The 144,179-nt window shown below is 32.1% G+C and overlaps 1 protein-coding gene across 1 annotated transcript; it reads right to left on the reverse strand.

Moving 5' to 3' along the window:
- Positions 1–910: 910 nt before the first annotated feature.
- On the reverse strand, positions 911–82,414 carry LOC129218772 (uncharacterized). The gene is made up of 13 exons (XM_054853095.1): positions 82,389–82,414; positions 73,878–74,053; positions 43,462–43,674; positions 43,263–43,358; positions 43,014–43,139; positions 34,478–34,765; positions 32,433–32,564; positions 22,003–22,179; positions 9,577–9,756; positions 8,986–9,165; positions 4,583–5,278; positions 4,417–4,498; positions 911–1,559 (listed from the first exon to the last, which is right to left on the reverse strand). The coding sequence occupies exons 1-13, from the start codon at positions 82,412–82,414 to the stop codon at positions 1,121–1,123; spliced, it is 2,811 nt and encodes a 936-aa protein (XP_054709070.1). The 3' UTR covers positions 911–1,120.
- Between the last annotated feature and the right edge of the window lie 61,765 nt (positions 82,415–144,179).

Below are 144,179 nucleotides of genomic sequence, written 5' to 3' on the forward strand. Positions count from 1 at the left end.
TCTTGTTTCGCTGTGAAACTTGCGTTATAAATAAATCCATAAATCATTTTTTAATTAAAATAACTTTTATTAAAATTTTATTTTCATTCCATCAGAACTAGTAACTCATTACACATTTTGATTCATGACATAGGAAACATTTGCTTCACGAATTAATATTTGAAGCCTTTAAATTTTACTCTTTTGCTTTTTAGATTGCAACCAATTGGTTTGTATTTCAAAAATGGTATTACGTTATAATGTATAGTTTCTGACTTTCAGTGGCAGTGTCTCATAAATGATATATTACGTTATTCTCAAATTGTAAGAAAAGGCTTCAAATTTGATTCTGTGAATGCATTACAAACAACTGTAATGGTAAAATAAATAAAATGAAGTGAAAATGTGTTGCCATTGTCGAAAAATCAAAAACGTGCAACATTTAAAAAATATATATAATTTAGTGACTAATAACTTAATATAATATAATAACTTAGTGAGTAGTTAGTGACATGTTTTTTATAAATAAGGTCAGTCTTGAAATGAAAATGATTTTTAAAAAGCAAAGAAAATGCTTCAATCTAATCACTAAAAAACAATATCAATAAAGACTCAAAACAGTTTTATTAATCAACTTAGTAAAATTTTAAATTAGTTAATGTAGTTGAGAGTGTAGCAATTTAATATCACAAATAAAGTCTACACTGGTTAAATTATTTGTTTCACAAGTTATATAAAAAGCATTTGTTTTATCTGGTTAATCTTCAAAAAAGTCAAAAACCAGGTTGGTGGTAATAGATTTTCATATGTAAGGAATAAATATGGCGTTTGAGGTTTTTCATAATTACTGAAAATTAGAAGATTCAAGTGTTATATATACATCTTATTATGAACTTTATATGTAGAAATATAATGCTTCTCTTAATATGAATAAATTTACATAAATATATGCAAACCATATTAAAGTTCTTAAAATGTTTTATGCTGCTGTTAAAACGATGCACATTTCAGGACTCTAAATGAATAACACAACTTTTTAGGCAAGAATTACACAAAGAAGATAAATTTTAAAATCCTAATGGTTTGTGTCTTAGAAGCCCTAACCACTGTTTTTAATAAATAAGAGGCAACTTATGTACTTTTAAAATGCTCCACGTCTAGAATGATGGCCTAGTTGCTGGCTATACCATTCTCTTATGGCTTTTTTCTCGTTTGAAGGACTATCTTCTCGTAAATGTTCATGCGATTGACTACGAGATGGTCCTCCTTGTCTCTTGTCTGGACGTGCATAAAGTGCAGCTACATCGTTAACAGTGATTTCACTTGCTTCCCTGAAGCCTTCGATGGTTCCTCTGCCGTTGCTTCGGATGCCTGGATGATCCAAAGTCTCTTGACGAACTACAGGGGAATGCGGGCGCTCGAAGCTACAGGGTAGAGCAGAACTTTTCCCATCATAACGAAGGTTTTCCCATGCCCTCTTGTAAAACTTGTGGAGTCCATGTTCACCACTGCCACTGCTATCATAGGTAGTAATGGTAGTAGTATCAAGAGACCGACGAGATGCTCTTTGACTTCGAGTCCTGAAGAGAAGCATCCTGGAGTGAGTGGTTAGGCCTAGTGAACCCTGAAATGTTAGTGAACGCGTGGTATTAAGAGCGGCAGAGGCGCTGAGGTCTTCGATTACAGCCATTCCTCCACCAAAAGAAAAGGAATTCAAATGCTCGGTTAACAGAGGCTCTGGTGGTTAGGAAAGCAAAAAAAGTGCTGCCTCTGCAAAATCACTTAAGAAAGCCAAGTGCAAACTGCGTGAAAATTAAAAATGATTTTATAAAAATAAAGCGAAAATTTTTAATTCGTGCTACTTTTCACAGAAAACGACATACAACGGAGTGCAACTTAATTTCTTTTAACTTACGTTCGTATTCGCCAGTCTCTTCGACCCTCTGTCAGACACCCAAATCACCGATTGAAGCCTTCTGATTGGTTTAAAAGGGCTTCGACCAACAGCTAGGCACATTAACCGAAGGTCTAATCGTCTGGTGAATACCACTGATAGTGAGGTAAATTAATTTCAAAAAAGAAAAGGATAATAGTTTGGACTTCAATGATATTGTCTATTGAATTCTGCTGACGTCATTGCCGTAAATTTGTCTTGTTTTTCTAATAAACAACTTACGGTTAAGTAGGAGTTATTACTTAGCAATGAACAAAGGCAATTGTGTGGCCGTCTTAAGCGAAGAAGAAAAAGGACTGTACTCAACATTTTCATTAAAAATCTTTAATTTTCACTTTATTAAAATTTTCACGAATTTAGTTGAAATAAAAACGATTTTCTTACATACCAGATTCTTTCTTTTAGAATTTAAAATATTAGAGTTTGTTTAATTTGAAAACAAAGTGCCTCTCAAAATAAGTTTCTGATGGCTGTTACCACTTTCTGAAAGGTGGGAATTATTCGCACCGGAAAATCATGCTTCATTCTTCGCGCTTGCTTACATTAATTTGGATGAACTCGATGTTTTTATGCAGTGTTATGTTTTTTTAAGCACTTTTGGCTTGTGCAGTGTAATATAGCATTGTGTTTTCAGGAGCAATTTCGGTAAACTACATTAGAGCAACGTGTGTGTAAAAAAGTTGTACATATATATATATATATATATATATATATATATATATATATATATATATATATATATATATATATATATATATATATATATATGTACAACTGCGAAGAGTAAGTGTAATCTTAACGGTTTACTCAGTGAAAACATATTTTAGAGCATCTTTTAGTTATTGAGGAACTAAAATAAGCCCACATTAAGGAAAAACACCTTTTTTTCAATGGGGCATATTTTCAGCTGGTCGATAGCTACAGTCCAGAGAAGGATGGGATCAGTGGTGCACTCCAAACATTTCATGGAATCCTCTAGCAGAAACAAGACTCTGAGAGCGTTTATTCCGTCGATCTTCGCCCTCTAAGGCTTTTCGTAATGCAAATTCTGTTTTAAAGCAGAGTGGCACGTCATTACAGAAGTTCGTTTTTGCAGCCCACAAGAAGTTGAAGGAGTTGTAAATGCAATTGATAACTCTCAGCCTGAATCTAAACCGAGGTCTACTTCGACTCAGGACACAATTATTTTTTACTGGCTTTCCGATGCTAGAAACTTTACGAATGCATCCTTGTTAGGGACATGTGACGCATTCCTCTTTTAGAAATAACAAATATTCCTCCCTTAAACACAAAACCAACCTGAATTAGTTCACATGAAAATCTGTTCAATCTGATTAAGTTAAGATGCGTAGCGCCAGGGCCGATGAGAAGTCAAGTCAGCCTAGTCGGAAACCCAATCTTTGAAGAGGCCAGCCTTGGAATACTAGTAGTATAAGTTTCTATTTTATGAGGGGAGGAGGGAGATGAATAAACAAGGAGCCTGCGTTGACTGCTCTGGGTTGTGCTGTATAACGTATATAGTTTTTTGATGTTAAAATTGGGTTTGGTAATACCCAGTTAACAAATAATAATAATAATAATAAACTACTGAATTATAAAAATGTAAGTTACACTCCTTATTAGTGTTCGTTTTAGTGAAAAGTAATCTACGTTGAATTCTTTTCGCAAAAATTTTTCACAGTGACTCAATTTCATTTTTCCTCTTTTCTGGAGAGGTAAAGTATTTATTGTGATGTAACGAGCTGTGATTCTATTGACTCAGTTATGAAAATAAGTTCGTTTGAAGAGTACCTGCTATCCGGATAGCCAACTGACTAGTAAAATCTTTGGCTTAAATTTCAGATGCATTGCAATTAAAACATGTCGAAATTAGCAAACTAGTTCGCTGTAAAGTCAGACCAAACAACGTAAGTAGAAGCACAAATTTACAAATTTGTGCTTCTACTTACGTTGTTTGGTCTGACTTTACTATTCAGCACAAAGGTATTTATTTTTCTTAGTTCGCTGTACCCTGCAATATACTCTACAAGTGAAAGAATTCTTCCAGTTAACATTTTAAGATTGGGTTGTGGATCACTTAACGTTTTTAAAATTATGGATTAGAATTTCGAATGAATTCGAAATTTTTCTTATTTACGACTGGGTTTTAGAATAAAAATAATACATAGTTTACAGACACGTAAAATTTGAAACAAATCTTCGTATTTTCGCATTGGATTTTTGATCATCATATATAAGTATTGAGAATGCGTTAGTATTTGGTATATTTGTTAGAAAATAGCAACTGTGGGGAAAGTTAGGGGCGCTTGTTTTTCCATTAATAAAAAGCGTACAATTAATTTGAGTGCTTATTTCGTGCTTGAAGGCCATTTCCAATATTAGTTATAATGTGTCACAAAATCCTTCCAAAATGCTGTACTCGGATCAGTTTTACAACACACAGATCATCATAAAAACATTCGTTTCATTCTAATTCAACTTACCGTCGGACGAAGATCAGAATAAGAGTTACTGTTATTGCCAGCAATATGAAACCTCCAAAAACTCCTAAAGCAATTATTCCTCCTGAAATAAAGCATTTCGTAAGTACATATCTTATAAAGTAAGAGCAAGTATTTTTGATCAAAGTTTTATTAAATTGAGTCATACCCATATTTAACTTAGCTTGAGCATTGTTTAAAGCCTTTCCTTCATTTTTATGTCCATACTTGACTGTACTTCCTTTATTGTGCCGATGAAAGATATTATTGATCTCATTGCCTTTACTTTCATTTTCCGTGGTGACTGGTGTGTCTGGTGATGGTTTAGCTGATGGTGTAGACAAAGCAGGTGGCATATGACGAGTGGGATGCGTTCCTTCCGGTTGACGTTGACTGGGATATAAATGCGGTATATTATTATGAGGTGGATGCTCGTAATTAGGTATTCTATTACTTGGGGACTCTTCTAGATAATTAAACGGGTCATCCAAGTCATCTGCAGGAATGATTTCAAGAGGTGGAGGCGTCCAAGATGGCAAATTTTTGTCAGTGGTAACATTAATTGGCCATGTAGAAGTTGTCGTACTATACACAGAAGGTGTTGTTCGGGTAGGTTGAATCGTTGGCGCTGATGTCTTGGAACCATATGGTGGTTCTTGTGACTTCATAGTCGATAGTTTGGGAAATGCGCTTTGAGGTATGTACGTCACAACTGATTCAAAACTTGATGTAGTTGGTGGTTTATAATCTATTGAACTAACTGTTGGCAGTGAAGGTGTTAGAATTGACGATGGTAGGATTCTAACAGTAGTTCGTAGGTTATCTTCATTATTTGTGAACAAAACTGTTTTGGTTGGCTCTTTATCTAAAGGAAAAGAAAACATTAAAAAATATATCCAAGCAGTTATTGAAGAAAAAATGCCACAAATAATGTAATAAAATTATGTAAAAATTATTAAGGTATTATAAAGCTTTTATCTTTGCTGTGAAAATACTTTTTCCGATACGATATTTCAACACGAATAATGATCTCTCGAAATCATTCATTAGCTAATTACTTAGAGCGTCAATTTTCCGAACTTGTGAACACTGACTCTAATTCAGATTAAATGTAATACGTAGCACAATCCAAAAGCTCAGCGACAACTTGTATAAAACCTTATCTTGAAGAGTTCTTATTACCGAAGCACATCAACCTTCAAAATAGTCACCTTGAGCGACTATGAATTTCTACCAACGTGCGTATAACTTTTGAAAGCACTCCTAGAAGTCATTTTTCGCAATCCCTGTAAGGCTTCCTGCGATACAGCTTTAAGTTCATCTGACGAAAGAAAGCGGCATAAGTTGTTTAACTGCTGGGAATAGATAAAAGTCACACGGTCACTAAGTCCAGCTTAGCCCCGGTTGACTTCTACTTATTCCCAGCAGTTAAAAAATGGCATCCAAGAGTGCTTCCAAAAGTTATACGAACCTTGGAACAAGTGCATAGTCTCTCAAGGTGCCTATTTTGAAGGTGGATGTGCTTCGGTGATAAGAACTATTCAGGGTAAGATTTTATACAACTTGTCCCCAAACTTTTGGATCGTACTACGTAATGTGCAACGCAAGAGAGTGAGCTGGCTACGTGATCGAACCACGTGACAAGGGCAAACAACAACAGTAGTCTGGTTTAACTTCTACGGAAGACAATTTGGTGCTATAGCACCTCACGAATCATGTGATATTGTTGATGAAGAACATTTGTCTTTTTTCGTATGGTTTTCAGATGCTGAAAGAGAAGCATTTCGGGAAGATTTACCAGCCGTACTGACGATGAAAGGCAAGACTCGCGTAGAGGATTTATTCAACACTTTTGATGAGTTCATGGCAGAACTAAACAAGATTTATTCAAGACTTTTGATGAGCTCAAGACAGAACCAAGCATTAGTTATGAATAAAGGATGTCACTTTCAACTGGCGGGGGCCCCAGCGGCGGTCAAAAAACAAAACAGACTAGTAAAGATTATCAAAGATGAAGATGCTGGGAATTATCAGTGCATAATTAACCGGTCAGCCTTTTATGGAAAACATATTGTCATCCTGAAAGAAGTGTTGCTTGCTTTAGTTTATTAATTTTATGAGGTTTTTTTCTGCTGTTCAGCGCAAATATTTCAACCAGTTTCTTTCCGAGTGATTCCCGTATTCCAATTTACTGCAGCACAGCAATTTTCGTTGTCAGGGGAATTGAACGATTTCGGCAAGTAAAAAAGAAGCAAATTCCTTCTTAGAAAATTTGTATATAAAAGAAGAAAGAAACCATTTCGAGTTTCAAGCAAATAAATTCAAATATGAGATCTGTGACTTTTGTGAAGACTTTCTGAAACATTTAAATACGCTCAGTAGCAACGAGCTACAAGGAAACGGGGAACTACTATGTGATCTGGTGTGAAGCTTTGTCTTCATTCAGTCGTGAGTTGTGTATTTTCGAAAAAGACTTTCCAGCATTTTTTGAGTACATAAATAATTCTGATATAATCGTTGCAGGGGCATTCCACGGTATTTTTGACATTATGTAGAGTCCGTAACGTGACCCTTTTTTGCCATAACTTTTTAAAAAATAATTTGCAAATCAAACGGTAAATTAAAAAGTTATGGCAAAAAAGGTCTCGTTACGGACTCTACATAAATGTCAAAAATACCTTGGAATGCCCCTACAGTATTTTAGAACTTTATGTCACATATCTTTAGACGGGATTTATAGCAATGCTCCAACACTTTGCAGAAATAAATAAACGTTACTTTTAAAAATGCTTTTTGAAGTTTCTCAAACGAACGAATGGGAATGTGAAGTAGTTCCATCTTTTGGAGATAATGGACTGACAGGATGACGTGTTCTTTCAAATGTATAAAACTGCCTCCGGATAAGAACTTTGGAGCTAGTGTACATAACACATCTCCCCCCCCCCACCCCCACAAAAAAATAACAAACGAAAAAACTAATGATAAATTAAAATAAAATAAATAATAAATAAATAAATTTCAATGAAATAAATAATGAATACATAAATTGAAATAAAATAAATAAATAAAGAATTATAAAATAAAATAAATTGAAAGGAAAAAAATAGCCATTTTTCTGGATAGTATTTTTTGGTCTACGTATGATTGTGAAACTTCATTTTCAAAAATAAATTTTTTAAAGTACGAATATTGCTCAAGATTAGCGGTCTATAATACGGTACTACATGACGGTCTGTATAAGCTGCTCCAAGACTGAGCTCAACTTGAAACTACTGGTTCAAAACCGCAAATATTACCTCTCCCATTTTTTTTCGAAAACGATAAGCCTATTTATTATATTATTTCATACTAATTTGTGAGTGAAAATAAATTGGCAAAGAAAATAAGGTTTTTTTTTTGTGTGGACCTTGATAACACGTTTTAAATGTATCAGGACCTTACCTAACATTCATACCGAAGCCTGTTTTAGAGAATGAATCATTGTGCGAATCCTAGGAGATGTACATGTACAGTTGATTTTCAAATCAATGTCAGGGGCGACGAGAGGCCATGTCAATCTAGCCGGAAACTGAGGGTCCGCCCCTTGAGGTGGACAGGGTCGGAATAGGAGTAATATAAATTTGATGAGTTTTAAGGATGGAAGGGGGGGGGGGCGACCAAGGGCTTACCTTGGTTCTCGGCAGCCCTGGTCTACAATACAAGGTCAATACGAGGGTACTAAGTGTACACCCTTAAACCTAGTTACCTAGTAGCAAAAGCTGCCGAAGAAATGTTGGCCAATAGTGGTAAGTCATAGAAGAGTTGGTAATTGCTGGATTGGCAACTCAACAGTAAGCCTACGGAATCCTAACCGTTTCTGAACTAACCAAAAATAATTTATTGGGCAGTGGCTGGAGAAAAAACAAAAAGTTGCTATACTTTCTTTCTTTTTCTTTAAAAGTAATTTAAAAAAAAAAATCAGACGTTTTCATTTGTCTTTCTACCCTCAACGTAATATTTTACAGCAAAATTTTAAATTATGTAAAATAATAATGACAAGTTTTGCGAATATTTTAATTTTTCTTTCAATCCCTAGAGTAAAATATTACTATAAAATTTAGATATATTGGGAAAGATATTCTTCTCGTTAAAAAAAAAAAAGTTCTGTTCAGGCTCTATTTTTTTTTATTTTCTAGCTACTTTTTAAAAAAAATTTCGAACTTCTGAAAATTTTTGCAATTTTGTTCATGAATTAATGATTTTTCTTTTGTTTTGTTACGTACTTTGATGAAAATAACAAGTAGAAAAAACGTATTTAAACGTTAATTTTAGTAGAAATGCTTAAAATAAAGTGTTTGTCTGCCTGCAGTTGAAAAATAATAAATATAAGTAATTGAAATTTTATTGAAAATTCTTGTATGCTTTTAACCCTGCCTTTTTTCCAGGCTTTAATTTCTGCGACAGGTTAAAATAAACTCTTTTCTCATTGAAATAGGAATGCAATTAAAAACACCGATAACAATTCATAACTTAGCACTCAAAATGTTCATGAGTAAAAGCTAAAAGTAATAAAAACCTGTGATTAAATCTTACCAACGCAAACCGGCGGTTCTCCATCCCAGTATCCACTTGCAACACACGTAATCGTGTCTTTGCCTTTCAAAAAGAACCCTTCATCACAATAGTACCTAGTCACAGTTCCATACACGGTTGTGTTTGAAGACATTACGTAATGTCCGTTGAGGATGGGGGGTGGTTGTCTGCAGTAAAAGGCTAAAAAGAAAGAAAAAACTTACTTTAGTAGTTTATATTAAAGCTATTAAGTTTCAGTTAAAGAGAACAAGAAGTTTTTTTCAAAACTAAAATAGCCCACTTTCCCATATGTCAAAATCGATTTTCTAATAGTCTTATATCTACAGGGTGTTTCTGAACTCTTGGGCAATCTTTAAGGGGTGATAGTACATATCAGGACAGAAAAAAAAAAATTGTCCCAAACGTTTTCCGAAGGAGATTTAAGTTTAAGGTCCAAAATTTCAAATGATCATAAAAAACGCAAAATTTGGTCGATTCGTTTGCAGTTTTCGCTAAAATTATTCTCTTTATCAGTATTTTTTTGAGAATAAATTTTGACGATGTAGTTCAAAAAATGTCGATAGACATGGAAAATGATTAAAATTATCTTACGGTCACATCTGGGTGGAGGTCCGTTCCATTTTTCGTCAACATCACAAATCAGACTTCCCCGTCCAACTAGTACGTGCCCTTCATCACAGGAATATTGGACAGTACTAAGATAATGACGAGTGCCGTTAATCAGCTTGTAGCTTCCGTTGGATATTCGAGCTGGAGATCCACATTGAAGGTCTAGATAGAACATAAACATTAATAGAACTCGAGTGAAAATCAAGCAATGCAATAAACATTTTAAAATTTACAAAGATGAGTTTAAAACACAAATTTATGCATATTAACTTCAGGGGTATTTCGAAGCTGCAAAGCTCTTCTTCCAAGTTACTAGATGCCCCCTCCCGCCCCGGTTTCTTTTTTTTCCATATATATAAATGTTTTGTTTTGCCTCAAAGTAATGTCAGTAAATTACTAATACAGTTAACTCTCGATTATCGGTGAAGTGCTTTTCACGTTTTTTCTTTTCAACTGTCATTAAATGTTTTCTAGACTTACGATTGTGTTATTGTTTTTGTTACCTTTTATACATATTTTTTGCATTCAATATTAGTAGATGCAATGTTTTTAGTTATAATTTAAGTGTATGTGTGAGTGTTATTCATGTTTTTTTTGCTATTGTACACAGTAGTATTGTTTTTTACCTATTATTCAGATCATACGCGGTTACCGTGCCACTCTTTTCCGCGGACAATCGGGAGTTAAAGGGGTCCGGGACACAAAAATCCTCAAATTTTGCAATTTTTTTTATAATTTGAAAAATTGCTCCGTTTTTTTCTGCTTAAGAAGACGTTTGAATCTTGTTTCTACCTTAAATAGAACGAAAGTTATAGTTATTTTTGTTGCATGCATCTAACGAATGTGTACATAACTTTAAAACTTTAAACGCGTTTTTCTCCATGATGCAATTTTTCCCGATTTCTTGCATTCAAACTCTTATAAGTCAGGAACCGATAGAGATAAAGTAATGAAACTTAGAGCATATCTTTTTCAAGCAATTTACTTTAATTTTTATTCGGCGAATTTGAAAAAAACGTTTACTTCAAAAATTATGATTTTTTTTAAAAAAAAGTATCTTCGAATTTTTCGAAATTTTTCTTCAAATATTTTTTATTTTTTATTGAATCAATATTTTTAAATTCGCCGAATAAAAATTAAAGCTTAGATATTTGTGCATACTTTTTGAAAAAAAATTGAAAATTGACCAACAATATTTTGAGTTATAGCAATTTAAAGCAACCCCATTTTTTTGAAAAAAACTAATTAAATTTAAATAAAAAAATAATTTTTTTTCATACTTATTTTATGATTTTGCTTATTAAATAAATGATGAATCAGTTCAAAAAATTTCAAAACTCTAAAGTACATAATAAAAAAAATTTCAAAATGTGTCCCGGATCCCCTCAATTGTAATTGCTATAAAATATGCTAATCTTTGCAACGATTTGTTCGTTTGTAATTCGATCGAAACTTCATTGCATTGTGCTATGATAGGGCTAAGAAAGGCACAAGTTTTTTTTGACGATTCATTATATTTTCTTTTCTTACTTCAGGTACCTTTGTCCTGCAAGCAACATATTAACTGAAAAACGATATAACGTAGTAACGTCCACATTCTGATGTGATAATGCTTGGAGGAGCTCATCTGTTTTTAGTTTGAAAAGGAGAAATATTTAAATTGGCACAGCACCAATACTCATTCTCGCAACACAAACCGGTATTTCTTCACCTCTATTTTAACAAAAGGGATAGTTTAATCTTTGGTGCGTCGGAAGATAGTTTGTCCTCTTGAGCAAGAAGAATGCATCTAATTTTTTTTAAATGTTTCTTTTAAAACTAAGGATTATTTAGTACTTACAATTTAGTTATGAAGATGCTGTATTTAGCTACTTAAATTAAATAATATTAATGTCAATAACTATGAAAAGAGAAAAAAATGTTAAAAATGCGCGAATCAAACGCTTACAATGGTTTGTTATTGTTGTCAAAAGTTAGCTTTTTAAACTATGACTTTCTTGTTTAGGAGGGAAAAATGACCTGTGAATACTGCATCAGATAACTTAAGGTGATATAGCTCAAAATAATGGCCTGAAACTCTGAGCAGTTGGAGCTAAATTATACGAGGGTTATTTTTTCCCAAGGTCCGATTGTAAGATAAAAAACATAGTAAAAATGAAAACTATTATGTATTTGGAATAATACATCATCCAGTTACTTCTCCCTATAGTCACAGCTCTAATTGAGATTTTTGTCGTAGCATGGTACCAACCTTCTTTTTTCTTTGTAAAGTCATTATAGTGTAAAAAAATGCCACAGATGAGAGTCATAATCACGCACGTGATTATGACTCTCATCTAACACTTAAAATTTAAAATTATTTAACGTCCGTTAGCGAAATATTACGAGGGCTATTCAGGAAGTAAAGAACGTTTCCATCTTATGCCACTTGGAGCGCGCCGATTATGTAGGGGAAGGTTGTCGTCAATTAACCACATAACAGTTTTCGATTTTTTTAGGAAGGAAATCCACCTCGAATTTCACGTTAATTATAGGAACAATTTCTCATTATATTTCTCTTTTAATAATAATATTCACTTTCATGATACATATACACAATAAAGAAAGAAAATTAAAAATAAATATTGTAGCATGTGATCCATTCATGCCAACTGGTTCCTATGGTTAGACCATCGAGTTTCCATCGATGGACCACATTCTCAAATTACAAAATCAAGGCGTAACTTACAAATATTTATAACAGGGGATCAATAAACACTAAAAATAACATTAAGTTGTGGAAAAAGAGCTTTATTTTCTAAAATGTTTTATTTTCAGATTAGAGAAACATATAAAAAAACACAGCACTCACACAACACACAGTTGTTGTCATCACACCTCGTTCACCACTTGATATTTTCCCAACCTGTGCAACACTGTTCGTAGCTAATATCTTTTCAACCTCTTTTGAACTGTTGGGAATTGTTTAAAATCGATTTTGAAAATTTTCGCTCGGCGCATGATCTCTAAAATGTCAGAGAACTTATTGAATATTTTATTACTGAAACCAGAAGCTTGAGTTTCAAACTACCAGAGAATATAGTGCTAACAAACTTTTTGTCTTAATTAAATCTGTGGTGCATGTTATTTTTCTCAGCCTCTTGAAAGGTCAATTCCCCCAATTTTTCTTAAGTAATTCCAAAAAACTTCTTCTCTAGTTTCAAAATATAATAATCATATTCCTGTTTCCGAGGGCTTATCTCCTAAATTTTTAATAAGCGACTAAGGAACAACAACCAAACCGGTTTTTATCTTCCATGGGACTGTTTAAAGTTGCTTTCAGGACTCTATATTATCGACAGACTTCGTTAAGGTCCATGACACCATTTCTGTAAGCAACTGTAGCACGTAGCATGCTCTCATTTGTCCAATGGCCATAATTTACTCATTTTTGCTTTTTTTTTTTTTTTTTGGAACAGCAAAAGTATTTGGAACTGTATTATGATGTTTTTAATTTTTAATCAATTTTATAAAAAACATTTGCCCTGAAAAGTATAAGAGTTTTCATGAATTACTGAGATTATTTTTTTCATTTTCATATTTATTTTAAAACAATTGAGAAATTTTCAAAGGTAATTGAACTGAAGTTACAACAATACTTGAGATTTTCCATGAATGATCCACTTTGTCAGGTGGTCGATTCGTGGAACCATCTAGTGGTCCAATGATAGCAACTGAGTTATTTTGAATATTCTAATAGGTGTTACTGCTTCGGCGAGTCATTATGAAACATGAAGTATGGGGAATTGTACTTGAAAAGGTACTCTTTTAAGTCAATGCTCACGTTTAGATGATCGGCGATATTCAAAGAATGTTATAACTAAATGAAATTCTCAATAATTAGTAAGATAATAGTAGGAATATTTTCTGACCGATTGAAAATGTGATTAAATAATTTTAGCTACTTGGAGACTCTGCAGTAGACTGTTTTCAGACAAAGGAAGGTACTAAAACTGATTACGCGTCTGCATAAACGCTGGTACGGGAAATATCTTTGCGGTCTAGTCATGGAACCGGTTCATTGACGTTAACCTTCCCCTATATTTTGGTGTCTGCGTGTTCTCAGCGTAAAATGACTTCGGTTCTGGCGCGAAGCTCTCTCCCGATCTGCATCTGCATCTGGCAGCTCAGTCGGCATCCAGCCTTCTCAACGAGAATATCTCCGATGTTGCCCGTTTTTCCGGTACTCAAATTTAAAATGCACACTGCAATTGAAAAACCCGCGAGTTGTGAGGTACGTTCTGTGATTCGGTTTTTGTTGATAAAAAACCTTAAACTTATAGAAATTATTGGCAAGTGTATGGAATGTACGGAAACAACGTAATAAATAAAAGTTCCGCCCGGAATTGGTGTATTCAGTTTAAAAATAGCCGAACTCATGTTCAAGATAAAGAAAGGTTGATGATGAGAGATTTTCCCCCATCCGCCCAATAGTTGCGATCTTGAACCACGTGGTTTTCACTTGTTTCCATGCATGAAAGAACTGGCCAGCAACACAGCTCTTTGACGACGACGACGAAGAACTTCGGGTGCGTGTCACTGAGATGCTGAGATCGTTTGCGGCAGAACTCTATGACGAAAAAGTTTCAAAACTTGTTCACCGCTATGATAAGGGCCTCAATTTGTATGCTGAATATGTAGAAAAGTAGAACGTTAGTCGCTCTTTCAGATGCAGATTTTAAAAAATGCTTCTTGTGCTTAGTTTTTTTTTTTTTTTCAATTCCAAAACGTTCCTTACTTTCTGGATAGCCTTCGTATATTGTGACATGTAGCTTGCAATCAGCCTCGTGCTTTTTATACTGTAGTATTTTCTTCCTTCGCACATTGCTTAATAGTCGGGGAATGTGGGGCAAAGTGAAATGGTGAAATATTTACTCTGCTTTTAACGCTACCTATATGGTAATATTTTACTAGCACATGTGGTCTATCCCAGTTAGGAAAAAAATACCACCGAAGATTAAAGTATATGATGATTCAGGCAATTTTCAGAAATTGATACTCATACAGTAATATTTTGTTGTAAGCAAAAAATTATTTTTGTTATTATAAAATGATAAAGTTATTGTTATTAACATTTTAAATATTAATCGGGACCTTCTAATATTCGGTGAAGTATTTTAATTATTTTGTACAATTGGTCAAGTACATTGGGGGGGGGGGGAGTGGATGGGGCGAAGTGAAATATTTTATTTTGTTTACTCATTGAATCATATTCAAAATCACTTACGTATTCATTTATTAATTAATTCATTTACATTCCTTCATTTATTAATTCACTTTCCTTCATTTAGTAATTCACTTATTTGTTCAATCCTTCACTTGTTTTCGTATTCATTCATTCTTTTACTTACTAATTTTTTTTCATATTATATTAATTAATCATTTTTTTTTAAATTTTCATTTACTGTTTCATTTATTTATTAAACCTTATATTTACTAATTCATTTGATCAAAAATATTTTTTATAATCGAATAGAAAATATTTCATTAGAAAAAGATTTTATTATTTTTCCCTTTGTCCCATGAAAAAAAAGTGAAAAATTTCACTTTTTTTTTAAGTCACAAATTTACTGCCAAATATAAAAAAATATTGTTTCAATGCAAGTTTTATTTTAAATACAATATTCATTCTTTATGCACTGTAATTTTCAAAGCAAATTTCCAATTTGTTCATTTTGAAAACGCTTAGTCATCTTAACTATTTCACAATACCCCACATTTTCCCCTACTTTTAAAGGTATATAAAGCATTAAATTTTTAAAAAATAATTTTACGATAGGTTCAATGCCAATTGCTTTGGGCTCGGTAAGAAGGACATATGTTACACTTGATCTTCATTAATATTTAGTCAATCCTGTCGTAGAAGAAGGGCATATGTTACAAATTAAAAATAAAATTTTTAATTTGTAACATATTCCCTTCTTCTAGAGACTCATTCAGTTATGAATGACAGAAAAATATGAATCGGTCGTAAAGGGATGTAAATCAAAACCAACTCAACAAACAGAAATTATATTCATATTGTTAGATACAGTAAACAATCTATTTTTTTACATTAAGTTTTAAAGCTGACATCAGTAAGATGGCGCCGTCAATCGCGATTAATTCTTGGGAAATCTGTCGGAAGGCCCTCTGCGTGGTGACGACAGAACGGCCATTCTCAAAAAAAAAAAAAAAAAAAAAAGTGTTAACTGCAAACAAATGATGCTCTCCCGTTGATCTGTGGGGGAATGCTTCAGCAACCACGCTCACCTGACATTGCACCCTCTGATTTCCCTTCATCTGATCTATATGTGACAAAAAACTTGAAATTTGTCCGATATTCAAATTGCCACCTCCAGATATTTCCTCCAGATATTGCTCCAAAAATCAATTGATTTTTATCTATTCGGGATTGAAAATTAACATCCTAGGTGGCAAAAGGCAGTTGAAATCGAGAGCAATTAATCGTTGATTGAAAATAAAACTTTTAAAATTTTATTCGTTTGAAAAAAATAGCTATCTGGTCCAGAGGCGTAGCTAGACCCGACTTTCGGGGGGGGGGGGTTACTTCTTTTATTTTATATATATATATATATATATATATATTATATATATATATATATATATATATATATATATATATATATATATATATTATATATTATATATATATATATATATATATATATATATATATATATATATATATATATATATATATATATTATATATATATATATATATATTATATAATATATTATATATATATATATATATATTATATTATATATATATATATATATATATATTATATATATATATATATATATATATATATATATATATATATTATATATATATATATATATATATATATATATATATATATATATATGTGTGTGTGTGTGTGTGTGTGTGGTGTGTGAACTTTTACATACTTTGGAATGGGGTGCCCCAAGTTCGATACTTGTGTCAAACAAAACAAAATCAAAGAATTTTTTTTAAATTTATTTTTTGTAATGTTTTGGAAAATTTAACTTTTTTTTCCTTTTTCTCCATTTAATTTAAAGTGAAACTTTCTAGCAACAGGTCTAGTCAAAACCAGTCTATCCAAATCAGGGGGAAAATCAAATATCTGATGAGCGTGTTCCGTTCATTTCAGTGTGACTGCTTAATTTAGAGGCTAACACACAGCTACAAAAGCTGGCATCCCTGAAAGCTAATAGATGGATCCATTTCCGCCTGTGAACTGGATGTTTGACTTTCAATCTCATCGGTGGTCAGACTATTTTTACTAACTTGGTTCGCACTAAAAGCATGAAATAAAATAAAAAAAGACTTCTTGATTATAACCTGCAAAAAATGAAATGACTTTTCATATCGTTATATTTATATGTTGCTTTTTATATGTATTTACATTTATGCTAGTTCTAAAGCAGTTAATAAAATTTGAATTAAAAAAGAGGGAAGAAATATAGGCGGTAGAAAGTTATTTGCACAAAGCTGCATACCATCTGTTCTTCTTTCAAGTTTTTATTTTTAATTTTATTACCTGCTTTAGAATTTATATAAATATCTATTTGAGAGAGCAACAACAATTTTCGAGCGTTATAAACAGAAGTCTTGTTTATTTTCTACTTTTTAATGCGAACCAAGCTAACAGAAATAGTACAGAACAGTCTAGATTCATTTCGTTTTTAAACATTTTATTCCTGTAATGCTATGCAGTTTTTCTTTTAAATTAAAATAAAAATTTCCTTCAGAAGGGTTCAATGGAATTAATGCTGCTTCAGCAGACTGTACTTCGTTTTCTTCAGAGGACGTTAACTTTCTCTTTTTAGAGCAACCATTTTCGTCATTTACATTTTTTTGGGGGGGGGGGGGGAGGTTTGAAAAGCTTGTTATCGGTTTTGCTCTCTTCATTATACAACAACGTTCACTTAGAATATACTATTCTAAATAGTTCATACTAAACGTTTTTAAAAGAATACGCAGTAAATACTGGCTGACATTTTCGACAAATCGATGTGATTGCGGTGGATTTTCTGGTTAGCAAAGGCCGTTTTGACTATCACAGCACAACGCCAACAAAAACCTTATGTCTCGAATTCCGGCTATGCTATCATTTTCGGATTCGAAGCCCAATGATCTTCAAAGCAGCAAGCAAAAGCATTTTCTTCAACTCGAAACAGAAAGGGCTGAGGGGGCAAAAAAAGGAGAAATGCGTTCCACGATAGGTTTTTTAGGAAAATTAAGGAAAGGACAGTCGTTTCGAGCACTTTCTTGGAAGAGGAATAAAGGGGTGAAATTCACAGGTTGAGTATTAGTTGCCTTATGGATGAGTATTTCAAGTTCATGGTTAAAGGTCATTCAAGTTAAAAGCCATTTTGCTCTGTTATCTGGTTTAGTACTGTTCTGTGATCGCTATCTTTCTTAAAATTATGATTCCTTAAAGAAAACCAAGATGATAGGAGGGAAGTTTAAGATTTTTTCAAGTAAAGAAAAAAGGAAAATCCTAGAATATTGGCCAGGTTAGATTTGCAGCAATTGCTAACCTCAAGAGGATAAATAATTAATCAAAAAACAAGAAAAAGAAAAAATCAGGCACCAAAAAGCAATAAAAGACGTTTTCTTCAAAAGATATGCTCAAAGTTTCTTTAAACTGGCAATAAAGAACATAATAATGTAATAATAGAACAAAGACCTAACAAAACTAATACAGAGGAATTTTGATCAAGAGCCCATGTGATCTATAGTATCGATTTCAAATTTTCACCATCATATTCCAAATTTCTATAAAGTTTCTTAAAGTCCCCGTATCTTAAAACCTCTTTATCTCGATTTTTTTCCTTCCTGTGAAATTCGAAACATACAGATTCAACTGTATGTAATATTCCCACTGCGCCGCTCAATAAAAATTAAAACATACTTAACAATTTTCAGAATCTATGACAAAAAAAGGCTGCATATACGTGGATTTAATAAATCAATCTCATTTGTAAAGCGAAGTGTGAAATTTCACTCAATTATCAAAAAAATGTTGCAGCACAGTGAGAAGTGAGGCGTCTTTACGCTTGAGGGTCACTCATTTAGCTGATTTTCATTGGCACTGGAGGGGGGGGGGGAGAGCGAAGTGAATTTTTGACCACTGTTATTCAGAAAATTTTTTTTTTATTTTTTTTTCTTTTCTTTTTTTCTTCTCTTCTCTTTTTTTTCTCTTCTGTTTTCTTTCTCTTCTCTTTTCTTTCTTTCTCTCTCTCTCTCTCCTTTTTTTTGGGACAAACATTTCGGGGGGGGGGGGGTTGTCCCCAAACCCCCCCCCCTTAGCTACGCCCCTGATCTGGTCCCCCTAATAGAATGTCTCGCTGTTATACATTTTGATTCATTTCAACGCATTCATCAGGACATAAGCAAAAACCGGAGCTTTTGCTTTATGTCTGTTTTTCCCCGCTGGAACAAAATCCGCCCCAGACTAAGACCGACTTTGTATTTTGGTGATGTTCAATATTTTCCGAGTTGCTTGGGTCACAAACTTTAAAAAACTAATTATGAGCTGGGTTGAACGGCAAAGAGCTCCTCATTAGTGAAGAAATCTCTCCTAGCGCTGAATTGCGACCAGTGTCAAAAAGTTTAGGTATCTTTTGAGCTGCACAAGATTTTTTTCTTCTGCGAAAGTTTCAACTTTTTTTTATCTTGTAAGCGTTCTGTTCAAGCTCTGTTTTTGACATTAGTCGCATTTAGTGATTGCAATACCGGTTATACCGAATACCGGTATTTCCAGCAATTTTGCAATTTCGTAATACTGGTATTTGCTGAGGTAAAATACTGGTATTTCGGTATCAACCGAAAATAATAAATTGTTTCAATTAAAGAATGTTTAATTTAATTTATTAAATATCTATGTATTTATATTTCAAAAGTACGTTTCTTTTTCAATGTTACAAAGCCAAAATAAATCTATTAATGTAAAAATTTAACCTAAAATGCACGAAATGATAGAATATCATTAAATAAAAGTAGCGGAAAGATTGCAAAACGATATTGTCAAAACTAGATGGTGAGGTGAATCGTATTTTCTTGCGCTTTTGTACACCAAGTTTTTATTTCTTCCATTTTCCTGTTCACTTACTTCCCCTTGATCACACCCCTTTCGTGAGAGTTAATTTCGAGCACAATTTTGAATGCATTTGTCTCATGAACAATTTATTCCAACCGTCAGATGCCTAAAAACTTAGATTTCTTTTTTAATTATTTGGCTCAATTGTGTGTGAACTAAATTTTGACAAAAACTTTTTTTCTACCATACCAAGTGGTATTTTTTGTCAACAAGAGAAAATGAATTTAATATTCGAAAAGTATCGTTCCTTGGAAAGAAATTACAACTAGCAATTAATTCAAAAAAATGAAAAAAATATTAATAATAATGCATGCAATACAAAAGAAACACACCCACACAAAAGGATTTATCCAAAAATGACACGCAAGAGACTGAATTACTTGAAGATGAAGGGCTTCTAGATAATTAGAGGAGTTGTGTATCGCGCAATGTAACAGTACTACCGATCTGCATGAATTCAGAAGTAGTATTTTCAACTGTAGGAAAGTTGAGCACTAAAATGAGTCCCAGGCTTTGAGACAACTTAATATATGCATTATGTTTTTTACTATTATTAATTTTTTATTATGACATTTGGAACAGATATCATAATAAAAAAAATCATTTTATAATTGTTCATAATATAATTGTTCATAATACGTTTTCATAAATAATACATTTTTTGACAAAGTGTATGGAATGTGGCAACGAAACAATATGTTTTAAAGCATTTTTTGAAAATTTTCAACTACCGGTATTAATACCGGTTCTCCGGTGTAACGTTTTAAAAATACTGAATACCGGGATTGAATTTTTTGGTCCGGTATTGCAATCCCTAGTAGTATTAATTGGTCACATATTCTCATTTCGCTAAAGACCTTTCTCGTGGAAATCCGTAGAGTTCGTCAAACTCGCTTTTTTATTGCCTTACGATTAATGGAAGTGTTCACTGTACGCTTTTGTCCCTTTCCTGGACATCGACTGTCATTTCCAAGCTCCTTGAAACGACAGTTTGCATCAGACACTGGCGAGGCACATTAAACGTACGAACTGTCGTTTTCCTTGTTTAAATAACTTTAAAATAGTAGCTCTTTTGCTTGACATTGTAAGACAGTTTTTGAAAAAATAAATAAAAACAGCATTTAATAAGGAGATGCATCATAAAATCGGGAAGGGTGAAAGGATCACAACAAACATTACGTGAATAGATATTACCATACTAGGATTGGAAGTTCTACTTAAAACCAAGGTTTTTCTCACTTTCGCAACCATTACTGGTGTAAGTACAAAAATACATACTCGAAATTTAATTTTTGTTTCGGCAAGTGCAGTCGACTCCCGTTACAACGCGATTTAACTTACGCGAAATGACTATAACGTGAATTTTTCATGTGTGGCGAATTTTAGAACTGACGCGAATTCCTCGTCCACAACACGAATTTCTTTGTAAGGAAGTATCGGCTTCGGCATTGACAACTAAATATTGATTTTGATTGACTAAATATTGAATGTTATTACATCCCTTTAGCATCACTGATCAGCGAAAGTTCCCACGTCAAACTAGTCACACATCACGTTGTTAGTGCATCAAATAACTTCTCATTGTATAGATACCTCAATTGTATATATATATATATATATATATATATATATATACAGTTGGCTCTCTGTTTAACGACTTTCAAGGGGACCACGAAAAATCGTCCTTAAATAGAAAACGTCCTTAAATAGAGAAAGTCGTTAAATAGAGCGTCGTTAAACAGAGAGCCAACTGTATATATATATATATATATATATATATATATATATATATATATATATAATATATATATATATATATATATATATATATATATATATATATATATATATATATATATATATATATATATATATATATATATGTACAGAGGTCAAAAATTTGCGTGCGCAATTTGAGTTTATCCTTATATGGTAACTAAATGAGATCATCGATATGATCTACATGATGGTGAAATATAATGCAAACGTATATGTCGGGGTTACGAGGATCAATCAATCTCTACGTGAAAAAGTATTTTACGCTTTGAAATTGCTTTCCTTGTAACCCCGAAACTCGTGACAGCAATATATTTAAAGATTTATACACCATTAAGTTGTTTTCTCATCTATGTAAAACAGTGTGTGTTTCGTGTCAAAATTCCATAATAATTTTAATCAAAAGCATGTTAGACTGTAAGGAGCTGAAATAAAATGGCATTTTAAGTATTTTCAACTCAAAGGTAAAAGTGAGAAAATATTGCTTATCTTACATCGGCATTTTGGAGGAAATTCGCTGAAAAAGCCAGATGGCAAGCAAGTTCGGATGTTCGGTCCCACGAGTAGATGTCCTGGATTACATCTGTATTCGATGACTGTACCGATGTCGAAGTTTCGAGCAATTATTGTTGAATTGACGGGTCTTTCCGGTTTACCACAAGTTGCAGGTTCTATATAGAAAGCAGCAAGCATTATCAACAAATACAACAGTTAAAATATGGTATTTACATACTAGTGAATTGTCATACATGTCTATACACTCATCAGGAGAGTTTATCAAAGTTATTCATCAACATTCTCAGCTTGTCTAGATTCCTAGTTTTTATTCGACATGGCGGCGTAATGCTTTGGCGTTGGCCTCTTACACCCGAGGTCGCGGGTTCTGTCCTAGTTTTAATTAGATGATTTTCAAGATGCAGAAAATCTCCAGCTTCCATATGAAAAGTTTTTGCAGCATTTTAATAGGTAAAATTGTCTAAATTGATTTCCTACTGCAGTTTCACCCCTGGAGAGCCAGTTGCCTCCTTCTATAGAGACTAACAGAAGATCGAAATTCTGAAGTGGTCAAGGTGAATAGCGTTCTAACTCCACTTAAACTTCGGTGGCGCGACAAAATATCACGTGACAATAAAAACAAAAACATGTTTCATGTTGCTGACTGGGGATCAATCTAATTCTATATCAATTAGGTGTGCACTGTGAATTCTAAAGTTCAGATCAAGCAACATGACAAAACTCTACCAAGAAATGCAGTTTTAGGAAAAAACTTCAGTTTTGTCACACATTTTCATTTCTACGACCTTAACGTTGCTAACAATTCGAATTTCCTCTTTTTCTCTGAGCTGTTAACTTTGAAAAGTAAAAGTCTCTTACTATCGGTGTTCCCTTAGAATTAAAACAATGATCCTTAGGCTGCACTACAGAGGCATTAGCAAACATGAAAATTTTTGGGATCACACAGAAAGCACCTTTATACATGATTTTATTCTAACCAATCAAAAACTACAAAAGTTTTGTAAAAAAAATTGCCTTGCAGCTCTTACATTGCCTTCGTAGTATAGTTTAGCGAAGGTAAAACCCCACTAAAAATCTGCTTGAATCGTGATTTCGAAGGTGACTTTCTCCCTCAGAGAACAGAAACTACGTCTTTTCTTTTTACTTTCGAGCATTTCGTTTACAAGTAATGAAAAAAATATGAGCATGAGTTGTCTTAATTCGCTCTGATTTATGCATCTGTCTCCATTTTTACTTCCTTTTACAAAAAAGGAAGTACTGTATTCGCGAAACAATTTTCACTCAAAAATCGACCTTAATTTCCATTTTACTCATCCCCGAATGAATATTGAGTTTTTTTTCGACGCGACCACACGTGGATAAGTGCCTATGAACGTATAGACACGCGAAATATCCATAATGACTATTTCCGAGTTAATGACAACGAATTTTCTCGTGACGTCTGTATGTACGTATGTGCAGATGTGCGTATGTATGTCGTATTACTCAAGAACGGTAAATCCTAGAAAGTTGAAATTTGGTACGTTAGTCTCCTAGTGGGGTCGAGTTGTGCACCTCCTCTTTTGGTTGCGTACGGATGTTTCTAAAGCGGTCTTTTGCCCTTTTTTTTTTGGAGGGGGGGGGGGGAATCATTGTTAATTTCGATGTAAACTCAAGTGGTGTTATAATTTGGCGGACACATTTCAATAAATCGCCAGTCTTTTGGTCGCCAAGTTTTGTCGCCAACTTGGCGACAAATTTGGCGATTTTTTTAAAAAAATGTGTTTCAATTTGGTCACTGTTTGTGACATTTAGAGAGTAAACTTTTGTTTCACATTAAAATTGCCAGTAATGGGGAAATGACATTAAATTGGAGTAAAAGGAAGTCATGTGATGCACACATCAGCTCGTATTCTTTTTAAGTTATACGAGAGCTAACATTCAAAGAAAATATTATTGTGCGCTTAAAAAAATATATACAAAACTATAAGTTGCATAATATTAAAAAATTCGAAAGATTTTATAAATTTGGATTTCAGAAACATCTTTTGACCTTCAATATGTTTCCTTGCAATAGAAAATTATTCTTTTGAGTTTTGCCACGTCAATTTTTGTCATCGTTTAGAAGCTGTTTTTTCCATAAAACGGAGAAATGAGTTTTTTTTGCAAGGTTAAAAGTAATTTTTGCATTTGAAGCAGAAATGAATTTACATTAATATAATGTGTATAAACTACATTAAAGTCGTCAGTTTAATTTTATTCAGTTTCAATATCAATAACAGGGTTTACTCAAAATCACTAAAAAGGTGACATCGTATCAACTATATTTACTGAAAGCATCAGCAAACTGAAAAGGGATAACAGCTTCCATTTTGTAACGAAAAAAAAAGAAGGAAGCATCTGGCTCTTACAGCATTTTGACAGAGCAGGTGCAAATGTAAGTAATAGGATGGCAAAAGTAGTTGTTATCCAACGAAGTAGTATTTTATTCTAGGAACAGAGGAAAAAAAATATAAAATATAAAACTTCAGACATTTTCAATCGCTGTAAATTATTCCTGAAAACTATTTTTCTCATTTGAGTACAAAGAACACACAAAAAAAAAAAAAAAAAAAAAAAAAAAAAAAAAAAAAGCTTGTGTCAAGTACCGATTCAACAATTACCAACATGTATGCAGATCATCTTTAAATGCGGGCTGTTGTTAGTTCGAAAAAGCAAAATACTTAATCCAGAATTGTAGGGAAATTATTTTTGAATACTTCATGAATTTGTTCTTTGCTAAACAAATTATATTTTTGTGGCTATGCCTGCAGTGTTTCTTATTTAAATTTTAAAATTAATATGCTTCAGTGAATTATTAGCAATTCAGTAGATTATTATTCATCTGCGATATTTTAAATATTTTTCTTTAGCTGAACAGCAAGACATTTTTTCGTCCATTCTTTCAAAGAGACGTGCGGAAATCGTCCGATTTGATCCTAATCATCACAAATTATTTTTTGCATAGCATTGACATAAGTTTATACTGAGAGATATTCATGTATTGTTTGAAATTTCGCTTCCGAGGTGCTTTGTCCTTACCATCCGAAAATTTTGAACTTTCTCAGTCATTTCTTGTCTTACCGCAAAGTCTTAGAATTACTCAGCATTATCGCACTTAATGATAGTGACTAAAATGGGAACCTTATGTGAAAGTTGCGTGACAGTCACGAAACGTCACCGTAAAATCATCAGCAGTCGACAGAAACCTATGAATGTCAATCCGTGGTAGGCCCGCGCCAAGCTTGATCGGCGCCGTCGTGCAAATGTCTTTTGAGCGCCTTTATGCAGTAAAGTTCGAGCAAAATATAGTCAACACCTCTGGTGAGGTTGTGTAGACAAATGTAGTATGGAAAAAATACGTTTGGCATTTAATTTATCAAAAAGAAACTGTACATTTTTTATTTTGGAACACAGTGTACGTTTTTGCTTCAAATCTCGAAGTAATTTCGAGTAAAGGCGGATGGATGAAAGGGGGGGGGGGGAGCTATCGAAATTGAGTTTTGAGATCTGACTTTTTTTCTTGGAAACCCTGCATTGAGCTGCTGTTAAAAAAGAGATGGTCAGTTTCAGTAAATCAAAGCATTTTACCCCAATAATTTTAAAAAAAAATCTTGGAATTTGATTAAAATAATTATTGCTTATTTTAGTCTAATAAGTACTTCAAAAAAAATGGAAAAAATCTATTATGCAGCTTAAATTTCTAATATTTGATATACTGTTCATAAAGCAAGATATCTAGACTTCGTATTGATCAATATTTAGTTTCTTTCTGAAGAAAGTGTTTCAAAATGTAGAAAATTAAGAAAAACTCCCTTTAATGAGATAGTGCGTTTTTTCAAGTATGTCTCCCCCCCCCCTCCAAGAAAAAAAGGGTGAGTTTTTTTGTATTGGGCCCCGTTTGACGAACCCTGCCTTTGCTATGCTAATATGCTAATGCTATTTTGGAAAAAGAAAATATTTTTAAATATCGAAGTTAACGCAGCTCTAAATATCTCTCTAAACTCAAATTGATAAATAATTAATCAAAGTTCATGTCTATCAATACATGACAGTTGAAGGATATTCCTACTTACAATCTGAAACTGAAATCATTTCCAGAAAAAACAAAAAATTCTAAAATACGAAACCTTTACAAAAGGCATAGAATTTAATATCTAAAACACATACACTCCCTCCAAAGCTTTTTTTTTTTAAACTTAACACCCAAATAAAGAAATAAAAGGGGGGTTGGGAGGAGAATCGAGTTATTATTATCAAATCGTTACTTTTCGAAACTAAAGATTTAACCTAAATTATTGTATACAATTTCTAAATATCACGCACATCTAAATAATATTCAAATGTGCTAACTGTATTTTTTTATGTATGATAACACGAGGCAATGGAATTTATACGAATTAAAACTCACAAAAAGACTATAATTGCACAAATTCTGTTACAAGATATTTACCGTAAGAACTAAATTGGGGAATAGCAAATTTCTCGCGCCTCGTATGCTCAACCTTGTTAACTATAGACATACCGAAATAGCATTCACGGCTCCACATTTAGAAGGAAAATGCTAATGCATGCGCCTCGTATGCTCAACCTTAAGTAAATGCATGCAACAATTAAAGCCCCTTGCTTTCAGTGTAAAAAAATGCGCTTTTGAATAGCATGTTTAGACACAGCAAGTCAATAATTTTTCCTTTCAGATTCTCAGCGAGACGGATTAATTGTTTCTATGAGCAGTATAATTTCACAGTCGCCATTAGATATAATGAAGAATCCCATTTTACTTTTTTGGTTTGAGTTTTTCCCCCTTCATTTGAAGCATTTTTAATCGGTAGAGCTCGGCGCCTTTTTGGCTCTGGCGCCGTCGTGCATCGAACGACTTCGCACATAGGGACGGCGCGGCCCTGATCTGTGGCGACGTCACAAACTGACGTTGCAGTAATGTCTTCACAATGTTACAAAGTGACCGGTTAACAAATTAATTGACTCAGTGACGTCGCAGCGAAATCACATCAAACATATCGGAAATGCATCTCAGCGTAACTTCAGGGAGATGTCACAATTCTGACGCTTTGTGAATGTGACCTTTGTGTCTCGGTGATGTCCTTTTAGTTTTGTCGTAACTATCAAGGGCATGGAGCAAGAGAAAATGACAGTTCTTTTCCATATCGAGAATCTACTTCGAATCTCCTACGTCAAAGGAAGGGATAGGTTTTATTGGAACGCATGATGGCTTGAAATGTTGGTTAATGTAAATTTCGATGTTAAAAAGTCTTATTGAATTGAAAATATTTGACTGTAAAGCATTTGTCTAACAAAATATTAAAACTCGCCACCATGTTGATGGAAATTAGGGATGTGTCGTTCATGAATGAACGGGTCAAAAGGAACGAAACCTTAAAATGAACGGATCCGTTCGTTCACATAAAAAATGAACGACCGTTCTTTTGAACTTTGAACAGTTTGGAATTTTGTGTTGATGCACTTGTGATAAAATGATATACATTTTTTTTTCAATTACATTCACCTTCAAATTTTTAACTCTCAATCAATCTCAAATTTCCTCTTTCTCAGTGCATTACAATGTATTCATTCCAAACCTTTTTACTTTTCTGCTTCATCATTTTTCTTGGACCGCTGCAGTTCATTTGCAGTTTTCCAATGTATCAGTTCGTAATGTTTTGTGTAACTTGTTTGGGCTAGTAACAAAATGTTTGGACTTGCCAAATCTTCATCTATATTGATTTGGCTTTCTTTTTAACTTGCTTGGTGACATCCAAGTCGCTTATTTTACATTCAATATCCAGAGATTTTTAATAAGGACAATTATTGTCTAATTTTTCCTCCTATTTAAAAGTGTTGTGTGTGTGTGTGTGTGTGTGTGTGTGTTTTACTGTTCTTATTGGTACTGTGGAATAATTTTGAAGCTCCCTAATATTCAGTTGAGTCTTTTTTTAATTTACTCCGGCTTATTGTTCTCTGGCTGAGCTATCAATATATTCGTTGTTACTTTTTTCGCTGTACATGGTCTATTGGTAATACTATATGTACACTATATGACCAAAAGTCCTAGGACACTTTCAAAAATCCACATTTTTAAGGATTTTTCCTGAAATAAGAAACCAATTGCTTTGTAACTTTTGTCACATAAAATGTATGCTCCAGCTGTCATTTTCCAATCAAAGTTATATCATCCTTGCATTTCGGGGATCAGTAACAAATAGAGGGAAACAAAATTTTTTTTTTTTTATCATCATTCATCGCAAATAACTGAGAATAAGCTGTAAATTTCAGAAATCAGTTAGTTAGGGCACGTTTACGCATGAGCACGTTTACGCAGTGCTCTTTTTTCAAAACGAATTATAACTGGAGAGCCAATAGTCATAACAGATTGGTGCCACTCTCTAGTAAATGTTCTCACAAGTTTTTGAGCATTAGTTGAGCTTCGGTCCAGCATGCAGAAAGAATAATCTGTTTTTTACCAAGTTGAATAAATTTTGTGTTGAACGTTTTGAAGCTTAGTGTGAATAAATAATACTTAGTTAAAAAAAAAACAAATGTGTAAAAATTATCAGAATTGTATCCTCTTTTGCGAATTATGATTGTATGAACTGAAAACTTATTAATTTTTTTTTGCGCGTTTAAAATAAATCCAAACTTGGCGACGGTGCAAGTTTACGCGTTTAACGTCGGAGCACTTTTACGATCGTTTTACTGTGTCTTACTTAAACGTGCCCCTGACACTTTTTTCGCTCCAAACTATCTCAAACATTTTTAGTATTTTCCGGCTATTTAGTTTTGAAAATGCCCAATTAATTTATAATTAAGTTTAGAGATGTAAAATTTCCGGAAATTTTGAAATGGTGAAAAAAAACCGGTTTTTACCGTTTTTTTCGGGAAAAATTGGAAAGAATGGAAAATTTGATTTTTTTTATGAATAAAATTAGGGTTTCTTTATAGCTCTGTGTTTCTTGGAACATATAAAGGGTTAAGCATTAAGAAATATGTGCTATCCACGTATCTGCTTGACAGAAATACACATAAAGGTAAGATTAATTAGAACAAACAAAAAAAAAATTGTTTTATAACAGAGAGCTTTCATGATGAAACACGAGGTAATGTGTGTCTAATCATAACAATTACATTTTCTATTTTAGATGTCGTTGAAACTTGAAGTATTAATTGAATTTTTTGACTTTCAAACATGATTGATTTTTTTTTTTGAAAGAAAAATAATACAATGTAACTTTACTGTCTGAAAATGAAAGCTATTGAGTTTTGATTTTTTCCAATCCAGTCTCAGACCAAATCGAAACTAAATTGGTGTTTCGTAGGCTGAACCAAAACTGAAACTACAGTTTCAGATTATTCATACGGCCGTGCTAAGCACAGTAGTAAAAGTAGTCATACCAGCACTATTGAAAAAATTTGAGTTATTATAATGTATGTTCTCTGTTTCGTATTTTACTTAATAAATAAAATGTTTTAGGGTCATTTGATCAAGAACTATTGTTTTGAAAAATTCTAAAAAAAAAAAAAAACCATCTGAATCAAATATATGGAAGAGAGAGAGAGACACACTTTAAAATACAGTATCTCAGCTAGAGCTCAACTGCAAATTCCCCTTTTTTGCTTAGCACGGCAATGTACGGGGTGTGTCAAAAAAAAAAAAAAAAAATCTTACAAAAATTGTATCATCGAATGGAGGAAAGGTAATTTCATTTTAATAAGTGCCTAATTTATTTTTGTTTCTCACTTTATTAGAAAATAATTTAACAATATATTACCTGGTTTATGTATTGTTTTCGGTTTGCTTACAATTTTAAGCAAAATACCTGCTATTTTAAGTTGTTTAAGCAAGTAGAACAACAGTTCGTTTGCTTGTTGTCCCTCGACAAACAGTATTTGAAACGGCATGCCGTTTCAAGTGGCTTGGAAATGATAGTCGGGAATGTGTACAAAAACGAACAGTGAACATTTCAGTTAATTGTCAAGTCATCCAAAAGTGAGTTCAATGAAGAAATCCTTGGATTTCCACAAGAGCAGTCGTCTGTGGGAATTTCTAACCGATAAGTGCGACTGAGGGAAAAAACAGCTCAAACAGAAGTTTTACGAGTTCCAAAAAGTTCAGGCATTCGTATGACTCCAAAGATGCCAGAAACGTTTGAGACGGGCCGCAAGTCCACACTGGAAGAAATACCTTTCCCTGATTTACCGTTCAACCAGCTCACATCCCCCAGAACCATAGGATTTGGTCTGTAGACACTCCAAGCACCTCAGAAAGTGTTAGATATCGCCAAAATCCGAAGTTAGTCTTGGTCTGAGATGGAATCAGCACAAGCGACAAAAAACCTCTATTTTTTGTGGATGAGGGCCGTAAAATAAACCAAAAAGTGAACCAGAAGGACATTTTAGAAGTTATTGTACCTCTGTGGGCCTAAGAGCACTTCAGCATTGTAGACTGAGCATTTTCTTTTAACTCTACACCGATTCATATGGCCAAAAAGACGAGTGGTGCAAGGTGCATTGTTTTTGACATGATATCATCTTTAGAGTGGAAGCTCTACTCGTTCGACCTCAATCTCATTTATTACACTGTACGGTCTGTTTCAGAGTCAAAGATCTACCCTAAACTACACATAAGTTTGAACTTTCTAAACCAATTGCTTTATAGGGAAAATGATTGATTAAAGGACTTGCTGGCTGTGAATGAAAATTTCAATAAGCAGTTGCATCTCTGTATTGCTGCAAAAGGCTGCTAGTTTGAAACCAATTAAATTTATTGATTACTAAAGGTCTTCTCATATTATTATTTTTGTGTTTTGTTAATTTATTTGTTTTAAAGAGTTTCTCGGGAAATTGCCTGCCCTCCCCCCCCTTTTTTGTTTGCTGCGCCCTGTGCATTTGGTTCGCACAGTCAGCAGAAACATAGTTTTGTGATTAAAGTTATGCTTGTTTGTTTTATGAAGAAGGAAAATAAATTCTACTAATGTTATTGGTTTAAGCTTTTTTGAAAAAAGTATTATTAAACATTTTTTGATCTATATGCAAATTATATTGTCATACAACAACTTGCATTAATGTTAGACAGTATTTTAACATAAAACGGGGGGGGGGGGAGGGCGGAGGAAATTGCATTAGAATTTAAGCGTAAGAAATTTCTAATCAGTCTTTGCTGACAATTTCAATTAAAACCCTGAAAAGTTGAAAAAAAAATTTTTTTTTTCAATTTTTCCGAAGTGGAAATTTACTCCTTCGGAAAAAAAACGTTTTTTTTCCGACTGTTTTCATCTCTAATTAAGTTACACATTCGTATCTTATAGCTTACAATCATGCAGTGCTGTCTTCATGCTCCTTCAGCTTCAACTGTGTACACTTTTTATTCTATAATAAATTTGCTTTATTTTTGCGATGGTAAGACATTATGTTCAAAACACTAGTAGAACCACGTTATGCGTCAAAATGAATATGCGTAAACATGCCCCGTGTCAGGGGCAAGTTTACGCAACCGACTTTGACTCAAAAATATTTTTTTAACGGTTAAAAACGCAAGCTGAGCAACAACTGAATGTACCAATTTTGACCCCATTAAAACTGCTTCATAAAACTGCAATGTCTAAAAGTTTCTAATTTAAAACATAAAAATTAGAAAATTCATTGAAAAAAATACGCGTAAACGTGCCTCCCGGTCTACCCTGCTATTTAAAATTATTTTACTTACGTTCGAGAAAGTATCACTGATATTCACGAAGATATAAGAAATTCTTTCATAATTACGAATTTTATTTAAAGGCTTTTGGCTCATAACAGGCAAATTTTACCATCAAAGATTACAAAACTTTTAGAAAACTTTACAGCGTACAAGAGAATTATAATACTAAAATTTGAAATTCAAATACTAAAAATTTGATAAATTATGGACAGTTAAAGCAATTAATTTTTCACTGCGCATGCTTGAAAGATATCAATTTATGACTTCATAATTCAAAACCCAGCTAGGTTCCACAACTCAGTTGAATATCTTAAAAATTCAGAAAATTATCAGCGATCTAATGAGCCGAATTTGAATAACTCTTGGATAGGCGAAGAAACGTCAGTGTCCCCAATTTTGCTTAGACACTTTTTTGCTTAGACACCCACACACATTGGCAATACTGAATTCCTAGCGCAATTTCGCCTCATCAGAGCCCAGGTGTCTATATCTGGTGGGTGAATGGGCGTCAAAATTATCTTAGTGCGATTGATATCTGCGCCTTAATGCTGGCTCATGAAAAGACTGGCTATCAAATGTAGGAGTCGCACTAAGTTAGCAAAAGACTAAGGCCTTTTATGTAGCCCTACCAAAAATAACTATTTCAAAGTCTAAAACAATTTTTGATTCAGAATGACTTACTATGTTGACAAATAAAGTTGAGATTCAAATTGCAATTAGTTTCTGACCAGAGCCAGCCTTTGGAGCCATCAAATCTGGAACAGTTTTCTTTGTTGCCAACGGCATTCCAAAACGAAACAGAAACATCTTGTCCTATTATAGAGAAGATTTTGCTATAATTTAAATATGTATTATACTAAAAAATAATTTATGATGGTAGTGATATAGTAAGGACACAGGTACTACTTTTCATTTCAATGTAAAACAAAACGATTCAGCAATTAAGGGGGAAAAGAAAAAAAAAACCACTCATTACTTACTTTTAAAAACGTTCGAGAGCTTTCATGTGCATGTATTTATTATCAAACAAGGAAACTTACCCTTAATGTTCCAATAGATGTGTATTACGAAACATAGATTTGGTTTTTGATAACTTACCTCTGATTTTAAAAGCATAATTTACTTCCGATGAAATTATATCATGAAGTCTGACTTGATTAAACAAATTTGAGTACAAATAAGCAATTGAATTAATGATTTCAGTTACTTTTATGAATGATTTTTGCTATGAAGTTAATTAGTGTTATAAATAACTTCATATCTGTTGTATGTTTATTAAAACATTATTCACTGTGGCAAAATATTCGCTATTTTTATGCTGACCAACAAAATTAAAATTTGCATCGCATGAAAAACTGTTTTGGTACTTTTAAAGTATTAAAAATGTAAACAATGGGGATAAAAGGTAAATATAAAACACAGATTAATATAAGTGCAAATTATTGTTAAAGTTTGTAGTAAGAAAAATGCAGGAAGTTTTACTGAAATGAAAGTTTGTTGCGATTATTAAATAAGTTAGAGAGAAATATTTATATGTTTTTAGCATTAATTTGTAGCAGCTTATAAAAATTTAAGATTATTACATTTTTTTATCTAACTGTAATGTAGATGATAAATTGATTAAAATGATATAAATAAATTTTAAACAGCCTGATGTTTATTTACATTATTAATTAATGTTCCGATTTAAAGAGCACATACGAGAATTTCCACTACAAAATTTGGAATACACGCATTATTATTATTATTATTTTTTTTTTAGAAAAATTTGTGCATAAAAATGATGTAGGGATGAATAGTAAAGTAAATACTCAGATTATTCAATTTTAAAATTAGATATTGTCTTTGAAATACTTGCATTCATATTTCTAAATAGTCTATAGACAATAAATAAATAGTAATTACTTTTTTGACATTTGTTTGTTTATGTTCATTATGACTAATGTAATAATTATTAGTTTAATTTTTTCTATCCTAGGTTTCTGTCTACTCTCAAACTAAAAATCTACTAATTAATCTTACTTATAGGTCAGTAAAAGAACTTTTTTATACTCTGAATATGTGAGAAAATATGTATTTGTTAGACATAAATAAAGTCTAAGTTTTCCACGGGCAAATAATTCTCATAATATTAGTTTATAACTAAAATGATGAGCTTAAGAGATTTTATTTGTCAATAACGTAATTTTTATGTAACAAAAAATAATGATGCAAAAGAAAAGAAACAAACAAATTTTGTTTGACTTTCTATTCAGGTTACGTGTTCTGAAGCTTATTAATATCCTCAGGACACGTAACCAAGCTCATCATTTATCCGCTTCTAATTATTAGGATCTCGTGGGATCTATATTTCTAAATAGTTTGTAGGTCTAAAAAAAGAGGAATTTTTTTTTTTAACTGTCGGTCTCTCTCACATCTCAAAAACTAAAGATCTCTCTTTCTCTCTAATTTATTTTCTTATAATCAATCTGGATACGTGCACTGAGAATATATATATATGTATTTCGGATACAAATGAACTTTAAGTTTTAAAGTCCAAATAGTTTGCATAATACTAGTTTAAAGCTAATAGCCTGAACCTATCAGACTTCATTTGTCGATAGTTGAAGTTCAGCTATGCAGGAAAAAAAAAAACGCATTTAATTAAAAGGAAAAGGATCTGCCCACAATTTTGATCGACCTTCTGAAGGTTCATTTATAACCTCAGGACACGCAACCGTGCTCACCATTTATCCATTTCCAATTATTAGGATCTCGTGGATCACGGACGGCTCCTAGCCAGTATTGTCCATTAGGATCGTTGCGGTGTCTTCTGAAGAGCTCCCAGCTGAGGAAACCCTGCAAGGCTGGACTAGTTTCATCAATCAAATTTCCTCCCCGAATTTCGCAAAATCTTCGAGCAGAAAGCAAGTTGCGAGGCTGGTTGTTGTAGAAAATGTAGCATTTTCCATTGTATGTTGCGGTACTTCCCAAAGGCTGGTCACGGAACGAAGGGCAGCGTTCAATCGGCAATGCTGCAAATATTAGAAATAAATAAATAAATAAATGCTGGTTATCAATACCAATATTGGTTTCAGAGTTGTGTTCCTTTAAAAAAAAATACATTCAAAATTAAGAGTATATTTAAGAGTAATTTCAAACATATTAAAAATATGGATAACATATTACTATGTACTGAAATCCTATAAAAAGATAGAAAATAGCAAAGACTAGTGCATAGCAAAAATACACTTCTTATTGGAGCATTGCATTATTTTACGAGAGAAACAGAAGTAATAAAGTAACTGATCTTTTGACTATGTCTATACTCGTATATGCACTGCAAAAAATAATTAATGTTTTTATAGTAATATACCGTTTTTTTCTACAGTTTATTACTGCTCTGCATTTCATCGAACAATAACTTTTCTCATACTCTGCTAAAAAAGAGCAAAGCGATTCAAATTGCGATGTTTAAAGCGGAAAACATCCCCAAAATCATTAACTATTTCAGCTAAAAAAGCGCTTAGTTACTCAAATTTCGATGTATGAAAAGTAGAAATGTCTCAACAGAACATCCTAAACATAAACAATACAAAAATACAATAATTTATTTGCTATCCAGATATGTTTAAAACCAGACATGCTTTCAAAATACCTATTATATTTTACATAAAATAACACCTTTATATTTGTATAAAATGCTGAAGTCAACAATTCAAGTCAACAAAATGCTAAAGTCAATTTTCAGGAATTCAGTACCTAAAGGAGGCACGTTAATAGAATACAGTATATTCCCGGTTATCCGTGCTAATCACCGGGCGGCGTAGCACGGATAATCGAAAAACACGGATAATCTGAAAAATCATTTAAGGAATATGCAGGGTAACTATTTAAGGGGAAATTAGAAAAAACTAAATAATATATATATATATATATATACACTCACACAACCCAGGAACTTTTCTTCAAAATTTTTTGCTTAAAAAAAATCGGTGATACATTTTTGTTTTCTTTGTTTGTTTAAATTGTTGCGTATGTCCGTACGAATTTTTTTTACTACAATTATTTCTCCGTAATCGTAACTTCTTTCACTCATGTAATCCAATAAATGTTCCACAGAGTGTAGAGCATTAAAATGTGAAATTGTACTTTCTTCATGTTCTTCATCTTTGTTTTCGGTATCATCACTTGCGTTTGATTCAGTAACAAGTTCAATGATATTTTCGTCAGTTAGACATTGAAATCCTGATTCACATTCGTCGCTTTTAAACCACTCTCCGACATTTTCAGCGTCAACTGATTCGAAACCTTCGATTTCTTTAACTTTCTCAATGATATTATCGATAACATCATCGAAGCTTTAGAAAAGTGTGATTCCGAAATGATGCACGGATAATCCGCAAACCGGATAATCCGCACACGGATAATGGGAGTATACTGTATGTCTAAATAATTCGTGGCATCGATAAGAATTAACTTTTAGAACAAAATAACCGTACTATTTTTGTAAAATTAATTTACATGCAGTAAAAATAGAGTTAAAAACTACGAGAACCCATCAAGGATTTGAAAAAAACAAAGAATTTCGCAAGTGAGAGTTGTTTTTGAATTCTAAAATGAAGAACTTACCTTTTTATGGAATAAATCCTCACACTCAGTCTAAAACAAAACATCATATGGCAATGGCACGTTACAGATACACAACACGTTGGAGTTAACTTATAATTAACGTTCAAGTTTGAAGAAACTGGCATCGCCTCATCGGCGAGAAAAATATTTCAATTTTGTGCAAAAAATCGGAAGTCGTCAAATGGGGGGGGGGGGTATATCACATCTGTACCAAAAATATATCAGATTGTTATCCGTGTAAAATAGAAAAATCGGAGAATTTCGTTTAAACCTGTAACGGAGATTCAAGCCAAAGCCGGGTAAGATCTTTTGCATTTAAATGCGATGGGTTCCTTAGCAGTTGATATCTTTAGGGGGGGGGGGATTATTTTCACAATAACAGACGATTTTTCAAAAAAGTGAGGTTTTCGAATACTTTGTCAGGTTTCAAAAGAGAACAGAGAGGTTTGCGGGAAAGATCCGATTACGGAAAGGAATTTCTGAACTCCCGGTTTGAAATTTATCTTAGCGACCAAAGCATAAGAATCGAAAAAACCAACAAATCCTCCAGTTAAAAAAGTAGCGTCATAGAACACTATAACTCAACATTAATGAATGGAATTAGGACACTTTTATATGAATCGGGTTTGCCTCAGCAGTTTTGAGCCGAAGCAGCTATGTACTTCCACTACTTACGGACTATAGCGGTTTTAAAAGGCAAAACCAAAACCTTTTATGAGCTATTAGAGGGAAGAAAGCCATCTGTTAAGGGGTCTAAGGACCCTTACCCTTCAAAATTTTCAATTTTCTGGAAAAAATATATGTTATGCATAATTTAATTCTGAACAATTTGATACCTTATTTATTACCATACGTAAAAAACGTTTCAAGTTATCGTGAAAATGCGTAAACTTTCCCCATAGAGATTTATGTTAACAGAATCAGTTTAAGCCTCTTTTTCTCAAGTGCCGGTTTCTCGTTTTGCGTGCATGATATCTTAGAAAGTTTCTTATGCATTTCCGCAAAACTTTTCATGGCTGTTTGTCTGGTTTATGATCTGAACCTAAATTTTAACTAAAAATAAAAGTTAATATTAAAATAAAAAAATATTTTCCCACAAAATTTTGGAAAATTTTGATGATAACTTATAAAATTTCAAAAATAAATTAAATAATTTAAAAAAAATAAACAAATGTAGCTTCAAATCATAAAACTAAACCAGACAAGCATGCACAAAAAGTTTTACAGAAATATATAAAAAACTTTCTGAGATATATATATCATGCGCGCAAAACGAGAAACCTGAGAAAACGCAACTCGAGAAAAAGAAGCTTAAACAGCTGCTGTTAACATAAATCTCTATGGGGAAAGTATACGCATTTTTTCGATAACTTGAAAAGTTTTTTGCGTATGTTAATAAATAAGGTATCAAATTGTTCAGAATGAAATTAGCCATAACATATATTTTTTCCAGAAAATCGAACATTTTGAAGGTTAAGGGTCCTTAGACTCAAACACTCCCGTATTTTATCGCCGTATTTCGTATATTGGACTTCCAAAACAGAAAATAAAGAAATTGGATATGAAAGCTAAACAGGGAGTCATGGTAGGATATGCGTTTCGTAGGAAAGGTTATGGTAGGATATGCGTTTCGCAGGAAAGGTTATAGAATTTGGGACTCCGAAAATAGCGAAGTGACAAGATTTAGCGCTGAATGTTAAATTCGATGAAAATGAATCCTGGGCGGGGAAAAAAGAAAAAAAAAAAAAAAAAACAACAGGAACGGGAAACAGAGGTATACAGTTTTATTTCACTTCTGAGTAAATCTGAAGTAGAAGAAGAATATCCTGAAAATTATAAAATAGCATGTTGTGAGAATTAAATGGGTTAAAGAAATATCAAGGCAAAGTATATATTGACACGACGGTTCTAAAGTCGAATCGCGAAGGCGAGGTTTATTGTTCTGAAAATTGAATCTGACCCAAAATATTTTTATTTGACTTGTGAAATAATTCAAGAAAAGTATCAGATTCTGATGAAGACAGGGGGGATAATTCAAGTAAGCTAGAAGCTAACAGTTCCGAAGATGTAATTTCTTCGAATTTGAAACGAAGTTTTAGAACGCCAGAAAGTGAAGATTGGCAAAGCGCAACAGAACAGATAAGCAGAACGAAATAATGCGCTTCAAGGCCAGACTGGTAATTTTAGGTAACCACCGGCTATGGGGGGGGGGGGGGATACTTTTCGCAAGTGTTCTCTCCAGTAATTTCCATTCCATTGGTTGAGTCCTTCTTTTCATTTTCTGTGTATAAGCTGCATTGGGTCCATTTCCAAGCAGATGTTTGGAATGCTTATCTATATGCGGATTTAAAAGAGGAGATTTGTGAGACAACCTGAAGGGTTTGTCGATCCCTGAAATCTAAATTTTGTCTGTAAATTGAATAAATCATTGTTATTCTGATACAGATTAAGCCTCAAATCACGACGACCGGATTCCAATGCCGGGGAGGGGGGGCGCTTGTAGTGTTTTTGGATAGGGTACGAATAATATGGTGTACATTCAAACAAAAATGCGTAGCACTGTCAACGATGGAAGCGGAGTATATTTCAATTAGTGAACAATCTAAGGAAGTTATGTGGATCAAAAAAAATTTTAATGAATTAATTGGCCACGAAAAGAGTTCAAAATTTTAGATTGATTAATAGTACTTTGCACTGTGACAATCTAGTTGCGATCGATTTTTCTAGTTCTGCAATAGAAAATTGCAGAACTAAGATGAATGTGGGGTACCATTTCCTAAGGAATTCGATTGACAAAAATGAATTTGAAATAAAATTTGTTGAGAAACTAAAAATAATTTAGCTGATTGTTTCACAAAACCTTTCTGTAGGGAAAATTTACGTAGAGCTTGAATTGCAATGACATATTTTTCTAGATTTTTTTTTTCTTTGAAATGTTTCAATTAGTCCACTATGTTTAAGTTATAATTTGTGCACACAAACGAATGGCCTATAATATATTTTTTATTTTTTATTCATGTCTTAAAATATTTCCTTTTTTCCGTGTGCTGGCGTGCCAAGAAGGGGGGAATTTGCTAGCGAATATTTTGTTCCTGTCCCTCCAGCGCACGGAGGAAAAACAATTGTAGTTGTTTTCATTTTGAATTTGTGCCCAGTGATACGGTTACGGTTAGGTATTTCGGAAAAAATTCCGATTCCGATTCCGAGTCACAACTGACTACAACTGTATTTATGTCGAGGACTGCATACTAAGTGCCTTGCCTCCATTATTTTTTTATACCGATAGATGGCAGCACCATCACCGGATCGAACAGTTAATGAGAATTTAGAACTAGACCAGGAGCTAATAGCTACCTGGTGCTAGCACCCCCAGAGGTATCGTTTCACTTGGAGGACATTGAGACCACGAGCATATTTAACGTCGCCCAGCCCCCTTTAATGACGACGGTGGATATTCGACCATCGAGATTCGAACTCAGGACCCTCCGGCCCCGAATCCGACACTCTACCGATCGGTCAACCACGGCCCCGGAAAAATTTAAACTATAAATTTCATTCTAGCCGCCTGAATTTACTTCATTTAAATTTATTTACTAATGCAATATCATTTCTTTGAGCTTAGTGGTATGCAAATGTAAAGAACTACGTAACTTGTGACCAGAACTGAATGGAATAATGGGTTGTCTTATTTTATCAAGATGGCAGTTAGCGGTTGTGTTCCGCTTGGAATTTCAAAGAAGTCTCTAGTCTGAACGATGTTGCGATGATTCACTTAGTGGCACGAATGCTGGCAACAGAAGTTTATAAGTATCTCTTTTCATTTATATTTTTGTGTTTTCGGATGCAATTTTTAATACCAATGCTTTTGAGTTTTAGAGCGTTGTTAGCCACTGCAGCCTATCCTACGGTCTGCGTGCCATATTGGGCCCCTTAAGCTGATTTTTGTGGCCCGTTGTCAGGTTCTATGTTACAATCAAGAACTATGTATTGGAATAAGATAAACTAAATTTAATTTTGTTTTGATTAAAATTTGATCGGTCATACAATTCATTTAAGTCTGAATTTTTTTAATTTGTAATTCAATATTAGATTTTACGGGTAGTTGAATATTATCACTTTAAGAATCAGCAGAATATAAAAATTTCTGTTGCTAGAGCTAAATTAGACGTACAATTCTTTCATTATTCTTTAAAAAATTTTCTAGTAAATTTTGGAACACTGATTCTTTGTTTTTACATGTTATTAAAATCGAAGGAACCAAAACCGAATGTTAAAAGTACGATGTATTACAGCATATAAAACTTTTTTCGCATATTCAGACTTGTGTGACACTTATCAAACAAAATTATAGATTTTTTTTTATTGTAATGTAAATAAAAAGCAGTTATTTTGCAAATGTTAGCATGTTTAAATCTACAGTTAAAAGTGGTGCGGTCTTCTGGCAAAGCATTTTCAAGAAGGGAAGCATTGTTTACAACAAGGACGGCGGGCCAAATGTGGACTTACAAATTCTTAATGATTAGAACTGGCCCTACCAGATTTACTCTTTTTTTGACATGTTTAACAATTTATTATTTTGTTAAACTTTTAACTCTTCTGACCGATTTTCATTTTTTAAAGAATTGACTTTAACTAAGCCATCTTGATTTTGGGAACATGGAATTGTTTCTTCAAGATTTCAGGTAAATTCTGAAAAACTTAAGATAAATTGTCTAAATCCTCTCATAAGAAGTGCTACTTAAAAAAAAAAAAAAAAGTCGCTGGTGGCTTAAATGGGGACATCGATAGCTGTTCAAAACGGGGGCGGGGGGGAGCCGTCCTCATTTTGAAAGCCATTGAATATAAATGAAACATCTTAAATTATGCTTAAATATTGAGACATATATGAGATAGATTGTTCTTACGGTATTATTTTATTTCAACTCAAATGACTCTTTTGTGTGATTCCTTAGTACTTAAGAAAAAAGCTCCAACAAATTAATTTTTAACAATATAATAACACAATTGTGGAATAAAATATATGAAAAAAAATTTCATGGATCAAAAAGTTTTGTTTTATGGAAAGGCTATAATTGTTCTTAAAATAACGCTTCAGACCATATTTTGCAATTTCCTTCTATTTGTAATTTTTCATGTTTGCAATCTAGCAATGTATTTTTGTAGAAATGAAAGAGCGCCACATTTTCTCCTTTAACAGGTGTTTATAAAATATAGAGATGGGGGGGGGGGCATTGATCTATTTTGTGTACAATGAAATTAATATCAATAAGACATATATTTAGCAGCAGTTAATTATTTGTACGTAAAAGGCTTTTATATTTCTTTACTTGTCACTTTTCATAGCCTAAAACATTATTTTTGTTGTTGAAAAACTTTAGAAAAGAAACACAGATTTCGTTTGTAGGCTGATTTCTACTACGTACATACAGAATCAATTGCTTTACTTTTCTATGTTGTTCTTCAGCTGTAAAAGCATTGATTTCGGCTATGAAAAGAAACAACGATAGGGGGGAACCCTTTTTCATAAAATTTATAACTATTTAATTTATGGTTTACTGCTGTTAATTTTACTGTACAAATCATTTATAAAACCGTATACTACTGCTTTTTAGCACAGTGCAGCTGATTTCGCAGCATATTACTGCTAACTTTGCAGTTTGTTACTGTTAATTTTGCAGGGCAATTTCATTAAAAAACAGTAGATTACTGTTAATTTTACATATTATCTCTGTTAAATTTACAGGTCAATTCATTCCTAAAACAGTATATTACTGCTACTTTTACAGTTTGATACTGTAAGTTTTACGGGGCAGTTTCATTAAAAAACAGTATATTACTGCTAATTTTACAGTAAATCATTGTTAATTTCACAGGGCATTTCCATTAAAAGACAGTATATTACTGCTAATTGTACAGTTTATCGCTGTAAATTTCACAGTAAAAGTCTGTTATAAGACAGTATATTACTGCAAATTTTACAGTTTAGAATTGTAAATTTTACACTTTTTCTTTGGAATGTGAGCTGCCAGTATTATACTGTAAAAACAACAGTTTATTTTTTGCAGTGTGGTCATTCTTTAAACTGGGGTTTCTGATTTAAAGTTTAAATAACTAAACTTCGATAAATAAAACAAAAAACAATTTATTAAGTAAAACTAGTAAGTAGTTTAACTTTGAAGCATGTCGGACTTATCTTTCTATAACATTTAATTTGGGTAACATAATTATTTTAGATCCAATAATACGTACAATAAGATGGAGTAATAAATTTAAAATCAAGAACAGGTTTGATGAGAAAAGCGAAACTACTTTTTAAACGCTCAGTTAATTTATTTTCCTTGTGATTTGGTAATCTTGTTCCCAAAGCAGAAAATGTCCAAATTATTAAGAATTTAAACAAAAAATGCGCTTAACGATATTTTCAAATATTTGTAACCTCCTCATCAAATTAATAGTTGTAGTTCATCAGACTGAGAAGAGGCATTATCAGAAATTGCATCCAATAGGATAAACTTCAAAAATGCTCTGTAAAATTCAAAATGAAGGGGAAATATTACATTTATATCATAAAAACAATGCTAGGCTATAGATTTGAATGCTTAGAGGAGCATGCTTTATTTCGTTGCATAAAAATAAATAAAATTTTCTTGCCTTGATCTGTATAAACAAATGCTTCACATATCGATAGAGGATTTGTGGGAGGGTCTTCTAAATATACGCTGACAAAAGCACCAGGCATTGCGGTTGTGCAAGGCAAAAACAATGGACGACCTTCCTCTAAATAAACATAAAAAGTTTAGTTAACAAACATTGTGCAATAAAACCCATTCACTAATCAATAATCAGTTCCAAACTACTGCCAACTTAGGAAATAAAACAGCAATGAAGTCTTGCCCTTACCAATAAATCCATTGTATTTATTGCAAATCGGATTCACTCCCAAATCAGGTCGATTATTGCCAACTCGAACAACAATAGTTGCTGGACGATTATTAGCTAAAAACAAAGATAAAAAAAGAAAAAGAAACAGTTTTTACAAGTTATTTGAACAGAACACTTTGAATAAATAAGTAGGACATAGTATTTAAAACATACTTACAACAGCAAGATGTTCCGAAGTCAAGCCTTACCAATTGAACCATGTAAGGCTCAAGCAGATTAACATACCACCAAGGAGCACGCTCAGTCTGGGTCGTGCTACAGGTATCTGCATTAAAGAAGGTACTTGTGCTTCCGTCGATCGCTTTCTGTGGGATCCCATTACCGAGAAGGCTCGATTGCATCGGTGCTTTTCCCACAGCAACGTTTAGTACTGGAAATAAAATAAAAAATTAAAAAAAAAAGAGTTTTAAACTAAGTCAGTTATCAAATTACATTGCTTTCGTCCAAAATCAGAAACAATATTTAATGGAATTATGGTACAGTTTCAGCGCGCACGTTTGTATAATTACTCATGAAATGAATCTGAAATATATTTTTTAAAACCTGTTCTCACCCCACTTCCCTGCTTTTTCATTTTAAATACAGAAAACAAAATGTTCCACATTGACTCGAGGGGGAAAAAACATATTTCTTTGTTTGAAATATATTATATACTGCCGTGGGCAGAGAGAGAGGTAAAGAGCAGTAACTGCACATTTTTCAATTTTCTTTTTTTTTTCTCTTTTAGTTTTCGTTGAAAAAAAAAAGCGCGAAAAAACTTCTAATTCCAACATGTTCCTTTGATAAATTAAGATTATATATTCAAATTCTTGAAGAAAGACGAAACCCTAACTTCTGATATGCTTTTATGTCACAAAAAATGTGCAAAGGTGCGATACAAATCATTTAAAATTATAAAGCAATAAATGTTTCACAAAGCATTTCAGTGGCACCACCCAATGAAATTCTCATATTACATAATTTTTTTAAATCTCACCATAACATTTTTTTTCTTTATAATTTTTGCTTGCTAGTGTGAAAACCATACGATTGTCAACGAATGTACCACAAAGTTAAAATAAAAATTTAATATCAAGTTCATTAAGATTTCCCTCAAAAAACATCCTTTGCATTAATTTACAAAGTGATACTCCTGCTAACAAATTCTCCTTTGTTAATTTCTTCCCTTCCACTCATTATCCAAAATGTATTTCTCTGATCATCTGACCTGTAAAATGTTTTGGGAGAATTTAAACCATTGAAAAGTCGTTTCTTTGTTATCCTCGATAGCCGAAAAACGCTTCTAAGTATAGCTTCTAATCCTCGTAATCTAAGCGTCAAGAATGAGGCGATACAAGGTTAAGGTCGCAATACACCAGCTCTGCATCATTTAACTCGTAGGCCATTGATTGTCCTTGTAATAGAGGCTGCCAAAACCGGTTACTGGTGATGGGAAGTCTCCATAGGAGCTTTAATATAATGATTTGATTAAAGTGCACAACTAAAATGAAACAAGTACTTAAACCGAAGATTCTTATAATAAAATAATAAATAGCACCATTATTATCGATTTTGATGAATTTGGCTTTCTCGATGGGAAGTGAATTTCTCTTGAAAAATCTGTACCACTTGACTTATAAGTAGTAAAAAGAATTCGGTTGGTTTTCGTATCAACGTTCAACAATGAAATGTAGCCAAATGAAATGAGAAATATAGTAAGATAAATAAATACCATTGTGCTGAATAGTAAAGTCAGAACAAACAACGTAAGTAGAAGCACAAATTTGTAAATTACAGCAGACACGTGTTTCGGCGTTACAGGGAACGCCTTTTTCAATGCAAAAAAATACAAAAATTATTTTTTTGAGCTAAAGTCCAGGACACCCCTTATTTTTATTATTATTTTTTTTTAGACTTACTAATATTATTATACTGTAAAAGTTTTAGCTTCTTACTCAATTTTTAAGCGGGTGCTCAATGACCCCTTAATTTATCATTAGCCGTAGTATAGAAAATGCTACCAGTTTAGAAAAATTTAATTTCCCAGCTGTATTTTTGTAAATAATTATTTTAATGCAATGCATATGCATATTACCAGTGCATATTATAATATGTAGCATTGGTTTTTCAGTTCAATGAGCTTTTTTACCCCCCCCCCCCATACGCATGAAGTTTGAGGGAGGGGGTTGAGCACCCTCTTTCAGTTGAAATAGGAAGCTAAAACTCTTCCAGTATATCCACAAGTTTTAAAATATTGAGGGGTGTCCCATTATCTAGGGGAAAGTTTTTACATGTATTTTTGAACCACCCTATTCAGCATTTTATTTTACTGTATTTCTTAATATATGTGTGAACAAATACTAAGAAAATTAGGTAGAGCAATAATTCCTCCGTTTCCAACTAATTCCTCCCTTTGTTTCAAGATGTATCTTGATATTTGACCAGTTTCCCCTCTTGACCACTTTACTCCACCTGATCCAACTCGACAGTTGAATGGATTGGTATTTTATCGAATTTAGGACTGATGATTCATATTGAATTCTAAGAGAAGGGGGGGGGGGGGAGAGGAATTCAATTTTAAATGCTTCCATAATTGCAAAAGCTTGTTGTTTAAGCAGTAAATGTGTGAACAATTTTACACAACTTTAATGATTTAGTTTACTTTGTAAATGTTAATCAACGAATTTAACAATGGAAATAATCACACATATGATTAACCCAGTTACAAAATTGACAAAGTAATTAGAGAAAGAAAATTATTAAAAGTCATTAATTGCTTTTTTTTTTTCATATGGGACATGCGTCTTTTTTTCTCGCTTCACGAAATAGCTGTCCTGTGCTTTTAATTCAGCAATGTGAAAACTGAAAAAAAGTCAAATTTGATGTCAGTTTACCGTAAAGCTTCTTAAATGCTGATTGAACTCTATTCCCATTATGTAAAGATAAATGCTTTTTCACTATGCTGAGATTTTGATTGAAGTACGTACTCTTTTTTTTGAAAACTGCATTCCTTCGCTTAATTTGTTTAGTTACAAAAATAAAAATGCTTTCCATAATGTAGTTTTAATCTTTCTCTCTTTATTTATCTTTTGAAATGACACTAGCTAGTTTTCGCATACTCTTGGATCTAGAAACGCAGAAACAAAAACTCATTTTTTATAATGATTAAACAAAGAGTCAAAACTAAAAAAATAAAAAGTTCTTAAATAGAAGTACTCATAACGTTTAAAATTTAAAATGTTTTTTGAAATAGAGAAAAGGAAATGATTTATATATTTTCAATTTTGAAGTTGAACTCATCTTAAACGTTTTTCGATTCTTCTCTTCTCTCAACCGCAAGGACATTCGGTTTTTGAGGTGACGCTTTGCACACCCAGGCAACGGGTCATTGCACTTAGCTCAGTTTTCTGCGCGATCAACCATTTAGATAAAGTAATTAGCAGCAATGGTGCCACTGGGGAGATGTGCCCTTTTAATACTCAGAATGGGTTCTATTAAAAATATATGTTAATGATTTAACTAATGCCAATTTATGCGCTATTGGTTTGTAAATCTAAATAAGTGAATGCTACATCAGTTTTAGTATTATGATTGAAAATAAATTTCCTGTTTATGTTTTCGTCTAATTTCTTAGATAATTAAGTTCTTTTGTATTTAGATTAATTAATTTAGCGCAAGATAACATTCCATGGCTTTTGGCAAGCATAAGTTAAACACTATTACCAATTTTGGTAATATCTTTGAACCAGTTTAAAAATTTCTTAAGGTCCACTAATGTAAATTTTTAGCTATTTTTTCTGAAACTGCGATTTGTTTTGTGAAATTTACCTACCCTAGCTAATGCGGAAAAAGTGAAAATGGAATGAGAGAAAATTATAAATTTAGAGTAGTTATTAGTCAAGTACGGCAATAACTATATAAAAATGATGTAGTAACGAAATTTAGGCACTTAAAGAGATTGCTTTCATGTTAAAAAATGTTATAATAGTATTGCGTCGATTTTTTCCCTTTAATTGTAAAACTTGCGCAGGTTTCGTTGTACCACCTTGAAGAAGGCCTTACACACATCCATTACATTCCCAAAACTTAAAATTCGTGCACGTCTCGACTTGACCAATGACCTGCCTGATTCATTAGTTCGAAACTCAAAGTGTTAGTGAAAGGCAATTAGAGTTTTTTGGAAGTCCAAGAGTTATGTAACCCAACCTAGAGAGTACGTGAATCAACGATTTTTCAAACTGTTTGCATTAAAACTGTAAAACTTAATGAACACTTACTTCGAGTTTTTACAAAATCTGACATGGCCAGGGTTTTGTACTGTTTGAGTAAAAACCATTTTAAAAAATTATTAGAAAGAAAAAGTTTTCAAACTCGCTTAGATTTTTCCTTTAGAAAGTGGTGCTGCAAAGCCTTATTACATTTGCAGGTAGCCTCCCCACGACCTACATTGCGTTAACTCAATATGAAATATTTTGGATAAAGATATAACATTGGATATCAGATTAACGTTTTTATATTTTAGTCCATTGCTTAACGCATTAGCATCCAAGGTCGTTTTTAAGAGAAAGTTTTGAAGTTAAGTTTTTATTCATCAAATAAGATGGAGAAAAATAATCGATTTTTTTTTAAAACTAATCTAATTGGTAATAACTTCAAGCGCATAGCCAGGAGAAGAAGCATCTTAAACTTGATGGATGCTAACAAATTATTGCTTTTTTTCTATTTTAATTTAATAAATGAAATATTTATAGAACTTTGAGCCAAAGAGAAAAACAACTGAAATGTGTTCTTTTATTATTATTATTTTAAAGTAACACACATGCAGTTCCCATACTCTTCAGTTTCATTGAGAGTCAATGTTGTCAGTTAAACAATGTTTTTTTTTATTGGATTTGATAATAATTTATATTGTATTGAATAATAAATCAAAACTCAATTTTCGCCAATTTTATTTGAGCTTTTAGATACGAATTATTTAACTTGGATACAAAAATTATTCTAGTTGCATGCTTTCGAAAAAGTTGAACAAATAACTGAGAAGTTTAAAAGCACACAGCTGGCTTGTATGCGAATTGTGTGAATGAAATAAATTTATTCGGTTTTGCTTAACATCATCTCGTGTAACACGATAGTAGCGTAATATCAATTAGGTTAAGCAATTTCAAATTTCAAAACGGACGATGGGTGAAATTCTGTTTTTAAAATTTCAATGAGACGTCAAATTTACGGATTAAGCTGACGTGGTTCTCTAACAACTAAAGCTTTCCTCGAAAACTTTTTCTCTGTAATTTAAGCACGTACTTGCAAATGTGTTTAATAATGCTAAATTCGCTCTTTATGGCTAAATAAATAATACATAATCCTAACTCCTTTTAAAGATATACTTCCTTCTAAAATGAAATCATGTCATAATCAGGATCATAACATAAACTGTACTAAGTAATTTATACAGTTTTTTAAACAGATAATTGGTGAAATCTCGCTTTCGGAATTTCAATGAGACTTCGATTTCTGATTAAACTGACATGGCTCTCAAGTAACTAAAGTTATCCTCGAAAATATTTTTTTGTAATTTTGAATGCTTGTAAATGTACTAGATAACGATCATTTTATTAGTCAATGCCAGAAAAGAAAATAAAACATTAACTCAAACTGAAGATCTTTTATCATTTTGAAGCAAAATCGTGTAATAGGACAACAACGTAATATCAATTGTACTAAGTAATTTATTCAATTTTCTACGCAAACGATAGATGAAATCTTGTTTTCGAAATTTCAATGAGACTTGAATTTCACAAATTATAAGATGACATGATTCCCAAGTAACTATTTCCACGTCGATCACTTAACAGGCCTTTAATTATCATTACAGTAATTGTTGCTCCCTTGAGGTACATTTTATTCAAATCACTTTCCGTGACGCTTAAGGAATGAACTATTTCAGTAAGGCTGTAATCAGAGCAAGTTTTTACTGAGACGTTTGCGCTTTCTAATATGCTAAAATGTGACACCCACTTAATCACAATTTATCAAAAATATTCAAATTAGTTTGAGACAGCTGTTCGACATCGTTACCTAAATATCTACTTTCATTTCAAGGTCTTTGCACCATGAAAAGATACATTGGCATCCAGTAACGAAATGGTCATTGGGTTAGAAATCAAGACATTTTTTATTTGTTTTGATTCTATGAAAATAAGAAATTCATCCCGTAAGGAAAAGACATTATTTCCACAACTAGGACATTTTATTGATTGCAACTGAAGTAACATTGCGCATCCTAAATTATCGGTAACCATATGCAATGTTCTTCTTTAAAAACTTCATAGGTTCACAGTACACTGCCATTGTACCAGTTTCATTTGTAATATTACATTGTAAAAATTTCTGTGTAACCTTAATTCATAAAATCGGGGGAAGCATAGCTGCCTCCATTGCTCAGGAGTAACTTAACTGATATAATTGGAGTAAAGTTGCACATCGCTTGTGGAAGGTTACACCATGGTAATGTAACAATCGCGTAACGTCTCACTAATTTCTGCGTTAGGTTACACCAGAATTTTCTGTATGCTTTCAGAAAAATTGCTTGAAAGTTCACACATTAGCAAAAAATAATCTTTCATCTGTCTTTTTTGAATGGGTATTCATTTTTGATTGTAAGTAGATTTATACTTCAAGTTAGCTATTCGATGGTTTAAATTATCCCGGTATAATAAATGGTAAAGTAATAATTTCTTTCTATACGTTTTAAATTGAAAGTACAAAAATTAATTAGTTGGTTGCTCTACTTAAAATTCGTTATAAGAGTATTAAAAAAATCATGCTATAAACCCCTTGTTTTTTGTTTTCTTTACAGCTTTTGCTTTCAATCATTCGTACTTAATATTTATCAAGTTCATGCTTTCTCACAACCAATATACACCAATAATTCATTTATTTTGATATGCAAACAAGACATTTTTATTGCATTAATAGGAGAAAAAGCATCCAGGACACCTGAGTGGTGTCCAAACCCACAACGCGAGTCTCACAGACAGGTCGCAAAGCATAAGAGTTTTTACCGCTCAGCCACAAAGGCCGGTTTTCGCTTCGCTAAGAAGAGTTTACCAGCCCTGTGCCGATGCTGATATTTACGTGTGCGCTTTGAATTCTACTGACTGCAAGTGGGACGCACACAAACCATAGTGCAAGGTTTCTCCAACAATTTGAGTTTTTTAAACAATAATACTTCAAGAATGTAACATTTTTTTTCATTGATTCTGGTAACCTTACGCAATATTTTTACAGTGTACTTTTCAAACGACTTACATAATAATATAAGTTTCTATCAATCAAGGTCACAGGAAAAGCCATAGAAATAACAAAAACAGTAGTCACCGCTTAATGTGATCCCTTTGGGATACAATGATTTTGATAACAATAACCGAGTTATATCAATAAACGAATCACGGTATTAGATAAATTTATCAATTTAAACCTCACAGTAGGAGTTTCAAAATAAATAGAAGAAACTCATATAATATTTTTGCAATCTATATTTCCATCAAAATTCAATAATTGTATTAAAAACAGCCATCAATTATTGAGTGTTTTAAAAATTGTTTATTATCTTTTTTTTTTAAATCATCCGAGTGGTGTGGTACTGTTCGTTTAAACACTTTCAATGCATTCCTCATTTCAATATTTGTATGAGGTGGCGCAACATCAAGGCATTCTTTACTCGACTCATCAATGACAGCTGTTTTTCCATAAAAGTCTGGCAAAACTTCCAATTATATTATGTGTAAGCAACAGGGATATAATGATAAATTTCCATCTATGACTTTAACTCTTGGGATGATATGTCTGGAAGATTTTCTATCGGTTTTTAGTTAGCTTTTTTTTTTTTTACAAAATCTTGAACGAGCAAAGCAGTTTCTGATCATTTTCTATTTCTCATTCGAAAATTATAAGATATAACGGTGTAATGATCCCATAAAACCATCATTTCAACAAGCAAATGAAGAGAAAAATCGGATCAGTAGATTTTGATAACAATAAGCGATTGATAACATTAACCGCAATCACATTAAGCGGTATCTACTGCATATATTAAAAGATCGACATCAAAACACGAACATCTAATCTTTCACTAAACTTTATATTGTTTTTGCTATTATTTGTTTGAGCCTGAACATATTGTCGGTTTGAGGAAAAACTTAATAAACGCATTTTAGGTCGATTTTGAGGTTTTTGCACATTTGGTTACTAAAATCTGGGATGATAAATCCAAAATTACAGTAAAGCAGCTTCATGAAAATCAAGAAAAAAAAAATATTGCAACAAAAGTTCGCCCACAGATATTTTTAATAACTATTATTTTACATTTTTAAACACATTTCTGGAAATTAATCAAAAAGCAGTTAGTGAGTTTTTCCTCTTTCGACGATATTTGTAATGCTATAAAAATAACACCGATAATGTGAGTCAGGTAAATGTGATTCAATGAACCGAAAATGCTTTGGGTTGCCAAAAGTATAGTAAAAATATTACACAAAATTAATCCCGACTAAAGCAGTAATTTTTCTAAAATTTTAACTACCTTAAAAATAAAATAAGTGTTCAGAAAATGCAATTTTCTGGCTTGAAAAAGTCAATAGCCTTGTAAATATCCCATTTGGTTGATCCACCACCAGGGGCGTGCACAGAAATTTTGAGACCCGTCAGAAATGACTTTTTCGGGCCCCTATCCATATTTTTTACCTTTACGTCCCTACACATATTTCACCCCTCATTGTAAAAATCTCGGGCCCTCTTCAGGCTCGGGCTTGGGACAACAGGTATCTCCCCCCCTCCCCCGTGCACGCCCCTGTCAACACAATTTTCAACATTTTGCAAGATTTCGGCTTTCAAAAAGCTTTGGTTCTACCGAGCTTTTACCCGCCTTTAAGATAACTACGGCAAGGTTTCTCATGTTTGTAAGGACTCGACTACTTTAATAACTACACAACTTAATTAGAATTATCAAATGTCAAAATGTGTATTAATATAGAAAGCTTATTTTCAAACGTACAAGTGTGTGAAAGCTTATACTCCAAGAAAAGTTAAAATAATAAATCATTTAATGTTTTTATCCATAGTTTATTTGTGATCAGAGAACCATTCATATCTTCTTGCAATCAACTGGAAGCTGTTACTTAAATGGCTAAACTAATGTTGAGCTTTTCTGCTAGCATGAGCATTAAACGAGCATGTTATCAGTAGCGTCACGAGTTACCGCTGTCTGGAAGGTTTATTATCTTTGCATGGCAAGTCAAGCAAAATTGTTAAGACTCTATTCACCAAAGAATCCTTTTTGTCTTTAGAAGGAAAAAAAATCCTATCGTCTGAATTTAACGTTCCACTGCTTAAAGGAACTCAAGAAAGCATTTCTTTTTCATGTTATGTTGCCGTTTCTACCAAATTAAGGCCAAGAAATAAAATTAACACTCTGTAGTGACATTAGATGCAACAACTTACACGAAGTAATGAGTTTTAATAGGGATTTCAACAAAATTGAACAAAAAAAGAACTTATGAGCAGGGCCCGATTAACATCTGAAGTTAGGGGAAGCTAAGTCTCATTTCAGGGCCCCCATCTTTTGTTTTCAGTATTTATTTTCTAAAGATTTTATGCACATTGAAACCAAACTCACAAATGCTATATGTACCTATTATTCCCAAAAACAGCCAAGCAGACTTCCAAATAAAGTTTATTCCCCCCCCCCCTCCTGACGTATTGAACTTTTGTACACTACTCATTTTTTCTCCCATTCGCAGCAGATAAGTTGGTGTTTCAAATTTATCACTTCATAAAATTTATCAAATGTCATAAAAGTATATTGTAGCACTTAGGGGCCAATTCCACAGATGAAAATAGATTACTACGTTATTTTATGAACTGTGTGCTCACTTTTTAAAATTCATCCAAAATCTTTATTCAACGAGTTCCAAGGTTTGAATGCAGTAAAAAATACATTCAAAAACAGAAACTGAGAATTTAAAGTCATTTTTGGGCCCCCTGTTAATTTTGAAGGGAAGCTCAAGTTTTCTGAGCCTTTTGGGTAATCAGGCCCTGCTTATGAGTGCAACGTGCGTTAAACGAATCAGGAAAAGTACTAATTCTTTAGAAAATCATTAAGGCGCAAGTTATAGTATTAGTACGTCTGGAATATAAGACATTTATAACTAGCTAAGAGAGTTTCAATTATTGAATAACGTCTGTGATTGTCGTATTAAGTTACTGGAAAATAATGAATTTAATATTAATATTTTAAAAGGAGATCATTACAATCATTCAGGTATCTTAGAGCCATTCCGGATAACTTTTCGTTACCTCATAGTTTTTATATTATAATATATTTTAAAGTCATAAAGAGCCGTAAATCTTATTTTATGTAGAGATCTTTAAATACATAATAATAATGACGTATAGCAGACTTTAATTGTAAGTATACAGGCGAACCAAATGGCCTTTTAATATTCTACTACGGGCAAAGCCGTGCGGGTAGCGCTAGTAATGAATAAAAACTTCTCAAGTAATTGCAGTTATCCAAAATTATGAAATAATAATTATAAATACCTTTTAAAATGAATTGTTAATCTCGCATAGTCATCTTATCATTTAGGGTAACTTAGTGTGAGAAATGAGATGTAAACTAAATGAATTTATGAATAGAGCAACTTTGAATCACAGAAAAAAAGTATAAAAAAAAGTCACATTTTTATTTCACAGCATAAAAAGATATTTATAATTTATTTTATCGCATACACTATTGCAGTGTAGGACGAGAGCTTTCAGCAACTTTAAAACAACATTCAATAAAAGCAACCAAACAGTAATTTCCCCGATTATTTTGCACAAATACATGTACACTGAAACAATATCAAATGGTGCAACGTTAACCCACGTGGTTCAAAGAATTACCCTGAATGACTAAAATGCTTTCGTTCTATTAATTAAACTTCCAAATTTTATATTTTACAAGTGTAGTGTTTAACATTTTATTAATGTTGAGACTTCATTTTTTTTCAGAAATTATTCGTTTGCTTTGTGATCGTTTTCTATTATTTATAGAAAAAGGAGTACTTGTAACGATTAGTATTTGCAACGTAAGCATATGTAACGATTTGTTTCTAAATGCTTTTAAAATTCAAACGAACTGGATTGTTATAAGCTAGTAAGTAATGAAAAGAACTTAGTTTGTAAAAGATAATGAGTTTAATTCAAATTGAGAAAATTTTCATTACTTGATGATATATTTTGTATTTGTTACTGGTTTGTAGTGCTCCAACTACGCTATTTCGGAATTTTCAGCCTGCACATCCAAGACAAAAGAAAAATCAAAAAAAAAAAAAAGAAAATTAAATAAATTAAATAACAACATTTAAAAGGAGAAATGAGGAAGTTAAAAATTATGTTTTCAAATTAAGCTTTTTATGAGAAGTTAGGTGCAATAAAGAAAAATGCCAGTTTCTTCATGCTTGTTCCCAGAAAATTTAAATAACTTCAATTTCTCAATTTGATGATACATTTTACTAGTCCGGATATAACTGCAATGGATGTACATGCTCCTCGATTCAACGATATCCTTGATTTAACGATAACTTTTTCCAGTTCCTTGACAATCGTTCAATTGGGGTTATACTGAATTAATAGCTTTAAATTCCCTAGCTATTTTAATAAATTTTCGCATTGAATGTCACAGAAGAGTCAAAACCATATTACTTATTGAGTTTCACTAATTACCAGTCGATAGCTGTGATGACTTTTTATATTCGGAGACCTGTCACCAAACATTTTTTGGGGCTGCTTTTCAAAACAGTTACCAATGCAAAATATTTATCTATTATAGTGCCTAGTTTCTAGGCACTATACCCCTATAATTGTTAGAGCTTATCGGAATTGCTACATTTGCGACATGGTAAACCACGTCCCTGTTCGTTAATAAAATCTATTCAACGAATCATCAGCAACAAAGTTATCAAGCAATTTACGCATTAAGAGATGCTTCTAAGCTTTTGGAAACTTACTGAATCACTTAAAAGGAAATAGTGAGTTTGACAAAAAATAAAAAATTCAACACTCAGAAAATGAGGCAAAATTATCTGATCAAAAGCTTAGTAAATGATAACCAACACTTATTATACGTATTAAAGAAGTGCCTAGGATCAATTTGTCTATCCAATAAAGATACTTTCAATAGATACAGTTTATAAAAGGAAATTAGGAACTAGTTTATTTTCCAACTTCTTAATGAAATTGAACTTCCACTGGTTACAGCGTGCAATGACTTTCTTTCTGTTGAAATCATGTTTATCGCTTTTAGAATTTCTATGCTTCAAAGCATAACAAAAAAACTGGTACATTACAGTCCGGGCAAAATTTTTTGGCTTATAGCAGACTCGGTCTTCATAATAAAGAACAGAGGAAAAATACTAGCTTCTGTCTTGATTTTTTTTTCTCTCCATGGCGGAATAAGCATCACGAATTCGAAAAGTCTCAAAACTTCAGCTGGGGCCAACAAAGTACTAAATCTTAAATCCTGGTGTGATCAGGGCTTCGATGTGATCAGGGCTTAGTTTCTAGCAAAAAAGAAGTTTAGGTTCTGTCACCCTCATTATTCAGAACTTATGTTCATACGAAAGTAGACTAAAGTTAGTCAGAGTTCAATTTAATATGTAAAATTTCACCGAACAAAGTAAAAAAGAACTAGAGGATCTGCGATTCCGTCAACTCCGTGGAAAATTAGACCATGTATGTCATGCAAGTGTTGTACAGAATAAGCAAGTATTCACTTTCTCGATTATTATTTGAAGTTTGAGTTAACGACTTACACCTATGTGATATTGTAGGTGTTACGAAATAAAATTCTCATTTATACAGAAAGAATCTGTTAAAATATCAGATAATTTACATTTATATTTAGTCAGTAATTTTATACATTACATAATACGTGAAGAAGTATGAAGATCATATTCTACAGATAAAACAGCAAGTGCTAACCGATAATACCGAGCAATTTACACAAGTGTGAATTTTGTTTCTTTTCGATTTTAATGATCTTCTATCGTCAAACTAATTAATGAGAATATGAAGACTCAAACTAAAGGGCATGATTAAATGCTATTTTCATGCAGTTGAAAAGTAGATAACATTTGTAATTGGCCGTGTTGATGTCGTTCTTCAAAATAAACTGGTGATTGAAGCACTGAAATCAACCACAAAATGGAGAAAAGGAAGCCGAAAAATACTTTTCACTTCCTTCATGGCAAACCTTTGCGGAAAAATGTCGCCGAATTCTTTTCCCCAGTTACGGAAGGTCAAGTTCGAGGCTCACCCATTTTGTAAAGCAGTAACTTTTTTCTTTTTTATTGTATGATAACCTACTTTGAGAGCTGCAACTTCACCCAACTTCGTTCCTGCGACGTTATCCTCCCAGGTTACGAGGTGTTTGAACGGCGCGATGACGTGGGTTAGTGATTTTTTGGAGGCATCTCTTTCGCTGAAGATTCAAGCAATAGAGAAATGATCAAATCGTGCGATTGTTATTTACACCAAACTTGCAAAAGACTGAGCTTAGCTTTTTGTAATTTATAACTTTTTATTTTAATGTTTAATTTGCTCCGGATAAGATAGTATAATTTTATTCTTGAAAGATATTCTAACCAATAAGAACTCGAGTAATTGGTTTGATAACTCTTATCTTTTTTAGTAGATACTATTTTTACTCGACTGCGCGTGCGCGACGCAAAGGAGGGTAATGTGTTTCTCAGTCTATGTATGTATGTCCGTTTCTATGTGGCGTTCTAGGGGCTAAACGCCCTGGTAAATTTTGGTAATTCTTACGTCAATCGATTTGTCTTAACCTTGGAAGTGTCACTAAACACAAGACAGTAATCAAAATTTACCATATCAACAACCAGATGACAAAATATGGCAGTTCGAGATCGGCGCACGTTTGGTGTCGCACGCTACCTGCGTGCGAAAAATGCAGGCAGTTTTCGCTGCCTAATTTTTTTTGTTTATTAAGTCTACTAATTGGGATCTTAATGGCCGAGTGGTCTAAGCGATTGCTTCTCCCACTTGAGGCGGTGGGTCAAGACACCGTCGCTCCGGATGTACTTTCCCCTCTTTCTGATGTGAATTCTTTCATGTGTTCTTTATTTGTATTCTGTACTGTAATAAAAAGTATATTATGCGTAACGAAGGCAAGACACTCAGATTGTAGTCCTCACCAAAATAAACCCGTGCAATAAGCACCAAAAGAAAGAGAGTCAGTCTACTAATTCGATTTTCATTTCTAACATGTTGCATTTGTTTTTGCCTTGATTCAAGGGACTGAGTTTCGCGACGTGTACTTTCTTGAGAGGCTTTTTTAGTTTTGCGAGAAAGATTTGACTGACGACGTTTCCTATTTCGCGTCATCATGAGTTATACAGGCTGTTTATATAGCTATGCTGTGGTTGACTTAAGTTCGCGCATTTTTGCCGAAGGTCCAGCCCATGTAGCTTTAAGTCGAGTTAGGTCCCTTAAGAGACTAATTATCAGTAGTTTAGACCACCACAAGTTACTTAATAAACCTCACGATACAAACAAACTCTCCCAATGAAATTACAAGGTTGCGAAATGTACCGTCTTATAATCGTAATAACTAAGTCAATGAAAATTAACTAAAAAGTGTAAAATAAAAAATTATTAAATAAAAACAAAAAACCTGACTGCGTAAAAACCAAAAAAACTAAAAAGAAAAATGTATAAGCCCAGTAGTTTAGAATGTCATTTAGTATTACTGAATAACTACACCGCTGAAATAGTTTTGTAACCGTACACAGATAAGACAAATCATAAATTCAAAAGCAGAATAGAAGGATCAACAGTCGGGGCCCATTCAAATTTTACGGGTTTCCTTGAATCAGAAAGGAATGGGCCTCGACTGTTGATCCTTCTATTCTGCTTTTGAATTTATGATTTGTGTTATCTGTGTACGGTTATAAAACTATTTCAACGGTGTACTTATTCAGTAATACTTAATAACATTCTAAACTACTGGGCTTATACATTTTTCTTTTTAGTTTTTTTGGTTTTTACGCAGTCGGGTTTTTCGTTTTTATTTAATAATTTTTTATTGTCAAAATTCCGAAACTGCACTAGAATTTTTAATTAGGGGAAAGTAGTGCAAAATCTCACAGACAATTAAAAGAGACCCCTCTCGTTTCTCGTTATACGTGCTATTATCCTATGAAAAGAATATCATTGCGCCTGCATCATTGTTTCTCGCTTCTTGATATAGTAATAAACAATGAGGGCTGTGCGTGAGCATCTCCAGAAGTATAAATATACATTAATGCTATATTACAAGCGTACTTGATTTCATTCTTAATCTTAACTACATCTGTGAATGTAATTTGAATATACATAAATAACACAGAAACATTCGTTTTGCGACTCATTTTCTTGGAAACATGCGGTGCTTCCAAGATTTTTTTTTATTTTTAAATTTAGAACTTTAAATTTTTTCGGAAATTTTGCTCATAGGGCTGAGTCCGATACTCAGTTTTACACCAAAAAATGAGTGAAAAAATTGTAATATTAGAAAAAAAAATTATTGTATAGTATATAATATGGTTGATTTCAATTTTTTCTGAGGGGGGGGGAGGAGTCATCATGCTTTTGAACTTTTCACCTTATTAGCGCCTCAGAAGAATGTTAATGGTTAATATAATGCTCCCTTCCCTTCCAAATGAAAATAATGGCTTTGAAACGGTCGAAAACTGAAAAAAAAAAAAAAAAAAATGTGTGATTGTGTGCGTGGGGGGGGGGAGGATTTCCAAAAAATGTGACCTAATGGGGAAAAACGCTGGTCATGTTTGGATTCAGTGAGCATTTTTCATAAGAATCAGTACGAGTCGTGTCACAAGCATTTAAACTTTTTCTTTTTTTTTGCCTCGCAGTTTTATTAAAGTAATTGCTATAAAAAGCAATGGAAGCAAGTGCCTGTTGGCTGTTTAGTTTAGGTGTGAAATTTTTTTGAAAACGTTCGGAGTTTTTTTGTCGAATCGTAAGGTGATAAAGATCCTAGTTTGTGTGTCTGAAAGACTAATACTTTTGTATGGAGTAAATAAATGCCTGAATTCAGAGTATTTAATTTAGGCTAATTTGAATTGTATGAAGTTTCAGCAATGATGATGAAAAAAAAAAGTTCGATTCAACTAACATATTGGATAAAGAGACTACATAAAGTAAAAGAAAGAAAATATAAAAATGCAAATTGCGATGGTGAAAAGTGCGATTGCACATAGGAAGGACTGAACTATTTGCAACAGTTTCGTAGTAAAACTGATCGAGTCAAAATGACAATGACATTTACAAATTCAAAATTTAGAAATTTGAAATAAATCTTCAGTTTAAAAAATCGCAATTTTTAAATTCCTCCTATATTTGGCGTTTGAATTTTTCATGCATATTTCTCATTAAATAAAAAAGCGGGGGGGGGGGCGGAGGAAAAAATGTTATGGAAAATTTATCTTGATTTCACGTTGCCTAAGGTAAGAAATAATTAATCCACACTCCATTTAAAACATTATAGTTTGTAAATCAGATTTTTCTTTCAATTAAGTTTTATGACTCATAATATTTCAGAACACCTTGAGCAAAAAAATAAAGCAAATATCGCATAAATAGTCTTCATGGCAAAAGTACTGGAAGGTTACGGCCTAAGGATAACGTTTAACCTAGTTTGTGCTTATTTTTCTTACACGGTTATTATATAATCATCACTCTTCAAATTGAAATAGCGAATGCTCAATGGTACATCCTCTAAAGTTGCAATTTTACTTTCTTAAGTAATCAATGCAACTAACACAGTTAACAGCAAACTACACTAATGACAGAAAAAAATACTTTCCCGGTAAATTACATCAAATTACGCATTTGGACAAATGTCGGCAGATCATTTAAAACGTATTCTTTACAAAGTGCTTAATTTCTTTTACCATTTAAGAAAATTTAAATTAAACGCTTCACGCGTTCTTAGTCAAACCATAAAAGTTTTTTCACATTTAGAAAGGGAACTGATATTAGTGTCTGCTTAAATGAGCTATTTTTCTTGCTTTTAGAGCATCATTTCCTTCTCTTTACGGTATTAAACACCACCTTTTTCAAAAGGTCATAGTCTGAAAAAGGCTACTTCAGATACTTAATTAGTCTTTAACAACCGAGTTCTCGTCGTTCCCAAAGTGTTATTGAGCCTTTTTTCCTACACGGCTGTCAACAACCGGTTAGTGTTGCAGCTCAGAAATTCAAGTTGAGTTTCCTAAAAGTTTCCAAGCACTCCCGCTGTTGAATGAAATGCTTGAGTTGAGCAAAACGTACTTGGGTAAACTTAAGAAAAGCGCTGAACTGGATCGCTCTTATGGTAATAAGCGGAAGTTAGGTAAGGCAGATAGGTGTTACTGATTTATTTTAGCAGATGAAAGCGTTGTTTGTCTTTATATCTCCTATTTGTCTTCACACAATTTAACGCATGGAAAATTTCTTCACCTAAGCGTAGATGGCTTGTATTTTCAAGTTCACTCTCAACGTTTTCATATTATCAAAACATTGTCGACCGGTCACGAAAATTCTTGTGATTTCCTCGTTTGATCAAATAACCAAGGTCTGACACCAGGCGCCTGGTTTGCCGATCGACTAAAAAGAATACTTTGGCGATTAGTTCTTTCCGAAGGAGAATCTTTCAGAAGCCATCTTTTCTTTTAAAACCTGAGAAATCATTTTATCTGGCAGCAGAGCATTTTTCGAGCTTTTAAGATTTTTCAATTTTGCCTGTCTGCAAACAACCGCTTATGAGTATCGCCAGGGTTGTGCAATGTACTCAGGTAACTCTCACGCCATGCCTTATATTTTTTCGTGAACTTCTTACCGTTTCTAAAGGTTCATAATTCCTGATTGACTAGTCTTCGAACATTTTCACTTGTGTTTCATCATGAAATGACCATTCATGTCTCTCCGATCCACCATGTCTTAAACATAACAGCTTAATATTTTATGTATTGTGATGTTCATGGAGAAAACACACAATGTCAAATTTCGTGTACATTTTCTCAATACATATTTGAAGACAATGTTTTGTAGAATGATTCTTCAATATTTTTAGTCTAGTACTTCGGCAATTTCTTAACTTTTCTAAATAAATATTGAATTTCGTTTCCTGATTAGAGCATAGAAATGCTCCAATGAGGAAACAAATTCAACCCTACATGATATACGATGCCAAAACAGCTAAGGCAGTAGCAACAGAGACAATAGATGATTTTCTTTTACACTTAATAAATAATAATCTGCAGATCCGTGGCCCTTTTTTTTTCAATGATTGAAAGGAAATATACTCATTCGCATTTTTACAGGAGTTAAATTTAAATTGGGGGATTGAAATATGCTAAAATAGTGAAACTTATAAGAGTAACAATTTTATAAGGCGTGAAATACGTTTGAACAGGCTTTAAAAGTATCTCTGGTCAACTGTGAAGCAAGTCTTTAAAGTAAGTATAAAAATATTTCATTGATAATAAAGGTGCATTTATAATTATAGGAGAAGTTTTCTAAAGAATCGACTATTTTTGAAAGCTACTAGAAGAAGTTTTCTCCCTTAGCACCACCAAAGCATACAGTAGAGTTGTGTAAAATCGTTAAATCTGACAAACAACTAATGTGCTAAAAATATTACAAAAATTTAAACATTTGGTTAAAAATTAAGTACAATGGTAAAAATTGACGAAACGATTTTAGAAAAAGTAGTTCCAATTTCAAACTCAAGAGAGTCTACGACAAGTAAGTACTGATATAACTGCAATTTTTAAGGCAACAGTTGCATTTTCTTTGAAACTTAATTCAATGCAACTAAAGTAATAATTTCAATTTATGTGATAATTACCAACCTCGATAAATTATTATCTCTATTTGCAACAACCTGTAACAAGCACTGGGTTTAGCATTACCAACACTACTGGGTCATTCTACTCTTCAACGAAAGAAGTCCGTAGTTCAAAAGTCCAATTGTAGTCGGGGGCATCTTTCCAAATATATTATTTTGCTCTCTTTAATGATTTCCATTTTTTATTCTATCAATTAATACGGCCATTATTTATTTTTACTGATCTAAACGTAATTTACTTATAATTTATAGCTACGTAATGAACCATGAGGCTTAGATAAAGAAGTCCTAAATTGAAACAAAATTTATAAAATTATCTTTCAATTTTTCAGAAATTGTGTTTAGGTTCTGAGAAGCCGAGAACAAGTGGTAGAGAGAGTGAAAAACTAAATAAAGTTTTTTTCAAAAACAACCATCATATATACATGTAAACCAGCATACTATTTCACAACCTATCTTTTTAAAGTTTTACATGTAAATGCAAAAACTTAAGATATTTAACCGATCTTTTAACGTTCTCACTCACTCGCTGATCTTATTTTTGTGCGTGCAATTGAAGTAAATTTTATTTATGTTTACACAAAATCAGTAAAAATGTGCTTCAAATTACTACTTTTCTCCATAATTAGTTTCTAAAAATATCATTATCTAATTCATTAACGTTCTAAACATTCGTAGGATGAAGTCAATTTAATGTTTCAATTTTACGTACGATTTTAATTGCATATCATAGGAATGCTTTTTATACAGTATTAAGATTTATTAATTGAGAAAGAGAGAGAGAGTCTACTATATATTCGATTAATAGTACTTCCCGGAAAGAAAAGGCTTCAACAGTACCCAAAAGAGATATTAAGCTATATTTTACTATTATTATTATTTAATCTCAAAGCCGTATCTTAATTTCGAATTCTGAAGTAATAGCTTCTATTCATGGAAAGAATTTATGGTAAAGTAAGAATGCTAAAAATAGTTATTTTATTTACCATTTTGTACAAAGAAAAAGTTTTTTACTCTCTAAATTTGTTACTTAAGTTATCATTTCGCAGTATGGCAAAATTTCATTGACTAAATTTACAATTTCATTAATCGTTTTACACTTTGAAAAATCTTAGTGACTAATTTGAAACTTCCATTTTTCTTAGCACGGTAAAGATTCCTTCTTCCTTTATCATTTTTCTCGGTAACAATAAATTTTATTGAATATACCTATCAAATAAAAAAATGTGCTTCAATTTCAGCATTAAGACTTTGAGGCAATAAGATTTTCTTATTTTCTTATGCGAAATTTTTTTCAATTTCTAAACTCAGAAAAAATAGAAAGAAAACTATTCAAACTAAAAATAAAAACGTATAAACGTTTACACAACCTTTTAAAGATTATCATACACGCTATTACCTTAAACTTCAATTTGTACTTAATGGCTTTGACCCAAATCTAAAATAAGCCCAAATATATCTTTAAAAGAAACTTCTTAACCTTTTATAGTATCCAAAAAACATCATTAATGTAGCTTCATTTTCCTCGTGTCAGTATTTTATTGCTTCGCAAATGTCAGATTAATGATTTCTTAATAAGAATGTGATCAGAATGAGCCATAAAAAACGAATAAAAAAAACTTTGATGCAGATCTTTAAAAATACGAAGAAAGAAGAAATTGTGACAATCAGAAGTAGATGAATCATGACGTTTATGTCACACGTGATTTCCAATATCAATAGTATTTTCCTTTTATCCACGCTTTCTGTCCAGAGTTTATTTATAGTGTGAAGTTCAGGCTTTCTGCTCCAAATACTCCGAAATGGTCCAAGTCTTCTTTATGTCACCAGAATACCATCTCCTTAAAATGTATGTCTTGTTATGTGACAAATTATTGGTCGAGATATTATCGTTTGATTTCTAGGGTTCCCAAATTCATCTATCTTTGGCTGATCATTAACATATCGCAAAAATGTTGCCCACTTGTGCGAGGATGGTTAGTTGGTTAGTAGTGGACTGTGCTAGATTGCCAGAGAGAGCAGAGAATTTGAGAAGTTTCCGGCAAGACTGTTTCGCATCTTCACGCGACAATGGGTTCTCTAGTGGACAAAAGAAATTGATTGCCATTGGTCAAGGACGAGTGCGTAATATGTCTTTATCAGTTTGTGTTCTAACTTCCGTTTTTAGTTGATCATTGAGCTAAAATCTAGGCCATGTTATTGAATAGCTTATTATAAAGTATGATTTGTGGATGTTGGAAAATGTATGTGAAGTATGCCACACTAACCCACTAAAGTGAAGAATTTACTTTCATAAGTCGGAATGTATTTATAACCAACGATCTTTCTCGCTAATTGTAAATAAGTATATTACTCTTTCCTCATAAGTATAATTACTCTTTCTGTGTAATTTCATAAACAAAATCAAAATGACACGCATTCACATACCACTTGCGTAAAATCACTTTGGGACAAACATGTAGACCATTCATTACGTTATTGGGCTACAAGTTTGTATCGAAGCAGTGTAATAGTGATAGAAAGAAGCATAATTTTCGGTGGTTATTCCTGAATTTTTGAGTTTGAGAAAGAAAAAACAAGAATTTCTCTTGTTCTTCTGTGCCTATCTTCAAACTAAAACCTGAATTGTAAAGCTGAAACTCGGAACTTTTTCCATAACCATTCCATGTTTAAGCATGTCTTTTAACTTTGCCCTTCTAAGTATTTAAGTGCACTTTTACATGTTCATAGACTTTTAGGTCACCGGCACACTAATATACACTTCTGCATAAAAAGATTATTGCGTGAGAATTGAGGACTTGTGAAGAATTTTGTACATAAGTATTCAAAAATTCATGCAAAAAAAACAATAAATCCAATTAAAAGCAGAGTATTTGTTCTTACGACAGTTCAGCTTTTACTTAGTTCCATTAACTTTCAAATAACCATCAACTGTCAAAATTGTAGTTTTAAAATTGATTTCTTCTGAGAGCTTAAGAAATTTCAAAAAAAAAAAAAAAAAAAAATCGATTGAAATGAATCTATGCATGTTTTTAAATTTTCAGCTGCGATTAATCAAACATTAAGACAGATTTGCTGGCTGAAGTATTGAGAAAACTTAAATTGAATTTTAGAGAAAAATATATAATTTATGGCAAGATCTGGCAAACTAATTCATGTACATTTTTCTGAAATATTAGTGAAGAACAAACTATTTAACACATTTTTAGTGTTCAACATTTAACACATTTTTAGCGCATGTGTGTTACCTTTGTATGATAAAGCTGAATTAAATTCCTATTTCATTGTTTTAATGAAGATAAATTTGTTTCAAGCAGAACAGGCCAGTTTTCGCTATTTAGTGAACAAATGCAATTTTCTGAAACTGCAACAGTAGGGAAAACGTTACATATCTTTGCAAATTTGTAATGAAATCAAACTGCAGATGAGTTCAAATTGATTGTCAAAAATCAAAATCTGAGTGAACTTTTGCTTAACTGCAAAAGGTCACGGATATACGGAAAATGCAAAAAGTAATTTCATTGCCATCAATCATGAGCAAATGGTGCAGTGAAAGAGTACTATTAGCTCTTGCCCTAGCTTTATAATCAAAGCGCAACTAATGAAGCAAAGCAGTAGACTGTTAACGATGCGTTACAGTGAATAGTGTCCTTAATGAGAAGACCTAATTAAAAAGCAAACACATTATCCACGCAGACAAAGGTGGTTATACCTTTGTTTGCGTGTCACTGAATCACTGAATGACCAAATGAACATGATTCCATGCTTTCGACCATCTTAAAAATTCTCTCATAAAAATAACTTTTAAATTGACCGCTGGGTTGTTTGTGTACAAAGCCTTTAAAAATATAATTAACTTCCTAGATTTGTCGCTGGATACATGAGCAAATATTGTAGTGAAAGAATAACAAGGGGTTTTTACTCTCGTTTGATTATCAAAGAGCAGCTAATGAAAACAAAACAAAACTACTGAAAACTAAAATGAAACAGGTAAACAAATATTGCAAGTAGTGTGTTAGAGTAGATAGTATTCTTAATGTGAAAAACAAATCAAAAACCTAAGGAATTCATTTGCGCGTTTTAATCTGTTGCCCAATGCAGTGATTCAGCAAAGGGGTGTAATTCGATTCCGTTATCAAGCTAAAATAGCGGTTTTAACCTGGCTGTAGTATTTGCTGCGCAAAACCGAAGAAATGCAGTAAACTTCCCTGAGGTTTTAACTATTCTTGCGGTTTTGCAGTTTAAAAAAAATCGCATTTACGAAAAATTACCGTTATGGTTTTGTGCAACCAACGGAGCTACCAACATAAGTGGCATGACTTCAAGAATTCAAAAGATATCTTTTTTAAATAGTAGAAATTTCTATTCTTACTTTCAATTTCTTCAGCAACAAGTTAAAAAAAAGCAATTTTCTTTAAAATTTAAAATCATAGAAATAACTTGGGAAAGGATAAAAAATAATTTAAAATATACAAATAGAATCCTACGAAATAAATTATATTTTTGTTTTCCTGTCTATCAAGCGATATTATTGGTAATTTCCCGAAATTTTATTTCGCATTTATCTTTAGTTGGATGACTTTTAACTTGTTTTAATATGATTTTTTTAAAATTTTGATAATAACAACTCCAGTTTAATTAATAGATAAATGTAAACAATCACATTTGGATACACACGGAAAAGACCTACTTGAATGTATAATGAATATGAATACATTTTTCGCACATACATACTTCAACAATATGACGAAAAAATGCACAAAAACGTTATAACGGAGAAAAAACGTGCATGAACATGAAAACGACATTACCGATCGAACTTCTAAAATTATGCTCACATACTTAAAAAACTTCTTCACATTTTGAGAATAAATTGTTAATGTCTTTCTCATAGCCTTTCTTCTGATAAAGAGCAGCATAACTATGGGAAAAGAAACTTCATTCAGATTTAGTTCCGAGGGCCAAAACAGTTTTTTATTACTTTCGAAATATTGCAGTTTAACCCACATACGAAGCACTTTATTTGGTCTATAAAACTTCACAGTTAATTTCACAAGCCGACCTCAATGATTTAATGCTGTATACTTTTTCTCACCGAAGGTTATTTAGCTGAAATTTGAATGGTTGTGTGTGTGGATTTTCCTCGATTTATATGCAAATTCTTGGGCATTATTGGTGCTTATTTTTATGTATTTTGCGGTAGATTGCAGAGAATTTAAGGGAATGAAAAGGGTATATTTATAGAGCATTGACTCTGTTTGGCCCAAAATTAAGAAAAAAAACTAATTTCTTGGATTCTCAAAATATACTTTAAAACATGAAATAAAACCGCCGCTGCTTCACAATGCCTCTCGTTTCGACACATTTGATATTATTAACGGAGTGATTTTCATAAGCACAGTGGCTTAAAATAACTTTTACAGAAAAATAATATTAATAATATTAATAATAATAATAATCATAATAATAATAAACATACAAAAGTAAGTAAAAATGTAGTGCAAAGGTAAATTAAAGAATATTTCATTAAAATTATTTAATTACTGGGTCTGCGTAATTAACATAATATAACATTCCAGATCTCACATAGTTCAATCTGCATTTACTTACTGAAATATTAACGAGTACTTTAGTGCATTTTATAATTTACTAGCTGCCAAACAGTGTTCAATGGACCCTTAAGGATCCATGAGGAATAGCTTAACTAATTCAACTTAATTTTACAAGAGAAGATTTGTTCTGTTCATGGTTTTTCTAAAGTTCTAATGGAAAAAGGATTAGTATATTCAAAGTAAATAAACTAAAGAAATCGTGAAAATCTAAATTTAATTAAAAGTTTTTTAAAACACATTTTTAAAAAGTCAGGCTTTTAGTACTTGTTTCAATTTTTAAGCAAGACTTAGGTACAGTTTTGTTTTAAAATGCTTATTTCCTTTCTTTACTCCCCCCCCCCCACCCTTTTTTTCGAAAAAAGGAAAATAGTTGAGGAGACGAAGTTATTATGACTTTAAATTTGGGTAATACGTTGTAAAGAAATAAGTTAAAGATTCTTACAGATAAAAAGTTGGCAGAAAATAGGATTTCGTGACACTGGATTTTTTGAAAATGCCTTTGCGTGCCAAATGGAAAAGCGGGAAAATTGCAGTTCCTCAAGGGCGTGTTAACAAAGGAAATGCAATGATCGGACTTATTGCCGAGAGTAGGGATCTTTGATAGCAGCTGTTTACATTAATCCCTGAAGTTGACCAATACCTCCTCTGAACTATCGCCATACCCGGTAAGGAGTAGATCCAAAATTCTATCAGCAATGTGATCCAATTGTTTTCCCTTTCTGAGGGCGCGTTAACAAAGGAAATGCAATGATCGGACATTTTGTCGAGAGTAGGGATTTTCGACAGCAGCTGTTCCGATAGCTACTGTTAATCCCTGAAGTTGACCAATATCTCTTCTGAACTATGGCCATACTCGGTAAGGAGTAGTAGAGCGGGCGCTGTATGGAGTTGAGTATGCAAAATATGAGGACCGCATTCTGTAAATTGTTTTGAACTCAGAAAAGCTTGTAGATTACGATTCTGGATGTTGCCAGGAGGCTTGTTGGTCCATTAATTTTTAATACTCTGCTCCCTTAGGTACTAAGTAAATGAATTGAGCAAACTCATCTGAACCTGTTTAATGATTGTCCTAGTTACAATGCCCCGTTGTTTCTTAAAAATTAAGATATTTAAAGCTAGTTAATTTAAAATATTATTGATGCATTTGCTAAATACTTGCCGCCAAGAAATAAGAGAGAATACAGTTGATAAAGATCATACAGGCCTAATTGAAAAATATAATCAATATAAAAGAATAATTACAGATTTTTCGATAAGTTTTTTAAATTTTTTACGCGCCTAAAGCCCCACAGAAAACGAAATATTTAGATATTTGAGCAACTATTGTGAAATGGTTGAAATTTTGTTAGATTCAGTTATGGCTGATAGGAGTAATAATTTTGAACTGCATTTGTTGAAAACCAGACAAATTTTGCCTTACTTTTTCTCCACGAATCACACTAATTACGTTCGTGTGGTGACTCTTTATTTACAAGACATGATAAAGCTACCTTTAGAATTTGTAAATGATATGAAGAGAGGAATGCTGTCCGTCAAACGAACGGAAGGTAGATTGTGCAGTAAGTTCCGATTTAGCATTAGAGCAGTCTCAGAATCAATCTTTAGCAGTGACTGGAGTTTTGATTGGCATATTACAAAAAATGAAGATGCTATGCAGAGATGGCTACTTCTTTATCCGTTTAAAAACAGCATACATGAGGCTTTTTCTTCATATATCAGAATACAAGCAGACTCTACAAGTGACATTAATCAGCATAATGAATGGACGCAATCCAGGATCAATAAAGACAAAAAGGATATTCATCGACAAATATTTTATTACTTGCAATCCCTATAATCATAGCGAAAATTGCCCGCTCCGAAATATTTACACCGGTGAACTTGCTAATGAATCTTCTTCTGAATGTTTGCTAAATATTGTAGAAAATGGAGGGATTGCGACGTACGAAAAAGAGCGGTTTGTTTTCAAGAGTAAAAAGTTATCCGACCCTATTAAAAAAATTAGACAACTTAGTGACTACATATGAAAAAGGAAGAAAAACTATGTGTAATAAAAAAGTTACAAGATGCAACAGATATAAGTCTTTTTTAAAAAACATTCATGTTGGCTGATCAAAGAGGATTTGACACACAAATTTTAACAGCTCATGAAATTTTGGACTACCTCAAGTGCCTTTTTGACGTAGAAGGATTTTAAAGGAAACTAGCTGTACCCGACGCACGGTGCTACGCCATCAAAAAAATACATCATTATACTGATTTTCATGACAATCGGTTGAACGGGGCAGAAGTTGCTACTCTGCAGTGCCACCTGGTGGCGAGTGGCTTCAATCAGCATATTATGCACCTTCTCCGTGGAAAAAAAATATATATATATATATATATATATATATATATATATATATATATATATATATATATATATATATATAGCAATTTTCATAATAATCGGTCCAGGTATCAAGTGAAGCCGTGACTATACTCAAATTTTGTACTCACGCAGTTTGCAAGACCAATCAATCGCTAAAAATATCAAATAGAAAAGTTTTAAATCCCCCCGTTGCATGAAAAGTCATAAAACAATAAAGAAAGAATTTATTTGTTCAAACTCAAGAAAAATGGCAACAGCTAACTTCTTATCAATGAGATCTTTCACGCGAATTAATTTCTACAGCCGATAATTTTATTAGTATTTACCAATGGATTGTGACTTAAATTGGAATAAAAAAGGAACTATCGATCGAATTTTTTTCGAACTGGTCTATAAACATTCCCAGTACCAAAAATAACAAACGGTGAAAGTTTCAGCCAAATCTGCTGGGTAGTTTTTGAGTTCATGGATGACATACAGACAAACATTCATTTTTATATATATAGATTTCCAAAATTGGAACTCGCTCTTGAAATTGAAAGTCATTTTAAGTGCGATGCAAACGTGCAAACACGCTGATAGAGATTTTCAAAATTCTAAAAATTTTATTGTTGATGGTATGGCACTTGTTCACCAAATTCCATTAAAAATTTTCAACACGTTTCACGACTTTGCTGAGGCATTCTTCAAAAGAATCCACGATTTTTTCTTGAAGCCAAATGTAAAACGATTAGACATAGTATTTGACAGGTATGATGATCTTTCGATCAAATGTTTAGAGTCAGCTTTACAGAATAAGGGTCAAAAAGTTAAAAATGTTATAATTTCAAATGATAATACAAAAGTCCCAAGCAATTGCAATAATTTCTTTTCCAGCACTGAAAATAATTTATAGCTCGTTCATTTCTCTGTACTTCTGCTTCGAGATATGCACAAATAAATCAATATTTCGAGTTTGTGAAGGATTTGATGATCCATCAAAATGTTTTAAATTGCAAGGCTCTTTATTTTTTGAAGTACCTGAATTAAATTCCAATCACTTAGAAGCCGATTCTAGAATGTTTTGTCATCTATTTCACGCTGAAAAAACCATAACTACCCATATTGTAATTATTAGCGCTGATACAGATGTTTTCATCTTGAGAATTTATTTTTGGAATAAGCTACGTCTTGGTTGTTTAGCTCTATGGTTTAAGGGTTTGTACAAGAAGAAATTCATTTCAGAATGTCATTTGGCAGCTCAATCACTAGGCGAAAACATTTATCATATTCTGCCAGTATTACACTCTCTAAGTGGCTGTGATTCAACCAACAGATTGGGTTCTGAAAAACAAGGTTTAAAAGTTGCATCGTTGGATTTTGTACAAAAAGCTTTATGACTATTCGGGAATCCAGATCTTACTGTTGAACAGTTAACTGAAGTAGAAACTGTTTGCACTTACTTTTTCTCGAAAAATAAAAAAATAAAAAAAAAACTGCTGATGAGCTTCGGCATAAATTAATTACGCAAAATCTCGGTTTCCGTTTAAATTTATTAAGCATAATTTGCACATCAGATGCTTTACATTTATTAAGAGCTTCAGCACAAACATATGCTTGGATAAATGCTGACCAAACACTACTACTGCCTATTGATTATACCTTATTTGGCTACGAAAGAAGAAAAATGGTAAATCGTACCCGTGGCAAGTGACGAAGCGACCATTACCGGAATTGTTGATTCAGCATTGTAAATGTTCATCCAACTGTCAACAAAGGCTCGTTCTTGTAAAAAATTACAATTAGATTGTTTTTCACTTTGCAAATGCATCAATAATGATTGTCAAAATAAAAAAGATTGATTTTTATATTTTGCTTTTGAAGACCTATGTAAACATTTGTATTTTGGTATTAAATAATTTTTTCAACAAAAATTATTCTTTTAATTTTTAACTATTTTTGTATTTTTTTAAATTACCTAGCTTTAAACATCTTAAATTTTAAAGAAACAACGGGGCATTGTAGCTAGGACAATCATTAAAATGTTTCAGATGAGTTTGCTCAATTCATTTACTTAGTACCTAAGGGAGCGGGGTATAAAAAATTAATGGTCCAACAAACTTCCTGGCAACATCCAGAATCGTAATCAGCAAGCTTTTCTGAGTTCAAAACAATTTACAGAATGCGGTCCTCATATTTTGCATACTCAACTCCCTTTAGCACCTGCACTATAGGTCCAAATTCTACTTGCAATGATCCAATCGTTTTCCCTTTCTGAAAGAATTTTCTTACCACGGTTCAAAAGTACACGCAATGAACCGGCTTTTTGGTCAATATGAACAGGCTCATAGAGAAGTGCTGGTACTTCGTTGCTGCTCAATCCTCTTGATTTTCCAAAATATCAGCCAAGTTCGTATCGACACTCTCAGCGTTTTTATTTGGTTGAAAACTTAATTCGAAGAAGTAAAAGACATTCAGCTAAATAAACCAATTTAAAACCGTCACGGTATACATTTTCCGTCTGCAACAAAGCTAACTTTTCAGGAAATACTTTTTTCTAAAGTATTTACATTCACTATTCAGTAAGGTGGCATGCAAGATTTGCATTGCAATCACAGATAGCTGATTCATCCATAAAAAGAAGTCATATACGTAATTTGGATAAAATAAGTCGAAAGTAATTCATTCATAAAATTATCTAAAACGAAGGAAATCGATGGTTCTTTATTTACTTTTATTATTTAGTTGATTTATTACCTGTACAGTTCATGAAATATGCCTCATCGTATCGAACATGCTAAGGGTATTCAGTGGTTTGGAGAATTAAAAAAAATATATTGGTCGTATTCAGGTCTTGATTTGCACCGGTACTCAGCTCATGTACTTCATTTTTGTCTTATATGAATTTGACATATTAGATGGAATTCAGGCTATTGACGTATGAAAAAAAAGGTTCTGCGATCTATAGAGCTCTCACTCTTTTTTTGGTGGAAAAATGACTGGTTGCATTTATTGTTATTTGGTTTTTAGTTAATAAAGTTATTGCTTGGACTTGGTACTTCTGGAATCTAGTTAAGAAGTTTTTTAATCATACAAAAGTTGAATATTTTTAAAACTAAAGTAGTTCATTTTATTTTGTGCATACAAGCTCGTCACTTAGAGACATCAGAAAGAAGAAATCCCCCTCTTCTGGCTTTGAGAAATTAGTATATTTGCATATACACTGGTGTGGTTTAGGATATTTTCATGCACTGAGGACTTTGTCTTCCCCTTTCTCCCCTCGGAAAATTCAAGCTGTCGGGCATAAGTGGATATCTATTTTTCTTACTGGTCTTCTCTCCATATGTCAGAAAAAAACCCCATACAAACCGGTTATTAAATGTGTAAATGTGTTGACACTGAGTGTAGCATATATATATTTTGAGCTATATTTATCATAAGCAGTAATTATTGCTCATGAAATCTCACCGGAAGTTTTTTATTGAAATCATATTTGGCACAGATCCTGTAACACACTTTATTCAGTCAAAACTAATCAAAGCCATTAAATAAAAACAAAACCTTTCTTAATATCCCTGTAACACAGATAGCTATAAAAGAGTCTTCACCACGTGACCTCCCCAGCAAGTATGACGTCAGAGCGGGGTGGATTCAAAACACAAAAAAATAAAAACGCTGCTCACCACAAAAAGGGATGCCTAGCGGTATCCATGTGCCGTTGGCAGCACACACTCTTCGAGCTGGTCCCAATAGTTCAAAGCCACTATCACAGGTATAAGTTGCCACAGTGCTTGGGCCGATGACCTCAGAAGAAAATGCTATGCTTGCATGGGCTGGAGATCCGGGATAGCCGCAGGCACTCACTAGGTCAGGAATGAAGGAAGACAAAACGTTAAGATCGTTTAGTAAGAAAAAATAAATAAATAAAGCAAACATATGAATAAAAGACATAAGGATGTTAAAGACACAATACTTGATGACATTTCTTCTAGAAATACAATTTCTGTGATTGGCTTGTTGAAGGGTGTGTGGAGGAACTTATGACTCAGAAGGTATTGTTTTGACATGAACAATTGATTCTAATAATTACAAAATCATAAGTAAAACTCCACTGCAATAAATGTGCATTGAAGTGGTCATTAAATATGAAATCTTGCTGGTTTTTTTTTTTTTTTCAGAAAAAAAGGAATTTTGTGATCATAAATTTCGTGAAGAATTATGCCTTTTCATCAAAATATCTATCATAAACTTCGTGAAGAATTGTGCCTTTTTGTCAAAATCTTAAGCAGGAAAAATTTGCTATATGCTTTTTTTAATACACCAACTTTCAATTATTCTTTAATATCATAGCCGTTCAAAGTAACTTTGCGTCACGAACTTTGTATTGTAACTGCCCCACTCATATTTTTATTAGTGTTTTTTTTTTTTTTTAATCTATTGGCATAAAACTGAAAAATAATAATTTAAAAAAAAAAACTAAACTTTTGTATAGTTGTCAAAAATTAATAAATAATAATTATAAAGATCGTTTAAAATAATTTATTTCCATGGTTCAAAGTCCCTCTGCTGGTTAGAGCAGTTTGAGCAAGGCATAAATATGATGTAAATTTTTTTCAATAAAATTAGTGCAACATTGAGATGAAAAAAATAAAATTTCACTATAGTCGAAAAACCCATCTTTATTTCACAACGTCACAAGATGTCTATAATTAATGATATTGCATCGGATACTTTGTAGGAATATAAATATACATTAATTCTATATTATTAAGCATACTAAATTTCATTTTTAGTCTTACTTATATCTGTGAATAACTTGAATAAGTATAAATAATACGAGAAGGTTTTTCTTAAGATCTGCAATGAGATTCGTGTGCAACATACCATGTTTTCAAAATTTTCTTTTACGTTTTTTTTACAACGTGAAAATATTTTCGGACATGAGGCTCACAGGAGTGAGTCAGATACTCTGGTTTTACACTAAAAAATTGGTGAAAAATTTGAAAAACAAGCCCTTAGAAAAAATATCGTTTTAGATGATTTTAAAAATATTTTTGGGGAGAATATTCTCACTTTTAAGTGTGTTCATTAAGTGTTCATTAAGTGTCATTTTTTGAAATAACCTAGCACGTTTTTTTCAACTTTTCACTTCTCTAGCCCCTTTAGCAAAATGTTAACAGTTAATATGATGCCCCCTTTTAACAGTGAAACTATCGAAAACAAAAAATAGGGGGGAGTTATCTCCAAAAGGTATTGGTGATGTAGGAAAACGGGGGTAAGATTTGGATTCTGGAGTTCATTTTACATAAGAATCAGTAAGAATAGTTTCAGAAGCAAACTTAAAGTTCTTTCTTTTTCTTTCCGCGCAGTGTAACTAATTGCTTGATAAAAATATTAGTAATTTATGAGAAAATGACTTTTCTGAAGCTCCAAGAATGGGAAAATCGGAGTTTCAAATTTAAATGTAATTTGAGTTATAAATATTTCTTGTTCAAGAGTCGAAAGTACACAAACGTGAATAGAGAGAGAAAATTGAATGCAGTTAGTGGGAAATTGTTCCTCTTTTTTTTTCTCTCTTTTTAAGAAATTTATTTTTTTTTACTCTCGTGTCACAGTTGTAGTTTCTTCTGAAATAAGAGCAATTGGATTCTTTGAAATGACCTGCATGTTACAAATTGCATGTTGACTCTTCGAAAAAAGGTAAAATTTGAAGATTAAAATTTTAATTTGATTTCTGTTGTTACGCAGGAAATTCGTCATTTTCAGCTTGGAAAATTGCCGTACAAAAATGTTACATGATTGACATTCTGACAGTCAATCAATTTTCAATGAAAATGTCATTACTGTAATGCATTGAAGACCAGTTTTAGAGGGATGTTTAATTTTGATAATAAGATTTTTATTGTTGTGGTTTGCCATTTGGTTATTAACTTTCGAAGTGTATATGTGTTCAACGCATTTTAAATACATGTATATCTGTTTATCTCGGTGTAAAATAAACATCCAAACGATCGTTTCTCATCTGCTAAATGCTACAAAAAATACCATTGTTTTAAAATTGCTTTGGTTATTTCTAAGCAGAACATCGCCTCTAAAATTGTTTTTATATTCAAAAAAAAAAAAAAAAAAAAAAAGATAGAGGTAAAGAGAAAGAGAGAAAGAAAAAGGTAGCGTTTGAAAACAAATCAAAACACATTATCGATGATAAGTTGTATTTAATGGTGATGATTGCAGAGTGTTGGCCTTTTTTTCCCACTGAAAACGAATAGAGCATTCAAGCCGTTCAAATGAATGAAAAATTTATACACATTTTGTTGTTGCTCTCGAAACAATGCCATACATAAATGTAAAGGCATTTTTTAATTTCGTTTTACGACGGTTTTTCAATACATTTGAATTTAGATCTCTTTTTTTATTCAAATAACCTATGCACCGGCTCTATGCATTGGCAAATACAACGTTATTTGGCCTAAACGTCCATAAACTGTGAAAAGTTAAAAATGCATAAGTGCATGAAATATACGTTATACGGGACGTCCTCAAAGAATGTCACGTTTGGACGAGAGGGCAGTACTTGAAATTCTGGCAGTGTGCGGCAAGGAGGAGGAAAGGGGTAACAGGAAGGGTGACTTCACCTTTTTTAGTTAAAATTTTAAATTAATAATAATAAAGCAGCAGGTTAACCATTTTATGTTTGTATATATTTTTTTAATCCTATGCTTATTTTTAAAAGGAAAAAAAAACCTATTTTCTTTAGATGATTTTGTTTTGTAATCTCATTAATTTTATTTTGTAACGAAACGCGTCGATGTGAATTAAGGTTATAATTAATTCTTTTATAAAAGTTTAAGTTCAAAAACATTAATTTTCACCCGTTTATGAGTGTATCGTGTTCATGAAGTAACAATAAGATTCAAAGCAAAGTACTTCAAACGCTAAAATACTAGTGATATCAGTTGCATTTCGTACTGTTATTAAATTACTACTGTATATTAATTATGTTTTTGTTGTAAATCTAAATCTTATTTCATACAATATAAATACACATATAATCATTTCTATTATGTTCACAAAAGTTTTGCAAATCTAAACCTTATACAAACTAGGTACATATTTTATCATTACTATTGTTATGTTCACAAAAGTGTGTGTGTCGTGAAAACACGTAGCTAAAGTTTAAAAATAAATTTTGAAATATAATCTATAACATATTTCTTTGTTTTTGAATTACAAGTAGCTATAATAATCTAGTATGACATACAGAGAGAAGCCAAATTATTATACTCAGACAAACTCTTCTGTGTATTTTTATTTACTTATTTATTTTATTATAATTTTTTAATTGTTGTGACGTAGTTTTATTATTTGAACACATTCAACAGTTTATTTAAAAGTTTAAAGTTTTTTCTGGTAACACTTTATTTTTTTTAATATTTTAAATGTGATAGTCCGTTAAAAATTCAAGTTACCTGTTCTTTTGTGAGTGTGTTTTTGGGGAAAAATTAACGATTCTATCATGCATTGTATACATGTAGCCATAGCATGCATTGAAAGCATTCCACGCCGCATCCAAGCCGTGAAAGCAGCAAAAGACGGAGTTTTTCTAAGTATTAAATAATATTTTTTTCCCTATTTATAGTATCGATCACCAGGTACTTTACGTTTAATGTGCTTAATTCATACTTTAAATAAACTTTAAAATGTGTTCAAATAATAAAACTATAATGTAACAACAATAGAAACAAATAAAAATACAGAAATGTCTGTTTGAGTATAATAATTTGGCCACCCTCTGTGTGACATAGAAAGGAGAGTGGCTATGGCGAAATGTAACTCTTGGTGACAAAAAGGGTTGAGGACAAAAACATTGAAAGTGTGACGTCATTTAGGGATATCCCCAAAGAATAACGTTCAAGAACTTAATTCCTCAAAAATAAGGTTGACGATTCCTCCAAATGTTAAATTTAGCGATCGACTGCCTGTTCTTGATTGCATAATATCCTCCAAAAGAAATGCAAACCAGGATCTTTAGATTGATCAGGTTTTACAGGATGTTTTGTTTTCAAACCAGCAAGAGCCAAGCTCTTAAATGCAATGCGTTGGCGGTTTCTTTGCCTGTAGGCAATTACACAAAAACTACTAGGTCAAAAAAAGTAAAGAAAAGTTACCTATTTCTGAACATGTTTCAGACTCGATCTATAGGTGAGGCTCGAGGAGCGTCAAGATTGTAAGTTATAATTGAAAGAAACTCTTTAATGGATATTCTTGAATACACTAAATTTAACCTCCTGCGATTAAAATGATCATTATAACGAAAACTGAAATTTTATTCACTGCAGGATTTGATGAAAATCGGGAAAATATGAAACCTGAAAGTTTGTGTGATACAGGAAAAGTTATCTTCTTTTTTTTTTGTGCTAAAATATGAATCAAATAAGTAATCAACGTTAGTGACGCACTAATTGACAAAACATTACACTAAGTAATGTAATTTTTTAGACAGTTGGTGTTTCATTTACGTTGATTATAAATTGAAGAGTGTACAGACTGAAAAGTAGTCATTTTATGAATAAAATTAAGGAGTTTAAATTGAAAAGAAGTTTTGTGACGAAAACAAATTTTTACGGAAGAAGGATTCGTGTCCCCTTAACTCCTTTACATTGTTAACTCCTCAGTTTCGTTCATGAGCCAGCACGAGTGGCGTGTAACTACCAAGGTGTGTAGTTGAAATATTGCAACAGTTATTTACTATTTTTGTTACTGAGAGTAATTTGTAATAAGTCTGAAATGGAATTGAGAAGCAAAATGTAGCACATAAATTTTGAAATACAGTGCGAAAAAAAAAAAAATAGGTGTTTAACAAAAATGTCGTCCGAAGCTATGCAAGCCTACTTTTCCTTACACTATCAAATATTTTCTGACATAAACTACATCCACCATTAATTTGACTTCGACTAAAAATTATTTCATATGTACCTTTTTCAGATAAAACATTTTTTCTAAAAACAAAATAGGTACCTTTTATGTTAAAGAAAAAGCTGTTAAGTATTATTCAAAAAAAAAAAAAAAAAAAAAAAGAAAAAAAAAAGGAAAAGAAAAAAAAAAAAACAATCGCTCTAAATGTTAATCTGTATGATTCAGAAAATTCCCACTGCTAATAATATCTTTTAATAAACAAAGTTCTTTTTTTTTTAAATATGAAAACTTACAAATCTAGAAGAAACAAATCACTGAACTGGAGTACAACAAAAATTTCTCCTTTAATAAAATTTGAATTTAAATAGGCAAATAAATAAAGAAGCAAAAAAACTTTTTAAATGTCTTGATAAAGAAATTTAATTTTAAGCGAAATACATTGATATCGGAACATTTTATTACATTGGAAAAGTATTTTACTTTTTGATCAACATAGTAGATAAATTACAAATAAAATTGATTTAAAATGAAATTTTACGCACAAATCGTCATTTATGTCATTATAAAATAATAATAATTAGCACTTAATCATTAGGAAAAAAAAGAGATCTGATGTAAAAAAAAATAATTGTTTTACATCAGATCGACTAATTACTCAATCCCTTAAGTTATTAAATGTTTACTCTATGGTTCAATTTACGGATGTATTTCCACTTTCAATGATAACGTTTTTGAGTTATTTAAAAGATTAAAAGGTAAACTAAAACATGAAATCCTTGCAATTTTCTCGCTTTTATGTAAAAAAAAATATATTTTCCAAATGTTATTCATTTTCTTCTCCTTTTTTTGACGTATATTAGTCTAATTTCTCCTGTGAGCTTTTCTGTTAGAACGTTTCTAATTATTTAAAATATGCTCTTAAGAAATAGCAAGTCCTCTTATGTACATGTTATAGGTCATATTTCTTTTTTGATTAAGTTTGTTCAAAGCAGACTCGGCTGTTTGTTCAAAATTTGAACAGGACTCAATTTTTTTTGTGAAGCCCATGTTACAATTTTTTGAGTTGCTCAAAATTGAATGAGTTTTTTTTTTCAAATCATAAATGAGACAAGGAAATGAAATGTCCTAGCCAAGAGTTTTCGATGGAACCGCAAGAAAATTTATTTTTGTAATATATGGTATGAATAATTAATTTTTATTTCCTTTCTTACCTTACTTTAATTTATTTAATAAAATAATTATAGTTATTATAATTATAATTATAATTATTATTTATGTAGTTATTATTATTATTATTATTATTTTTTCCTAACTATTGAAATTCAAGCAATTTGTTCCTAAAAAAAACTTTCTTAGGTAATGAGTATCTCCAGATGCAGTTTGGAAGGTGCTTGAGCACTGTAGCATCCTCTGAGTTAGCACATATGCATTATATTATATTAGAATACAGTACACTCCCGATTATCCGCGAGCGGATTATCCGCGGGGTGGATTATCCGCGAGTCAATCAGGAACATGTATTTTCGCAACAAAAAGCAAATACCAATGGTTTTTTTACCGAAAAATTGTAAATTTAAACTCAGCTCTTTTTGTTTTATTTATTTGGTTATTTATATATTTGGGGGGGGAGGGGGGCTTTCTTCATTGTGCATACACTTGTTTGTTATTGACGGAAAGTTCCGTTGTGCAAAAATACAAAATATTTTTACTGCACTATATATATATATTTCAACTCTTTGTAAAAAGTATTATGCATCAGTGCAGCCGAGTTTTAGAGGAAGGACAATTTTCAACCTTATTTGTTCCTCATTTCAGTCTTTTTGTGGTTTATCCGCGATTTTTATTATCCGCGGCAATTGTGCCACCCAATTCCGCGGATAATCGGGACTTTACTGTATCTAATTCGGAAGCTTTCAGGAATGGAAGATTTTCAGTTTTAGTCTGTTATTTTCAGAAATTGATAATTACTTTGTTTTTTTCTTTGACTATGAAAATAGGTCTTTTGAAATTCCTATGTTAGTTTAGTTTTTTAACAGGTGACACAAAATTCGAAAATTTGTTTGGTAGTATGTGCTGCGAAAGATTGTTAAAACTGTACTCAACTATACAGCTGAATGCTTTCGATAAATGAAAAAACTATGTTTTACAGATATTAGTAAAATATTGATATTTTCTACCAAAAATATACGAAGAATATAACATATTAAGGCCTTAATTTCATTACATTTTTATTATTTTTTTCATTGAAATAAATCAAAATATCAATCACATGAAATCAAGGAAGATTTGAATAGTAATTAGAGTTGTGATTTTTTTTAAATCACATCATTAAAACTTTGCCATCTGTTAACTAAAAAAAGAAATAAAAGCTTTTGAAATTAATAATTATTGTTTACAAGTAGTTATTTACATCAAAAGATGCTAGGGATAGCAGTTGTAGTAAACCACCAATTACAATTGCTAAACTGCACTTAACTGCTATCTACTGGGTTTTATATGCACACTTATAAAGAGCTTGTTATTTTGAAGAAAACTTGTTCATTTTAAAATGCAGAACAAAAGCGCGTTTAGCACATGCACAATAGAAAAAAAAGGCAAACAAAGGGAAACATCATTAGTTATAATTTTTCTATTTTTGCTAGAGTAGAGTGATCTGAATACATAAAGATATTAGTATGAAGTTTAACTGAAAAATGACCTTTTATAGTTCAAGCGATAAATAATGCAGGTACCGATACATTTATAAACGGAAGTTATTTGGGTGATCAAATTGAACTATGATCTGCACGTTTTCAAGTCGAAGCCCCTGATTTTGTGGAGAAAATCATTGTTATTGACCCTTGTACTCAACAGTCAACAAAGTAAGGTATTTGCAAGCGGTAGGTGTGTTGGCTTTACCATCCGTTCACCAAGAAGTGTCGTTCGTGATTGTTAAACCCTGAGGACATGTTGTGAACTCGGATACTTTGTTACGAAACGATTCATCTTTTTTTTTTCTTTCTTACACACATGACTTGTTCAGAGTTTCGAAATTTTTTTCTGATTTCTTTAAGCGTTCTTCGCAAGCTGAAATCGCTTATCTTAAAGTATCTGAAATGTCATTAACTCTAACTGTAATAAAATCTTTTTAAAATATTAAAAAAACCTCTAGCAGTCTTTTCTATTTTATCAATTTAAATTTTTTAGATTTATTTCTGAGTTTTAGTTTTGATTTTTGAGTTTTAATTTTGATTCACTGATTTCAAAATGCTCTTGATCGAAAAATATGCAATCAATACTCTTTTGAACTTTGAAACTTAATCATATTTTAGCCATTTTAATTTTTAGTTAAAAAAGTTATAAATATATACAGTTTTATATCATTTGTGTGTTAAAGTTCTTGAAATCTTTGTCTTTAACAAAGGATGGAAATAGTCAGCACCCTGCTTTTTCCAAAAATTTTTGTAATTTAGCTTCAGATACTAGATTTATTTTTACATTAATATAATTAAATTTGTCTTCCGTTTCCGAACATTTGCTTACGAGTTTCAAGTTTCATAGTACTTGTATGAAAAATTGTAGAGCTAAATAAAAGTTAATGCGCACAAATATTCAATTAATCATGGATATACATTTAAATTGGATATACATTTATATCATAGCGTTCTTGCGTCTTTAAATTTTGAAAGAAATGAAAACAAAATTATATTTTATAAAATGATTAACAACCTCGGTCTTTTAGAAGAATAAAAATGTGCCTAAACAGCTGTAAAACTGATTTCAAATCCTTTTAAATACTTCCTGGATACGTTCCTTTATTTTTTGAAACTACTAAGACGTACACAATTTTTCAAATAAAATGCAGACAGCTGGAATTTAACTTTCCGCGTCAGACTTGCTATATGCACTTTTTAAAGTGATAAGTTGACTGCAACAGATTAAAAAAGACACCCCACGAATATTTTCTCACTTTCAAGCTGTGAGGCTGCAGTATTTCTCAATTATGATATTCCAGACGCGTCATTTAAGCTGATGAATGGATTCTTTCTCTTGTAAAAGAGAGACATTTAGTTCAATTAATTAAAAACTTGTCAGGACTAGCTTATTAAACACCTCTGTCTGTCATTTCATCTCTTCTAACAGAGTGCCGAATGAACGATAGAATCCCTAGTATTCGTAAGAAGCAGTTATGCGGAAAGTTCAGGGACAATATCTTTTGTTTCCTATCAGCATTGCGAGGATATTGATGGTAGGGGGAAAAGGGGCACATGTGATCATGGTATGTTTTACTAGGACAACATCAAGCAAAAAATCTCAAAAAATTCTCACGTAATAGCAGTACCAGCCCTATTGTTTAACCTAACTTTCAGAGCAAGGAGCCAGTTTATGTTCCTGTGGTGACAGCTTCTTCGTTTTAGCAGATGCTGATGTACTTTTATCACTGTCTTTTTCGCGTAAAAACATATTTCAAACTAACTAATAAGATTAATTTAATTATTGCAAAGCATTATAAGAACATTCACGTAAATTTATGCCTATGTTTAAATTTTGTAATTAAATTAAAAATTCTTCATTTTTGAAAATTTAACTCAAAGTAGATGCTGGGGGGGGCACTTGTGAACGCAACATGTAGGGGCACATGTGAACAGCTTCCATATCGTCTCCGCAAATATAAATATTAGTGTAAGCTTATTATAAGTGTTAAAAGAGATGTATAGATTTATATTTATTGTTTTGCTGCAATCAGTTTGTAAATTTATAGTCAGTTATTATTACATATTTACTAATTATTTATTTTATCATTTTTTTAATTCGTTAATTACTAAATAGTTAGTTAAAAATTTAGTGGTATATAATTTTTGCACGAAAAATAAAGACAAAATAGTTTTCTTTAACTAAAAACTGAAGTTTAGAAAAATTTTAAAATTCATCATCATTATATTCTGTATGAAGCATAAACAAGAATATATATACTTTACATAATATAACAAGAATATACTTTACATAATAAAAAATACTTTGTATTGTTTAGTAGACTTATAAGATTTTTTCTTGTCGACCTATTGATTAGAACATGCTACGAAACTTTAAAATTCGACACTGAGCAGAGTTCTGTAATTCAGAAAAAAATATTTTCTTATTAACAGCCACTGTGCAATTCAAACTGACAGTATAGGTTACAAACCCTTGAATGTAATTAGTATATACGTATATGCTTCATTATAACGAGTTTTTCATTGAAATATGATGCTCGTCCTGCATTTTTCAATCGTGTTCACATGTGCCCCAAGCTTGCTCACATGTGCCCATCAATAGGGGCACATGTGAACAATTGAAGACATTTTTTTTTTTAAATTTCATAAAGTATAGAAATAATTTTTTAAAAAATCTGAAATAATTCATTGGCACAAAGATAACTCTTAAATCATGGGGACTCTTTTTCTGTGAGAAATTGAAAATATTTTCTGAGAAATTAAGAAATGAAAAAAAAAAAAAAAATGTTCGCATGTGCTCTTTTTCCCCTATATGTATTTTTTTTGCATTTTCGGTCTTTTTTTTCCGAAAAAGAGGTGTTATTCATTATTTTTTGGTGTTTTTCATTTTTTTTTTTTCAAAACTAGTGCTGTAGATTTTTTTTTCAATTTTATTTAATTTTTAAACATTTTGTTGTCATTTTTAAATGTTTTAAATGAATTTTGAAGATTATTATGTTAATTTTGGAAGCATTTTGCTTCTAAAAAATATGCTTCTATACTTCAAGCAAACTTTGAACATTAAATGAAATTCGGAACAGGTAAATACTTTTTTTTTTTGCACATTTTTGGCAACCTTTTTTTTTTTTTAATGTTGTTTTTTAATTTTAATTTTCAAATATCGCTACAGCTTTTTTTTCTTCATTTCATAGATTTAAAAATATTTCCTATTAATTTTTTTTATGATTTTTGAAAAATATTGCTCAATCGGAAAGCATTTTGTTTCTAAAGAAATACATGATTTTATTTTGAAGCAAAGTTTCGGCATTTTAACTGGACAAAAAGCAAAATCTGAAGTAGGAAAACAAATATCTGAAAGTGAATCTGACCATTTTAAACATGTTCCAATAACAAATATATTGATATAGAGTGGAGCTTTTAAAGATATAAAAATTTGCTTTCGCATGATAGACGTTCTTTCGATTTCAACAGTACCTACTAAAACACATTTATTAATGCAATGCAATACTGGTGCTTTTAAAGACCGCAATTAAAGAATTATAAATTATTATTTCCCTTTATCAAATATTTAATTATATTTTATTTTATTCACATAATACATTATTATTTTCATTACATAATTTTTAATTTAGTTTGCAGTTATACGTAAGATCATTTTTGATGATTTTTAAAGTTTTTTTTACATTTTTTTAAAATTATCTACAACCTAGTTCCGCTTATCAGTTATTTATGTGCTAATAAAGTAACTATGTTGTGATATATCAACCCTCCTTCGAAAAGTTAATTCCTTAGAAGTAGACTGACTAAATACTTTTTTACTTTTTTCAGGCGAATACTACACAGAGAGTTAAAATAAAACCGAATCAATTTTTAATTTATTTAACTCAGTGACTCCCCCTCCCCCTCTTGTTCTGTGCTGCTGTTCTTGAGCTATTTGAAGATTGCAGGGACAGTCAACTACGTTTCGATTCCCTTCGACAAAAAATCCTTTTATAGCTTTTCTAGCATATTTTTATAATGTGTGCAAGTATTTTAATTATAAATTATAATGTCAACACTTTACCGGTTTTACCGCATTTATTTTCTAAACATTATCGATGATTTTTCTACAATTAATTAACGCAATTCACTAAAACCGACTTAAATTATTTCAAAATTCAATTGAATTTTGAAATTCAACTTCAAATTCATCAACTAGACTTTGAGATAATGAAAACGTGCTTTTGAAAAATTTTAATTTGATAATTGAATTTTATCACTTTAAAGGATGAAATTGAGAGGTAAGACTTATAATCTTAAAATTCTAGAATTAATTTCGTCTTTATCTAAAAAACGTAATGAAAATAAGCTTTGATGTTGATCTTTGATTATCTTCTATTTTAATGTAATTAAAATAGAAGATAAAAGTACATTTTAATTAATCCTTAATTCCTTAATAAAAACTTTGGTAAAGCATATTTTCCATCTTAATTTTAACCCTGAATTTTCGTTCTTAATATACAAAAATATCAAACTAAATTTTTAGCGCATTTAAATAAAATAATTTAGTTAAGAAAAAGACACTAACCGTAAAAATCTGCCTTGGCAAATTCAATAATCTTAAGTTAACCAAGTTAATCAGTGTTTAAAATTAGGAATAAATGGAGGAGGGAGTGATTATTTTCATATCTATCATAATAATTTTATTTTTAGAATAAAAAAATATTTGAACGCCTTTTTCAAATCAAAATAAATTAGGTTGCACATAATCAACAAAAAAAAAAACTTAACTAAATCTTAAGGTTAACAGAAATTATTTTTCTTTAAATATCTTGCACTAATCACACATTTGTCTGAAAACCTATCAATTTATCTTTCTTAAACTGCAAACTGTGAAAACTTGTAATAGAAACTGCCTACATTATCCAATTTATTTCACGGAATCAATTGTGAATAGCACAAGTGGTGAGCGTATCAACAATGCACTTGTTTTATATACATTCAGTCATTTCGTGCTCGATCATCCAGCTTCAATTGTCAATTCTATTGTTTTCAACCTCTAGGTATTCATGAATCCCATAAATATCAAGGACAATGCAATATTTTCAAGAAAATTAAAGTAAGAAAAAACACTGTTCGACTGCCTTATATTTTGTGACACGCATAAAAGTATATAAAGGGAGCGATGAAAGTGAAAATTGGAGCACGGACTTCATCTATTTTTTGGCACTCGATCAAACAATATTGTGAATACTGAATTTTTTCTTTTATGATACCGCTCCAATTCTAGAAATAATTTATCCTTATTACGCATGTAAGGTATGAAATTAGATTTAATTTGAATAATATACTTGAATAATACAAATCATTAAATCTCATTTCGGTAGCTTTTAACGCAGGACATCGGCTTCTTTATTAACGATTTTTCCATATACTGATTTAGATGCCAGATAAAAGCAACATTTTTATAACGAATAAATACGTTTTTGCTGAAAATTAAAATAATCAGTTAACCAACGTTTTGAAGCACAAAAATTGCAAATTACTGCTACCTTGGACACCGGAACACGTGTCTGCAGTAATTTGCAATTTTTGTGCTTCAAAACGTTGGTTAACTGATTATTTCAACATTTTTATGCTTAAAAAAGACCAACACCAGCTCTTCAGCTTGAAAAAATAATGTAGTGTTCATCAATGAAAATTAAGGAATTGAATCTTTTTTTACTTGTTTTAAATTTATAAAAAATAATAAAATTAAAAAATAAAATAACATTTAAATTTTTATTTTATACCAAATGAGAATGTTTGCAGACAAGAGAAGTAATAATGAAATGTGCAAAAGCTGAAATACGAAAGCATGCAAGAACCATTGAGTGAGTAAAAATACAATGCCCTAACCAGAAAGAAACGACAACATATAAATAACAGAAAAAGTAAAGAAATTGATGATAAATAAAATTATTTTCTCTTTTCAGAACCTCGCTGTTTTCAGAAGAAAGTGACAGCAATAGACATTTATCTGAATTACCTCCAATCTATGAATAAGCGGGTGTTAGGACATGCTGATCTTCTGCAGCAAGCCCAGTGACTGTCATGCAAAATATTAATGGTTTTTAGACTCAGCTTGAAATGAAAGAATTCTTACTGTATAATTGTACATAACCAGTGCAAAATAACTTAATAATCCAAGATCGTTTGACGTAAAACATGCGCAAAGAATAAAAACTAAGCTTGTTCAATTAAAAGAATATCTCTTTGCTGTGCTTGAAAAACCAAGCTCTTTTTCTGAGGACAGGACTTTAAAAAGAGAAAGAGAGGAAGGAAAAGGTCAAATTAAAAATGAAAAGATATTATTTCTATGAATTGTAATTTTCTTTTGATACTTTGAGGATTATAGCTGCCTGGGAGGGAAGACATCAACGGTCTTGCAAAATGCATTGGTCTTCTCCCAAAAATACATCCAATAAACCAATCTGACTACCAATCCGTAAAACCAAAGTTGTTAAAGTACCAAATTTCAAAATTATTGCACATACTCTTGTGGCTTTTTTGGTGACCTGTTGCTTAGCGTCGAAAGCTCACAACTTGTTCTACACTAAAAAAAAAAAGGGGGGGGATTCTTTTGTTGCCCCGGATCAAGTGCATGCAGTAATTTAACAGTTTTGTGATTTAAAATAACGTTGGCTTTGTTATTCGTTTTGCGTGTACAAAAGTAAATATTTTTATTAATACGCATAATACCAATAACAACTCTAGTTTACTAAGGATTCTCAATAGTGATCCGTTTAAGCCTAAGATCAAATTGAACAAAGTTAACATTTTCAGTAAATTACCGCCCATTAGCCAGGGCTAAAGCAGAAATACGTGAAATACACCTCCAGCTCAGTAATTTCCAGCCGAGGACTGCAGTTTCGTGCTTATTAGCACTCATCAGCCCGGCATAGGAAAGTTAAAGTATGAAATTGCAATAGTTTTGCAATTTTGAGCATTAATAACGTTGGTTTACTATTTATTTTGCTTGTACAAAAGTAAAAGTTTTTATTTCTTAATGCACACAATGTCTACAATAATCATTAATTTATTTAGGACGCTCAATAATGGCCGTTTGAGTTTAAGATTGAATTTAAAAACTTACACCAAAAATGAGGTCTGTACAATGCTTTCACCGCCCTTGTTACGTTAGGGGATTAATTGAGTGCAAAACATATGAAAAGAAAATCGGTGTCATTAGGATTTTATGAAGCCTAAGGATAAATATCAACTTCAAAGTTGAATTATTGGTATTGATGACATTTAAATGACAGATTCCGATCCATGGTTGATGAAATAACTAGTAAATCAAGAAAATTAAGTAACTTGAAAATGACCCTTTTTTTTTCTTTTTGATATCACACGAATTAATATTCTGAATGATACGAATCGAAGAGCATGTTCTGAAACTTTCCAAAACAAACCCTAAAGGGAGAGCACAGCCAATCAAATGCTCCACTTCACTGCAGCTAAATTTTGTTTTTCTTGCCTTCCATTTTAGTTTCTTAGATACTGGCAGAAAAAATGATCATATATTACAAATTTGGAGCCAAATATTCAGCAATACCAGCAAAAACCAGTTACACACTTCGCATTAATACTATAAGCATCAAATAATACAATAGTAACAGAAATTGCAAATGTTTTCCGACGTAAAAAAAAAATATTTTTTAAAAATACATTTACAATTTTTGTGTATTCTGACCCGTGAGATTCATCCTAACATGAGGTATGGCCTTTAGTCAAATAAAAGTTGGGCACTGCTGGTTTGCACGAAACAAATATCCTCATTTTCCGTTTTAAGCATCCCATATAGTTGCGTAACTTCATTATTGCTTTTTTATTAACACTGATCGTTAGTAGTCTTGCACTTCGTTATTTCTTAGCTACATATGTTAACTCTGTAAGCTGCTTAGAAACTAAATCATCACTTGTAGTAAATAAGACAAATAGGTATTTTTTGTTAGCCAGGAGTAAACGAAAAATTGCTATAAACATCGTTTTCAGCTAACTTTATCTTGTGTATTCGTATATGGTCATCAAAAGGAAAAAAAAAAAACGTAGGCAACATTTTGATTTCTAATAATAAGGAAAAAATCCGTCGGCAATATATAGGCTCTGCATACTGAAAATTTTTACCGCCACTCACTACAATAATTATTCTGACTTCACTTAATTTACATAAGGTTTTGTCTTAATTAAATTGCTACAAACAACTGAACTGATGTAATTTTTAGAGAAGAAGTTAAGGAATTTAATGCATCAAATGCAAAAAATAAATTGATAAATAAAGAAAATAAATAAATAAATAAAGTATATTTTTAAAATTTTATATGCTTATTATCTCACAGTTATTAACCCTTCACCTTTCATTTTGGTTTTTCTACTACCCCTAGTGAAAGTGCGGCATCGTATGAGTACTAATTTAGAATAATGTTAAATAAAAAGGATTTAAATTTTAAATAAAAATTTAAAACTGATGTCAGAAGTGAAACATAGTACGTATTTTAAAGAGCTTCATTAAACGTTTCAAAAAAGACAAAAATGTTAGCAACAAATATTGAAATCATTTGCACATTGAAAAAGAAAGAAAGAAAGAAAGAAAAAGAACTTATAGAGCTTTTAGTTAATTAATTCTGCACAAATACATAGTTTGGCAATTAGATATCAAATATCAGACATCAAACATTTTTCTCCGTATTTGATATGCACTCTTCCCTAAGACATCTGCTGAACTGTAATCCCATAAAGGCCTCAGAGCGAAGAACACATTTGTTCGTTCAGCATGGAAGCTTTGTCACGGTTTGGTGGTTTGAACATTTGCTCGAAGCTGCTACTTTTCTAACAAGAGCAGGCTTGCCCTGCATACAATCCGTTTGCAGGGAAAACGCCTTTCAGTGATCATTTGGAGGAGCACGAGTTGGAATGAGTTAGCAAATGTTTTCTGAATCAACAGTTCCTGGATTTCCTGGAGAAAGGAAAACTTTTTTAATCTCAGCAAACATTTGGTGGTCTATGCTTGAACTAGCATTTTAAATAGTTCGGGACAAAAGTGGTGTTGATTCTAAACCAAAAAATGATTTTAAGGTAAAAAAAAATTAAAAAATTTGGCTCCTCATACAGTCCTCCTCCCTTTGAGCTCTTGAAATAGTCAATTGCCGCAAAGAATTTAAACTTATTGTTTCAACCTTTTTGATTCACAGAAAGATAGACTTAATTTTAGGTTAAAACCTGAACTATGATCAGCAATTAATTAGTTGGAAATTTCTTAAGTAAAGTAATAAAAGAGCCTCTAAAAAAATCAACAACATATAACGTAGCAGTATTTTACATTTTTCTCATGCACAAAAATTGCAATTTTTGTACATCAAAACGTTGGTTAATTGATTCATTTAATTTAGGCGAGTCTTTTTTTAAATTCCGGATGACCTACCGATATATTTGTTGTTAATTTTTTCGTTGTATATGGTTTATTGGTAATAATTTATGTATATATAGAGTGCTCTCGCTGGGAAAATTTATTAACTTTTTTAAATGAACGATGTCGTTCAAACGAACGACTTAAATGAACGGATCAAAAGAATGAACGGGCCTGTAATGAACGGATCATTTAAAAGAACGACATTGCCCACCTCTATCATATAAGTTTAATACAATAATATTTTATAGTAGCATTCATAATAGAGAAAAGCAATTATTTTTATAATGGCTACAGTGAGAGTTGCGCCTTAAAAGTTGCTGCAAAGTTTTAAAAATATTGTAGGTTCAAAAATCACATAAAATATAGTTAAGATCAAATTTTTGTTAAAATGTTGATTATTTTTATCTAAACTGGGGCATGTGAGCTACGTAAAAGTTGTTTCCCCTTCACATTACGCTGATCATATATGCTTTAGTTTAGACAAAACTAGTTCATAGATTTTACAACATTCTACGTTAAAGGTTTTTTTTTTTTTTTTTTTTTTCAATTCTGGATACATAAAATACTATAAAAATAAAATAAAACTTATAATGAGCACCTTTTTTGTATTTACAACAAAAATGATTGCTCTTTGTTATAGTAAAGTTGTGTTAGTCTCCATGGAATGTCCAGCATGTGCTTTAAATAATATTGTGTGCCTAATAAGAGATTCTTAAATGAAAAACAAAGCAGTTGGATACTCTCCAGTTTACATTAAGCATTTGTCAAAAAGACGGCAAGGACAAAGACAACGTCAACAACCATCCCATGTGCATTTTACACATATATCCATTCATAATTGAGACAAAACGTTTTAAGAAAATTTGAATACACTATTCTTTCAAAAGTAATTGTCAACAATACGACATAGGTAAGCATATAGCCTAAGAGATCATTATGTGAAACAAAACGTGTTAAGAAAAATTGGATAATTTCCTCTTAAAAAAGCATTTGTGAGCAATACAATATTAACAAAGACGACGTCAAAAATCATTTTATGTCTTTCATTTATCATCAGATAATTTTTGGCCTATTCGAAAGGTGCCTCCACTTCGTCATTCTTTTTTTTCTCTCTCTATTTTGCATCTGATTAAGTTTTTCGTCGGCTGATGGCCGAAATACCGTAGACATATGTAATATTAAAAGCATATTATTTTAATATTATATAGTATTATCAAATGTAGTGACGTCGAGCCAAAGAAAAATATCTTTAGATAAAGTATCAAACAACCAGCGTCAAAGCAAATAATGCTTTATCCTTGGCACCTCAAATTCACCACTGTACTAGATTAAAGAAATAATACAGTCATGTTTTTTACTAATTAGGAAAATGTCTCTGCATTGCAATTTTTATCATGAATATATATTTTTTTAATAAAAGCAAGCATTGTGTATGAGTTAAAATTTATTAAATAAAATAAATTTAAAAAAGGTATTTAAAAGAAACTCTTTTGCTTTTATTCTTTACTTGGTCTGTATTCATAAATCAGAATTCGAGAATCAAATGTTGTGCAATATCCAACAGTCTCATCATCACATATTTATATATTTATAGATACCAAGTATTTATTCTACCTTTTCTCTAATTTGTTACATTATGTCGCCATAAAAAGGCTTCAAAAAATGTTTTTCTTTTATTACATTTCGTTTATTGCATTAATTCAGATTTGTCGAGGTTTCATTAAGAAGATATTAAAAATTCTCATCCCCAACTCTTGCCACTTGAGTTTTTTTTAGCCGCTGGGTAACATTTCTTTAATGTGTGTCTAAATTTCTTTAATATTGTGTAAACTTCTCATCTTGTTATCATAATAAGTATGGAAGATGCAACTAAAAAGCATAAAATATTATCCCTAAATTGGCGCACTTGACGGTTATTGTTTTATAATTCGCATGTTTTGAAATTTGCTTCGATTTTTGTTGAAGTTTTCAACCTGCACTAAATTTTAAGCGTGTAGAAATAAAATGCGTTTTTATGTGCTGAATGTGTAACTACTTTTCACAAAAAGATTGCTCCCCCCTCCCTCCCTCTCTTGTTCGTTTTACCTGCTTCTGGTCATTTTGCATAATTACATTTAATTGCCGACTTCGTTTCTTTTCTTTTCTTTTTTTTAACAAGAAGTAACTGATTCAACTAACGAAGTTGAATCAGTTACTTTACAATATAAGTATAAATCACAGAGCTGGCATTTTTCAAAACTTCATTGTATTTTAAACCTATAGAAGTAAATTGTGTTTACATGTGCTGAATATGAGGTTGCGTCTCTCAAAAAGCTTTCCTCGTGTTCCTTTTAATTGCATACATTCATTTTTCTTAGTTTTATTTAATTGCTGGATTCGATTTTCGATAACAGTAAGCGAGCTGATCCAGCTATCCATTGTACTTGGTAAGAAACAATAATTTTATCAGCTTACAGTAATAAATCATATCTATAGCTGATTAATAAATATTATTGCTTCATAAACACATAGCCTGAGCAAGAAGCAAAAGATCATGTTGCTATGATGCGGCAAATCATATAGGTTTTATCCAAAATTATAGAATTGGATCTTTAACTGAAACAAACAGTAATATGACATATGTAATAGTTGTAATTTTAAGGCACTTAAATATTCCAAGATAAAACATTAGGTGCAATTTTATATTCCTAAAATAATTCGAGTATATTTTTAATAGCTATAAATTATTAGTTATTTGTTACGATTTAATATTGATGATAATTACGTTTTTCAAGGGGACAAAAAAAAAAAAAAAAAAAAAAAAAAAAAAAAAAACTTGAAACTTTACTTTTTTACAGCTTAAGTTTTGTGATAATATTGAAAAACGAATAAAATTAGAATCGCAATTTTACGCCTGTAAATCTAACGCATTTTAAACACTTATCATTTTGCTAGAATGATTTATGTCCAGTTGTAACTTCAAAAAGTTACCTATTACTAGTAAATGTTTTCGCAATTTTAATCATACTTCATCGAAATTAGGTGGAAAAAGATTTAGATTTGAGAAACATTTAGCATTATATTTCATAATTGATAACAAGACTAAATATATTTTAAAAAATTTTTATCATTACAATTTTTGTGAAGAAGCTTAAACTTTGTGTGAAATCTTAGTAAACAATGCTCAATTTAATAAACGGTAAAAATAATGAGCATAATTTCAAGGTTACTATTACAGAGAACTCAAGAAAAATTATCCTAATAAAAATATCGCACATCTGTAATGGCTCAATGTCAAGGATTTCTTTTCACACAATATTTGGAAATTTAATACTGAAAGATTCAAAATACATTTTTGAAATTGTTTTCATTCTAAAATATCTGCTTTATGCAATGAATCAACAATACCTAGAATTTGATTTAAGAATAATATAAGTGTGAGAAGTTAGTGAAGACTAGATTTAACATGGATTAAATTTTCATGAAATTCATGGTAGATAACATGATATTTTAAACACTTATACTAGTTAATTATTTACAGCCTAACTTTGAGTTGAAACATTAAAGTAATAAATAATGATGCAATAAAGTAGTACAAATTCTCTATCATGATGATGCATTGGAAACTAATTGTCACAAATCAAGTTTAATTCCAATTAATTTCAGGATTTTAACTACAGTATAATTGCTAACAGCTGAATCTTTATAACCGGACGAGATTTTTTAAACCTTCAAAAAAATTGCTAAATGAAAGTAACTTTTCAAAAATTATTACTTTTATAAGTCCCAATTTTATTCAAAAAAAAATTAATAATAAAAAATAATAATAATAGTAATTGTAACAAACAAAGAAACAAATACATTAAATTTTGTTTCAAAAATTTTATGTGAGGTGTTTCTTATGCATCAAGAGTTGCAATTAAAAAAAAAAAAAAGAAGCTTCGAACTCTTTTTCGAAATGTAGAGACATTTCGGTCATACAGAGTAAAATTAGATTCTAAACATCAGCTGAAAAATATTGAATATCTTTTAGATATTCAAACACATCACGTTTTTAACTGTCGTTGAATCTTGGAAATCAAATAAACGTTTTTCATAAATGTTTTTTAAATTTCGAATGGCGAAAGAATAATTTTTAAAACAGATTACATGTATGCAATTTAATAAATTTTTTTATTAAATTGGATTTTAGTAAAATTTTAGAAAGTAGTTCATTGTCTTACCTCCTCCAAATATAATCGCACAAATAACCAAACACGGGAGAAGAAATTCCATTTCTTTACACTAAAGAGAGGCCTCCGCGTTGAACTATTTCAAGGTAAGATGTTCACCAAGACATCAGAAGTGTTATGTCACTTGCAGCATGAGCATTTATTCTTTACTATGAAACATGCCGATAGTATAGCGATGAGTTTTAAGACACGCAACTCGTGACGTCAGCTGAACTTGAGACCAATGACGACCTCGAATGCTACCAAAATTCATGGTTATTGACCGCGCTTGGCGAAAATTCGCTCTTTTGGCTACATTTATCTTTTTCGACAATTTCACTAGACTGTCAAGATTTTAACCTTTAATACAGCATCCGTGTTTAATTAGTAATCGATAGCATTTAATGAGGTTATTGTTCCTCTTTGATAATCGAAATTATCAGTGAATTATTAATTGTCAATACGACCAACGACGCATAATTGATACAGAATTTGCATGAATGTTGCCTTAAACGGGTTCAAGACAATATATTTCGCAAATAAATTATCTCCATACATTATGTAACAGCTTGTGATAGGTATTGCCATAGGGGAAGGTGTATTTTTTGTTTCCTCACGCTGATTAATATGTCAGGTACATTTTATAGCAAGAACTGACTAAAAATGACACGCCATTTCAATGGCAGATTTGAAATGTTGCATAGGTTGCAACTGCAAAAGGCTCCAGCCACATAGGAGACTGAGAAGACTCAAAAAGGCATGTGAAACGAGTTGTTTACTTTGTTCAGCTCATCTGCTATCAGTAATTTCCCATTGTGCATTAGTTTTTCTCACATCAACCCGCGATGCAAAATCGCATCTTGAGAAAACATGCAAAAGACGCGGCGGTTGTTTCAAAAGAAATACTTTTCATAACTCAAATCGTTAATAATAGTAAGAAAGATGTTTTTAATTCCTTGGAACAAAGCTTGTTAAAATAATTGTCTTTAGATGCATGATTTCAAAAAAGGAAAAAGAAAGGCATTTTTACAAAACTAAATTAACTTAAAGCCTTTTTGGATATTTGTACGTGATAGCTTCATAAAAGGAGGCAAGCAGAAATTCAAATTAAATACTTGATTCTACAAATTCAGCATTTAAATACTCCTGATGTAGGAAGAGTGTGAATTTTGGAAAAATTCCACCAAATATTTTCATGCTGAGGGAAAAAAAATTGCTTTTTTATGGCAACAGACTGACATTCATGAACTGATTTTAAGATTGTTTCTGAACGAAACACTATAAAAATATTTTTTGATATAAGCTTCCAGTATAAAACTGTATTGTGAGTATAACAAAATACACTAACCTTTTTTCCTTTTAGTTAGAATCTGTTTTAGGAAAAAATTTGATTACTACATGCCAAATTTTGCCCCAAAAATCCGGAATTGACATATGCGGTTTATTTTCAATACGAGAAAATATAAATTAAAATTTAACTTGGTACACTTTTAAAATATATATTTCAGGCTTTTAAATGATATAAATTCTTATGATTTTGTTAAGATTGAAATTTTAATGCTCAGGGTGACATTTTCGTGGAATTGCCCAGCAGAACCAGCAGATGTGTGTGTCACATGACTTCCTTTTACGTCAATTTAATGATCGTAGTGCCTTGGAGTAAGCAAAGAAACACTTTAAATATTTTTACCCCAAGTTTGTTCCGAACCGGAGCAAAAAAACGTTTATACAGATTAATTTTCCCAATATTGGACATTTTAATGTGATTCAATGGTCAACTCTCTAAATATTGCCAATAATGGCCAAAATGAAGCCAGATTTGAAAAAAAGAAAAAAAAATTGTCGCCATGTTGGCGACAAAACTTGGCGACCAATAGGTTGGCGATATATCGCCAAGTGTTTGCCAAATTTTAACACACTGGAGTTTTCATTGAAATTAGCAATGATTTCCCCCCAAAAAGGTGTAAAAGACCCCCTTTGGAACATTCGAATGAAACCAAAAAGAGAGGTGCACAACTAGACCCCACTAGGAGTCTACGTACCAAATTTCAATTTTCTAGGACATACCGTTCTCGAGTTATGCGACATACATACGCACATACATACATACGTACACACGGACGTCACGAGAAAAATCGTTGTAATTACCTCGGGGATAGTCAAAATGGATATTTCGGGTGTCTATACGTTCTTAGGCACTTATCCACGTGTGGTCGAGTGGAGAAAAAAAACTCAACATTCATTCGGGGCTGAGCAAATGGAAATTAAGGCCGATTTTTGAGTGTAATTTTTTTCGCGAATACAATACTTCCTTTTTTGTACAAAGGAAGTAAAAATGATACAATGAAAAATGATATAGTCCAAATGATACAATGTCCCAAAATAATGTCATAAACTATCATTTCTAATTTTTCTGCAGACAATGAAAATTTCTCCACACAATTAGAAGTGTTCAATTCCAGAGATGAATATGGAATCAGAAATTAAAAGACACATACAATTACTAAATGTATTCAGCCTTTTGGTTGCATGGATGTATATCTAATCAGTGGTATCAACCGGAACTGCGGAGTCGGAGGAAAAATGACCGACTCTGACGGCGTCTCGTTGACCCAAAAATCAGTACAACTTCGATTCTGTATCCCTGGTATGAACGAGGAGTATAAAGAGACGAATTACAGTGCTACGTATAATCTGTAACCAAATAAAGTTAATTTTGAAGTCGAGAAAAATTTCTCTACACATTTTTTTTTTTTTTCCGTTTCAAAGAAAATTACGTCACCAAATTAAAACGTGATGCAGTGCTCCAAAATGCGGTACGTATTTTATTCGCATCATTTTTTTTTTTTAATTTTTTAAGCAAAAGTTATGATTCAATATGAAAAGCAAGATTCATATTTTATGGAAAAGACTTTTATGTTTAGAGTTTTGAAACCTGTAAGCGAAACATGGCATCAACAATAATACCATATTCCTTACTAATGAATATTGGGAACTTTTTAGCTCCATTTTTCATACATTCTTAATCAACTGAATTAATAAGGGTAAAATAAATAAATTACTTTTAAATTAAAAAAAAAAAACGCCTTCAAAAAATACCCAGGAACTAAAAAGCAAAAAATAACTGATTACACTTACATTCTATTTCCTACCCAAACATAGAAATGAAATTTATTTTGCAATTCCAGTACAAAAATCAACTAAACAAAACACCGAATTATAAAATAAACACTGATTTAAATTACTATACGATGAATTATTTTAAAATACCTAACTAATTATATACGCTCTCTTATTTTTTAATAACCTTTTGAAGTCGGGGCCTCCTATAAACAACTGCATAACGTAACTGACAACCCACCGAATCCTGAATTGATAATGAAAATTTTGAATTAAGGATTCTCTGAAGCAAACATAAAATTCATTCTAGTGGAATTTTTAATCTTCATCTATAGTGGGGCCATGTGAAGAAACATGCGACTTTTATCACGAGTTACATGACACTAATTGCGAAACATAAATTACAATTTACAACATTACAATTCTAAAATTTACAATTTTACAAATTTAAACTTAAAGCGATTTCGTTTTTTTTTTCTTTTTTTTAGTGACTCGGTGATTTGCTTTCGGAAAGCAAACTTTGATAAAGTTGAACAAATGATGAAGACAATTTTTTTTGTACATAGTTACGCATTTGAAAAAGCCTTTCCAAACAGTCGTCGGAAGTCTCCGAGACGCTCGCCGTGCTATTTACACCACTAAAAAGCAAAAAATAAATTACTTTTAAATAAAAAAAAAAAAACCGCCTTCAAAAAAATACCCAGGAACTAAAAAGCAAAAAATAACTGATTACACTTACATTCTATTTCCTACCCAAACATAGGATTGAAATTTATTTTACAATTTCAGTACAAAAATCAACTAAACTAAACATCGAATTATAAAATTAAACACTGATTTAAATTACTATACGATGAATTATTTTAAATACCTAACTAACTATATACGATCTCTTATTTTTTAATAACCTTTTGATGTCGGGACCCTCCGATAAACAACTACATAACGTAACTGACAACCCACCGAATCCTAAATTAAACACTAATTTAACTATACGCGAAATTCGTCTTTAAAACTAAACCTACTCAGAAAATAAATCTATTTTTCTTCAACTTATTTTTATTTTTAGTGTTTATCTACCACCTATTATAAATACCTGTAATTTGTTTTTAATTTGAGGCTGTGGTCCATCGATGGAAACTCGATGGTCCGTCCATAGCAACTAATAGCCATGAATGGACCACATCCTAGCATATTTATTTTTAATTTTCAGTCTTTATTCTGTACACTTATCATGAAAATGAATATTATTATTAAAAGAGAAATATACTGAGAAATTGTTCCTTTAATTAACGTAAAATTTTAGTTGAATTTACTTTCTAAAAAAAACGAAAACTGTTATGTGGTTCATTGACGGCATCCTTCAACTATTACACTTGTGTGCAAAAATTAAGGACGAGACGGTTTTTTCAATATAACTTTGTACAAAAGCTTTCCAAATCAACACATTTAATACCGTAAGATCCCCAGTACGTAAGGACATGTGTAATGTATATATATATAAGCAACACTTACTCAAAGAGAAATCAGAGGGCTATAAAGAAGCTTTATTGAAAAAGTAGCATGGAGCGCAATGCGACTGAAGGCCGAAACATCCCTGTGATGGGTGTCCAGCAAGAAACATCCGATCTTTAGTAGGGGATATGATCTCCCCCGACTGCTAGGTAGGTTTCACAGCGTCTGCCCATGTTGAGAATGAGGATGTCAATGAGTTGTACAGGCATTGCTGCCCATTCGTCTTGCAGCGCCAATCGAAGCTCCCGAATCGTTACTGGTGGTAAGGTACGAGCTGCCAAGCGTCTGCCTAGAAAATCCCATATATGCTCGATGGGATTGAGATCCGGAGATCGTGCCGGCCAATCCATACGTTCAATATCCTCACTCTCTAAGAGCTGTTCGGCAGCTACTGTGCGATGACATGGTGCATTGTCGTCCATGAAAAGGAACTGCGGACCCATAGCGCCTCTAAAAAGACGCACCTATGGAAGAAGAATCTCGTTACAATAACCTGACTGAACCTGCGTCGAAGATGTGAAGGTTTGTACGACTACCAAGCATGATGCCTCCCCAAACGAGAACACCCGCGACCTCCATACCTGTTCCTTTCAATGATGTTCGAGGGATGATTGCGGCTTCCCCGCTCTCTCCACATGAATATGCGATGAGAACTCGCTACTCAGACTGAATCTGCTCTCATCTGTAAAGAGTACTCGTCCCCATTCATTGTCTCTCCAATTCCGGTGTTCCCGGCACCACAGAGAACGCCTTCTCCGATGGGCAGGCGTTAGAGGTACACACCGTATAGGGCGTCGTGCAAACATACCACCACCGTGCAGTTTTCTGGCCACGGTAAAACGCGATATCGGTCGTCCAGTCGCATGTGTCGTGTGTCTAGCGATTTCTCCCCTCTGTCTGCCGCTTGTTTCTTCTGGCCTGTAAGACAATATACCGGTCATCTGCGGGTGTGGTTCCTCGTGGACGACCACTACTGAACCCCCGGATAGCTGTTCCTGTAGTTTGAAATTGTCTCCAAAGTCGTGAAACGATGCTGAGAGCAATTCCGAACTCTGCAGCCACACTTGTCACACTGCGGCCTTCCTCCAACTTCCCAATGATTCGACCTCGGGTAAAAGCATCCAGATGTCGTCTAACAGATTGATTATTCGCCATTTCTCGCTGAGGCAGCAACTCGGTGTGATTATAAGTGCTATACGGCGTGCAATTTCCTTGCCAGAAATACTGATCTTACACCGACAACATGCTTTATACTACTCAGACACTCCCCCATTACGTCTGCCTGCATATCTGCGCATGTGCTACCGTACATCACCTTACTTAATCTCCTGATTGGACTTTCTGTCCGCTCTGCCTCTTCGTTCAGCTGATATGCTAATTTTTCGACTTCGTCCTTAGTTTTTGCACACCAGTGTATGTTAAGTATTCGCAGAATTGGTTTAGTACTTTTTTGCGTAAATTGATGGCTCATCAGACATGCAAGGCTACAACTATTTTCTTAAATTTGTACAATTTACCTCCGAAATATTTGGATAGATAAATGATGTAGATAATGACATCACCTACATTTAATCTTGAATTAAAAAGTAATCTAAGTGATCTTGAATGAAAGTAGACGCTTGACCGTCTACTTTCATTCAAAAATTGCGATGTATGCAGAATGATTTCAAGTGAATGCAGATGTATTTCAATTGCGGTGTGTTTTTCTTTTTTTTTCAATTACAGTATTTTAAAACAGTAATTTATTTATTGATTAATTATTATTATAACTATTATTATTACATTTTTTGAGAATATTAAGAATCTCCTATCTCAATTACATAGAAATAATATAATTTATAAATTATTTGTGTTCAATAATTTTTAAACTAAATTTTGAACTAAAAACTTAGAACTTTTTAAGTGTCCCATGATCCTTAAAGAGGTAAATAAATTTGCGAAGTAAAGAAAAGTAAACACGCAAAATAATTTTTCTTTCATATGACCCAGAGTGTCACCTTGTTTCTAGAAAGTGAAACGCAGTTTAATCCAATATGAAAACCTTTCGAATATGAAATGCTTGACTGACTCGAATAATAACAAGTGTCCATCGAAAAGTGGTTCTTGAGCACTTTTGAAACAGAAGGTGCTGCCTGTTGGTATGGGTCAGAGGCTATTATCATATGAGATCTCCATTAAACATATGAGAATGATCAATACTTCTAGTGCTGGGGTCTCCAATCTTTTTCACTCAAAGGCCATACTGTAAATTTTTGGAAGCGAGGCGGGCCAAAATCAGATAACATTTCCGATCAGATGGTCTAGTTCGCTCTGCCCCCCATACACCCGCGATTATTATTTATTTATTTATTTATTAAGTGCTCTGTGATGGTTTTGAGATTTTCGTGGGTTAGTTTTCTTTAAAAAATGCTTGAAAGGAATTACATTTTAAAATTGATTTTAAAAAAATCCGTTTGTAAGACTCCCACGGGCCAGACAGAATATGTTTGCTGGTCGGATGTGGTCCACGACGCGTTGGCTGAAAATCCTTGGTCTAGGGAAACGTTGCCGTCAATGGACCGGTTCCACATGACTGGACCATGAAGAAAATTCCCGTACCAGAGTTTGTGCAGATGCGTAATCAGTTTTAGTACCTTCCTTTGTCTGAATAGTCTACTGCAGTCGCCCGGTAGCTGAAATTACTACTATTATGTTACTAATTTTTGAGATTTTCATATAGTTATAACATGCTTTGAATATCAATGATCAATTAAACGTGAACGTTGACTTAAAAGAGTGCCTTTTCAAGTACATTTCCCCATACTTCATGTTTCATCATGATTCGTCACAGCAGTAACACCTGCAAGAATATTCAAAATGACGCAATTGCTATCATTGGACCGCTAGGTGTTTCCACGAATGAACCACCTGACAAAGTGGTTCATTCATGAAAAATAGCAAATATTGTTGTAAATTCAGTTCAATTACCTTGGAAAATTGCTCAATTGTTTTAAAACAAATATGATAATAATGAAAAAATGTTTCTCAGTAAATCATGAAAACTCTTTTACTTTATTGTAATTTCAACTCAATTTTTTTATAAAATTGATTTAAAATTTAAAACATAATAATACAGTTTTAAATACTTTTGCTGTTCCAGAAAAATGCAAAAATTAGTAAAATATGGCCAGTGGACAAGTGAGAGCATGTAACGTGCTACAGTAGCTTACAGATATGGTGGCATGAACCTTAACGAAATCTGCCGACAATACAGAGTCCTGAAAGCAACTTTAAACAATAGCGTGGAAGATGAAAACAGGTTTGTTGTTACCTTAGTCACTTATTAGAAATTTAGGAGATAAGCCGTACGAATTAGGAATATAATTAATGAATCATATTTTGAAACTTGAGAAGACGTTTTTTTGAATCACTTCCGAAAAATTTTGGGAATTGGCCTTTCAAGTGGTTGAGAGAAAAAAACGTGTCCCACAGGTTTAATTAAGACAAAAAGTCTGTTAGTACAAATATTCTCTAGTTGTTTTAGACTTAAGCTTCTGGTTTCATTAATAAAATGGTCAATAAGTTTTTTGACCTCTTAGAGAGCAAGTACAATCTTGTGTCGAACGAAAATTTTCAAAATGGATTTAACAGAACTCCCAACAGTTCAAAAGAGATTGAAAAGATATTTGCTAAGAATGTTATTGCACAGGTTGAGAAAACATCAAGTGGTGAACGAGGTGTGATGACAAAAGCCGTGTGTTGGGTCTCTTGCTTTCAAGAGCGAATGTTTCGCTCGGGTCAGCAGCCAGTTTAAAAAAAAAAAAAAACAGTAATTGTGTATCTATGCTGTGTACACCTAAAAAGTTCCATTTATCATAAAAATTGTTATTGGGGCTTTTCTGGGCTGAACACTATACTGTTATAAGTAGGATTTATGCTTCTAAAAACGTAAATGTAATGATTGAAGTAAATGTAATATTATAATGAAAAAAAAAAACTGTTCGCCCAATTCCCCCCCCCCCTCTCACCCCCCCCCCCACTTTTTTTTTTTTTTTTTTTTTTGCTCATTGGCTTATTTTAAGTCAAACCAACAAGGCCTGACCATCTCAGACTTTGTTGAAGCTTTCAGAAATCATACTCTGGTATCTTAAATTTATGTATAATTTTGAAAAAATCGCTCAATCATAATTAATGAGTACTTATTACTGAAATTCCTTTAAAGCAATTTTCAACTTCTTTCGTTAAAATCACTTTGGCGGCAGTGCTTTAAAATGCTATAGCTCCATCTATGTGGGAACTACAGAGTTACATATTAGCTCATTGTAGAGACAATTGAGACTAACTTGATACATACAATAACTAGAATACTTTTCGAAAAAAAAAAGGTTTTTCTCGACAAAATTTTAAAATTCAAAAATTCAAAACTGTCTGAGATCGTGTCTTTCAAATATGTGTAGAGTGGGGGTGGGGTGGGGGATAATTTAATGCTCGCAAAAATTTTGAAAGTGGGACTATGAAGGAATCAGTAATTACAGCAAATGAGCGATTCGAAAAAATGTCTCGTGCGTAATGCCAAGTTTTTTATTTTTTCCAGCTAACCAAAGACTTCAACAAATAATGCTGTTGGGGAATAATACATGCTTTAATATACTATCAAAGCATAACAGTTAATCACATATTTAATTAATAGTGTACCTGAATAAAATAAAAAACTTGCGTTTAAAACGTAAAATTTTGTTTGAAAACATTTTTTATCGAAACGTATATTCGGTTTGGATTTCAAATTAAAAGTGCATGCAGTTATTTTTAAAATGAGTTATTATGCAAACTCTTTAGCTCCCATAGATCTTGAGTTATACAGCGCTGCCCGCAAGTTAAAGAAAAACTTTTTAACGAATTTTCTCTCATCAGTTATGGATGATAGATTTTTAATTTAAGATGCCATGATTTCATGAAAATTTGAAAAAAAAAAAGTTTTTTCTTTTTTTTTGGGGGAGGAGGGGAGTGATTGATCATACCTAATATTAAAAAAATTATATAAAATTCATATTTGTGCACTATTTTCATGTTGCTCTCTTATTCAAATGAATCCACATTTATTCATCTGAGGACATTGACTCTCTTTGAAAATCATTTTGTTTTCCTTGTTCGCATCAACTTCATTTTCTGAATTTTAATAGTACATAACCTCTCCTCTGTAAGTAAGATGGTAAGCAACTATCATGAACTCTTTTTTAATATAAACAACTGCACTTCGAATAATTGCTTTTGGGATGAGAACAGTAGAAACAATATTTTAATGACACGCATGGTTGGTTTTGCAGTAAAGACACCCACAGAGCAAGTTCATTTGGATAAACAAAATGATCGGCAACTTTTCATCGCCGAAAATTAACCATAACAAATCTCAATTTTAAAATACGTAAAAGCGTATTATGCTTTGTGTGAGATATTTCGCTTTGAGCTACGAATGACTGACCCTCTACTTATATTTCGGATCTGAGGGGAGGGAGGTGCAACCCGGGGCCCTTACCCTAGATGGCAACTTCTGAGGGCAGCAAGTCTCCCCTACTTCTGCAATTTTTTTGATGAAACGTGATACAAAAACTTGAAGAATGGTGGGTAGGGGCGGCAGTGTTAGGATTTTCCCCGAATCGAAAAAATCGTTGATTAGGCAATGGCAAAAAGCAGTTTCTGAAGTTCATGCGCAAATGGTATTTTATGCAAATTTCTCAAGAGACGTAACAGGTGAACGATCAGAAAGTTTTTTCCCCCTAGACTACAAACTGTAGCGATTTCTCAACAATTTATCAAAATGGCGAAACTGCAGTTTTTAACTGAAAATGTTGTAAAAGTTCGGAAGCTGAAAGCTGGAGAAGATCAAGGAAGTCCAGATGGAAAGTCATGGGAGAGCACTGTAACCGTCTAAAATTTTGTCTGACGATCCGGAAATTTTGGAGACAATATTGCATTTTTGCACTTAATGTTTTTTTTTATTATTAATAATGTCTAATATGTCTTGTCATTAAATGTAAATATGTGCATGTTCATATTTTATCACCCTGTAAAATTTAGAGCTGCATTTGGTAAATTGAAAGTCTCTCCCCCCCCCGCTCCGCTTTTGTTTTAAAAATTTAAAATAAAAGAATATATATACCCTTTAATATCTCAATTGTCCAATATTTAGGAGTAAATATCACCCCGTTAAGGGTGTCTGTTGCCGATATTTAAAAAAAAAAAAAAACACGGGGTTTCAATATTTTTCAGTGTTCTATCGATGTGCAAAGTTTTATTCCAATCGGTGATTCACACTTGTGTAGGGATACTTGTCAGTTGAAACATGATATTTATAATATTTTGCAACGTTGAGAACAATTTAATTATTCGTGTCATTTTAGAAAAGGTGAAGAAAACCACATTACGTGACGACAGAATAGTTTAAATAATGCATGTGACTGGGAACTTTCTTTTTTTCATAGCAAATATATTTACCGTTTCAGTTTGATTAATGCAGCAACATTTTCATGATTCCATCCAATAGCTATTTGACAGTAGAAAAATACCTTTGAGAGGGGAAAAACAACTTCTATAAGTAATTTCGTTACATGTGATTATAAACGCGGTTCAAAATTTTCAGCAGAGTTTTCATGACACTTGGGCAAAAATTATTTTTTCGAGCTATAAACATATTTTATTTTACTAAGAAAAAGGGTCTTAAGAGCGTAAAATTTCAAGACAGAAAAAGATTAGCATCAAGTTTTTAAGACAGTTGAATGCTAAATAAGTTGTCGAATTTCTTGTCTGCTCCTTCGAAATAATTTCGGACTTCCATGCTTTCTTGTTTAAAAAAAGGGGGAAGGACTTTGTATTGTTCTAAAAGCTATAAAAAAAAGAAGAAAAAAGAAATTAAAATAAGTTCCTGTTCTTTCAGACAACGCGTAATATTGCTCTGGTTAACATCGAGGTGTAATATATTGAATGAATTGAACGAAATCATTTGGCATATATATATATATATATATATATATATATATATATATATATATATATATATATATATATATATATATATATATATATATATATATATACATATATATATATATATATATATATATATATATATGTATATATATATATATATATATATATATATATATATATGTATATATATATATATATATATATATATATATATATATATATATATATATATATATATATATATATATATATATATATATATATATATATATACATATATATATATATATATATACATATATATATATATATATATATATATGTGTATATATATATATATATATATACACACATATATATATATGTGTATATATATATGTGTATATATATATATATATATATATATATATATATATATATATATATATATATATATATATATATATATATATATATATATATATATATATATATATATATATATATATATTAGGTCTTGTCTGAGTGCATTAAAGGTGCAAGATTGTTCTGACTAATGAAATGAATGGCACGCCAAATAAACTGCCAACGTCATCCATCATAAGTAATTTCTTCATTTCAGTTCTTGTTGGCGATACGTAAAACACTTCGAAATGCAGGTCACGTTAGATAGAAATTTCAGGGTGTAAGAATTCAAGCTACCCTTACTCATTCAGGCGAGAAGAAATGGAATGTATTAAAGAAGCAGAAGAAAATATTGGATCTCAGTAAACTCTTTACCTCTATGAAAGAAAAAAAAAATGATATTTGTGTCAATTAATGTGTCAGAATTTCTGGGATATTTTGAGCCAATTAACGGAGTTTGCTTAGTTTCACCTTTTTTTAGTTTTAGCGTACTCGCGAAGAAGTAAATATATTTGGTATCGTCGAAGAACTAAAATTTTAAAAAGTTCGAGGCTACGCAAAATTTTTCTTATTTAGTTTTGTTATAAATTCTTCATAGTAAACTGAAACCTAGTAAATTGGATATGAATGAAATTCATCACTCTATAGTCTGGGCAAAGCTAACTCGGCAGCAGGGGGAGGGGGCATCTAGGGGGTCATGGCGCAAACTGCGCCAAAAAAATGTTAGAAGGGTGTTTGATGGGTATTTTTTTTGTTTCGGGGGGTCATTGTGGTATTTAGGGGGTACGTCCTTGCTCTTGGGGGTGATGAGCACCCCTGATTGGCAGCATTGCTCAGACTCTAAAGAGCCTCATTACCACATTATGTACGCTGCCAGGTTAGACTGGCTCAAACTATAGCAGAGCCAATTACAGTCTGAATTACATGCCTTAGCTACGTGGAAAACAAGAAAAATATTTAAATATTCATAAGGGGTATCTGCATACTACATCGCTTAAATTGTATTTTGTTTTTCATTTTATTAACTGAACTATTTTTATTGTATTCTATTTTATGCACAATGCATTGTATGGTATTAAACTATTAAAAGAATATCCTGTTAAGCTGTATTGCATTGTACTGTGTTGCTTCGACAGTCTAATTTCCACTTCACTCCTTCTGCGAGGTACCTCTGCTGGGTTTTCATGCATGAATCTTGCCAATGGCGTTTACTTTCTGAAGAGTTTATGGTACGTCATACAAGAATTATTTTAACAAATGTGCTCTTTACAAATTTTATTATCTAATATTTTTTTCCATTTATAACTTTACATAATATTTTTCACTACTTGCATATTTATTTAATGTCGAATATTACCCTTGAAAAAATAATAGGAGGCTCTACGTTTCAATCGCATGATTTTATATCACAAAATTTGTTTGAAAACACTTTTAGTTTTAGCCAATGAATAAAACAAGATGTTTGTACTACTTTAGTCGCATCTTGTAAATGGTTGCAACAAACCGACAAGACCGTCGCAAAAAAGCTTGAATCAATTGAAACTTCCCTAATAAACTGTATAATAACTGACAATCATTTTATTCTAAATGTGTGGGAGGTTACTATTTTTCTCCGGTTTGAACTCATTTTGATGCTAGCATAGAACTTAGTTTCATTTTTTTCTTATAGTTTAATTTTCAACTCTCGAAAGAACAATGCTTTCGAATAACGTATGCATACTGATAATCATTTCGTTTTTCCTATACAATCGTTAAAGTATAAATTTGAGCTGGTTTAGATTTATATTAAAATTCTTAAGATTAATATCTATAAAAGACGAATATCAATGATTCAGTAAGATGAAATATCAATCCTAAAATGAATTGAGTTTCTGTGTAGACTTTTGTTTCTCTTTCAGTTTCGAATAATTTGCTAAATTAAGTTTTTCAACTCCCACTTTTGTTTTATGCAAAAGAAAATAAATGCCCTTTGATCGTTTGAAGAATATATTAAAATTTTTGTAGCTGGAATATTGATTATTTAAGAAAAAGTAGCGACTGTTCGTTGTTGTTTGGATTTTAAGTACAGAAGGATTTAATGAAACAGTACCAAAATTTTCAACGTAAAAATTAGGCACTGAAAAGGTTTTTTTGTTCATTTGTTTATTTATTTATGTTTGAATTGACCTTTATTTATGTTTGTATTAGTTTAGTGTATTACTCATATTTATTTATTTTTCTTTGTTTAGTTATCTGTTCATTTTTATTTGTTTAGTTACTTATTCATTATTTATATTTGAACTTATCTTTATCTTTACTCATTTGTATTTGTATTAATTTAGTATTTGCATGCGTTTATGTATGAATTTCTTTTTCTTTCTTTTTAATTTTTATATTTATTTTTTTTAGATATAAATCGATTTCTGCACTAAACTTGTACTTTCAATTAAAAAATCTATCATAAAATATTTTCTTCGATAAAACTAGAGTTTTATTTCCCAAAACTAAAAATGCCATGAAGCTTATTTGAGCAAACAAAAGACTTAGACTCCAAGCGTTGTAAACTTTCTGTAACAAAGCCTTCTGTAACAATTGCTTTAACTTTCGGAATCCGTAACAATAGGTCAATTTTGTGCTTAAGCATTTTTAAAAGTTGCATGTAATAAGAAGCATTTGAATATTCTGAGAAGCTTTTACATGAACTACAGCTATCAGAATTAGATGATGATTCATTGAGCAAAATTTTATTGAGACTCTAAAATTAAAATTACTTCAATAAATTTTTGTTTTTGCTCGAGTAGGCTAATTCTTTCAGTAAACTGTTGTTTTAACGCTAACGTGCTAATTCTTTCAAAAAATTGCTATCTCATGGCTAACATGTAAATTCGTTACGAAAATTGCTGTTTTTAAACCTAGCATGCTATTGCTTTAGTAAATTCTTGCCTTATCTCATATGCTAATTCTTTCGGTAAGTCTTTGTTTAGACTCTAACACGCTAATCTGATTTGTTTATCATCTATCGAATATTATATTAATTTGCCAACAATATTGTGATCAAGTTTCAACAGGAAATAAAATATAGCCTTTCATAGTTAATGCTACTGGAAACGGACGAAAAATGAAAGGAAAAGATGTATGAAATACCAAAATAGTATTTCTTTGCGATTAATAACCTAGTTTTAATTTCATGACTAAACTGTTCAAATATATCAATTAAGAGTTAGAAATAGCAACCACAAGAATATAAAAAAGAGACTGTATTTAATGAAAACCTATCCATGGCATTTTCGTTTTTGAAACACAAAATTGAAAAGAATCATTGTGCTTTTTCTTACGTGTTGCTGTACTTTATTCCTGAAAGTTTAAAACTGAAATTCAGCTGAACATTTCTCATTTATGTTTCGTCACCAGGATATTTGCATTCATGCACACTAGGGTGGTTCAAAAATACATGTTTCAAAAAAAAAAAAAAGTTTCTCCAAAATACCAGGACACCCCTCAATATTTTTACACTTGTTGATAGTAATATACTGGAAGAATTTTAGCTTCCTATTTCAACTGAAAGAGGGTGTTACACCCCTCCCCCTAAACTTCCAACGTATGGGGAGGGAGGTTAAAAATAATACATTGAACTGAAAAAACAATGCTACATATTATAATATACACTAATAATATGCATATAGATTGCAATAAAATAATCATTTACAAAAATACAGCTGGGAAAATTAAATTTTTCTACATTTTTGGCATTTTCTATGCTACGGCTAATGTTAAATGAAGGGGTCATTGAGCACCCTCTCAAAACTTGAGTAAGAAGCTAAAACTTTTACAGCATAATACTATTAGTAAGTGTAAAAAAAAATAGGGGGTGTCTTGGGCTCTAGCTAAAAACAGTTTTTTTTTTTTTTTTTTTTTGAACCACCCTACTGCTTACCTGAACAAAATGGTTTCAATTATAGGTTTGAGTTGACGCACCCATTTTTAAGCCCTAATTATTGATTTAAATATCTTTATTAAGAATCTTTGTCATCTGCATTATTAAATGCCACCAAGATTTGCTTTGTCAATTTTCTCTTTTTCACTTTTAAGAAGAATGCTTTTAACTAATAAAATTAGTTCTTTTCTTTTGTTAATTGTTTTTTAGCAATGTCGAAAATTTAGTCGGAATTTTGAGCAAGAATTAATTCCATGTATTATTCGAACACTTTTTTTTCTCTTCCTTTGCGTTAATATTCTTCGAAACAAGGTTCGGTTAAAAATAAAATTTTATTGACATTTATAGTTTTTTCAATTTTTTGAAATCGGAATCTTGTAATGTTGGAACTTTCTGTCTTTTGCCAAATCAAATTGCAGAGCGATTATACCAAAACCGCTCAGCGGACTATTCATGTATTTGAGTTGAAGCTTTGTGTGTGAGCTTGTGCGTGTTTTTCCAAAGTTTTACCAAAGTATATTTTGCTTTAATGAAAAGAAGAAGGCATCGGGTGTCTAAATCAAAGTCAACAGTGAAGGACTGCACATTGTGAATTATTTAATATAAACCAAGACTTTCTACACAATGCGATTCTGCAGTGTTTTTGCGTGTCAAGAGTTTAAATAGAAGTTTTGAGCAAATAATAATTAAAAAAATAATAATAAATGTAATAATAGTAACATATCCATTATAACACTACCCTTGTTAAAAATATTAACATGCCCATTCTTTCTCTTGTGGTGACTTTGTGGATTAAATATCAATTTTACTCCGTGATGAACCATAAAAAGAAAATTGCATAAAATATATTCGCTTTCTTGTAGGACAGAAAATATTAAGGCAAATACAAACTATTTGTTCTCATGTAGGGCTAATTATGTCCAAGCGTTTTCTGCTAAAACCAATTTCAATTTGAAAATCGTTATTTGATTTCAATTAAATATCATACAAATATAACGCGTCTACTGTTTTGGAATGTTAACAGTATTATTTTAAAACCATACTGCACATTCTCACTTAGTGTAATAACATAAACTAGACTGAAAATTCAGCTGAAGAAAACGATATATATATATATATATATATATATATATATATATATATATATATATATATATATATATATATATATATATATATATATATATATATATATATATATATATATATATATATATATATATATATATATATATTTAAAAAAAGAGTGAAATAGCTGATAGCAGCAAAAGACGGAATGTGCAACTAATATTTTGATTCTTAGCATTTAGAATGCTGCACATTTTGTATTGATAAAAAGTAACTAAAGATTCAAATTTTCTTTAAAAATTCAATTGCTTTTTCTTTTTCTTTCTTACGATGCTAAATTCTTACTTAAAATACAGTGTCAAAATACGCTAGACTAAATTTTTGAGCCATAATTCCGATTTTCAGAACATGAAATACGCTTGTGGACATGATGATCGTCTACTGTGCATACATTGCCTCGTCATTTATGAATAAAAAATGCAACCCACACAGTGTGTAGCACAGGGGTGTGCACAGAAATTTTGGGGCCCGTCACAAATGACGTTGAACGATCCCCTCCATATTGTTTACACCTACGTCCTTACATGTATTTCACTCTCATTTAAAAACTCTCGGGCCCTCTTTAGGCCCAGGCCCGGGCCAAGAGTTGTCCCCACCCCCTTGTTCAGTGTTCACGTCCCTGGTGTAGCCCGGTGGCAGAAAAATTCGGAATAAAATATGAAGTTGTGACTCATGTGTTACTCAGAAATTTAAACTTAAGAGATTTCTGTTACGAGTCTCCTTTCTTTTTTCCTGAATCATTTCTTCCTCAGGAAGCAGAGAGCATTTCGCGCCTAGAGTGCAAAAATTTCCGTTGGCAATATTAAATTCGTTTTCCTTTCAAATTGCAAGATTCTACGTCTTGTTCCGTTTCGGGCGTTCCTTTTTGGCGATCCGAAAATCCCAGCAACCCTGCCGGAAGAGAAGAGAAACTAGGTGAACGGACCGCGCGCTGCTGTGAAGGGTGGGTAGTAAAACTATTTACCGCATCTATTTTCCCAACCATTCGTTCATTCACACAGGGAGTCAAGGTCTTCGATACACCGGGAGAGGGGGGGGGGGGGGGTATTTTTCGTCTCCGAGCTTTCCGCTTTCTTGCTCACCTGAGCAAAATAGTTTCGTTTGCAAGTTTGATTCGATGCACCCGTATTTAAGCCCCCCCGACTTCGATGGAACATTTTCTCTCAAGATGTTTCTTAAGAAAACATAAGACAACAGATTATTATTCATATTAATACTGTTTTTCGAAGTTGGGGTTGCAGTTGCAGAATAGCGGATTTTATTGATTCTGTTTTTAAATATTGTTAAAACTGCACAGTAGCGAATTTTAGGGAGAAAACAAGGGGCGGGTTTCACCCAAAGGGTTCAAACTGATACAACTATGCCATTAAATAAGTTTTAATTCATTTCTCTATAACATTAATCGAAAAATTTTATAATTAATTTGAAAAACACACACACACAAATCATATTATTTGAATAAAATAACTTCTGTTTGCTATAAAAGCAATGGCGCAGTTCACATGAGTGCGCCCTGACAGATATTGATGATGTCACTCCATGGAAACGGTTCAAGTAAAAGAAAATGTTACCGTGAAGTATGGATTTTAATGCAGCATACTTTTAATTTAAAGATTTTAAAAATCGATAAGCTATGTACCAACGACATGCATAGCAATGTTGATAACATGTCGATCGTAACATATTCCTTAGAAACTCTCTAATCAGCGGAAAATAAGAAACTATCGTCTGATGAAAGAATATCAATACTATCAATTTAATTGGAACTTGCGTTCCTTTTGAGCGTTTTAGACTTCACCAATTTTGGCTTTAAAATATTACACTGAAAAAAATTAAAACAAACCTTTACAGAAAAAACATGAAAAATAAGGGATGCTTAGCGTCCCTGAAAATATTTTGTTGGGGCCTTTAAACGAGTACCCCACTTTTGACAAGCCTGTGACTGCTCATGTAAGACAAGTGTATTCTATGCATTTCTTGATTTTTACATTCTTTTGAGATTCGAACTGTCAACAATTTTAGCTGATGAAATCCCCCGGGATATATTTTTGGAAGGAACATTGCTCAGTTAAAATAGCATAGGAAGAAATGATAGAAAAATCTAGTTTTATCTATTGTTTTATTTTATGGTATTTTAAAAAGCGTGCGTATCGTACTCGGATGTCAACCGAACGAGTGACACCCAGAGTGTGTTGCCCCCTTAGCTACGCCACTATATAGGATTAATATTGAAGGAGATCAGTGCAAAGGAATACATTTCACTTCCTTAACTCATTGGTTTCTAATTCAAGGGTACATTATATCGCGGTTCATCCATTAATTCTTCTTTTATAGAATCTGTAATAAACAAAAAAAAAAAGTATGAATGTTTCCTTGGAAGGGAGTCATATTAGTTAAAGAAGCTAATAGTAAAAATATGAACCTCCTTTTTATCTTGAAACCTCGTGGTACTTTCTAAGCAAAACCATAACATTATAACGGAAACGGCATGTACAACCAAATTTAAAATAATAGAATATCAGAACTGTTTGAACAAAACCTGCCCCTGAGTCGGAAAAATAAACACATGCAAAATAAAAAGACTAAAACTCGTTATTCGCAACTCCAACGAACTATAGGGGGCACTGAAGTCACTGTCTAATGGCGGAATTGAAAACTACAACAAACGCACATGGTAACGAAGAAAATGCTAAAAGTGTTGTGATTTTTGTTCGTACGTATGATTTTTTCGCTTTATTCTTTTAAAATTAATTTTCAAAGTCTTGTGGATATTCTGGCATACGTAGAAAGAAATGAGAATTCAAGAAGCATTACTAAACGTCAAAGATTCATGCAAACTACGTAGTTCGTAGTTCTAAGCAGCCATTTCCACGATGTTGAATTCGATATTTATCAATTCTTGATAAAACTAAATAATAATTGTGGCCTGACAAGAATAACAATTAATGCTAGAAAATTCAATGTGACATTACAAATTGTTATCGAAAGAAGATGATACTTTTTTGCCTTGCTTGGCTAGCGCTTATTTTTTTTTCCATTTGTAGTTGAGTTATTTCTCTCGAATTCCCGAATCGGTTCATTTAAAAATTTTCTGTTTCGATTTTTCTAATTTCTGAGTTACGATTTAATTGTGTCATGTTATGCAAATCATCAACAAAATTCTCACGGATATATGGTGGTAGTTTTCTTTTCAGTTGATTGACCATTATTTCCTTTCACTTATCGAATTCTGTAATCTTACTACCATTTTATTCCACTCATGATAAAAATTAAAAATGGTTTAACTAAAAACGCGAAATCTCGCCAAGGCTACTTTGCTCGCACAATACTAAAAATTAATAACCCTAAACAAATTTGGCGAAACCTTTCAGCTGAGAATAAAAGGAATAAAGTAAATTCTTTCTCGGTTATTCATTTTGTTCTACGATAATATATTCAAGAAAATATTTTGCATACTGTCCATTCCAACTAAATGCTGCTGTAAAATATGGTAAGTTTAATTAATTTAAGATTAAAAAAACCCCCATATTCTTACAAATTCATACAAAACAATAAAAAATTTTACCTGGTATAACGTTATCCAATTTTGTTAATCCAAAGTTTTCTTGTTTACGCTTCCACCATTTAATACTTTTTTGAAAGAAATAAGGAAAACTAACATTATTTTGAGAAGCTCGAGAATACTACTAAGGGACGAATTAATTTCTGTTGTTGAAGGCGTTCTTAGACATGTTGAATGCGTTACTCAGAACAAACTGACCGCGTTTACGTCAACAGACACATGTGATGCGCAACGTGGCAATGTTTTAGGTGCAGACGCAGTTTTATAAATCACCGCAAGGTAGCGTATTCGAGCGCTGGAGTTCCGAATTCATGAATGGGCAAATCAATTTAAACAACTTTTCAGATATTATTTTAACAATTTATGGATCATTAACACATTGGAAAAATATATAGATTTTTTATCTAGGTCAAAAAATTAGAATAATATATTCATTCAATGTGAATTTTAAAAAGTAGCGAAAATATTTGGATACCTGTTACCCTATAGTTTGTCACAAGTATGGAGCTTGGCGCCCAGATAATTTTACGCTCTTTTAAAAGTGTTTTATTGCTCAAAATTTGTTGTTAAGGTGATAAATAGGAAAAAAATGAAGTTACATATTGTATCATTTCTTAAAGTTAGAAAAAAGACTATCCAACTCAATTCAAATGAACGTTTTACAACCTATGGTACATGTAAGATTTTTAAGGACTATAGAAGGACTGACCAACTAAAAAGTAACCGCAGTAAACGAGGTTGAAAAATTGTAACACCTGGCAGAGATGAACCAAAATTAAAGTAAATTGTCCAAAATAATCGTTGAAAAATGCTTCTTACGTCCAAAATTGTTGGACAGAGAGTATAGTTATCTCATCCACGCCAACTACACTTGGACGGTTGCATAAACTGCAGTTTTAATTGCGTATCTACGAAGTAAGACCAAAGATAAACATGCAGCAGAAACGTGCACGACTCTCCTGGAGCAAAGAGAAGATCAAAAAGGGGCAACAAGGTTGGAAAAGTATTATATTTAGTGATGAATCTTTTTTTTTTGAAATATCCGTGAACAAAAAAAGGTGTTCGGGTTTGACGTTTCAAAAGTAAAGCGTTATGAGAAATCTTGTGTAAGGCGTTCTTTCCACTTTGACACTTCTTCTTGGTTTGTGGGTGCATGAAGACTGCTGGAATTGGGAAGTTATGTATATCTTAAAATAAACAATGCGTGACTTCCGCTGATCATCAATAACACTGCATGATACTTCATCTGAGGCACAGCAGTTACACATTTAGTGACGCATTTTATCTTTCAGCAAGATTCTACTCCGTGTCACATTTCTAAATCGACTCATAGATTTTAAACAGAAGGAGGAATTTTGGTATTAAACTGGTCAAGCAACTCTACCATACCAATCTAAATGCGATCAAGAATTTGTGGTACCGTTAAATCTTATGAAAGTGGTTCAAGACCTGGTGCCCGCCAACAAAATTCAGCTCATTTCCGCATTGAAGAGGGTATGGAAACAGTGTCAAAAACGTTTAATGTAAACAGGTGGTAGAATCAATGTGAGAAAGTATTAAAGCATTGAATCCGGCAAAAATGACGAATTCTAGTATTGATATTGTTTTTTTTTTTTTTTTGAAAGTGTTGTTTTCCACTTTAATTTGAATATTCTAATTTTTTGACTCAATGTAAATCTTCATCACTATAAACTTTTGGAGTATTCTGTCTAAGATTATTTTTAATTGAGTATATTTAAAATGAATTGCACACTTTAAGGTCCAAGAAAGGTGGCACGTTCATTTAAGTACCAAATTTGCACTTATATTTGGTAAAATAAACTATTTTCCAAGTAGTGGGAAGTATTCTATTATTTTTAATTTGGGTTGTATTACAAAATGTAACCTCTACAGCTTCATCACTTGGCGAGTAAGAGCAGCAGTTTCGAAATTCGCGAAGAAATAGTTTCTGAAAACTTCAATAAAAATTATAAATGCTATGAATCTGTTATTTTCGTAATTAAAGTTATATTTTACAGTCTAATAAGTTCAATGCCTTGGCCAAGCGCGAGGGGAAGGAGAGGATTATAGCACTCGTTCCCGTGAGAAAAAAAGATATAAATAAATTTATAAAAACTCAGCATGAGGGTATGAGTCTGTTTAATAACCTAATCTTCGTGTTATATTCATCGCGACAATGTTTTTAATTAATACCGCTAATTTTTTAAGGACTTGACTACATTATATTAAGGATTTTTTACGTTCGCATTCAATGCAAATTAGTACATGATATTTATGTACTTTAGAGCAAATTATTTGGCTTTAAGAAACATTTTAAGAGAACCTCAAAAGAATTTTGTTATGAAAAATTGCCTGCGGGAGAGACATTTTTTTATTCTCCTGTACCCCCTTGAAAACTTTTTTCTGTATCCGCCTCTAAAACTGCAGTTCCGATGAAAATACTAATCTTGCTCATCTGAACAAAATAGTTTGCTTTGCCTGATTAAAGCTCCAGTTTTAAAACCCTCGATTTCGATCAAGTTTTTTCGCTCCATTTGTCTCATGGGAAATTTATTATTGGTTTTTCACACATTAATACTGTGTTTATAAATTATTGAAACAGCAATTCGGCAAAAAATGTAAATACAGTCATATTATTTATGAGTACTAATTATTTTTGGATCGTGTGTTATATTTTGTTTTTTATAGTTTACTTATTTCTTTATTAATCTTTAATGAATTGCATAAGAAAAATATACTCATACTTTTGTGACGAAATAATAGAAAATTTTCTCATTCTTGTAAAAAAAATATGCTATTAAAAGAAAATGATCTCGTTTTTTTTAACTTAAATTATTTTAATGTATAAAAAAGATATTAATGTGCAATCTTCATTTGCATTTATTATTTAGTAATGCCATGTCAATCCAGATAACCAATGAAAAAATCTTACCTTCATAGTCTCGTAAGTTATTTGAATTTCACCTATCATACATTTTGTTTAGTAGTAGGTGAATGGTAGACACTTCTAATTTTGTTACGTAGCAGCATTTCCATTTTTAGTTGACGCTTCTTCCAGGATTTTATTTTTCTATGAAAAATAAGGCAAGTTTTTGCCAATTTCGCCCGAAACCTTAATGGCAATACTTTACTCCACACGCAATTTTTTTTTTTTTTTTTTTTTAGCGTATTGCCAAAAGATTCCCTTAATTTCACAAAAATAAAAATGGGCAACTAAAAATAAGTATGACTATAACTGAGCGGAAAGTGTCTTCTAGCCCTTTTGCTGCTAACAAAATTTTGAGTTTTCAAGTATACCGATACATATATATTTCTTGAAAAACCTTAGTTTTTCGAATGTCCCTAAAACATGTTAAACTTAGAAGTGGAAGTCCTGTTTTCTGCGAATGTAGCACTCAATGGTACTGATCAATAGTAAAAACTCAAAATTTTTAAAATTGAAAATTTTTAAAGAATTCAAAAATATACTTGAAAAAATACTTTTTCAAAACGCTGCAGCAAGAAAAATTGAACACATATTTTTAAATGGTGCATTTTGTTTTAAGGAAAAAACATTTATCTTTTAAATTAAAAAAAAAATCAAAATATCATGCACCGTTCCAGAGATGAAGCAGTTTTAAAAAAATGTCAAAATTCGCGAGTGAGAAATTGCGCCTCAGGCTACCGTCTTTCGTGGCCTGTATTGCGAGCTAAGAATTTTTTTGCAAAAAAACTACAGTAATTGGCAATGTCTTACATTTCTGAATTTCAACAAATGTTAAATTCAAAAACTTCAGAGACTATGAAGATAACCCTTCCTTCCTGAATTGGCATGGACTAAGTCAAAATGTATGGAATTACTCTAATATCATTGAATTGTACTGCGTCACAGATGCACACAGAACTATACTTTTTGAAAATTTGACCTTTTTTGGTTTAATTCTAATTTCAAGCGAAATTGTTACCTTTAGGAAAAAATTCTCCAACCGCTTTCGATTTTCCTACAAATCAAAAGTTATGACATTTTATTGCAAGGTGAATTTTGTCAGAACTTTCTTAGTCAATTAGAACGCTCGTAATTTAAGTTTAAGAAAAAATAAAATGTTAGTTTTTTTACTTCCTTTTACAAAAAAGGAAGTATTGTATTCGCGAAAAAAAATTGACTCAAAATTCGGCCTTAATTTCTATTTTGCTCACCCCCGAATTAATGTTGAGTTTTTTTTTTTTTTTTTCAATCCGACCACACGCGGATAGTTGCCTAAGAACGTATAAAAACCCGAAGTATCCATTTTGATATCACCGAGTTAATTACAACGGCTTTTCTCGTGACGTCCGTGTGTACGTATGTATGTGCGTTTATTAGGGTGGGTCGATTTTGACTTTTTTTCGAAATCGAAAACGCCTGTGGAGGGAAAAGTTGTGTATTGACATCAAATGCTCGCATAAATTTTTTTTTGAAAATCAAAATATATTTAGATCCCCCGCCAGCCCCTTAAAGTTTGGACAAATATGTAAAAATTGACACTTTTTAATTTTTTTAAAAAAAATCTTATGTATAATATTTTTAATCGCCTGTGGTGGGAAAAGTTGTGTATTGACATCTAATGCTCATATAATTTTTTTTTGGTAATCAAAATATATTTAGATCCCTCACCAGCCCCTTGAAATTTTACCAAATATGGAAAAATTGACATTTATTTGTTATTTTTTAAATTTCTCATGTTTGATTTTTTTTAATCACCCGTAGTGAAAATGATTGCGTAGTAAGATACTTCACTCATAAGTAATAATAATAATAATATTCAAGCTCCGCTCAACCGGTGAAATCTGGAATATTTTCATAATTTTTAAAATCTTGACGTTTTAAAGCAAAAATTTTATTCAATACCTTTTTTTTTAATTTAAGCATTTTTTATACTTTATTTTTCTATAACAACACTATAGAATTCTTTAGGATTAAAACATAGGTATAAAAGATAAAAGTACCAGAAGTCTGTCGTCGCAGTTTTACGGCAGCTCTTCGCTCATTTTCCCGAAATATTATAGGAAAATGACTAAGAATTCACCTCGGAGTTTTTTGTAATAGAGAAGTTTTACACCTTATACATTGCTTTGTTCTCAAATTTTGGCATTAATTTTCGGGAAGCCAATGTTGTACGTATAAAGCCATCATGGCGTGTTGCTCCACAAACAGATAAAGATGCTTCTGTCACCAACCTAACTGCTCTTTCTACCGCTTGTGTATGACATGGTTAATTCCACAACTCACTTTCAATTATGTCATCCGTTTCAGCTACTTTCTCAAGTTCCGCATTGGGTATATATTTGGTGAGTGGAGGGTCTGTAAGGACACAATTTTGCCAATTTATCAATTCTGTCTAGTCTTTTGCTTGAAAATTTAGAGGTGGAATGACAAAATCACGAACAGTGTCATTAGTAAGAGTTCGGGCCTTCAGGATTGTTCAGTATCCTAATTTCCTTACTGAGGATCGCGTACCGTTAATCATGGCTATCATCAGGTTTTCTGAATGACCAAAAAAAAAAAACATTTCTTTGTATTACAGGGTCAACTACTGATTTCAGGTCATCGCTAAGATATCTTGAGTAGTGGATAGCTTCCCAAAGATGCTGTGCACCGGCTGTGCATGAAGGCTCTGTTTTAATCAAAAACCAAACTTTTGCATACACTTTTATAATGTATTCTACAATAGTCCCTATTTCTAGCGATGACTCTTTTGTACCAACATACAAACGAAGTACTCTGTTTGCTGTTGTAAGCCACCAAGCATGAGATAGCTTTCCTGGTGATTTGGAGGATAGTGATGTTGAACAATTTCCTGAACATATTGCTTGACATATTTGATACAAGTATTTTTAGTCAGTGCCAAGTCCGTCTGTATCAACTGTTGACAAATCAAAAGCGATTTTTTTAAAGTTGACAATTGGTAGCTGCTTACATGTGCCAAGAAGCTTCCCTATAGGACCATTATAAGTAAAACGACCTGTAGTGCTTCCATCAAGATGCCGTAACAGATAGCGTAAAGGTAGCTCATTGGCATGCAATTGACATATGAGCCACTGCAACGGCTTTTTTAAATGCAGTTCAAATGCAGTTCTTATTAGACCACCTTTCACACCAGTATTGACTGCTGTTCCATCTGATCCTACTGCAATTAAATTCACAGTAGATACTTGTGTTTTTTTTAAATAGTCTAATATGCTTGATAACACTTCATTCGCTGTACCAATTCTTCTGCTCTGAGTTTTTCGTTACGATTTCTATTTGGTTCATATATGCTTAGCTAAGTGTCAAGAACAGGCCGATTTGTCAGACTGTGTGTGGTTGATTTAAATAGTTTCATTATATCACAGAGAAGAAGAAAAATAAACATTCAGAGAAATCACACCATCCGTCTCTTTGACAGTTAAAACTAAGCAGAAGGAGCAAAGAAAAAAGGCAAAACGCGCAATTTCAGATTCCCGGCAGGGGTGGTATATGTAATATGATATGATAATTATTTTGTTCACAAACAAAGGGTCTTACTATTTACTATTTACGCAATAGGTGATTAAAAAAATACATAAGAAATGAAAAAAAAGTTTTAAAAAAAGTCAATTTTTACATATTTAGCGAAACTTCAGGGACCTTACAGAAGGTATAAATATATTTTAATTACGAAACTTTTTTTTAATGAACATTAAATGTCAATCCACAATTTTTCCCACCACAGGCGATTAAAAATATTATACATAAGATTTTTTTTTTCAAATTTTAAAATGTCAGTTTTTACATATTTGGCCAAACTTTAAGGGGCTGACAGGGGATCTAAATACATTTTGATTTCCAAAAAAATTTTTATGCGAGCATTTGATGCCAATACACAACTTTTCCCATCACAGGCGTTTTCGATTTCAAAAAAAAGTCAAAATCGATCCACCCTAGCGTACATGCGTATGTGCGGATGTATGTCGCATAACTCAAGAACGGTATGTCCTAGAAAGTTGAAATTTGGTACGTAGACTCCTAGTAGGGTCCAACTGTGCACCTCTCCGTTTGGTTGCATTCCGGTGGTTCTAAAGGGGTCATGTGCCCCTTTTTGGGGGGAAATCATTGTTCCCAGCTAAAAAAAATCTACAGAAAATCTTTTAAAAAAATCTGCAGAAAATTTAAGCATATTTGGAACATGCTTTCTAAAGAAAATCTGCAGATTTTATCTGTAGATTTTTTGCAGAAAGAGTGTTCCAAATATGCTCAAATTTTCTGCAGATTTTTTCTGCGGATTTTTTTCTGCAGATTTTGTGAAGAAAGCATGTTTCAAATATACTTAAATATTCTGCAGAAAATCTGTAGATAAACTGCAAAAAATGTACCCAACAAATTAAAAATAGTAGATAACAATTAATAACAAATGAAATTAATGCAATAAAAATCCGAAAACATTTTTAATTTTAAGTTTCGACATTTCTTTAATAAAAATGAGTAAATTCACTGCAGAGTGGTGTTTCATGTTCGTTTAACAAAACATATAATTAAAACTTGAACTACGCATCCAAAATGAAATTTTAAATTTTATTGAATTGAAGCTTATGCAAATTGAAATAATTAATCCAAATTTGTCACAAAAATACATCGCTATGATTGTAAAATTAGTATAAAGTTTCAAGACGAAATAATAAATAGAACAATTTGTAAAAATTAAAAATTTCGAAAAATTCCGCCAAATCGACCACGTGGTGGAAAGTAATTAAGTTAATTAGGCTGGTTATTATTGAGACATCGTAGCACATTTTTTTTATTAATAGATATTGACAACGTAAATGTTCGCTCAAAATTTTAAGTCAATCGGTGAAAAAGAAAAAATTTCAAAAATTAAAAACCTCCGATTAGGCATAACATTTCAAACTAACCCTAATATACTATACACTTATTAAATAAAAGTTAATTTAATCAAATAATAATTGGTGAATTTTAAAGTGTCTTACCTTTTTGTGAACCGAGGCATGAATCCAATATGTTTTCATGGGTTTCCAATGATGGAACTTAAAATTTCCCTAATTATTTGTTTCCGTGACGGAGCAAAAAAACAATACGCGTCACCTGGTCGAGGGGTAATCTACTCTCGTAGCCTTGTGCTTGTGGCACCCGAATATTGCGGGACGGACCGAGGCCTCCGTGGACGGTAAGAGGCTTGGCGTTCGGTGCGTTTGTACTCGAACGGCGCGCCGTTCGAGAACATTATTTCAAGTCATATTTGTTCTTATTTAATTTCAATTTCCTGATTTTTCTCCAAGTGAGACAAATTTGACTCTGTTCTAATCCGTATCCTTCTTGAAAATGACATTTTTGAAAGCCCTTTCAAACCATGTAATAACTTGCGTTATTCAATATCGTTTTGTTTTCAAAAAAAAAAAAAAAAATGATGTATTGTAATTTCACTTTTATTTGATTTGAATCATGCACTTTTATTAAAATTGATTTTCATGTCATATTATTTGTATAATACAATAAACAGACATTTTTTATTTGGTAAATGTTTCAAACGTGTTGAAATGCTTTTAAATTTAAATTTAAGTTATCAAAATATAAATCAAAGTTCTTGGGGGGAAAGTTTAAGTAATTTATTACTGATTTTAATACAACAACAAAACAACAATTTTAACAAAGAAATTTGCTTAATATTCTAAAAACTGAAAAAAAAAAAAAAAAAAAAAAATTTAAAGTGCGAAAAACTTTTATGCTGTAATAAATCTTTAAGAAATAATTTGAATTGAAATACGGATTTCTTTTTGGTGACCATAAAATATCTACAAACGTGCGAACTATTTAGAGAAAACTGTAACAGAATTTTTTGTGTAGATTTTCTGTAGATCTAATTGAAGAAAATTTGCAGATTTTTTTTACCTTTAAAAAATCTGCAGAATATTAAAAGAAGACTAAAAAGAAAACTTTTTTGTGTGGATTTTCTGCAGATTATTTTGAAGACAAAAAGCAGATTTTGCTTGTCGTCTAAAAATCTGCAGAAATCTTGAAAAATACTTCAAAAAAAAAATTTTTCTGCAGATTTTCTGAAGATTATTTTTAGCTGGGTAATTTCGATGTATACTCAAGTGGTGTTATAATTTGGCGGACACTTGGCGATATATCGGCAGTCTTTTGGTCGCCAAGTTTTGTTGCCAACTTGGCGACAAATTTGGCGATTTTTTTTTCTTTTTTAAAAATCTGGTTTCAATTTGGTCACTGGTGGTGATATTTAGAGAGTAAACTATTGAATCGCATTGAAATTACCAATAATGGGAAAATGACACTAAAATTGGAGGAAGTCATGTGATGCACACATGAGCTCATTTTTTTTTTCTTGGGGGGAACTTTTTTCTTTTCTCCGTTTTTTTGGCAACCATTTTGGATCTTTTTTGCTCATTTTTAGGATCTTTTGCGTTTTGAACGGAAGAAGTGATTTTTGTTGACTTTTTTGCTCAACCTTCGCACGTTTCACAGTTTTTTATTTTGTTCTTTCTCTTTCTTCTGATACATTTTTGGTGCAGTTTTGGTCATTGGTTCTGATTTTGTTTAACGTTTAATATTTTAGTCAATTTTGGCTCACATTTCTTTCTCCATCGTCACAGGCATAAAATTTGGTATATCATGCATTAATATAATTCGGGTATACACCTCTTGAGGATGTTTTACCCATTAAATTCAATTTTGGTCTTTTATTTCAGCTTTTAGTAAAATTTTTGCAGAAATTCTTTATTTTGGGAACGAAAAAATCCTCGTACGCTTTAAATGTTTTCACCACTCGAAATACAATTTTAAATTGCGGTTTTTAAGTGTAAACCTGCACTTTCGTCTTAAAATAAACAGGAAATGTGTTATGGCTTTAAAGAGAACGTTATCGGACGCGATTATAATCCAGAGATAGGGAGAAACTTAAAAACATTATTGGTCTGGTTTCAACCACAAGAGATGCTAATTGTTTTACAGTAAGTAAGATGTTTAAACACATACTGAATGAAATAACTATATAATCGAACCTCGTTAACGCAAAATTGCTTAACATGAAATATCGCTTTACATAAAATATTTGCTTGATCCCGTGAATTAGCAACTAAATAATTTATCGGTTAAGCAGAAAACCGGTTAACATGAAATAACTATCATTGTCTCGTGAGTTATGCGTTAACAAGGTTCGACTGTAGTTTGTTTTAACAGCTGTTAGTCATAATTTGCTTAAGTCAGGTTTCCAAAAGAAAAAAGAAAAAAATATATTAAATAAAAACAAAAAACCCGACTGCGTAAAAACCAAAAAAAACTGAAAAGAAAAATGTATAAGCCCAGTAGTTTAGAATGTTATTAAGTACTACTGAATAACTACAACGTTGAAATAGTTTTATAACTGTACACAGATAAGACAAATCATAAATTCAAAAGCAGAATAGAAGGATCAACAGCCGGGGCTCATTCCTTTCTGATTCAAAGAACCCCGTAAAATTTGAATGGGCACCGACTGTTGATCCTTCTCTTCTGCTTTTGAGTTTATGATTTGTCTTATATGTGTACAGTTATAAAACTATTTCAACGGTGTAGTTATTCAGTAGTACTTAATAACATTCTAACCTACTGGCCGTATACATTTTTCTTTTTAGTTTTTTTGGTTTTTACGCAATCGAGTTTTTTGTTTTTATTTAATTTTTTTTTTTATTTTACACTTTTTAGTTAATTTTCATTGATTTAGTTCTTATGATTATAAGACGGTACGTTTCGCCACCTTGTCATTTCATTGGGAGAGTTTGTTTGTATCGTGAGGTTTATTAAGTAACTTGCGGTGGTCTAAGTCCCTCTAGGGACCTAACTCGGCTTAAAGCTACATGTGCTTGACCTTCGGCGAAAATGCGCGAACTTAAGTCAACCACAGCACAGCTATATAAACAGCCTGTATAACTCATGATGACGCAAAATCGGAAACGTCGTCAATCAAATCTTTCTCGCAAAACTAAAAAAGCCTCTCAAGAAAGTACATGTCGCGAAACTCAGTCCCTTTAATCAAGGCAAAAACAAATGCAACATGTTAGAGATGAAAATCGAATTAGTAGACTCTCTTTCTTTTGGTGCTTATTGCACGGGTTTATTTTGATGAGGACTACAATCTGAGTGTCTTGCCTTCGTTACGCATAATATATTTTTTATTACAGTACAGCATATATATAAAGAACACATGAAAGAATTTACATCAGAAAGAGGGGAAAGTACATCTGCAGTGAGGGTGTCTTGACCCAACGCCTCAAGTGGAAGAAGCAATCGCTTAGACCACTCGACCAATGAGACCCCAATTAGTAGACTTAGTAATCAAAAAATTTCAGGCAGCAAAAACAACCTGCATTTTTCGCACGCAGGTAGCGTGCGACACAGTGTGCAACACCCAACGTGCGTCGATCCCAAACTGACAAAATATGGCAACTGGTTGTTGATATGGTGAACTTTGATTGCTGTCATGTGTTTAGTGACACTCCCAAGGTTAAGACAAATCAATTGAAGTAAGAATTACCAAAATTGGCCAAGGCATTTAGCCTGCAGAACGCCACACAGAAACAAACATACAAACATAGACTTATAAACACATTATCCTCCTTTGCGTCGCGCTCGCGCAGTCGGGTAATCAAGAACACATGAAAGAATTTACATTAGAAATAGGGGAAAGTACATCCGGAGCAAAGGTGTCTTGACCCACCGCCTCAAGTGGTTGAAGCAACCGCTTAGACCATTCGGCCACTTTGACCCCAATTAGTAGACTTAGCTTACGTTCGACGAGCACGACCGGTAGCGACCGGTTGGTTAATCACGTGATAGCAATGACGTCAGCGGTTACTAACCGGTTGTTCACGAACCAATGCTTCATCGAACGCTTTCGGTTGATCACCGGTTACTTGCGCAGATATGGCGCAGACGAATAACACGCAGGTGAAAATTACTTATAATTGGTACAAAATGTCACGTGGTTCCCTCACCTAATCAACCAGCTTAAGTTGCGGTTGACCGGTAGATCAACCAGTGAGGCTCATAGAACGACATCGGAAGCAACCAGTTAACTGGTAGCTCTCAAGAACGCTGCGGTTAGCAACCGGTTACTCACCGGTCGACCGGTGAGGTTTATCGAATGCAAGCTTAGTAAACAAGAAATTCATGCAGTGGGAACTACCTACATTTGTCGCGCGCAGGTAGCGTGCGACACAGTGTGCGACACTCAGCGTGCGCCGATCCCAAACTGACAAAATGGCAACTGGTTTTTGAAATGGTACTTTTGATTACTGTCATGTGTTTAGTGACACTCACAAGGTTAAGACAAATCGATTGACGTAAGAATTTCCAAAATTGGCCAAGGCGTTTAGCCTTTAGAACGCCACATAGGAATGGACATACATACATAAACTGATAAACACATTACCCCCCCCCCCCTTTGCGTCGCGTACGCGCAGTCGGGTTAAAAATGGGTTTCCTTTTCCTACCAAAAAGTACAAAACCAGCTAAAGACGCCAGCATACATGATCCAACTACACTTTTACGTTTACATATCGTACGGCGTAAAGCGTACGATAAAGCGTCGTCAATTGAAAACTAAAATCGTAATTTGAAAGTATATTTTTTTAAAATTATGAATCCGGGAGTATATATTCTACTCAGTTCTAATCCGACACATAGTCACTATTGAAAAAGTAGCAAATGATTATTGTTTTTACTTAAAGCGAAAGGTTTTATCACCAACTTAAGATTCATGCATGAATTGCAGCATATTTTTTAAAAGATGAAATAAGTTGAAAAGACATGAAATGCACATTGATTTTCCCAATAAGTCTTAGTTAATTAACGAGGAGGAGCCATATGCCACGCATAAAATGAATCTTTTTTGATTTAGTGAAATTTCGTCTGAGTGGTAATGTTACACGTTTTAAAAAAAGGATCCATGGACCAAAATCCTCCCACCCCTCTTTCTGGCTCAAACGAAGAATCCCTCCCCCCTACCAATCTGTTGTTCATAAAAAGTAGTTATACTTACAACCAGGGCTGTGGAGTCGGAGTCGAAGAGTTGGAGTCGGATTGATTTTGGGGTAAAGCAGTCGGAGTCGGAGTTGTTAGACAACATGCCGACTCCGACTACGGGCTTCTTTTTTTCTTTCCTTTTCATTGACTTTCCTTGCATTTTTTAAAAACTGATTACCAATTGGTTCGATTACATGTATAAAAAGATACTAATGAGAAAATAACTGCCATTATGGCAATCAGCTAGCTTGAGTGCTTACCGAACTTTCTGTAGCCGTCCCCTAGTTTGCTTGCTTTTTTAATTTAACTAATAGCAACTGTCAGCAAACGGTTTTGTTGTCTAACATTTTCAAGTAATCACTTTCAAATAAAAATAGAAATATAGTGTTTTGTTCGATCTCAATTATAAAATAGTAAAAGAAAAATAACTAATTAGTAAGTAGTACTAAGGCTGAAACGTTTAAGGGTGATCGGCAAATTCAAAAAAGTTCTGGCGCGAAAGCACGAATCCAAAAGATCCGATGAAATAATCTAATGTTTTTTTCTTTATTAAGACTATTTCTATAAGCTTGGTTCTCACTAAAAGGTATGGAACAAAATAAGTGTAAATGATTTCTTGATTACAACACTCAATAATTGCAGTTAATCTTAAAATCTTCATATTAAGGTTAATTCTAAAGCAGCCAATAAAATTTAATTAAAAATTTAGCGAAGAAGATATATAAGTACAATAAAAGCTATTCGTACAAATTTGTATACCGCCGCATTTTGCGTAAAATTAGCTCCTGACGTATATCTGCCCTATTTTCTTTGCAATTTTATTGATAAAATATAATTTAAAATATATTCGCGAAAATTTTCGGAATTAAAATATTTATATTTTTTATAAACTCTGAAATGAACTTTGGGTGTCATCTACCAGATGGGTGTCACCCGGGGCAAACCACTCCCTCTCAAGAACTTTGATTTAGAAAAAAAGCTTTTTTTCCTCTCAAGTTACAGCTTTCAAAAATTGAAAGCACACGATTTGATCAATATCTATTTCTTAAACATTAAAGGGGGGCAAATTACAGATAATCCTTTTCAAATTTTTTAAAAAGGATTTTTAAGTCATCTCGATTTTTAACTCGCAACTATTGGAAAATTTGATTTTTAAATTTGATTTTGATTTTAAAATTTGATTTTTTATTTTTATTATTATTATTTTTTATTCATTTATTTATTTATTTTTTTGGAATTTCTAACGTTGTATGCGTCTTGAGTTTACAATAAAAAATAAAATGCTAAATTTTCATAAAAAGGAATTAATATTTCAATCTCTGTTTAGAGGTTTTCCCCTTCCCTTGAAAAGAGAGAGGGAGTTACAATTAAAATAAAAATACAATTAAAAAAAAATCCGGAGTCGGAGTTGCAGTCGGAGTCAGGCGTTTCAAAATCCAGGAGTTGGGGTCGGAGTCGGCCATTTTCCTTCCGACTCCGCAGCCCTGCTTACAACTACCGATTTCTTCATTAACTGAGTAAATAACATGATCTACTCAGATGAAAGATCGTTACTTTGATAGATTACGACTATGTTTATGACCTAATCTTTTTTGAGCACCTACGATTTGATTTGTTATGTTGATGCTCTTGGCATTTGATTACGGTCGCTAATACAGAAGTAAGTAATTGCTTTTTAATAATACGTTCATACCTTAACCCAATCGCTAGAAAAATATTTTTTAGCAACCACAGAACAAACAGATACGCGTTAAAGTTTGGTAGATCAAAAAGGACTTTTTTCGAATACTATCTAAAGCTTTCTCTACTTTGCGCTTTTAAGCGTAAACTACCAATTATACTAGCACAGCTTAGAAGATTTATAGTACAGTCAAGTTTCTTCAAAACTCCCATTATTGCGAGCCTTCAGTTATAGCGACCAATGCATAAAATCCCGCTTGCTGCTGCATAGGCAGAATGTTAATTTAACATCCATTAAAACGTCCAAACTGAATCACTCATTCCAATAAAACGTGCAAAATTAAGCTTTGTCCTTTTTCAAGGTTATATTTCAAAAATAATATTTAGCAATTTTATGCTTCTAAAGGTAAAATATTCCAATTGCAAAGAAACTTTATGTGGTGAAAGAGACAAAGAAATAATGAAAACTGCATGAAAATGAGAGACATTTGAATGAGTTTTTTTTTTTTTTTTTTTTTTTTTGAAAGAGTCGAAAAAGCGAAGAGCTTCAACAGTACCTAAATAAAGTAGAAACTAATGTTTTGAAAACATTTAAAACAAAACAGAAGCAAACCGCATGATTTCGAATCAAGTATTGATTTCAGAAATAACTGGTTTCTGTCAGATATTTTGAATGTATTTTTTCGTTAAATGTACACTACTGGCCATTAAAATTGCTACACGAGGAAGAAATGCAGATAACAAAATGATATTTATTGGCCACATATATTATGTTAAAAATAGCAAGTGATTAAATTTTCAAGAAATTTGGGTGAATAGATCCCGAGAAATTAGAACTTAGAACTACTACTTCTGGCAGCAATAACAGCGCTTAAACGCCTTGGTATTGCGTCATACAGAGATTGGATGGCATGTACGGATACAGACACCCATGCAGCTTCAAAACGATGCCCCAGTTTATCGACCTTAGTGGCTAGCGTTAGCTGACGAGCCAGTTGTTCAGCAACCATTGACCAGACGTTTTCTATTGGTGAGACATCTGGAGAACGTGCTGGCCAGGGCATCAGTCGAACATTTTCCGTATCAAGGAAAGTCTGCGCAATACCTTCCATATGCGGTCGTGCATTATCCTGCTGAAACTTAAAGTTTCGCAGGGCTCGAATAAAGGTTAGTGCCACGGGTCGTAGCACATGAGAAATGTAACGCCGACTGCTCATAGTGCCGTCAATGCGAACAGGAGGTGACCGAGATGTGTATCCAATGGCACCCCGTACCATCACGCCAGGGGTTGGGCCAGTATGACGATGGCGAATGCACGCTGCCAGTGTGCGTTGACCACGATGTCGCCAAGCACGGATGCGACCATCATGATGTTGTAAGCAGAACCTAGATTTATCAGAAAAAATGACGTCTCACCATTGGTACACCCAGGTTCGTCGCTGATCACACCATCGAAGGCACTCCTGTCTGTGATGCAGCGTCAATGGTAGCCGCAGTCATGGTCACCGAGCTGGCAGTCCATGCTGCTGTAAATGTCACCGAACTGTTCTTGCAGGCACTTGTTGTCTTTCAAATGACCCCATTTCTTGACTCAGGGCTCGTGACGTGGCTGTACGATCCACTTAGGTCATGCGGATAACATGCCTGTCCTCTCGGCTGCTAGTGATTACTTTCCGTTGAGAACCAGCATGGCGATCTGTATTACCATCCTGAACCCATCGAATCCATATTCTGTTAACTGTCATTGGATCTCGACCGACCGCAAGCAGCAATACTGCGATAGAATAAGCCGCAATTCCGGTAGGCTACAATTCGACTTCTATCAAAGGCAGAAACGTGCTGGTACGCATTTTTTCTTCTTGCATGGGGCATCATAACAATTTTCCACCACGCAACAACGTTCAAATTAAATCTGCACGTGGAAAATTGGCTGTAAAAATTCCTCGTTTAAACACATTGTAGGTGTCGCTGCGGACGCCTGTGCTGTCTGAATGCGCTGAAAAGCTAATCATTTGCATATCACATCATCTTCTTCCTGTCGTTTAAATTTCATGTCTGTACCATGTCGCTTTCTTGGAGTAGCAATTTTAATGGCCAGTAGTGTATTATTTTAAAGCTATGTATAATTTATGAGAAGTATTGTGCCATAAAAGATTTAAAAAAAAAGATATGATTTTTAACTATTTGTTAGTTTTTCTTCTTCTTCTTCTTCTTCTTTTTTTTTTTTTTTTTTTTTTTTTGTTATGAATGAAACTTCTTGTACTCTTTCAAATATGACTAAATGTTGCAAAGACCTCTCGTTATAGCTATCGAATTCTTTTGGACGACAGAGATCGTTCAAACGAACGTCGACGAAAATACTAAATGTACATATTTGAAGCAATCTAAACTGTCACTTAAACTAAACAATACTAATAGAATATGTTAGATTTTTTCTTCCCTAGAATATAGAATATTGACTCTTACCTTGATGGCTTCAAATATTTCATCTGTTAGTTAAGTTCATAATAGTTGCTGTTAGTTTCGCTGTTAGTTACAATTCTAAAGTTTAATTTTAATATTTTTTATCATCACCTTGAACCACAATTACGCGTAGTAGCAAGGAATACTAAAAATTATTATTTAGAAATGATTATCATATTTTAATTCAATTAAATAAGACGAAAATGTTCTGCAATTACAGATATCGAACTGTTAGAGTTTACGTTTGTTTTCTGAACTATGTAAAGAGGAAAGGAAAAACTATTTTGTTTGCTTTAAGCAAGTTTGGCAGACGACAAGTAAAAACTATAGCAAAAGAATAATTCTATTTATTCATTCATTTATTTTTATAAGATTACTTTCAATTATCAGACGATAATTTGCAGAAAATGTTGGCTTCCAAATGTTCAAAATGAAAAACAGCAACAAAGTTTCCAAACAAATCAGTTTGGAAAAGAATAATTAAAACAAAGAAGTGTTTCACTCAAAAGGCACAGCTAACATGTGGGTAGAACTATCAATAATGCTGAGTTAAACAGGCAGGTGAGCCCGAAAACAGTCAAATTGTGATAAAAGGTACGTGCTTCCATTTTTCCATTCATTCTGCGTTAATGAAAATGTTTTATTTATTCGATTCTGCAGTTAACCACTTTTTTCTTTATTATTTTTAATCCCCCTCCCCCTATTTCTCTTATCTTATAAGATTATATTTTCGTACAGCTAAGACATTATTTTTTACGCTTATACTTTATTTATGTTTTGGTTCAGAAATTCACTTTTCCTACAGTTCAGTTGAATCACGAAAATTCACCTGAAAAAAAAAGTTACTATTTATGAACTTGCATTTCAGACATTCAGAAAGCGCGCAATTCTTTCTCTAAGTCGTCATTTTCTATTTTTATTCTTAAAAGGAAAATAAAGCCATGTTTAAATTATTTTCACCTTTTCAAAGTATTTTCTGTATTCAAAATCGCAGTTACAATCTACAAAATTTCGCATAAATTTTAATATTCGGACGTGAAAAATTGCAAACAAACCAAATCAAGAACGTCTTCGACGTTTACCAAGTAGTCGAATCGAAATCGACAGTAAATGTCGGTGTTATTTTATATGGAGGTACAAGAATAGCTGCTGCTTTTCGAATTCGATAGCGATTTCGCTTAGTGATTCAATCGAAATTAACCTGGAAGCAAGTTGAACCGGTAACTAGACTACTACCGTGAGCAGGTAAAGAGCAGTAACTGCAAATTTTTCATTTTTCGTTTTTTTTTTTTTTGCCTTTTCGTCATCTATTGTACGTTAGCTTTATTGTACAAGCTAGCTTATTTGGTTTCCGCTAAAAAAAAGGCTCGAACAAAGGGTCTAATTCCGACATTTCCCTATTGTTAGTATGGAATCCGCCACACAATATCTCGAAATCATATCTCTTCTTCAAATATCTCGAAAACTCATTTCTGCAGATGCTGCCGTTTACTTGCCCACAGATTAGGGCTTAGTATTCTTTCTTTTTTTTTTTAAATTTTGTATTAAAGAAAAATAATTTATTTGTAGTTCAGTTTCGGTATTGCAATGAATATCTTTTTAACGTCTTATTCAGTTTCCTTCATTAAAACAATGCCGTTGCCTTTGAGATGCGGACATTCATTTTGCTTGCAAATTATTAGTGTCCTTGAGAAGAGGACTTATCATAGTGAAATTTAATACTTTATTAAAAATAAGAAAATTCCAATGAATTATTGATTTTTTTCAAAAACTACATTTTTGAAATTATTGTACAAACATGAAAATACGCAGTTAAATGATTTCCAACTGAGTGAAGACATGTAAATATTTTTTTAAAAACTTGATAAATGCATGGAGGGATTCAATATAGAATGAAATTCGATGTATTTGAAAAGTATTCGTTCTGATATAATTCGAAAAATTTAAGTATGAAAAAAAAAACCAAAATAGGTTTAAACTTCATTATTATAAGTTGCATTTTTGAAGGCTTTTTAAGAATAAAGTATCAGATTCCCCATAACATCTTTAGACCCTGCTCCGTACATGTGGAGTAAATAATTTCGTAACGACAACAAGTTTAAATCTCGGCTGCTGCAATAATGTTCCCTATAAAAATACTTTTATTTATGTATCATTTTCGCCCTACCATACTGTTTCTGCGTAAAAAGCACAGAGATATATTTCAAAATTTCTAATTGTGAATTAGGGCATGCTTAAAAAAGGAAACCACAGTCGTAAAATTGAAAAAGTAGCAAACAAAATTTCTGCACAGAGCAGAGAGAAAAAACATCTGTAATTAAATGCTAAATAATACATGTAAATTGGATGGAAGTGCATTACGTAAATGTATTTTCAAGAAATCAAAGTGGAAATTTTATTGCTTAGTGGATTCATCTTTTTGCGTGTCCTGATAAAGATTTTCTTTTAGTTCATTAAAGGAGCTATGTCTTTCACGGGACAAAACTTTACAAATTGCATCATTATCCTCTTTGTAGACAATGCGTTTCCGAATGCAATTTTGCTCTGTTTTATTATGTTTTCCATTTTGACTAACGCTCTTTGAAGAAAATATAAATTGGTGCAACAGTAATTACATGTATTTATTCCACAACGATTTTTTTAGCAATGGAAGCATTTCATTAAAAAGTTGCAACTGGTTACTTATTTCATTAAGAACGCAAGAAAACAAGCACATAATGTATTTTTTCTTCTTTTCTTTCTTTTTAAAGCGTGATTCATTCGTGAATTATTATTATTATTATTATTATTATTATTATTATTATTATTATTATTATTATTATTATTATTATTATTATTATTATTATTATTATTATTATTATTTTAAACTATATTTTATCTTTTACGCGTATTTCAAAATTATGTGTAGAGTCAAGTGGGTAAATTCATCAAATAGAAAGCTACAATTTTGAAATAAATAGTGGAATAAGTAAAATTTTTCATTTTAGGATTCAACAATTAGGAATTCAATTTGAAGTCAAAAATTTTGTTACTGGCAATAATTTATTTAGTGAAAGCAGTCGTATTTAATCTAGAGGGTATAGGGTCAGGAAGAGTAAAGGGGTCACTTGGGTACAGGAGTCAAGTGTCTAGTGAAAGGCAATAGCTTTGAAATAAATAGTGGAATAACACTGTCAAACTTTCCTTTAAGACTTTAATAATTAGGAAATAAGTTTTAACGTGTTGACTTTTCCTTTCAGATTTTAGTAATTAGAAATCAAATTTTAAATTGTTGAATTTTCCTTTCAGATTTTAATAATTAGGAATTAAAATTTAATTTCCCAATTTTTTTTTCTGGCAGTATCTTATTTAGTGAAACCAGTCATTTTATTTGCTTATGAAAATTTTTTAAATCTGTACATACCTTTTAACTTCTCCGTGACAATTTGTTTATCAGCTGATTGACTGCAGAAAGCTTCACACATGTCTCAGGAACACATTTTCATTAAAAGCTATGATGAATTCCTTTTATATAGTATTTCAAAAAAACTTAAGATAGGGTAAAGTGTTCAAAGGATTAGTTTTAATATAAATCATTTTTCTAAAGTTACTTAAGCGGAACTTACGTGACAGATATTAGTCGAGTATTAGTTAAAAATATCATCTGATTGCAACAATTTTTCTTTGTTTTATAAGTATTCCCCAACCGCAAGTTCTTCGTCTCTATAGCATTTAAAAAGACACAGAAGCAGCAAAATTTTAAAAATCACAAAGAAATTCTGAAATTCTCCATTTTTTTCGCACTTGCAGGCTCGTTACGCGATTGGAAAATACTATCCGATTTATTTATATATTTTCAGTCTTTACCAATTCCAACTTTTACACGCGCTTGCTACTAGAAAGTACTTTATTTTCGTACTACCCTAATATATATTCATCCACTAATGATTGTGTTACAATTGTAATAATATAAAATTTTATATTCGGCAATACTTAGATTATTGGTTGCTGAATGTATTTGCTTCCCACCTTGAGTATAGCATTCTACTAGTACTGCACGACACGTGACATCTGTGAGGACAAATAGTGCATCTGATCAACGAGTGATTCCTGTATAAAAACAAAAGACATACAAACAAAAATCAATCATGAAGTACACAAACATAGTATCTGCATCAATAAGTATGAGTCTGGTTAATGATTAATGCAATGATATGACAATTAATTCGTAAGATGTACGTTGGGATGGAATTTTAAAATGAATCAGGCATTACTGAGTAATAGTAAAAATTCGTTTTTTTTTTCTACACTGCAAATAATCAAACACTTTTTGAACACTGTTTGCACACGTACACTTGTCTCCTTTTTAAGAACACTATTTTTGTAACAGCTATTAGAACCGCTTTGTGAACACATGTCATAATACTTTTTGAACACGTACACTTGTCCCCTTTTTTAGAACACTTTTTCCGGTCAGTTTTCAAAACACTTCTAGAAACACTGTTCGGAACATGTATATACTTTTCAGCGCACTTTTTAGACATTTCATGGATAGTGTAAAAGAATGATTTTTGAACACTTGCGCCAAACATTTTGTGGCACACGTTTTAGTACAGTTTTTAGGATATGTTTCGGAACAATTACCAATCACTAATATCCTCCTGGAAGTGTGCTACCCAAGTATAAAAGAAGCTTATAAAAAGAAAAAAATACTCACTAAATTCATTTTTGTTGAGACTGCAGGCTTGATGATGGGTTTAGGCTTTGAGTGAATATGATTATTTATCTGCATTATTAGTATGAAAATTTAAAATCTAGTGGCATCTCAAAACCAATTGAACAGTTTACAGCAAAATGACAAACGAGCAAAAAAAGTAGCAGGAAATTGTAGTACAAAGTCATATTTACTACAGAAATGACAACTAAATTTGAAATATAAATTCCCATAAGTAACTTTTCAAAGCCAATGAATAATGTAAAAAGTAAACAAAAATGTGTCAAAAACAAATGGTTATATAAATTAATTTAAAAAAATACATCCTCAAGAACAAAAACTTTTTTATTACTGTCTATAAATCTAATTTGTTTACATTCCTACTACTTAGCTACTCAGTAGTCTACTGCTCGGTTTATGATCAATGATCATTAAAGAAAGTAGTGTTCTTTTATACCATTAAAATGCAATGAAATTCTTTAATAACTAATCATTTCTGTGAAACTTCACTGCAAGGATGGAATTACCAATTAGTAAGTATTTAATTTTTCTTCCTTATGCAAAGTACAGGAGTAAATGCATTAAATTAAAAAAAAAGCAGTTTCAATTGAATTAACTAAAAAATTCCATTTAACTCATTCCCAGATGCATGTTTAGTGTTTCGACCCGTCTGCAAGTGCGTATGAATGTACGGGCAATCAAAATGCCCATTTTTGATAATTACTGAATTCATTATCACGAGTTTTCTCGTCACGTCAGTAAGTACGTATGTATCAGAGGTGAATTCGTAAATGCTCCAGTACCAGAAACTCTAATGATAAATGATTGAATAACGATTTTTGGCCAGTTTTGTGTGGACGCGGAATTATTTTTCTTGAAAAGTAACGGCGTTCTAGAAAGACCAAGCACGAATTCACCCCTGGTTTTAATCTATCTCGCATAACTGAAAAACTGTATGCCGTAATGAGTTCAAATTTTGTATGTAGACTGAGTGGAATCTGGTTGTGCATCTCCGTTTTTGGTGCGCACTGAGGTTTCAAAAGAAGCGTTTACACTTTTTCTTTTTTGAGCCAAATCGGTGTAGTTTTCAATGACGACTAAGAAGCATATTTTTCTCGATTATGTTCGATTCGATCGAAATGAAGTTATGAATGGACGCCTACTTGGTGAAAAATTGAGCGACAAATATTTCACTAGGTATTGTTTCTAAACTGTTATTTCAGCATGATTTTTTGGAAAAATCACTTCTGGAATAAAATTTTGTGAAAATCCGATTATTAGGTTGATCAAAAGTTATTAAACGTAACTTGCTTTTTATTTAATGGCACATTCAACTCGATTGTGTTCAATTCGATGGAATGTTATTTACCAGTAGCGTAGTGGGAAATTTCAACTGGATGAAGCAATGCAAATTTTTGGCTGTGCTATTGGTAGATACAATCTTATACGATTGGATCGAATTATGTTTGAGTTGAATGGGCCACTTCAACTTAAAAAGTTTCAGTTGTACTTGAATTTTTTTAAATAGTGCGATTTTCTTCAAATAAAAACACGAGTTTACAGAAATTCCTGGTCAAACTCGCTTAATTATACTTTGAAGTACAGAGTGCTGTTTTAAAAGTTAAATTGTCTCATGGAAGAAATAAGTTCCCTAATGCAGCTAAAATTTAAAACACGTATTTAATTTACATTTTAAACTGATGAACTTAGAACCTCTGAACTCCTATTTTGCAGTTCACTAAACAAATCTTGTCGTAAAACAAAATATTTTTAAAATTAACCTAATTGACATAAATACACATTTTAAAATTTACATCACATTGTTGAAAGTAGTCTTGCGGAATCCTCATCGTCTTTGGGCAAAAGTTTAATTTATTGAGTGCTGGTCAACTTTGACTTATTTTGTTTCATTCGAACCTTTAATTAAATTTAGTGTGGTAGGTTCATTATTTCAAAGCTTTTCAAAATACGAAAAAAATGAATTTCAGTTTCAAATGTCGGGAAATTTAAATACAAACGACGTCAGAAAAAAGTTTTACATAACTCGAGCTTGAACAGAAGTATATTCATTTCTTTTCAATAAAAGAAAATCTTAAAACGCATCTGCAGAAATCGCTTACAGTTTTACTACTTAACAGTCATTTCACTCAATATTTTTTAAATTAATTTATTTGACACATGTACAGATTTTAAAATTTACATCACATTGCAGGACAGTTGTATTGCAGAATCCTCGTTTTTACATGCAAGTTGATTCTATTGTAAAATTCCATAAAAATTTAATTTATAAAAGCTATTTTTTACATTTATAAGCTTTATTAGTTGAACACAAATAATATGTGTCCCCTTTAACACTAAATTCTCTTGGATAATATTTTTCTAGAACTAGACCCTCCCCCCTCCTCCCTTCCCTTTTATCATCAAATGTAGCTAAAATGTTTTTAAGATATCAGGTTTTTTTTTTTTTTAAATTACGGCAAGATTCTCCGAGTCTCTTTCCTCTAACGTCTACAAGTTCAGCTTAAAACTATACTTTCAAAATTAAATTTTGAAACATTGATGTTGGATATCCCCTTAAGGGCCCTAAAAATATTCTTAATTCTTCACCTCTGAATCGTTTTCGGAGGGAATCATTCATGAAAACTCTTACCCTTATAGTTTACTAAAAACCAATCTAAAATTGCAATTTTAAAACTCCAGTTTAATTCATTTTTCTAGACACCCCCCCCCCCTTCGTTTTCTCCCCTTTACATCACCAAAAGACAGCTTAAACGTTATTTTCAAAACATCAGCTTCAACAAATATCTCGGGAAGGTATCCCTACACCTTTGCCCGAACATTAAAAATATGGCCTAAAATTGCGTTATTAAAGCTAAAATTAGAATTTTTTTTATTAAAAGCCCTGAAAATTCCGAGTATTCCAGTGTGAGGCCTCCTGAGCCTTTCTTTTATAGTGTTAAATAGTTTGCATGAAATATATGTATAATATTGAAATATTTCTTTAATATCTGCAACAGAATGAACTTTTTACTTATCCAATAATTAAACGTTTTTCGTTAAAATTTTCATCATATGTTGTTTAATTTTAGTTCATCAAGTTGTACATTTTTCTTAAATAGGACATGGTCATTTTTCAAAATATAACATTTTTTATTGACGTGTCGAACAGCAAATTGAAAAATTGATTTAAATAAGGCAAAAAAAAGGGTAAATTTCTCAGAATTATCTTCTAAACCAGTGGTTTTAAACCTTTTGTTTCCCAGTCCTATTTTTGAACAATTCCAGGCCCGATTTATGTACTGAGACACACATACATTTATACAAGCCTATATAAGCTTTAGTAGTTTCAGAAATCATATCAAGATAGCTGATATAACATTTTGCATGTATTTCGAACTCAGGGTAGAAATTCAAATATCATTTTTATTTTTATTTTTTTGCTTTACTATGCATTTGTGTTAAATTTAAATTGTGAGACTCAACTTTCATAAATTTATAAAGTGTACCAAATAACAATAAAGGCTAGTGATCCTTGTTCCAAGCATAATCGATGGTCAAACATCAGGATTACAATTGTATAATTTTTAAATTTAGTTATTTAAATTCTTCTACAACTTAAACTGTATGATGAATAAAAATTTATTTAAAACAAAATGTGAATGCTCAGAGATGTACAATTGCTTAATGTACAAATGCTAACGCATAGTGTACACAAAATATGGAGGTCAACGATCTGTGAGTGCTATGTCAATTTTCAAATGTTTAAGCATAATGTAATGAATAGTAATGGAAATAAGTAACTTGCACTAAATTATTCCAAACCAGGCGAAAACAGTTACAGATGAAAATTCTGAAATCGACATCAATGTTTACTAATACTTTCTGCGTAGCTTCGCAGAATTTGGCACACGTGATGAAATACGTCAGATTTCGGAGCACAAAGTTCTTTCAATTAAGTTTATGAGTGAGGGTATTGAAAAAATGTAACAAAATTTGCAGTAAAAATAACGTCATCTAATTTAATAGTGTATGCATACAGTATATAGTACAACCAACCAATCTTTATCTACCCATCATCGTTGCAGCAAAGAAAGCAATGATTTTACAAGTGTGCCCAAATGTGACCAAACATGTTTTCAAATGTGTTGACGAACCATCTGCTGCCTGGACTCGTGTGTTGGCACTCGAGGTTCAGTATCCAGAACACATTCGGAACACTTTCCTTCTGACGAAGCTTATTCAGAACACTTCATAGCGCACATTCACATATTAGGATCACTTTTTCTGAAACAAAATGTTCCAAATTGTGCAGGTTTATTTGCAGTGTACTATACATAACGAACATATTTTGGCATGTTTTGCTTTTAATTTATAAATAATATTTCGCTGTATCGCAAAATCCCAAAGTCCCTAAGAAAAAAATAAATAAAGGTGAAAGAAAAAAAAAATCATTTTTTTTTTATTACATGTAATTTAAGTTTTCTTTAGCTTAGTATTATGTAAGACATAAAATAAGGAAGAATAATAGTTCGGTGATAGTTGCGTTTGAGCCCAAAGCAAAACTTGTGGTCTAAACAAGGTCAAACGTTGCTTGACCCTGAATGTTGCTAAAATGATGTCAGCTTCCAATATGTTTGGGGTGGAAGTAATAATGTATTATTTTTAAGTTAAAATAAGAATTGTTTGTATGTTTGTCAATTCCTTCCATTATTTTCACTAAACGTTTAGTGACAAATTACATGATGTCTCCGAATGCGTCTAGAACTTAAAAGGTTGTTAAAATGGCCTTGTGTCAGTGAACCAAAACAATTAACTTTTATCAGTCTTGTTATACGAACATACGAAGATGAAATGAAACATTATTTATGGGTTCAGTCAAAATCGCTCAACTGGAACCAGGAATCTTTGGTTTTGTTAAATATCTCAAGTAGTTGCTGATGTAATTAAGACTAAACGGCTTAGAGTTTCAATTCTAACGATTTCGGATAAGCGAATCTTAAGAAGGATTAGAGACTAGGAATGTGTGGGATGCTGAATATAATACTGCAAATAATCCAACACTTTTTGAACACTTTTTGCACACGTACACTTGTCTCCTTTTTAAGAACACTTTCTTCGGTCAGTTTTCAAAACACTCAAGACAACAGTTCCAATCTTATTTGGAACAATCAATATGAAATAGCTGGAGGTCATATGTTGCATCTACTCTAGACTGATTATTCCGAACAAGGGTGAAACTGCAGTCTCTGGATGTTGAGACGAGCTGTAGTGTATTTGCTTGTAATATTAGTAATAATGATGAATAAATAAATACAAAAATATAAAATCTTTGTTTAAATGAACCATCAAAACTAATTCAATTGAAAAAAAAGACCTATGTTATTCACAAAAATAAGTTTAAAATGCATCTCCATGAATAGTTATATCAAACATTGTCGAGTTCTTTTTTTCTCTCCTTTCCTTAAAATATTTAAGGATGTGTGTTTTCTATCCCTGGATAAAAATGATAGTTTAAAAAAAGTAATAATAATAATTTCCTATGCTTTTAGGTTATCACTTCATGTGTAGTACTCATTTCACGATAAGGAGTGTATTTGAAATGAACTTCAATTCAAATGTGAAGTACGTCATTATTTCTTGCATAACAATGGCAACGTCATGTAGCGACAAATAAGTCGTGTTTAAAAAATAAATGAAAAAAAAAACCTTGATCTTCGTTTCAGTAATTTATTCTTAGGGAGGTGAAGAATTCCTATTTTCACAACAACGAAAACAAAGCGACGGGGAACCATGAATATTCTATCTACTTTAAAACCTGCGAAAGTAGTCCATCAGTCTTGCCGATTTAGGTCATTACTTCAGTTGGAGACGCGTCATTTGTGGCTTTGTGGGGGCGATCCATCTTTAAGGTCAGGGTCAGGTCAAGGGTGAGACAATGCGAGTCCTAGTGAACCTCCGAACAGACGTTTGACTTCTAGCCTACAAATGAGCGAAACTACCGATTCTTTTTGAAAATTCTTCATTGTCATTTGTGTATATTTTATAACAGCTCACAAGATCCGTTTCTCAATGAGGCGGAGACATTTAGGATGGGGCTTGAGCATTTCTTCTTTTGACAGTATTCCTAGTCTTTAGACTCACTCCTACCTTAGCAACACTATCGGATTTATAACCAATACGGTGTATCATAATTTCGAATAAAATTCAATGAAATCACTGTCAAATTCGAGTTCAATTTAATGGTAACTTAGAGGTAAACTCAATGGCAGCTTGTCTGACACTGAGTGAGTTTTGACCGTTGATTTTAGAACGCATCGCATAAA

This window comes from Uloborus diversus, chromosome 3, assembly GCF_026930045.1.
Source record: "Uloborus diversus isolate 005 chromosome 3, Udiv.v.3.1, whole genome shotgun sequence".
Lineage (NCBI taxonomy): Eukaryota > Metazoa > Arthropoda > Arachnida > Araneae > Uloboridae > Uloborus > Uloborus diversus.

Coding starts and splice junctions, on each gene's coding strand:
- LOC129218772 (XM_054853095.1), bottom strand. CDS start 82,414: ATGATTAAGTTTCAAAGTTCAAAAGA. Junction 9,757..22,002: donor ATTTCCTCCAAAATGCCGAT/GTAAGATAAGCA, acceptor TGTTCTATCTAG/ACCTTCAATGTGGATCTCCA. Junction 5,279..8,985: donor AGAACCGCCGGTTTGCGTTG/GTAAGATTTAAT, acceptor CTTTTCCTTTAG/ATAAAGAGCCAACCAAAACA.